The sequence below is a fragment of the Artemia franciscana genome, chromosome 14 (assembly GCF_032884065.1).
Source record: "Artemia franciscana chromosome 14, ASM3288406v1, whole genome shotgun sequence".
In the NCBI taxonomy this organism is placed as follows: domain Eukaryota; kingdom Metazoa; phylum Arthropoda; class Branchiopoda; order Anostraca; family Artemiidae; genus Artemia; species Artemia franciscana.
The window spans coordinates 31,722,402-31,841,689 of NC_088876.1; the positions used below are offsets into that span (position 1 = coordinate 31,722,402).

The window sequence follows — 119,288 nt, forward strand, 5'->3', positions numbered from 1 at the left end:
TATGATAAATTTGCCCTTTTACTTTGACAGTAGACATAAATTGATCTGGATTTTCGATTTGGGCTCCAAACGACGTCATTTGGAAATATGAGTTGTATTTTCTGATTTTTGACAAAAAACGCTTAGATTCTGACGTAGTTCCAGTAAGTCTGCTTTCGCGTTGCTCTGGTAGTTCCTCGGCACGCTTTCTTTTCTGACTTTCTCTATCAGCAGCAAGTTTTTTGGCATAGACTCTTTGAGCATCTTCATCGGCTTTCGCCATGGTAAGTTCATCAGTCATTGTAAACTTAAACATTAATAGATTTCTGCGTGAACATATGTCTTAAATATCTTGAATGACGTCACCGTCAAAGCAAAAATGACGACAACTAATTTCATGACGTCAGTCAACACAGAAACATGACGTCACCTGATCCACAGACAGACACACAGACAGACAACTTATTTATATATATATATATATATATATATATATATATATATATATATATATATATATATATATATATATATATATATATATATATATATATATATATATATATATATATATATATATATATAGAGAGAGAGAGAGAGAGAGAGAATTACCAACACTGGGATAATTGCATCAATGACGCGTGCGAAACGTCAACTCCAAGTCAAATTCGTGCATTGTTTGGTATCATCTTAACAACTTGCTCTCCATCAGCTCCTACAGATTTACGGGAAAAATATAAGTCAACAATGTCCGAAGACATACTCCATCGAAAACAGTTAGAGACGTCAGATATGACTTTTGATTTTACATCAGAAATTTATAACTACACTTTAGTTATTATAGAAGATTTGTGCGTACGTATGGCAAACAAACCTCTTCAGGATTTGGGAATGCCTTCACCTAACCGTATTGCTGCTGTTTCGACATGTGTAGAATTTGATCGTGAACAAAGTAACAGTACGAGTAATCTATTGTCGTATGTACTAAATAACACTTCCAAGTTAACGTCGGAACAAAAAGGCATTTATGATATGATAATGCATTGTGTCGATAACAACGTTGGAGAAATTTTCTTTTTGAATGCGCCAGGAGGTACTGGTAAAATGTTTGTGATAAAACTGGTTCTGGCATCAATTCGATCAAAAAATGATATAGCGTTGGCAATTGCGTCGTCCGGAATAGCCGCAACATTGCTGCCTGGTGGAAGACCTGCTCATTCCGCATTAAAATTGCCTCTGAATTTGCATTCTACAGAAACTCCCACGTGCAATATTTCCAAATCATCTGGGATGGGTAAAGTATTGCAGCAATGCAAACTTATTATTTGGGATGAGTGCACAATGGCACACAAAACATCGCTTGAGGCTCTGGATCAATGCTTGAAAGATTTGCGAGGGAAGTCGAAACCCTTTGGCTGCACATTAATATTGCTTGCGGGAGATTTCAGGCAAACATTACCTATAATACCTAGATCAACTCCTGCAGACGAAATGAATGCTTGCCTGAAAAATTCTAATTTATGGGCACACGTAAAAACATTAAAATTAACTACAAATATGCGTGTCCGATTGCAAAACGATGACTCTGGTCAAACATTTTCAGATAAATTGCTGGCAATTGGAAACGGAAAGCTCCTAGTAGACTCAATTTCAGGACGTATACAACTACCTGCTGATTTCTGTAATTTAGTGACGTCCAAAAATGAATTGATTGAAAAAGTATTTCCGAATATTCTAAAAAACTATAAAAATAATAATTGGCTAAGTGAAAGAGCGATTCTCGCACCCAAAAATGTAGACGTCCACGAAATCAAAAATATTGTTTTGACCAAGATTCGAGACCAGGCAGTCCTTTACAAGTCAGTCGTCACCGTTTTGGAACCAAATGAAGCGGTTAATTATCCATCTGAATTTATAAATTCCGTTGATCTTTCAGGGTTTCCACCACAGGTGCTACAACTAAAAATAGGCGTACCAACAATACTTTTAAGAAATATCAACCCACCAAAGCTTTGCAATGGCACGCGACTTGCCGTAAAAAAAAAACAATGGAAAACCTATTAGAGGCCACAATCTTGACAGGGCCTTGTGAGGGTGAGGCTGTTCTTATTCCTCGCATTCCCATGATTCCAACAGATCTGCCTTTTCAATTTAAAAGATTGCAATTCCCAATTCGATTAGCATTTGCAATCACCATTAACAAAGCTCAAAGTCAATCATTCGAAAAATGTGGTATAGATCTTAAAACTGATTGTTTTTCCCATGGACAATTGTACGTTGCATGTTCGAGGGTCGGTAAACCTGACAATCTATTTATATGCAGCGACAATTGGACAGCGATGAATGTTGTATATTCGCAAGTTTTACGCAGTTAATTTGTATTGTATCTATCTATCTATCTATCTATATAAAAACGAGTTGTGTGTATGCATGTTAGTTTGTTTGTAAAAAGAGCGTTTGCATATGACGTCATTATTAGTTTATACGGCTTTGTAAATGCACAAACAATGGGAAAGCCAAGAATGTTGTATATTCGCAATTTTTACGTAGTTTGAAACACATATTTAAATCTATCTATATTCACAGGTGGGACACAGGGACACAACTACAATGGCGCGTAACTAACATGGCGCGTAACGACTTACGCGCGCGGGGGGGCTTGGGGGGTGTAAAGCGCCCCACCAACTAGGTGTCGGGTTGGCGCGAAGCGCCACCCCAACAGCTACTATATATATATATATATATATATATATATATATATATATATATATATATATATATATATATACTAGCTGTTGGGGTGGCGCTTCGCGCCACCCCAACACCTAGTTGGTGGGGGCGCTTCGCGCCCCCCCCAAGCCCCCCCGCGCGCGTAAGTCGTTACGCGCCATAATAGTTACGCGCCATTGTAGTTGTGTCCCTATGTCCCACCTGTGAATATAGATAGATATATATATATATGGTTTTAACTACGTAAAACTTGCGAATATACAACATTATTTGCTGTCCCATTGTCTTTGCATATAAATAGATTGTCAGGTTTACCGACTCTTGAACATGCAACATATAATGGTCCCGTCATTTACATCCCCCTGTTTCCTCCGGTGTCCCCGTTGTAGTTGTGTCCCTGTGTCCCGGTCGTCATTTATATTCCCTGTGTCCCGGTCGTCATTTGTATCCCGGTGTCCCGGTCTGTATATACATTCGTTTTTTAGTTTTGTTTTTCTCCTTTTTTTTTTCCTTTTTTTTTCTTTTTTAGCTTATTTAGATTTTTAGATTTTTTAGTTTTTTTATTAGTTTTTAGTTTTTTTTTCTTTTTAGTTTTTTTTGTCCCGGTCGTCATTTATATCCCCCTGTTTCCCCCGGTGTCCCCGTTGTAGTTGTGTCCCTGTGTCCCGGTCGTCATTTATATTCCCTGTGTCCCGGTCGTCATTTGTATCCCGGTGTACCGGTCTGTATATACATTCGTTTTTTAGTTTTGTTTTTCTCCTTTATTTTTTTCCTTTTTTTTTCTTTTTTAGTTTATTTAGATTTTTAGATTTTTTAGTTTTTTTATTAGTTTTTAGTTTTTTTTTTCTTTTTAGTTTTTTTGTAGTTTTTACCTTCTTTTTAGTTTTGTTAATTTTTTTTTTACTTATGTCCTGGTCGTCATTTATACTCCCTATGTCCCGGTGCTTTGTTGATTGCTAATCGAACATTCCTTTTGTCCTGGTCGCTTTCTCTTTGAGTGTCGTCATTTATTTTTTTCTTTTTTAGTTCTTTTAGTTTTTACCTTTTTTAGTTTTTTTTAGTTTTTTAGATGAAAATTTTTTTTAGTTTTTTCCTTTTTTTCTTTTTAGTTTTTATTGGTTTTTACCTTTATGTTAGCTTATTTTTCAGTTTTTTCCTTTTTTTTAGTTTTTTTTTATTTTTTATTTTTTTTAGTTTTTTACCTTTTTTTAGTTTTTTTAGTTTTTTTAGTTTTTTTAGTTTTTTAGCTTTTTTACTTTTTTTATTAGTTTTTAGTTTTTTTGTAGTTTTTGCCTTTTTTTAGTTTTTTCAGTTTTTTTTTAGTTTTTTATTGGTTTTTACCTTTATTTTAGCTTATTTTTCAGTTTCTTCCTTTTTTTTAGTTTTTTTTAGTTTTTAGTTTTTTTAGTTTTTTACCTTTTTTTAGTTTTTTTAGTTTTTTTAGTTTTTTAGCTTTTTTATTTTTTTTATTAGTTTTTAGTTTTTTTTGTAGTTTTTGCCTTTTTTTTAGTTTTTTTTAGTTTTTTAGCTTTTTTATTAGTTTTTAGATTTTTTGTAGTTTTTGCCTTTTTTTAGTTTGACAACTTATTTTTATATATATAGATAGTTTTTTTTTTTTTACTTATGTCCTGGTCGTCATTTATACTCCCTGTGTCCCGGTGCTTTGTTGATTGCTAATCGAACATTCCTTTTGTCCTGGTCGCTTTCTCTTTGAGTGTCGTCATTTATTAGTTTTTTCCTTTTTTTCTTTTTAGTTTTTTATTGGTTTTTACCTTTATTTTAGCTTATTTTTCAGTTTTTTCCTTTTTTTTAGTTTTTTTTTATTTTTTATTTTTTTTAGTTTTTTACCTTTTTTTAGTTTTTTTAGTTTTTTTAGTTTTTTAGCTTTTTTACTTTTTTTATTAGTTTTTAGTTTTTTTTTGTAGTTTTTGCCTTTTTTTAGTTTTTTCAGTTTTTTTTTAATTTTTTATTGGTTTTTACCTTTATAGTTTTTTTAGTTTTTTAGCTTTTTTATTTTTTTTATTAGTTTTTAGTTTTTTTTTGTAGTTTTTGCCTTTTTTTAGTTTTTTCAGTTTTGACGTCACCTGATCCAGTTTTTTCAGGTGACGTCACCTGACACATCCATCCACACATCCATCCACACATCCACAGACAGACAACTTATTTTTATATATATAGAAGATATATATATATATAAAAATAAGTTGTCTGTGTGTGGATCTGTGGATCAGGTGACGTCATGTTTGTCCGCATATGACGTCTGAATTATTTCACACTAATACAAAAGAAGAAAAAAACTAAAAAAGGTAAAAACTACAAAAAAAACTAAAAAGAAAAAAAAAACTAAAAAAGCTAAAAGACTAAAAAAACTAAAAAAAGGTAAAAATCTAATAACTAAAAAAAACTGAAAAAAAATAAAAAAAGGCAAAAACTACAAAAAAAATAAAACTAATAAAAAAATTAAAAAAGCTAAAAAACTAAAAAAACTAAAAAAACTAAAAAAAGGTAAAAAACTAAAAAAATCTAAAAACTAAAAAAGAAAAAAACTAAAAAAAGGAAAAAACTGAAAAATAAAAGAGAAAAAGAAAACTAAAAAAATATGAATAAATATATATAAAAATAACTTGTTTGTGGGTTATGTCTGTCTGTCTGTCTGTCGAGTGACGTCGTGTTTGTCCGCATATGACGTCTGAATTATTTCACACTAATACAAAAGAAGAAAAAAAACTAAAAAAGGTAAAAACTACAAAAAAAACTAAAAAGAGACAAAACTAAAAAAGCTAAAAAACTAAAAAAAACTAAAAAAAGGTAAAAAACTAAAAACTAAAAAAAACTGAAAAAACTAAAAAAAGGCAAAAACTAAAAAAAAACTAAAAAAAGGTAAAAAACAAAAAAAAACTAAAAACTAAAAAAAAAACTAAAAAAAAGGAAAAAACTGAAAAATAAGAGAAAAAGAAAACTAAAAAAATATTAATAAATATAAAAAATATAAATATAAATATAATATAAATTAGCAATCAACAAAGCACCGAGACACAAATGACGACCGGGACACAGGGAGTATAAATGACGACCAGGACATAAGTAAAAAAAAAAACTAAAAAATCTAAAAAAATGGTAAAAACTACAAAAAAACTAAAAACTAATAAAAAAACTAAAAAATCTAAAAATCTAAATAAACTAAAAAAGAAAAAAAAGAAAAAAGGAAAAAAATAAAGGAGAAAAACAAAACTAAAAAACGAATGTATATACAGACCAGGACACCGGGATACAAATGACGACCGGGACACAGGGAATATAAATGACGACCGGGACACAGGGACACAACTACAATGGGGACGCCGGGGGGCACAGGGGGATATAAATGACGACCGGGACACCGGGACACAAGGAATATAAATGACGCCCGGGACACTCAAAGAGAAATCACAGACTGGAACACCGGGACACAAATGACGACCGGGACACAGGGAATATAAATGACGACCGGGACACAGGGACATAACTACAAAGGGGACGCCGGGGTGCACAGGGAGATATATAAATGACGATGGCGACTCAGGGAATGGTCGATAAGCAATCACCATCAACAAAGCTCAAGGGCAATCATTAGAATCATGAGGTATAGATCTGAATACGGATTGTTTTCCCATGGACCATTATATGTTGCATGTTCAAGAGTCGGTAAACCTGACAATCTATTTATATGCACAGACAATGGGACAGCAAAGAATGTTGTATATTCGCAAGTTTTACGTAGTTAAAAACATATATATATATATATATATATATATATATATATATATATATATATATATATATATATATATATATATTCACAGGTGGGACATAGGGACACAACTACAATGGCGCGTAACTAATATGGCGCGTAACGACTTACGCGCGCGGGGGGGGCCACCAGCTAGGTGTTGGGGTGGCGCGAAGCGCCACCCCAACAGCTAGTATATATATATATATATATATATATATATTTATATATGCATATATATATATATATATATATATATATATATATATATATATATATATATATTTATATATGAATATATATATATGTGTGTGTGTGTAAATGTTCTCCATTTACATTGATCTGTAGAAATCGTATTTTGAGAATCAAAGCAAATGTGAACATGAACAGAAACTCAAAATTAAGAAAAAATATTTGGTCAGGATTAACCTAAGATAGGCCTAAGTACAGTTCCACCATTAATACAATCTTTAAGCCCTGAAAATAAGAAAAGAGTATACATAGTAGCTTAGCCTGGGAATAAAATTAAATATTGCATTTTAGAAACTAAATTTGTTTCTGATAATTGTATTCAGCAATCTCAACTAGCTAAATTCCTAGGCACAAAGAAGTCCCTAAACTGAAATTTTTTCCCATGGCTCTTAAAGGAATAAAACAAACTCTAAAACAATGCCCAGGCAGAAAAAAAAGTGAAGTACCCAACTAAACTAACCTTTTCAGAGTTACTGAAGATTACAACTAACCTACCCAAAGGTGATTTAAAACTATTTCTTCTTAAAAAAGCGTATGCATTAGAAAAAATATTAAAGCTTTAGCTTATTACTTATAAGGATTTGCTCAGAGCTTGAAATAATTTCAAGCTAAAAATCCTTTCGCCCTTTAAGGAAACGGCTTAAGTATTTGGCCATTATGACCAAATCCTATAGCGAAATCCTTAAAGTTTCCAAAGAAAAGTGTTCACACGTAAAGAAGCGTCTATATGCATAGGGTAAGTACGTAATTAGTACCGAAAATAATTTTGAGGGTGAAATATTTGAAAAGTTCAAACACGGATTTGTATTCAAATCTGGAAGAATTGGTGATTGGTTAGCCTGATTCAATTTGTGTGGCCAGAAGTATAATTTCAAGATTCTATATGGTGGTTTCCATTTGTCTTTTTATGATCATTCCATTCAGGTTACCCTGGATGTTTTTCATTGTGACAGATTATTGTAATGCTCTGCTGAAAGAGGAAAAATATTTTAATTACATAGGATAGGAAAATTTCAGTAGGCTAATCAGTTAAAAGTCTTAAACTAGCCAGGGAAGGGTAAAATTCTAGTTAATTGACTTCTTGCTATCTCAGAAAGGATTTAGGTTAGGAAAATGAAACTTTCAGGGATAAATTTACAGACTAAAGTATGTCCCGGGAAGGTATTTTGAAGCAAATACCTCCGCTCCTTCTCCCTCTAGAGGGCCTTGACTTTTGATGATATATGATGACCTTGACCTTTAAAAATATGTGTGTTATAAAAGTGAAATGGTTGCTAAATAGATCTTCTGCTTAATTGAAGCACAACAAAATTGTTTTCAGCGTCATAACTTTGCTCAATTTTGTTTTATAAGGTTTTATAAATACATTTCCTGAATTTTGAAAAAAAAACATTGATATGGCTCAAAATTCTACTCAGATAACAGGAATTACATTTTCAGAACTAAAGGCAGAGAAAAAGCAACTGGTAACTGAAAAATTAAGGTAAAATGTTGTTTTGTCAAAATTTCCATAGGTATAGACCTGTCATTTAGGCGAATTTCAGGGTCCTCTAGAGGGAGAAGCAGTGGAGGTGGGTACTTTAAAATACCTTCCCAGGATATACTTTAGCCTGCAGATTTATCCCTGAAAGTTTCATTTTCCTAACCTAAACCCTTTCCAAGATAGCAAGAAGTCAATTGACTAGAATTTTACCCAGGGAAGTGTTTATTCCATTAAAAAATCACCATCTATCTTTTTTGTCTCCTTTAGCCTGTATCCAGTTCCTGATTGCCATTTAAATTTCATTTTGTCTGTTACTCATTTCTTATCCCTGTTACTGAGGGGTCATAGCTAAGCACTAGAGAAGTCATTGTTAAATATCTTGTGCTTGAGTATAAATAGCTTGTTGCAATTAACTAGAATTTTACCCTTATTTTTTTCTAACTATACAATGTTTGATGTGTTCTAAGCCAAAAGAAGGACATGTTGGCCTATTGAAGAAATTATTGTAAAAAAAGGATTCTTTATAATTTACATAATAATTATAGCTAATACATTCTACATGTAGCCCTACTTTACTTTACACTCAACCTTCCTAATATAGAAATATATTGCTGAAATTACATATTTTCCATTGATTCTTCCAATCAATCCCTTGACCCTAGTTCCTGTCAATTGAAGCAACTGTGAAAAAACAAGAACTAGAAAAAAAGTAACTGGTGGCACAGTACCCTGGAAATATGTAATTTGGGCGATATATTTGCACATTAGACAGGTTGGGGGTAATTTTTTGTTCTTTATATTTTTGACATACAATTAAAGTGAACATGCCACTGACACCTTTTTATGCTCTTTCCAAATATAATAATTGCTTCTATTGTAAATTCAAATTTAAATACTTTTTCACCTAACCTAAATAATTCTGGCACTGACAACACACAGTAAATTATTTTGTCAAAAACAACCAAATATGCATACTTTAGTTGAAAATTCAACACCAAGAAAGAAGAAAACAGTATAATATTGTAAAATTTATTTATCAACTTAATTGTGGATAATCAGTGCTTTTGGATTATATGACATTTAAAAAAATGGATTTATGATGAAACAGTAAGTTTGAGCCCAATGTTTTAAAGTTTGAGACCAATGTGTTAATTCTTTTTATGCCCAAAAACTAAAATATTTGGTCATTTTCAAAAGCTCAAAACTGTTTAAATTTGAATTTGCAATAGAAGCAATTATTATATTCATAAAGAACATAAAAAGCATCAGGTGAAATGTTCACTTTATATGTAAGTCAAAAATATGAACAACAAAAAACTTACCAATTTATAGTATAGAGCAGCATGATTTTCCCCCTGGGTACATAGACTAAGTGAAAGGTCACTTGTACCTGATGGTGTTTCTACTGTTATTAGTTGGATAGAAAAAAAAAACAAAGAAAGTTCCTATTGAAAAGAAAAGAGCCCAAAATTGAGATTGAATTGTCAAAGCTTGGAGGTTTGCCCCTTCAGTCTGTTTAAAGAAAACAAATTCATAATTGAAGCTTTGTTCATTTCAATCTTAAAGGTAACCTATGTTTGTGACACTTCATTAAATGTTTGTAGAGGGATACTTTTATTTATTCATTTGTCTTGTGTGTTTTCTACAAGATTGTTTTTTAATCTTTAAATTGATATGCATTTCTTACAAATTAATTAGTCATACCAGAGTTCTATATATGAGTTTTTGACCTACTTTGTAATCCCTGGTCTCAAAATTTCATATAAATTTGTTGAAGCTAGGACACATAGAAATACTGTCTGTTAAAAGAAAAAGGATAGACATAAGTAGGTTTTATTACACTAAAGCCCTAGGGTCATGGCAATTAAAACAAAACAATGAAGATTAACTTTAAAATACTTGACATCACATAATTATAACAGTCACAAAGAAAAACAAATCACAAAATTTTACTTCTCTGCTCAGTTGCCAACCTGAACAATTGCCTACATTTTTAAACCTTGCAAAATATTCACCCCCATTACATTCACCAGCCATCACTCATGACCCCCACTCTTATCTATACATCAACAATTCAGGGAAAAGGAAGTGCAATTGGAACCTAGGGCCCAGGCATCCTATGCTTTTGCATGTCCTTCCTGCTTACTGTCCCCAGATTGCTTTATGTACTCATTTAAATTTTGGCCAATTCTTGCTTAGCTTAGAGAGTCACATCACTGACCCCTTTCCTAAACCAAATAACTTGGCAATGCCAGTAATTAAACCTGTGCTCCTTAGACAAGAGATTCTCAACCCAAATTGCCAACCACTTAGCAATGAACACAAATATGACCAGAAAACAACAATTACTTGAAAAAAGAAAATATTTAAAAAAAATCAAGTCATAGCTGCCAGGATGCCTTGCTGCCGTTTTCTCTACTGTCCTATAGGGGAGAGGGGGGCGAAACCGTCCGTTGGACCTCTCGTCCAAAGTCTTTTAACTAATACATTCAGAAAATCGCTGCTAGATGCCATTCATGTAGCGCACATTAGGCGGAAGTTTTGAATATTTGATGCCAAAGACAACTGAGATAAGAGGTAAAGAAGTTTTTATATACTCTCTGGAAATTTTGACACCTAAAGTCCTCGTCAAACATTTTCCAAGCTATTTTAGCTACAGGTTTGTAAGTTAGAAGGATCATAAGAGGTATGTTTCCGGTATTTTCCTCGTAATTTTCATCAAGAAATGTCTGGCGGTTTCCAAAAAAAGGTAAATTTTCAAAATGGCGTCAATAAGGGGCGACTCCGGACAGTTTTTTGGGGGCGACTCCGGACACATTTCGAGGTGTCCGGTTTCACCCCTTGCTGATGGAAGTATCTCTGAGTCTGGAATTGGAAGTAGCTAGGGCTAGGAAATTACCAAATATTTCAATTTTATTATAGACTAGGAATAGGAACTTATTAAATTCAACTTTCAAAAAACAAAAACAATATTATGCCCCAATAGAGAGCAGAGCTCGTAAGGCTGGGACAGTATAAATGCATAGAAAAAACACAACATCTCATCATAAAAAAAACATACAACATACGAGTTAACAGAGGAGGTCACCCCAGCGCGAGAATCCCACAACAAACTATATATTAAAATCTATTATTCATCAATCCAGACACCCAGGCAAAGTACTATTTTTGAAGTATGTTTTCTCAACAAGTCTTAAATGAGAATTCATCTTTCCGATCAGCCGCGGAAGAATTTTCTTTGAAGAAGTCTACCCTTGTGGATGCCGTGAAACGCTAGAAGAGTAAAGTGCAAGATCTTGAGCAGGGTAGTCCAAGTGCAAACAATGATAATGATAGTGTTCGGGAGAGTTCCAAGTTCGTTTTTACTCCCAAACAAGAGAGAGATCTTGCTATATACCTCGAAAACTGCTCAATATTGAAACACGGACTAAATTAAAATGCAACGAGAAAGTTAGCCTAACAATGGGCAACAACTCTGAAGCTCAAATTCCCACCAAGTTGGGAGCTGAATGAAGGAGCAAGATTTGACTAGTTTAAAGTATTTATTAAGCGTAATACCACTTTGTCCATTAGAAAACCGTAAAATACAAGCCAGGCTTGTGCTGCCGGCTTCAATCCCACTGTAATTGGTGCCTTCTTTCGTAATCTTCAGGGACTGTATAGCAAGTTACAATATCGTCCTGGTAGGATTTGGAATTGCGACGAAACAGGTGTACCCACAGTTTTTCAGGCTCCGAAGGTGATTGCTAAAAAGGGGGCAAAACAGGTGACACAGACCGTGTCGGCAAAAAGACGGGAAAATACCACAATGCTGTGCTTTGTGTCTGCAACTGGTCAGACTATTCCATCAGTGTTTGTTTTTCCAAGAGTCAAGGCTCCTGAGAGAATGTATCAAGATGGACCACCAGGATGCATTGGCTTAGCCCATCGCAGTGGATGGATGACCTCGGAAAATGTTGTTTGTTCATTGTAGCACTTCCAGAATGAAGTTAAACCTAGCAAAGAGAATCCTGCTTTGCTCTTGTTCGACAATCATGAAAGACATATTTCAATTGAAGTAGTTTCCTTGTGCAAAGATAATGGAATTCATCTTCTGACCTTTCCTCTCCATTGCTCTCATCGCATTCAGCCCCTTGATGTAGGCCTTGTATTTGGGTGTGACTTGTCTCGCTATGCCATAAAATAATAATGTGAAATACCCTTAGAGCTCTTTTGATATTCCAGTTAATTCTGCTACTTTTATATTATCTGAATGCACTGTTTGAATCGTTAACTAATAGATGTCCGAAAATGCCCCTCATGTGTCCGAAGTCGCCCCACGGTAGGGGCGACTTCGGACACTTTAAGACGTCATATGTTTTTGGGTCTCACTGAGAAACGACTTGATGGAAGTCATTGAAAAAAAATCCTAAGAAAGATGAATATTTAAGCTTTCTGTTCATGTAAAAACAAAGTTTGTATCTTTAGAAGAACATCTTATAGGGGTCAAAAACTCACAAATGTACGGTTTCGCCCCCCTCTCCCCTAAACAATATATATTTTATTTAGACAAATTAATTTTAAGACAGGTATCAACAAAACTCCATCAGGGATTGTATTTATTCAAGATACAACCAGCAATATTAATGCTTAGCTTTGTGATATTCTAGTCTTGAAATAATAAAGAAGAATTATATGTTCTATGTTCTATTTCTTTTCTACCAGCTCATTTGAGCAAAATCATTTGTGACAGCAATATGCTTATGGTTGGCTTAAAATCTCTCTAAATGCTTTAAAATAGATGGAACTTTATAAACAAAATATACTGATGAGAAAAAAGAATGTTGCCATAACTCTCTAACTCTCTAAACTTGGTACTGTTTAAGACAATTTTTTAGTAAAGCAAATGCAAAGCTTTAATGCTGTCCTTTGTCATCTAAAAAAAAAAAAAAAAAAAAAGTTGAAATGTATATCAGATGTATTTTGATATAAGATACTTCAGAGAGTTTTAACCAAATCTATGAATTAAAGGGCAAGGCATTCCTTCCGAATTTTTACAAAAGAAGAAGCTTGATTAAAAAAATATATATATCTTTAACAGAAAGCAAGTGACATTAATGAAATTAATTAAAACAGAATTAACTGAGATTAAAGAATATCAGCTATATATTTACCCTATAGAAGGTGGCATAAAACATTGTTTCTCAAGTTAGAAAAACCCAGTGTTACAACTTAAAGTTCTAATCAATAACAGGAATTGTAATTTAAGAACTAAGGCCCGAGAAAAAAAAATGAAAATTATGGAAATATGTTGTTTTTTCAAAGTTTCAAAAGATATAGACATGTCATATAGGCAAATTTTAGGACCCTCTATAGGGAGATGGAGTGGAGATAGATACTTTGCAATACCTTTCTGGGACATACTTTAGCCTGGAGACACATCCCTGAAAGTTTCATTTTCCTAATCTAACCTCTTTCCAAGATAATCAAAAGCAGCTAAAGTAGGATTTAAGTCCTTCTATTTTCTCCAACTGAAAACATAGTGTGGTTTAGATGCAAAGCCTGTTTGATATGGTAATATAAATCTTGTTTGATGTTTTTCTTTTTTTAGTTTGATATAGGAATAATAAATCTCATTAATGCAACCTTCAAGCCCTGGGAATAAGAAAAGGATATAAACAGTAGCCTAGCCTGGGGGAAAATATTCAAGATTACATTTTAGAAACAGGATTTATTTCTGATAATTGGATTCACATAACTCAATTAGGCTATGTTCAAAGGTACAAAGAAGTTCCTAAACTTCTTGATTGGTCAAAATTAACCTAAGATGGACCTAAGTACAGTTCTATCATTAATTCAATCTTCAAGCCCTGAAAATAAGAAAAGGGTATACATAGTAGCCTAGTTTGGGAATAAAATTCAAGATTGCATTTTAGAAACTAAATTTGTTTCTGATAATTGGATTCAGCAAACTTAACTAGCTACTTTCCTAGGCACAAAGAAGTCCTTACACTGAAATTTTACCCCAGGGCTCGTAGGCTAAAGGAATATGTCCAAACTCTAAAACAATGCCCTAGCAGAAAAAAGTGAAGCACCCAACTAGACTAACCTTTTTAGAGTTACTGAGGATTACAACCAACCTATCCAAAGGTGATTTAAAACTATTTCTTCTTAAAAAAGCGTATGCATTAGAAAAAACTTTAAAGCTTTAGATTATTACTTGTAAGGATTTTGCTCAGAGCTTGAAATAATTTCAAGCTAAAAATCCTTTCGCCCTTTAAGGAAACGGCTTATGTATTTGGCCATTATGACCAAATCCTTAAAGGATTTTTTCAAAATCCTATGCGTGTAAACTTGGCATAAGCCAACATGCTAAATAACTTTATAAAAGCCTATTGATATTCAATTCTGTCCGGAAAATGGGAAAAATAGCGTATTCAAAGGGAGGATTTTTTCAAAGACTAATTTCTCTTACTGGCAGCAGTCCTTCTGATTTCTCGCACCCTAGTTTGATAATTTTGTTCGTAGTAACAAACAATTAATAAGGAGCGACTCGTCCCAATAGTTACCAAAACTCTAAAAGACAGAATTTTGTTGACAATATACACATCGAAAAAATTGACTTTTTATCACGGTTCCACAATATGTAGAATTTCTGTAAATTTTTAGAAATATCTTTTTGCATCTTCATAAAGAAATTCTTGCCCCTTCCCCTATAATTTTGTGAATTGGCAACGAAGAAAAAAACAAACTTACTTTATAAGAAATCTAGTCCTGATAAACAATATATTGAACTGTATACTATTTCCAAAGTCCCAGCCTCAACGGACCACTCTATTTTCGTTCAATTGACCTTTTTCAGAGTAAGGCGGCTAATGAATCATTAATTTGTGATGCTCTACGTGAGCTGGAACATTAAAGAATAGTAGTGTCGTTATTAGATATTAAATAAAGAGCCAATGACGTCAATGACATTCACTATTTTGAAATGATAAATCCTAGAAATCCCTAAAAAATCCAGAAAACTTGTAAAAATCCATGGAAAATTCCCACGTCTCGATCAATTTATACTTACAGTTCAGACACCAAAGAGGATCGATGAGAATATGTATTCTTTCTGACTGGCCACATCCTACATTCCAAGATGCATTGCTACTCCCTATTTATTAGATATGTCCTTAAAATCACATACTTATTTTGTATTCTGTAAAAGCAAAGGTAGTGTCTGATCGATTTTTGAGCGTTTCCTTATGCGTGTGTACTATTAACCTCAGGAAGACAAAAAAAAACCCTAGGAGACTAATAGCCTCCCTGAAAATGTCCTCGTCTACTCCCCCGCAGGGATTTCAACGGAAACCAATGCTTCTCATGTTTGGCTTCAATTTATGTTTGTGATTCACCGCTAAAAACTTTGCTTGGGTTTTAAAGAGTGGAGAAATGAAGAAATTATACCGAAATGAATGTTTGGAGACATAGTAGGATCTACAGAATTCAGTGTTTCTTACACAGTGAAGTTTTTCCTTAAGGACAAATGCATAGTATTTTATTTCCTCAGATCAATTTCGAAGTGATAAAAGACGCATTTGGTTGAGAAGTCTAGCAATTTCTAGTAGAAATTTTTTAAACATTATTTCAGGAATTTTTGGATAAGACGGCTTAGCGGAGTGATTATGTTTTCCGTTCAAAACTTTACAATTTGGATGCTGAAGTAAGGGTTGAGCCTTGACAGTTTTTACTAAAGAGTTACTGAAATAAATATGTAGTCTAAGATTCTTCTTTACAAAATTAGATTTATCCACGATTTTTGGTATTAAATGAGAAAAGGCAATTTTATCTAGACTAAGGCATTTCACATGCGGCCACAATCAACTACCCTTAAGATAGTAGCAGTACTACCAGCCTTGTCTGTTGTTTATACAACTAATTTGCTTAACAGTTCGACAACATGTACCTTAGCATCCAGAATGATTGACGTTTTTCATCTAAATCAGTCAATCATAGGAGGGGTTAATCCGCTTTTAAAATGTGTTTATAATCCACAATCTAAAAGTATAGCTGCTGGCAATGAATTCTGATGTTTATCAATAAAAAACAAGGCTATATTTTGTAAATCCTTACTTTCTTCCAATTATACCCATTATACCTACCATGGCCATTGCTTGTTCCGTTCAGATTGTCACTAACGTCATCTTTCAGGATTGAATTACATTTTACGTGGTTAACAAGCATTCCTAGCAAGCGCATCAAGATCTCGGAGGGCAGGGCTAAATACGGTGTAATAAATTCAATTTTTAGCCAAAATTGAATTTTTTTCCCCAATCATATTTAGAAAAATATTCTTGGTGCTTATGTATTATACCGAACACACTCAAGAAGTGAAGCAAGATTAATGATAATGAGCTATACCAAAATATGATGAAAATACAAGACTTCAGTAGCACACTTATGGAAACTACAACGGAGAATTATGGAAAGCAGGCTGCACAGAACGCATCCTCAGCACCTCCATGCGCTAAATATTTAATTAAAATATACCTGCATGATAGTTTTTCTCAATAAGACTAAGCTAATTATACCGATTCCAGAGAGAAAAATCGTGTTTTCTCAGATCAAACAGCATAATTCTTAAGCGTGTTCAGGATAATACACAAGTACCTACCATATTTTTTCACGTTTTAAACCCACGTCCCTAAAACAATACAAAAATAAATGATTTCAAAACAAAAAATACAAAATAACAATTCAAGTTTTACAAGAACAAACTATTAACAGAAAACTAAAGTTAGTTTGCCCTAAGCGTGACTATCGGTATTGTGACCTTACGGTTAAACAAATTACCATGTAAAATCTGAATTTACATTGCCAAGGAAATGGCAAAACCCCTGGTCCTGCTGCCAGTTTAAGTTTAAGTACAGGTCATTAGCATGCAACCAGGCAAAGGCTGTGGCTATCTTGACTAAAATCTTGCCCAAATTTAAGCACCGAGGCAAATATTTAAATGGCAAAGTCAAATATGGTTTCACCTATTATCGGTTTTCTCAGATCAAACTGAGCGAAATTTTCAAGTGTGTTCGGGATAATGCACAAGTACCATACTCTTTTTTCGTAGCTCAGTTCCAACTCGGGAATACTTGAACTGGATTATAAGTCAGATTGAAGTTATTTTTCTTTCTATATTCCTATAACCACTTGTGACTTGAGATCAAGAGGCAGGGTACGCTTTTCTTGTAACACAGCAAAATTCTCGTGAAATTCTCAAGTGTGTTCGGGATAATGCACAAGTACCATATTCTTTTTTCGTAGCTCAGTTCCAACTCGGGAATACTGGAACTGGATTATAAGTTAGATTGAAGTTATTTTTCTTTCTATATTCCTATAATCACTTTGTGACTTGAGATCAAGCAGCAGAATACGCTTTTCTTGTAACACTGCAAAATTCTCGCGAAATTCTCAAGTGTGTTCGGGATAATGCACAAGTACCATACTCTTTTTTCGTAGCTCAGTTCCAACTCGGGAATACGCATTTGAACTGGATTATAAGTCGGATTGAAGTTATTTTTCTTTCTATATTCCTATAACCACTTTGTGACTTGAGATCAAGCGGCAGGGTACGCTTTCTTGTAACAAAGCAAAACTGTACCGAAGAAAGATTATCTATAGAGCGCGTCCCTTTTATCAACAACATAACCAGAACATGCACATATTCTTACAAAACTTTTCACATTTTGCAAAGGATTTCAGCCCAGTATCCTATCAACCCTAAGAAGAGCGTCGTTAAATAAGTTCACAGAACTAAGATTTGGCTTAACATTGACTCTTACTTTGGTTCCTATGAAACACCATTTATTTCACCTCCCCAGTAAATCTATCCAATAAAATTTATATAATTCTTTTAATTTTAACCGGGTCCTCTTATCGCAAACTGGGGACAATTAGAAAAAAAAACCCGTCACCTACATCTACCATTGAACATGATTTTCCACACCTTTTTTTCAAGAGGATATCCTAAAAACAAAACAGTTCATTTGATCTCATTTTTATTTGCGAACTTTACAAAATATAAAATGAAAACAATGTACATTTTTCAACACAAGAGTCCATGTAAACGAATGAAAAGCAAGAAATCGTTGTATGGATACTTCGTAATTATTTTTTTTCTCTCGAATAAGGTAAACAGCAAACCTTTGAATCCATAGTACTGCTATATATATAGGAGATCTAGAAAAAAGTTACATAGAGGCACATACAAGGAAGCTATCGAGCTGCCACTGTACGTATTTTTTCTAAGAATATAAAACATCCGTTTAATTGGCCGAGAAAAAAGAAAGAAAGAAAAAAAAAAAACTGCCGATAGCTACCAAATCCTCGTAAATGTATTATAAACTGTTGATTCAAAACACAAAATCATAGGAAATCAAATAAGATAATGACCAAGTTTTGCAACTTCAAAGCTTTTTAGCGTAAGGACGGTGTGGGGTGCCATAGCCACCACGACCACGTGATTCTCCACCACGATTTCCGCCAAGACCACCTGAAAAAAAAATATTGCACCATGTTAGAAGATTTAAATCATTTGCGGCTATTTTGCTATTACCATAAAACGAATTGCCACAACTTGCAAATACAAAACGACGGGAGCTTATTTAAGATACACATGGTTTTACGGTAAATTTCTAACTTACTCATTGACACTAGAACATACGAATTTTTAGTGGAGAGGCGTGTAAAAAACAGGAACAAGAGATATAGTGACAGCTATAATATTTTCGGTACTTGCGTATTATCCAGAACACATTCAACAGGTGAAGTTAAGTTAATTATAATAAAATATGCAGAAATGTGACGAACAAATAATATTTTAGCAACAAAATTATAGAAACTATGACAGATAATTATGGAAAGCAAGCTGTCCAGGACCAATTATATTAAATAACTAACATAACCATCTCTACATATTTAGTTAAAATATACCTGCATTGTAGTTTGTTTCACGAAAGAATAAACTGCTTATAACCGAATGCGAGAGAAAAGCCGGTTTATTTGAATCAAACATAGTAAACTTCTCAATTGTGTTCTGTATAATACGTAAGTGCCATATTTTCATGGGGGGGGGGGGTCAAAGGTGCTTATAGTCAGAAGTAAATTTTGTACCATGAGAAGTCCAATTTTGATTTTAACACGCTTCCCTTTGAAGTGAAATTTTTTTTTAACAAAATAAAACTCTTTCAGTACTGTGGTGACTCAAAAAGACCTTTTCTATAGATGAAATATTCGTTTCCCAATCCCAGGAAGAAACACTGAACTGCCACAGAAAACTTCCCCAAACTAAGTGACTGATAATACCAAATATAGTACTGGACACAAATACAATTATAAGCAACTTTCTCCGTTGTCAAGACGTTGACAGTATTAAAGTTTAAAATCGAAAATCGGTAAATAAAAGGGTTATATTTAAGATGTTTTAAGTTCTGATACTAAGCAATTATATATTCACTTTCGGCCTTAATGCATTTTTTTATTTACTTACATAATACTTAACTGATAACTTTCGATTAACGCAGCTAGCATTCATAGATTTTGAATTAAAAATTAAGTAGTTTTGGGCATCAAGTCATAACTAATTCTAGAAAAAGCCAAGACAGATAGTTCAATTGAGTGAGAGGCAAATCTGGGATAAGCCCTTATTAGTATTGTGAAAAAAAAAAAATCAGTTCATTTTTATATTTAAGTCTTTATCTATCATTCGTCCATATGTCATTCCTAGGGCAAAACTAAGGTAAATAGTCATAGAACTAAGATAGTCATAGAACCCTATAATAATTCCAGGTGGTGGGTTAAATGGTACGGGTAAACGGCGGGAGTGAGAATGACTCACATATTGGACCAGTATTTGCCTGTTAGATTTAGCAAGCAGAGAACACCGAACACTATGACTTTAGTTGAATTTCTACACATTTGTTGTTAAAAACTGAAATACTTTCCGGCAAAGAACATGAGATACAGTCAAACCACACTTAGCCATGGGCACCAAATAAGGGGGAGAGGGGGATTTTCCCCATATCTCATTGCGGACCACCTCATAGAGTTTAATTAATAAATTTTATTTGTATTTCTCATTGAAAAAAATTACCTGCATTTTGAAAAATAGCTGTTTCAAAGCTATAGAACAAGGAAAGTGTTATTTTAGCACCTATACAGGATAAACATCTAAGAGGAAATAAATTCAGGTCAGAATTTTTAATCCACCAGAAATCGCTGACACGTCATTTCAGAAGGTGTAGGCATTGAACATTCCTGGTTGCTACTGGATTATACAACAACGCAATTAAGGCAAAATTAAAGCGACTGGGGGAAAGCTAGGAAAGAAATTTCTTTTTTTTATCTAAGATCTTGGTTGCCGGGGTAACTGCAAACCAGTATAAGACGAACGCCCATAGTAAATAAAGCCCACTAAAAATTGTGTCGTGTCAAATCACAAAGCACACTATTGGAACTGCCTTGGTCGAAAACCTAATCGGGAAACTTACAAGCCCCTCACTTGAATAACAAGAAAAAAACCAGCGGCTGCAATCACATAATTCTGTATCGGAAGCATCTTTTTCCCCTGCTCATCTTAGTTAGCGAAGCACTGGAAAACCATAGAGGGCTGTTTTAGGGCTCCTTTTAAAGGAAATTGTTGCTTCTACGTACTTTTGTAATTAGAAAAAACAATAGTTAAAATAAATATTTTCTAAAAACAAGAGCTAAGACCTCATATGGCACTTGTGACAAGGCAAGAAGAGCTAAGAGCCAAGAGCTCATAAGGTATGAGCTCTAACAAAATTCTAAAGTCAATATATTGATTTAAAAGAAAAATCAGAGGCTTAATGCCGTTCAGGATTTAAAATAAGAGCTCAGAGTCACGATGTCCTTCTAAATATCAAAATTCATTAGGATCAGATTACTAACTCGCAAGTTATAAATAACTCATTTTTTCTAATTTTTCCTCCCCCTGTAGCCATCCCCCAAGATGGTCAAATCTGGGAAAAAGACTTTATCAAGTTAATTTGTGCAGGTCCCTGACACGCCTACCAATTTTCATCGTCCTAACACGTCCAGAAGCACCAAACTCGCCAAATCACTGAACCCCACCCCCAAAGAGAGCGAATCCAGTACGGTTACGTCAATCAAGTATCAAGGACATTTGCTTATTCTATCCACCAAGCTTCATCCCGATTCCTCCACTCCAAGCGTTTTTTAAGATTTCCTCCTACAACTCCCCCCCAATGTCAAAAGATCTGGTATGGATTTGAAATAAGAGCTCTGAGACATGGATTCCTTCTGAATATCAAATTTCATTAAGATCCGATCACCTATTCGGATGATAAAAAACCCCAATTTTCACGTTTTCCAAGAATTCCGATTTCCCCCTCCAACTCCCCCCAATGTCACAGGGTCTGGTCGGAATTTAAAATTAGAGCTTTAAAGCACAAGATCATTTTAAATATCAAATTTCATTAACATCTGATCACCCTTTCGTAAGTTACAAATACCTCACTTTTCCAAATTACCCCCCCCCCCCCCTCAACTCCACCAAATAGAGCAAATCTGGTCCAGTTATGTCAGTCACATATTTTAGACAGGTTTTTATTCTTCCAGTCCAGTTTCATCCTGATCCCTCCGCTTTAAGCATTTTCTAAAATCCCCCCCCCCGAATGACGCTGGATCCAGTTGAGATTTGAAATAAGAGATTCGAGTTACGAGGTCCTTCTAAATATGAAGTTTCATGAAGATCCGATCACTCCTTTTAAGTTAAAAACATGTCATCCCTCCCCCAGTAGAGCGGATTCGTTCCAATTATGTTAATCACGTATCTAAGACTTCTTATTTTTACCACTAAGTTTCATCCCGATCCCTCCAATCCATGATTTTAGGCCCACCCACCCCAAACTTCCCCAGTGTCACCAGATCCAGTCGGGATTTAAGATAAAAGCTTTGAGACACGATATTCTTCTAAATATCAAATTTCGTTAAGATCCGATCACCTATTCGTAAGATAAAAATATCCCAATTTTTACGTTTTTGAAGAATTCTGGTTTCCCCCTCCAACTCCCCCCAATGTCAAAGGGTCTGGTCGGAATTTGAAATTGGAGCTTTAAAGCACAAGATCCTTCTAAATATCAAATTTCATTAAAATCTGATCACCCTTTCGTAAGTTAAAAATACCTCATTTTTCCAAACTACCCCCTCCCCCTAAACTCCACCAAAAAAAGCAGATCTGGTCCGATAATGTCAGTCACGTATCTTAGACAGGTTTTTATTCTTCCCATCTAGTTTCATCCTGATCTCTTCGCTTTAAGTATTTTCTAAGATTTCCACCCCCCCCCCCAACGACGCTGGATCCGGTTGAGATTTAAAAATCAGAGATCTGAGTTACGAGGTCCTTCTAAATACGAAGTTTCATGAAGATCCGATCACTCCTTCGTAAGTTAAAAATACGTCATTTTTTTTTAATTTTTCAGAATTACCCCCCCCCCCCCCCCAATAGAGCGGATCCGTTTCAACTATGTAAGTCACGTATCTGAGACTTCTGCTTATTTTTCCCACCAAGTTTCATCCCGATCCCTCCAATATAATCGTTTTCCATGATTTTAGGCCTCCTCCCAAACTCCCCCCAAGGTCACCAGATCCGGTCGGGATTTAAAATAAGAGCTTTGAGACCCGATATCCTTCTAAATATCAAATATCATTGAGATCTGATCACCCTTTCGTAAGTTAAAAATACTTAATTTTTCTTTTTTTTTCAGAATTAACCCCCCCCCCAACTACCCCAAAGAGAGCAGATCCTTTCCAGTTATCTCAATCATGAATCTAGGACTTGTGCTTATTTTTCCCACCAAGTTTCATCCCGATCCCTCCACTCTAAGTGTTTTCCAAGATTTTAGGTTCCCCCCCCCCCAATGCCACAAGATCTGGTCGGGATTTGAAATAACAGCTCTGAGATATGATATCCTTCCAAACATCAAATTTCATTAAGATCTGATCAACTGTTCGTAAGTTAAAAATGCTTCATTTTTTTCTGAATTAACGGGCCCCCACTCCCCCCCTCCAGATGGTCAACTCGGGAAAACGACTATTTATAATTTAATCTAGTTCGGTCTCTGATACGCCTGCCAAATTTCATCGTCCTAGCTTACCTGGAAGTGCCTAAAGTAGCAAAACCGGGACCGACAGACCGACAGAATTTGCGATTGCTATATGTCACTTTATTGATACCAAGTGCCATAAAAACTGCATTCTCATATGCGAAATGATGAATAACATCCCAATCACTTCGCTGTATGATTCCCAGTGGATCGTTTTTTACTATCCCAATTTAGAAAAAAGCCGTAATTTTTTTTTTATATAAGCATATACCGTAGCATTTCAATTACCGTGTCGTAACATGGTGGCTAACCGACTCTCTTTCAGATATGAGAGTCTGATCTTTCAAGCCACTTTACAGTAGCGTTAAAAGCAAATCTTACACTGCACATGGGCAACGTTAAAATATTGCGAGTCCTTTATGAGATATTTTACTAACGTCAGATCACAGTTATCTCAATTCTAAACATAATCCCATTGCAGCTACAAGGAACTTGAGTTTTTGCAAAATTCGTGCTTAAAAAAATGTACAAATTTTTTTTACTGAGGTTTAAGTGCACTTTCGAGTTTATGGTTTGTGAATATACATCACTAATATGGGAATTTAATGACATTTCCACAAGAATAAAGTCTAAACGCCATTGAAGTAACGTCGTACGAGGGTCGAATGTCTTATTATCACCTGAACAAAGCTAACTACCACCCAGTTGTAAAAAACCATGTCATATCAGCCAATCCCAAATAGTCTAGTCATAATTATCAGCCAGTCCCAAATAATCTAGTCCTATATATCAGTCAAGATACAAGCTCTCAACTGTGGGAAGCATTGGAAGGAACAAGCCCACCTTCAGGCACACTTTCTGCTGAAAATGAAAGTGAAAAAGCAATAAAACTAAAATAAGAAAATATTATCATATTTATGAGTGACTACCTCCTTCTTACACAGAATTTTCGCGCTAAACTCTGATTTTTACCACCCTTAGTGTTTCAAGCATAAACACTCTTTAACAAAAAGGTAGGGCGATCTAAATGATTTTTTTTTTCCACATAATTGTAGACTGAGATTATTTGAGGCTTATTTATGTGGATTTATGCTCAACAAAATACTTTCAGTTCAGATATTGCGGAAGGTAATCGGCGAATAAAACATTTACAACTACAACTAGTTTTATTTGTTGCATTCTATAACGCTCTCAGTAAAGCAATGATTACATTTAAAAGTAAAAGTGGATGTTTAGGAGAATTTCAGCCCCCTCGTGTGAAGACCTGTATCTCATCTTTTAAGGAGTAGTGATGTTGCTCCTAACTTCCAATTGCAATAAGTTTTTTTTTAACGGAAAAGAATCAACTGGTGAGATGTGTAGAGTAAAACATAGACTTTCAAAAGGAAATGCAAAATTCGAACAATCGAACAAGTTTCACAGGTATTGCGTAGGATAAAATCGACATCACACACGACTTCGTAACACAACACTGCCGGGTTAATAAACAAGGTACGGCATTCAAGGGTGTGGGTCTAAATTAACTCCGTTGAACTCAACGTTCGTGCAGCTCAACCCCCTTTCACTTCGAAAGACTCTTTCAATTTATATGCAACTTAACTCAATTCACTCCCATTCAGGCCGCTATTCAACTCAACTTCATGCCAGTACAACCTAACTTAACTTATGTTCATGAAAATGAACACAATTCAATTAAATACATTTTTACAGAAATCCAAGACGAGCCTTACTTCTTGCTTTGTTCACGCTTTCCGTCTTATATTGCAATGTCTTAAAATTAATTTCAGATCTGACATTTCAGTAGTTTGGTAAAATTCTTGTTTAGGAGCCCTTTGCTATCTAAGAAAGCGGTTCAGTTAGGTGAATGAATCTGTCAGAGATGCATCAAGGCCTTATATACATAATAATTGTACCCTCATATACGTTATAATTTTTGTTCGTTTTAAGTTTTAATGTTGCTCCTTATTTCAGTTGAAAAAACTTGCTTTTTTATTTAATTTTTCATCATTTTTTGAATAATGCGAGGCCCTCTTTATGAAAAATTCTTCTATGGCAAGATCCCCCACATAAGGGGTATTCTCAAGGAATCTCAGGGGAAGATATTTTGAAGCACCTAGATCCGTTGGTTCTCCCTCCCAAGGGGAGAGACCTTTGATGGCCTATACAATGTGCAAATAGAACCCTGCAAACAGATTTTCTGCTCAAACGTGGCAAAAGAGATATTCTGCTCAAGCGTTTTGACCTTCCTATCTTTGCTCAATCCCGACTTATAAGGTTTTAGATATTTATATATAAATTTTTTAATTGAGGAAAAAACAAATCCTTCCTTAAAATTCCACTGAAATAGCTGGAATTGCATTTTCAAAAACCAAAGCCAATGAAAAAGAGATTGAAAACTAAAGACAAGGGTAGACATAAAAAATTGGCAATAATTACTCACAATATGCTTATGACCCAGGATTCATTTCTGACATTTTCATCCACTCAACTCAACTAGTTTCCAAGATAGCAAGAAGCCCAAAAACTATAATCTTACACAGTTTAAGCTTTACGTCAAATCAATCTTTTGAAGATTTTGTGAGAAAATATTTGGTCTAAGGACTTAAATAAGGAAAAGTAAATGAAACTTACAATTAAACAGTGCCAAGCTGACAATTAAAATTACTAAAATGCAATGGACTTAAAGAACACATTTAGTGTTAAATAAGTCCTAAAAAAGGGACATATTACATGAGGAAATTGAAAACATTTTACGTACTCACAATATACTTTTTTACATACTCAAATTATAATTTATGTTTCTTTAGCTGATATTTTTTTTTTTGTCAACATATTTCATTACACAATTTTATTATATAAGGGCTCCAACAGGGATCAGACAGAATATTTACTCTTACACCAGAGTGCCGAAAAGCGATACATTTTTAAAAGTCATTTTTGGTTGTGGCACATTTGGCTGTACACTTGTCAAATTTTTATTAAATTCGCTAACTGAAATACAAACATACCATTCGATTTACCATTCAACGCTCTTCCCAAACATTATAGCTGGTAATTGCGTCTCAACTCCCCTAGTGAGATTCATGCCTTCAGTCGAAATTTGTTTAACAAGAAAAGTCAACAAAGCTACTTTTTTACTTCAACAGTTACTTTTGATTTTTTTTTTTATTATAAACTGAAAATGTACAAGCCACTCTTGAGTAATGTTAAACATTAGCTCCTAAAGGGGGGGGGGGGAAGATGAACAATATGAGTACAAAAAAAGAAGAATTTAATGTCAACTGGGGGAGGGGAGCAGCTGCCCAGGCCTAGAACCGCCACTATTCTTAAAACCACTCAGACTAGCTGAAGCCATCCCGAGTAGACCACAAAATAAACTAAATAATCAAATTTTTATCAACATTCGAAGGAGATTATCAAATAGATTATGAAGTACAGTAAACTGCCTACTCTGTAATTTGAAACGACACTGTAATGACTGGAACCAGGAATTGGATAGAATAATTTATAGGGTAAGATGCCCATTAGTTACACAGCTGATCTCCACTTCAACAATTAAGTCATTGTACAATCTGCGTCGAAGACCAATAAAGTGGGCTGACTTCACATTAGATTTGTCAAAATATTTGTTAACTTTATACTATGTGATTAGCTTGAACACTCACGAATATTCTGAGAGAAAACAATGCAGCCTATTCTTGGACACATATTTAAAGCTTGATCCTATCTCGGAAAACATCTTAGAATAACGTATCAAAATAACAGAAAGAGTCAATCTACAATGAAATGTTGGAAAAGCAGAAAATTTCCGATTTGCAGTCAGCAAATCCCAAATAGTCGAAACAAAAATTCAGGGATTCCAGTCTGAGATGTTTTCATGCTAGCCATGTACAGATACCAGTTTTCCATCGGTATTGAATCCCATGCAGCCATAGCTGAAATTATAGACTGAAACAAAAGAATAACTCGAAGGGAGAACTGACAGTCAGTTTTCGCTTGTTGGAATCTGAGGAGGGGGAGATGGGGAACGATGCCCACTTACTAAAGTAGCAGGCATTCCATAAGATACGACCGGGACGCCAGCAAGACTAACATAGGGAGCAATAGGATAGGACTGAGGGGCAACCATCATGACGGCAGGGTCTACATTTACTGGGTGTGACAGTGGCGATTCGAGTTCAGACTCTTATGTGAAATTAAAAGCCCCACCTTTCTGAACATCAGATATGACGTCACTCGGAGCTCGAATAGCACGAACATTTGGAATGACCACTGGAGCTGAATCCGACATTCTAAAAAAAAAAATTAAAGGTTATTAATTGGATACAGGCTTTCTGTTACAATAATCTTAGCTCATTTCCACATTACAGACAAAAAGAATATTCAATAACAAAAAAGGATGAGATCTACCACTTTAATTCAATTCTTAAGACTCGATTCTTTTAAGGATGAGAAGCATTCCCAGTTCTTCTCTCCTATTAGTGGTTATACTTAATAGAAGCATTACCATATAGTTATTTTGAGCGTACTTTATACCGTATTATACAGCTATTCCAATATTAGACTATTTATTAGGGTGAACTTGCCGCATCTCTAAATAATTTATAACAGGATCAAACCTGAATTCTGATATATTTTTTTCCCATTTATGCATGAGAGCTAATATTTTATACCAAAAACTACAATATTATATTTTATCAGGGAGGTAAGGCTTCACTAGATAATGGTTAGATATAGGGTTCTTTTTTCTTTGCTATTTCTTTAAATATTTAAGATAGAATTACTGAAAGCAATCCGATTTTTGAATGATCTATCTATATATCTTATATCTATATACTAGCTGTTGGGGGTGGCGCTTCGCGCCACCCCCACACCTAGTTGGTGGGGGCGCTTCGCGCCCCCCCCAAGCCCCCCCACGCGCGTAAGTCGTTACGCGCCATTGTAGTTGTGTCCCTGTGTCCCACCTGTGAATATAGATAGATTTATATATGTGTTTTAAACTATGTAAAAATTGCGAATATACAACATTCTTGGCTTTCCCATTGTCTGTCCATATACAAAGCCGTATGTACTAATAATGACGTCATATGCAAAAGCTCTTTTTACAAACAAACAAACATGCATACACACAACTCGTTTTTATATAGATAGATAGATAGATAGATACAATACAAATTAACTACGTAAAACTTGTGAATATACAACAGTCTTCGCTGTCCCATTGTCTGTGCGTATAAATAGATTGTCAGGTTTACCGACCCTCAAAGATGCAACATACAATTGTACATTGGTAAAGCAATCTGTATTAAGATCTATACCGAATTTTTCTAGTGATTGCCCTTGAGCTTTGTTGATGGTGGTTGCAAATGCTAATCGAATTGGGAATTGCAATCTTTTAAATTGAAAAAGCAGATCCGTTGGAATCATGGGAATGCGAGGAATAAGAACAGCCTCACCCTCATAAGGCCCAGTCAAGATTGCGGCATCTATTAGGTTTTCCATTGTTTTTTTTTTTTTACGGCAAGTCGCGTGCCATTGCAAAGCTTTGGTGGGTTGATATTTCTTAAAAGTATTATTGGTACGCCTATTTTTAGTTGTAGCAGGTGTGGTGGACACCCTGAAGGATCTATGGAATTTAAAAATTCAGATGGATAATTAACCGCTTCATTTGGTTCCGAAATACAAATTAACTGCGTAAAACTTGCGAATATACAACATTCTTCGCTGTCCAATTCCCGCTGCATATAAATAGATTGTCAGGTTTACCGACCCTCGAACATGCAACGTACAATTGTCCATGGGAAAAACAATCAGTATTAAGATCAATACCACATTTTTCTAATGATTGACCTTGAGCTTTGTTAATGGTGATTGCAAATGCTAATCGAATTGGGAATTGCAATCTTTTAAATTGAAAAGGCAGATCTGTTGGAATCATGGGAATGCGAGGAATAAGAACAGCCTCACCCTCAAAAGGCCCTGTCAGGATTGTGGCCTCTATTAGGTTTTCCATGGTTTTTTTTTACGGCAAGTCGAGTGCCATTGCAAAGCTTTGGTGGGTTTATATTACGTAACAATATTATTGGTACGCCTATTTTTAGTTGTAGCACGTGTGGTGGTAACCCTGAAAGATCTATGGAATTTAAAAATTCAGATGGATAATTAACCGCTTCATTTGGTTCCAAAACTGTGTCGACTGACTTGTAAAGGACTGCCTGGTCTTGAATCTTGGTCAAAACAATATTGTTGATTTCGTGGACGTCTATATTTTTGGGTGCGAGAATCGCTCTTTCACTTAGCCATTTATTATTTTTATAATGTTTTAGAATATTCGGAAATACTTTTTCAATCAATTCATTTTTGGACGTCACTAAATTACAGAAATCAGCAGGTAGTTGTATACGTCCTGAAATTGAGTCTACTGGGAGCTTTCCGTTTCCCATTGCCAGCAATTGATCTGAAAATGTTTGACCAGAGTCATCGTTTTGCAATCGGACACGCATATTTGTAGTTAATTTTAATGTTTTTATGTGTGCCCATAAATTAGAATTTTTCAGGCAAGCATTCATTTCGTCTGCAGGAGTTGATCTAGGTATTATAGGTAATGTTTGCCTGAAATCTCCCGCAAGCAATATTAAGGTGCTGCCAAAGGGTTTCGACTTCCCTCGCAAATCTTTCGAGCATTGATCCAGAGCCTCGAGCGATTTTTTGTGTGCCATTGTGCACTCATCCCAAATAATAAGTTTGCATTTCTGCAATACTTTACCCATCCCAGATGATCTGGAAATATTGCACGTGGGAGTTTCTGTAGAATGCAAGTTCAGAGGCAATTTCAAAGCGGAATGAGCAGTTCTTCCACCAGGCAGCAATGTTGCGGCTATTCCGGACGACGCAATTGCCAACGCTATATCATTTTTAGACCGAATTGATGCCAGAATCAGTTTTATCACAAACGTTTTACCAGTACCTCCTGGCGCATCCAAAAAGAAAATTTCTCCAACGTTGTTATCGACACAATGCATTATCGTATCATAAATGTCTTTTTGTTCCGACGTTAACTTGGAAATATTATTTTGTACATACGACAATAGATCACTCGTACTATAACTTTGTTCACGATCCAATTCTACACATGTCGAAACAGCAGCGATACGGTTAGGTGAAGGCATTCCCAAACCCTGAAGAGGTTTGTTTGCCATACTTATACAAAAATCTTCTATAACAACTAAAGTGTAGTTATAAATTTCTGGTGTAAAATTAAAAGTCATGTCTGACGTCTCTAACTGTTTTCGATGAAGTATATCTTCGGACATTTTTGACTTATATTTTTCCCATAAATCTGTAGGAGCTGATGGAGAGCAAGTTGTTAAAATGATGCCAAACAATGCACGAATTTGACTTGGGGTTGACGTTTCGCACGCGTCATTGATGCAGTTATCCCAGCGTTGGTCATTCTCCAATAAATTCAGAGCTTGGCATGCACTACGGTAAGTGTCATGTATAGTACCATTTACAGTCCTCAAATACTCAAAGGATGTCGGACCGGGTACATTCACCAAAAGCAGGCGTAGAAAGAAGCATTCATGTTGATTGGGGTGAACGGTGTAGAGTCTTCCTATCGTGGTATCTTTGAAGATGGTAGGTTGGCCGTCGACTGACTTACCCTGTTTTCGACGTTCAAATACTTTATTTTTAGTATTCCACGTGTAATACGAAGGCACTTCAGTATACAGCAGTTTTTTCGCAAAAGAATCATTTTTGCAAAGCGAAAAAAAAGCTGTTAATGTTGTATCCGGTGGATTCAGGACTCTTTGTTGCACGTTGGTTTCCGTGAAATAAACACGTTGACCATTCTGTAAATGTACCGCTAAGTGAACAACAGCTGGACTACGTTCATGTATCGGAAATGAAAGAATTCGCCAAACAGCTTCATTACTGCTTATGTATCTTCCAGCCTGATATTCTACGATTTCATCGAAATCTTTGATTTCGGACTGCAAGCCAAAAACTGCCATGTCACTGCCTTTGTTGACGTATTTACATATGTATTTGATTGCCTTTACGGAGTTACAGTATTCAACGTTTATGTGTGCATTAAATGTTTTGGATAATAAAGGGGAATATGGAACAACCCACTGGTTATCTACTTCGATGGTGGTACCGTTACGCTTCTTTATTATTGCTGTTTTACCGCCATCTTCAGTAGATCTTCTTCTATATTGTGGGTAACCATCATTGCCAGTAATTGTTTTGGGTACTAAAAGTCGAGGATATTGCTTTGTGCACCTTCCTTTGGCCATGCATGGTGAATTTTCGTTCAGTGCACCGCAAATTCCCATTGTTTCACCATTGAATTTCAAGGCCTTGCAATAGGGACAAATTTTAGACATTGTCCCGATTTGAACACATCTACTCAAGCTATAATCATCGACTGGGTTGTACCTGAATGCCAGGCGATAACTTTCAGATTGCTCTGATTCCTCGGCACGCTTTCTTTTCTTACTTTCTCTATCAGCAGCAAGCCTGTTTCCCTGCTGGTCTTTTGATTCCTCGGCACGCCTTCTTTTTTCACTTTCTCTTTTAGCAGGAAGTCTGCTTCTGCGTTGCTCTAGTAGTTCCTCGGCATGCCTTCTTTATTCACTTTCTCTTTTAGCAGCAAGTCTGCTTCTGCGTTGCTCTGGTAGTTCCTCGGCATGCTTTCTGTTCTTTCTTTCTCTATCAGCCTCAAGCCTGTTTCCCTGCTGGTCTTTTGATTCCTCGGCACGCCTTCTTTTTTCACTTTCTCTTTTAGCAGCAAGTCTGCTTCTGCGTTGCTCTAGTAGTTCCTCGGCACGCCTTCTTTTTTCACTTTCTCTTTTAGCAGCAAGTCTGCTTTCGCGTTGCTCTGGTAGTTCCTCGGCACGCTTTCTTTTCTGACTTTCTCTATCAGCAGCAAGTTTTTTGGCATAGACTCTTTGAGCATCTTCATCAGTCATTATAAACTTAAGCATTAATAGAATTCTACGCGAACATACGTCTTATATAACTTGAATGACGTCACGCCTTCAAAGCAAAAATGATGGCAACTAATTTCATGACGAAGAATGTTGTATATTCGCAAGTTTTACGCAGTTAATTTGTATTTTATCTATCTATCTATCTATCTATCTATATAAAAACGAGTTGTATGTATGCAGGTTTGTTTGTTTGTAAAAAGAGCGTTTGCATATGATGTCATTATTAGTACATACGGCTTTGTATATGCAGAGACAATGGGAAAGCCAAGAATGTTGTATATTCGCAATTTTTACGTAGTTTAACTCCTGCAGACGAAATGAATGCTTGCCTAAAAAATTCCAATTTATAGGCACACGTAAAAATATTAAAATTAACTACAAATATGCGTGTCCGATTGCAAAACGATGACTCTGGTCAAACAGTAGACTCAATTTCAGGACGTATACAACTACCTGCTGATTTCTGTAATTTAGTGACGTCCAAAAATGAATTGATTGAAAAAGTATTTCCGAATATTCTAAAAAGTTATAAAAATAATAAATGGCTAAGTGAAAGAGCGATTCTCGCACCCAAAAATATAGACGTCCACAAAATCAACAATATTGCTTTGAACAAGATTCGAGACCAGGCAGTCCTTTACAAGTCAGTCGACACAGTTTTGGAACCAAATGAAGCAGTTAATTATCCATCTGAATTTTTAAATTCCATAGATCCTTCAGGGTTTCCACCACACGTGCTACAACTAAAAATAGGCGTACAAATAATACTTTTAAGAAATATCAACCCACCAAAGCTTTGCAATGGCACGCGACTTGCCGAAAAAAAAACAATGGAAAACCTAATAGAGGCCACAATCTTGACAGGGCCTTATGAGGGTGAGGCTGTTCTTATTCCTCGCATTCCCATGATTCCAACGGATCTGCTTTTTCAATTTAAAAGATTGCAATTCCCAATTCGATTAGTATTTGCAATCACCATTAACAAAGCTCAAGGTCAATCATTAGAAAAATGTGGTATAGATCTTAATCCTGATTGTTTTTCCCATGGACAATTGTACGTTGCATGTTCGAGGGTCGGTAAACCTGACAATGTATTTATATGCAGCGACAATTGGACAGCGAAGAATGTTGTTTATTCGCAAGTTTTACGCAGTTAATTTGTATTGTATCTATCTATCTATCTATCTATCTATATAAAAACGAGTTATGTGGATGCATGTTTGTTTGTTTGTAAAAAGAGCGTTTGTATATGACGTCATTATTAGTACATACGGCTTTGCATATGCACAGACAATGGGAAAGCCAAGAATGTTGTTTATTCGCAATTTTTGCGTAGTTTGAAACACATATATAAATCTATCTATATTCACAGGTGGGACACAGGGACACAACTACAATGGCACATAACTAATATGGCGCGTAACGACTTACGCGCGCGGGGGGGCTTGGGCGGGCGCGAAGCGCCCCACCAACTAGGTGTTGGGGTGGCGCGAAGCGCCTTCCAACAGCTAGTATATATATATAAATAAGTTGTTTGTCTGTGTCTGTCGAGTGACGTCATGCCATCATGTCATGTCGTCATGAAGTTAGTTGTCGTCATGTTTGTTATGACAATGACGTCATTAAAGGTAATTAAGACATTCGTTCACGGAAAAATGTTTAATTGTAAAATGACTGAAGAACCTACAATGGCAACATCCGAGGAAGCAGCTCAAAGAGTCTATGCCAAAAACCTTGCTGCTGAAAGAGAAAGTAAGAAAAGAAAGCGTGCCGAGGAATCACAAGAACAGCAAGAAAACAGGCTTGCGGCTGATAGAGAAAGTCAGAACATGAAGCATGCCGAGGAACTACCAGAGCAACGCGAAACCAGACTTGCTGCTAAAAGAAAAAGTGAAAAAAGATGGCTTGCCGAGGAATCACAAGAACAGCAAGAAAACAGGCTTGCGGCTGATAGAGAAAGTAAGAAAAGAAAGCGTGCCGAGGAATCATAAGAACAGCGTGAAATTAGGTTTGCGTCTCAAAGAGAAATCAACAAAAGAAAGCGTGCCGAGGAATCACTAGAGCAACCTGAAAATTTTCGCCTAGCATTCAGGTACAGCCCAGTCGATGATTATAGCTTGAGTGGATCTGTTCAAATCGGGACTATGTCTAAAATTTGTCCCTATTGCAAGGCCTTGAAATTTAATGGTGAAACAATGGGAATGTGTTCCGCCTCAGGAAAAGTTAAACTTCCTCTAGTGGCTGCCCCACAAGAGCCATTGAAGACTTTGCTTACTAGAACTACGTCAGAATCTAAGCGTTTTTTTTTATCACAGATCAGAAAATATAACTCATGTTTCCAAATGACGTCGTTTGGTGCCCAAATCGAAAATCCAGATCAATTTATGCCTACTTTCAAAGTATAAGGGCAAATTTATCATAGAGCAGGGTCTCTACTACCATTCTCAGGCGAGAATCATAGATTTTTACAATTGTACTTCATCAGTGATAGAAATTCTGAATTGAATGCACGTTGCGAAATTTCTCCCGACGTTGAAAGGACAATCGTTTCCCATTTGCAATATCTTTTCCACGAAATTAATAGTTTAGTGCGTCTGTTCAAAACAGCCATCAATTTGATGCCTACTGATACGCATAAAATTGTTATTTCCGGTGACAAAAGGCCTCCTGGCAAACATGTGCGTAGATACAATGCGCCAACTATCGACGAAGTGGCAATCGTTATGGTCGGTGATCAGTTTTTACCTCGAGATATTATTCTTCATAAGCGAAAAACTCAGTTGGTAAGAATTGCTGAAACTCATCGATGCTACGATGCCCTACAATATCCTATCATTTTCGGGATGGAGCCGACAGCTGTCACTTTAATATTAAATTAATAAATCCAGCCACTAACGAAGAAATGAATAAGAAATGCAGTGCAATGCATTATTATTCCTACAGACTAATGATTCGGCAGTGTGAAGACAATTATATTTTAAAATGCCGTCAATTGTTTCACCAATACGTCGTTGATATGTATGGAAAAATTGAATCAGAACGTTTGCTATTTATCCGTCTGAATCAGACCAAGCTCTGCTCTGAACAATAAATTCATTTGCGAGATGTAGTTGTAAATGACGGTAATACCACAAACGTTGGAAGATTAACGATTTTACCTTCGTCATATGCTGGCAGTCCCCGTCATATGCATGAATATGCTCAAGATGCTATTGCGTATGTTCGTCTCTATGGTCGTCCAGATTTATTTATTACATTTACATGTAATCAATCTTAGGACGAGATACAGCAGCTTTTACTTCAAGGACAATCGGCGGTTCATAGACATGACATTACGGTCCGTGTCTTCCGGCTAAAGTTAAAATCACTGATTAACTACATAGTAAAACATGAAGTGTTTGCGCGATGCTGGATGTACTCAGTGGAATGGCAAAAACGAGGATTGCCACACGCACATATACTAATCTGGCTACATTATAAAATTACTTCTAACGAAATTGATGATGCGATTTCCGCTGAAATACCTGATAAAAATGTCGACAAGGGGTTATATGATATTGTTGTAAAAAATATGATACATGGACCTTGCGGTGCACTGAACAAAAATTCACCATGCATGGCCAAAGGAAGGTGCACAAAGCAATATCCTCGACTTTTTTAGTACCCACCACAATTACTGGCAATGATGGTTACCCACAATATAGAAGAAAATCTACTGAAGATGGCGGTAAAACAGCAATAATAAAGAAGCGTAACAGTACCACCATCGAAGTAGATAACCAGTGGATTGTTCCATATTCCCCATTATTATCAAAAATATTTAATGCACACATAAACGTTGAATACTGTAACTCCGTAAAGTCAATTAAATACATACGTCAACAAAGGCAGTGACATGGCAGCTGTTGGGGTGGCGCTTCGCGCCACCCCAACAGCTAGTTACCTATAATACCTAGATCAACCCCTGCAGACGAAATGAATGCTTGCCTGAAAAATTCAAATTTATGGGCACACGTAAAAACATTAAAATTAACTACAAATATGCGTTTCCGAGTGCAAAACAATGACTCTGGTCAAACATTTTCAGATCAATTGCTGGCAATTGGAAACGGAAAGCTCCCAGTAGACTCAATTTCAGGACGTACACAACTACCTGCTGAATTCTATAATTTAGTGACGTCCAAAAATGAATTGATTGAAAAAGCATTTCCGAATAGTCTAAACATTATAAAAATAATAAATGGCTAAGTGAAAGAGCGATTATTGCACCCAAAAATATGGACGTCCACGAAATCAACAATATTGTTTTAACCAAGATTCGAGACCAGGCAGTCCTTTACAAGTCAGTCGACACAGTCTTGGAACCAAATGAGGCGGTTAATTATCCATCTGAATTTTTAAATTGCGTGGATCTTTCAGGGTTTCCACCACACGTGCTACAACTAAAAATAGGCGTACCAATAATACTTTTAAGAAATATCAAACCACCAAAGCTTTGCAATGGCACGCGACTCGTAAAAAAAAACAATGGAAAACGTAATAGAGGCCACTATCTTGACAGGGCCTTATGAGGGTGAGGCTGTTCTTATTCCTTGCATTCCCATGATTCCAACGGATCTGCCTTTTCAATTTAAAAGATTGCAATTCCCAATTCGATTAGCATTTGCAATCACCATCAACAAAGCTCAAGGTCAATCATTAGAAAAATGTGGTATAGATCTTAATACTGATTGTTTTTCCCATGGACAATTGTACGTTGCATGTTCGAGGGTCGGTAAACCATACAATCTATTTATATGCAGCGACAATTGGACAGCGAAGAATGTTGCATATTTGCAAGTTTTACGCAGTTAATTTGTATTGTATCTATCAATCTATTTATATAAAAACGAGTTGTGTGTATGCATGTTCGTTTGTTTTTAAAAAGAGCGTTTGCAAGTCAATATAAGTACATAAGGCTTTGTATATGCACAGACAATGGGAAAGCCAAGAATATTGCATATTCGCAAGTTTTACGTAGTTCAAAACACATATATAAATCTATCTATATTCATAGGTGGTACACAGGGACACAACTACAATGGCGCGTAACTAATATAGCGCGTAACGACTTACGCGGGCAGGGGGGCGCGAAGCACCCCCACCCACTACGTGTTGGGGTGGCTTGAAGCGCCACCCCAACAGCTAGTTATTTATAAAGAAGCAAGCACATTTTACCACATTAAAAAAAAACATGCTACTAAGGCAATTTTGTTGTCATATGTTGTTATGTCAGACACTTATTATTGTCATATTGTTATTAAAACATTGTCATTGTTATTGAAACATGTTATGGCATCTTGTTGTGACAAAATAACATCAGTCTGTGGACTTTTGGCATTTTTAATTAATTTTGAAACTGATCTCCATTTTTATATAAACTTTACACACTTTAACTTAACTCTCTTGCTCAGCAGGGCCGCCAGCACAGAGGGAACTGGTTGAAACCACCGTCAGTCTTCTCCAAGTAGCCCTGTCCAGGGCTAAGGATGGGGCCTCATTTGGGTTGATGTTGCGGCTGAGCAGGCGTTGGTTTATTACATCAGTCCATCTAGTGCGTGGCCTTCCTCGAGGGCGTTTCCAGCCATTTTCTGAGGGATTGAAGTCCAAGATGATCCTAGCAGGGGTACTTAGCGCGAGACGGAGTAGGTGGCCGCACGACCTTAGAGAGCGGGCGTCTACTTAGGTAGAGGTTCGCCAGTTTGAAGGTCTTCAGGATCTCAGTATTGCAGATCTTGTCATACCAAATGAGGCATTCGACTCGACACAGGTGTCTAGCTTGAACGGCATCGACCTTTCTTAGCTGTGACTGGGTTATCAGCCATGTCTCAGATGAGTACAGCATGATGCTTGAGACTGTGGCGTTGTAAATTCGGGCCTTGGTATGGCGGCTAATTTGCGGTTTGTGGAAGACTGCTCTCAGGAGTCGTCCAAACACAGAGCTTGCCTTGGCTGATGTGGCTGAGATTTCTACGTCAAGTGTGCCACTCGAGGATATAGTTGATAAGACATAGGTGAACTGCCTTACCAAATCGACAGCTTGGCCGTTAATCTCAATAGTTGAGAGTACTGCAGATGCGGTCTTTTTTATGGGCATGATTTCTACGTTTTCTTCCAGTTGATTTGCAGCCCAACTCTAGAGGCTGTAGAGGAGAGCGTCTCGAGTGCAGACTTAAGTAGGTTGAGATTGTCACTAAGGACAGCTACATCGTCGATATCGGACAGAGTCCTCCAGGCATAACTGATGCCGAAAGAGAGGGCATGGCGCGTTTCGTTCAGGATGTGGTCGATGACGCAGTTAAACAGCTCAGGTGCGGCAGCGCATCCTTGACGTACTCCATTTTGAATGGGGAAGGAAGAAAAAAGCTTCCCGTTAACCAGGTCGGCGCTTTCTGTGTTGTTGTAAAGTTCATTGAAGAGGCTGATTATCTTTGTGGGTAGGCCTGCGGCTTTCAGGATTAGCCAAAGGGACGGTCTGTCATCAGTGTCAAAGGCTGAACAAAAGTCAATGAAAGCTAAAAATACTTCTGAAGAGCCCTCAAAAAGGGAATTAAAGCAAATTTTTATATAAAAGTCTCCCACTAAATTTTTTTTTAATGAAGCGCAAAATTACCCATACACTCATGAACTGAAGTCTATCTCATGCCTTAGCTGAAATATCACAACCGTTACTGAACTAGTTCGAAACTGATATGACGCAAGACCGATAAGACATCATGGTTGCTCCGGTAGCTGTAACATAGTAAATAACAAACCATAGCCCATAACAGGAAATGAAAAAACCACATACAAAAAACTGGCAATAGAAAAATTGCTATTTGTAGCTGATTCAGGAATGATATATAATCTCATTAGTTTTAATAGTGAAATGTTATTTTGAAAACCAATTAAAAGGAATTTCGAAAAATAGCCTGAAAACCTCCAAAAATGGCGTCTGATCGTGGATATCAAGCAAAATGATCATGAGGAATGATTAAATGATCGTTTAAGGGTTCAATTGAAAGGCACTATACGTCGCGCCTTTAGTAATCAAACAGTTTGTGGTAACGAACTGTAGTAAGGAGCGACCCGGCTTAATAGTAACCAAAACTCTAAAAAAGGAATTTTGATAACAGTAGTTATATAAAAAGAATTGTATTTTAATTCTGATTTTAAATATATATAAGTTTCATTAAGTTTAGACATACCCATCAAAAGTTACGAGCCTGAGAAAATTTACCTTTTTTTTAGAAAATAGGAGGAAACATCCCTGAAAAGCTCCTATCTACAAAAATGTGGAATTTTGCATTTTTTGCCACAAGACAGATCACAGATGCATGTTTATTTGTGTTTTTTTTCCCAGGGGTGATCGTATCAACCCAGTGGTCCTAGAATGTCGTGAAAGGGCCCATTCTAACGGAATTGATTGGCTGGGGGAGGGGGTTATGCGGGAAGAACTTACGTGGAGGCATTTGTCATGGGGAAAGAAAATTTTCATGAAGGGGGAGTAGGATTTTTTAGCATTTTTTAAAAAGCAATGAAAAATAAATGTGAAAGTTCTTTCGACTGAAAATAAGGAACAGCATTAAACTTAAAACGAACAGAAATTATTACGCACGAGGGGTTCACCTCCTCCTAATACCTCGCTCTTTACGCTGAAGTGATTTTATTAAGTTCAGCTATTTATTCTACGGCCTTTGTGATTCAGGGGTCATTCATAAGGAATTGGGACAACATTTTAGCTTTAGTGTAAAGAGCAAGGTATTGACGAGGGAGTGGATCCCCCCCCCCATATACGTAATAAGAATATAGGAATTTAGAAGTCTGTTACGTGAGTTAATTCGTAAGTTACGCATATTTTTACTAATAAAAACGTTCGTAAAAAGTTAAAAGTTTGAGTTGCCTTTTAAATAACCAAAAAATTGGAGGGTAACTTGGCCTACTCCCTCGCTCCTTTTTTCTCAAAATCGTCCGATCAAAACTATGAGAAAGTCGTTTAGCCATAAAAATAAATTAATATACAAATTTCGTTTTAATTATCCATCTACCAAAGCCAAAATAAAAACATGCATTAATTCAAATACATTAAAAAAAACAAACATTTTTTTAACGGAAAGTAAGGAGGAATATTAAAACTTAAAACGAACAGAAATTACTCCGTATATGAAAGGGCTGTTCCCTCCTCCACGTCCCGCTCTTCACGCTAAAGTTTTTTACTGTTTTAAAAAGTAGAGTTGAGAGAAATGGTCAAACTTTATCGTAAAGAGAGAGGCGTTGAGGAGGGAACAGCCCCTTTCATATACGGAGTAATTTCTATTCGTTAAAGTTTTAATATCGCTCCTTACTTTCAGTTAAACAAGAGCTAAGAGCTCATATGGCGCTTGTGACGAGGCGAGAAGAGCTAAGAGCCAAGAGATCATATGGTATGAGCTCTAACAAAATTCTATGAATCAATAGATTGATTTAAAAAGGAAAATAAGAGGCTTAATACCGGTCAAGATTTAAAATAAGAGCACTGAGTCACAAAGTCCTTCTAAATATCAAAATTCATTAAGATCCTATCACCCACTCGTAAGTTATAAATACCTAATTTTTTCTAATTTTTCCTCTCCCTTTTGCCCCCCAGATAGTCGAATCTTAGAAAACGACTTTATCAAGTCAAATTGTGCAGCTCCCTGACACGCCTACCAATTTTCATCGCCCTAGCACGTCCAGAAGCACCGAACTCGCCAAATCACTGAACCCCTCCCCCAACTCCCCCAAAGAGAGCGAATCCAGTACGATTCTGTCAATCACGTATCAAGGACACATGTTTATTCTATCCACCAAGCTTCATCGCGATTCCTACACTCCAAGTGTTTTTCCAAGATTTCCCCCTCCAAATCCCCACAATGTCAAAAGATCTGGTCGGGATTTGAAATAAGAGCTCTGAGACATGAATTCCTTCTAAAAATCAAATTTCATTACGATCCGATCATCTATTCGTAAGATACAAATACTCCAATTTTCATGTTTTCCAAGAATTCCGGTTCCCCCCTCCAACTCCCCCGAATGTCAAATGATCTGGTCGGAATTTGAAATTAGAACTTTAAAGCACAAGATCCTTCTAAATATCAAATTTCATTAACATCTGGTCACCCTTTCGTAAGTTAAAAATACCTCAACTTTCAAAATTACCCCCCCCCCCCAATTCCACCAAAGAGAGCAGATCCGGTCCAGTTATGTCAGTCACGTATCTTAGACAGGTTTCTATTCTTCCCATCCAGTTTCATCCTGATCTCACCGCTTTAAGTATTTTCTAAGATTTCCGGTCCCCCCAACTGCCCCCCCCCCCAATTACGCTTGATCCGGTTGAGATTTAAAATAAGATATCGGAGTTACGATGTCCTTCTAAATATGAAGTTTCATGAAGATCAGATCACTCCTTCGTAAGTTAAAAATACGTCATTTTTCTTATTTTTCAGAATTACCCCCCCCCCCCCCCGCAATTGAGCGGATCCGTTCTAATTATGTAAATCACGTATGCAAGACTTCTGCTTATTTTTCCAACCAAGTTTCATCCCAATCCCTCCAATCTAAGCGTTTCCCATTATTTTAGGTCTCCCCACCCCAAACTTCCCCAATGTCACCAGATCCGGTCAGGATTTAAAATAAGAGCTTTGAGACACGATATCCTTCTAAAAATCAAATTTCATGGAGATCCAATCACCCGTTCGTAAGTTAAAAATACCTCATTTTTTCTATTTTTTCAGAATTACCCCCCCCCCCCCCCAACTACCCCAAAGAGAGCGGATCCGTTGTGGTTATGTCAATCATGTATCTAGGACTCGTGTTTTTTTCCACCAAGTTTCATCCTGGTCCCTCCACTCTAAGTGTTTTCCAATTTTTAGGTTTCTCCCTCCCAACTCCCCCCCCCCAATGTCGCCAGATCCGGTCGGGTTTAAAATAAGAGCTCTGAGCTACGATATCCTTCTAAATATCAAATTTCATTGAGATCCGATCACCCGTTCGTAAGTTAAAAATACCTCATTTTTTTTTCAGAAATACCCCCCCCCCCCCACTCCCAACTACCCAAAAGAGAGCGGATCCGTGCCGTTTATGTCAATCATCTATCTAGGACTTGTGTTTATTTTTTCCACCATGTTTCATCCCGATCCCTCCACTCTAAGTGTTTTCCAAGTTTTAGGTTTCCCCCTCCTTTTAAGAATCACTCCCCCCCCCCCCAACTACCCCAAAGAGAGCAAATCAGTTCCAATTATGTCAATCATGTATCTGGGACTTGCACTTATTTTTCCCATCAAGTTTCATCCCGATCCCTCTACTCTAAGTGTTTTCCAAGATTTTAGGTTTCCCCCCTCCAACTCCCCCCAATGTCATCAGACCCAGTCGGGATTTAAAATAAGAGCTCTGAGACACAATATCATTCCAAACATCGAATTTCAGTAAGATCCAATCGCCCGCTCATAAGTTAAAAATACTTCATTTTTTCTATTTTTTCCGAATTAACCGGCCCCTACTCCCCCCAGATGGTCAAATCGGGAAAACGACTATTTCTAATTTAATCTGGTCCAGTCCCTGATACGCTTGCCAAATTTCATCGTCCTAGCTTACCTGGAAGTACCTAAAGTAGCAAAACCGGGACTTCAGGTTTTCCCCCTCCAACTCCCCCCAATTTCATCAGATCCGGTCGGGATTTAAAATAATAGATCCGAGACACAATATCATTCTAATCATCAAATTTCATTAAGATCCAATCACCCGCTGATAAGTTAAAAATACTTCATTTTTTCTATTTTTCGCGAATTAACCGGGCCCCCACTCCCCCCCAGATGGTCAAATCGGAAAAACGACTATTTCTAGTTTAATCTGGTCCGGTCCCTGATACGCTTGCCAAATTTCATCGTCCTAGCTTACCTGGAAGTGCCTAAAGTAGCAAAACCGGGACCGACAGACCGACAGAATTGGCGACTGCTATATGTCACTTGGTTAATACAAAGTGCCATAAAAAATCTTGTTTTTTATTTAATTAGCTAGACACAATATTTGAAATTAAATAGTCACCCGCCCCCTGAAATTTCTGCTTGACTAGTAAAAACGTAACAAAAATGAATATTGACAAATTTTCTATGCGTTTTCAAAATTGTTTTGTACCACCCTTGTTACGGTTCTGCCTTCTAAACGTAGTGAAATCAGAAACACTTACGGAGGGACAGCATCAGGAACAGCACTACCAGTGTCTCTTCTATTAAAACTATAATGGAGCATATTGTATCCGCTAGGTAGAAGCTTCATTACTTTCTTCTTCGGATGTCCATTGCCCATCCCTGGGGTAACTTCCAATTCAGGTTCAAAAGGGACCTTAAGCATTAAAAAGACTAATGATGGTTTCAAATAGCATTACAAAGCACAGAATTATAGCGAATAATTTCAAAGACTGCAGAGATTGGTGCATTGGAAATAGGGCTGAAAAATGTTGTAACCAATGAAAAGTGGGTTGACTGTGAATGAATATAAATACCCTGAGTGAATACTCTTTGAATGACTTGAAATAAGAAGTTGCAGTTGTTGAGACATTCAAGAGACACCAGGAAAGTGGAATTAGAAGCTAGGAGTGCAATAGGGGAGCATGGGAATTAGCGACAAATACAGGAATAGGAGGCGCGGAGTGTTAACTATAATATTTTGTTTTCACTTATAGCCAAGGCTGTATCCACGGGAGGGAGGGGGATAAAAAGTCTCGCCTAAAGGCGCTAAGGGGTGAGCGGTTAAAGTCTTAGTCAAATAAAAAAAAATGCTAAGGAGAATTTTTCAGGCTGAAATTCATTCTATGTATTGATAAAGCAACAATAATATTATAATAGATAATAATATAAGTATTATTAGAATATAAATATAGACAAAGTATTAATAAATTAACTTGGAAATAAATGATTAATAGCAATAAATGATTTTAATGTACACCCATGGTGTTTCTCTAAGCATCCAACCTAGCCGAGTCTAGAGAAGAAATCATTGTTCAAATTTCTTAACGAATTCTATGAATAAAAAACAGAAAGTGCAGAGAAATACTTGTATATATGATACAATAAACACATTAAAATAGACACATATGGCAACTGGAGCTCATTGAATTTGAATCCTTCCGTTATTTTCCCACGAAAAATTAAGCAGAGAGAAAGCGGGTTTTAATTTCGATAAACCAGCGAACAAAAATCAAATACAAAAACAAAACTACACTTTAATTAAAAAAAATAATATTCCGATTATTTCGGTTCCACGTTCGGGAGCCTTCCCCCCCCCAAAAAAATACAAACGACAATTTTTTATGAACATAAAGAAAACAACGACAACTAAACACAAACACAAAAAAAACTCACATTATAAAAAAAAAACTCCCAACACTGATGGTAATAACTTAAGATATATGCTGGAAGTTTTGCTTATAATGTCAGTTGCTTCTTATTTTTTTTTTTTCGTGTTTAGTTGTCATTTTTTTTACACATTTTTTTCAGCTTTTTTCGTTGTCGTTTGTATTTTTTTTTCGTTGAGAAAGCCTTCCGGTTGAGGGGCCGAAATATTCGGAATATTTTTATTTTTTAGTTAAAGTGTTTCTTTTGATATTAAAACCCGTTTTCTCTTTGTTTAAGTTTTCGTAAATGGAAAATCAGTGTGGTCTAAAAAATTATTATTATCTTGCACCTGATTATCTTTTCTGTGTCTTAATTAAGAGCAAATCTCCAATCCGGTTGTCCTCTCAGTCAAAGGAATCGGACTTAAACCTGTAGTACTGATAATCAAGAGTATCAGGGTGGGCAAAGCATACGTCTATAATTGTATATATATATATATATATATATATATATATATATATATATATATATATATATATATATATATATATATATATATCACCGAAATTATTAACCTCAGGGAAGCAATTGTCTCGGATACCAGTACAAGACGGGGACCAGCACACCTTCCCTAGCCCACACGGAGGCACTCAAGCTAGCTTAGAACCGGACAGCAAGAAGTCCCAGGAACATCCAGTATGAATGGAGGCTTTCCGCAATCCCAGGCCCTTCTTGATCACAACACGATTTTCAGCACTTGACAATGCTCTTCTATCAAAATCCTGCAAAGAGAGTATCAAGTCTATTACCTCCGACTCATTATGTATTCACACCAGTGCTGCAACAAGTACACCAAATTTTTACCTAAGTATCAAGTATTAAGTACTCATTGTTTTTTTACTTAAATATCAAGTAAAAAGTACTTTCTAAATTCTTACTAAAGTATCAAATATCAAGTACTTGCCAAAATTGTACTTAAGTATTACATCAAGTATTTATTCTATATATATATATATACATATATATATATATACTAGCTGTTGGGGTGGCGCTTCGCGCCACCCCAACACCTAGTTGGTGGGGGCGATTCACGCCCCCCCCCCCAAGCCCCCCCGCGCGCGTAAGTCGTTACGCGCCATTGTAGTTGTGTCCCTATGTCCCACCTGTGAATATAGATAGATATATATATATATATATATATATATATAAATATATATATATATATATATATATATATATATATATATATATATGGTTTTAACTACGTAAAACTTGCGAATATACAACATTCTTTGCTGTCCCATTGTCTTTGCATATAAATAGATTGTCAGGTTTACCGACTCTTGAACATGCAACATATAATGGTCCATGGGAAAACAATCTGTATTCAGCTCTATACCTCATGATTCTAATGATTGCCCTTGAGCTTTGTTGATGGTGATTGCTAATCGACCATTCCCTGTCCCGGTCGTCATTTATATCCCCCTGTTTCCCCCGGTGTCCCCGTTGTAGTTGTGTCCCTGTGTCCTGGTCGTCATTTATATTCCCTGTGTCCCGGTCGTCATTTGTATCCCGGTGTCCCGGCCTGTATATACATTCGTTTTTTAGTTTTGTTTTTCTCCTTTATTTTTTTCTTTTTTAGTTTATTTAGATTTTTAGATTTTTTAGTTTTTTTATTAGTTTTTAGTTTTTTTTTCTTTTTTTTTGTAGTTTTTACCTTCTTTTTAGTTTTGTTAGTTTTTTTTTACTTATGTCCTGGTCGTCATTTATACTCCCTGTGTCCCGGTGCTTTGTTGATAGCTAATCGAACATTCCTTTTGTCCTGGTCGCTTTCTCTTTGAGTGTCGTCATTTATTTTTTTCTTTTTTAGTTCTTTTAGTTTTTACCTTTTTTAGTTTTTTTAGTTTTTTAGATGAAAATTTTTTTTAGTTTTTTCCTTTTTTTCTTTTTAGTTTTTTATTGGTTTTTACCTTTATTTTAGCTTATTTTTCAGTTTTTTCCTTTTTTTTAGTTTTTCTTTATCTTTTATTTTTTTTAGTTTTTTACCTTTTTTTAGTTTTTTTAGTTTTTTACTTTTTTTTATTAGTTTTTAGTTTTTTTTTGTAGTTTTTGCCTTTTTTTAGTTTTTTCATTTTTTTTTAGTTTTTTATTGGTTTTTACCTTTATTTTAGCTTATTTTTCAGTTTTTTCCTTTTTTTTAGTTTTTAGTTTTTTTAAGTTTTTTACCTTTTTTAGTTTTTTTAGTTTTTTAGCTTTTTATTTTTTTTATTAGTTTTTAGTTTTTTTTTGTAGTTTTTAATAGATTGTCAGGTTTACCGACTCTTGAAGATGCAACGCTTAATGGTCCATGGGAAAACAATCCGTATTCAGATCTATACCTCATGATTCTATTGATTGCCCTTGAGCTTTGTTGATGGTGATTGCTAATCGACCATTTCCTTTGTTGCCGTCGTCATTTATATATCTCCCTGTGCCCCCGGCGTCCCCGTTGTAGTTGTGTCCCTGTGTCCGGGTCGTCATTTATATTCCCTGTGTCCCCGTCGTCATTTGTATCCCGGTGTCCCAGTCTGTGATTTCTATTTGAGTGTCCCGGGCGTCATTTATATTCGTCAGGATATTGTAGGGCATCGTAGCATCGATGAGTTTAAGCAATTCTTGTCAACTGATTGTTTCGCCTATAAAGAATATTATCTCGAGGTAAGAACTGATCACCGACCACAACGATTGCCACTTTGTTGATAGTTGCGTATCAGGAGGCATCAATTCGATTGCTGTTTTTAAGCAGAAGCACTAAATTATTATTTTTGTGGAAAAGATATAAATATATATATATATATATATTTTTTCTTTTTAGTTTTTTTGTAGTGTTTACCTTTTTAGTTTTTTTCTTCTTTTGTATTAATGCTAAAGCCAAGGTTCAAACCTGGAGCCTCTCGGACATAGAACCTGAAACATAATGCTTTACCAACTCAGCTACTTCGGCGTGAATACATTCGTTTTGAGCAGCTTCCTCGGGTGTTGTCATTGTTGTCCTGGTCGTCATTTATATTGCCTGTGTCCCGGTCGTCATTTGTGTCCCGGTATCCCAGTCTGTAAATTCTCCTTGAGTGTCCCGGTCGTTATTTATATTCCCTCTGTCCCGGTCGTCATTTGTGTCCCGGTCTGTAGTTTCTCTTTGATTGTTTTTTCTTTTTAGTATTTTTTAGTTTTTACATTTTTTCTTTTTTCAGTTTTCTTTTTCTTCTTTATTTTTCAGCTTCGCTATGAAATACATATCGCCGAACCTTTGTTTTTTTAACTAAAATCTGGTAGGCATTGATGACCTTATCCAAGTCAAGATCCCAAACCCAATCATCATCGCTATCACTTTCAGTTTTGATATGTTTTGACTCTCGCTGTCCAGGTGGATCTTCATCTAACTGCGCGGTTTTGCGTTCTTTAGCCTCAAGCCTGTTTCCTTGCTGTTCTTTTGATTCCTCGGCACGCTTTCTTTTCTGACTTTCTCTATCAGCAGCAAGTTTTTTGGCATAGACTCTTTGAGCATCTTCATCGGCTTTTGCCATTGTAAGTTCATCAGTCATTTTAAACTTAAACATTAATAGATTTCTACGTGTCATTCTAACATTGATGTTAGAAAAAAATTTTACGTACCAAGCATGCAAACACTCGACAATTTATAATAAAACTCAAAATTATAAATATCTGTTATAAGGTTTTCGAATTACTTTAATCTATTGTCAAAATATATAGAAATATTTATGCAATTACCAGTTCCTACATTTTTAGTTTCAGTTTGCTTTTCAGTTTAGTTTCATTTTTATATATATTTAAGATATAATCTGGCGTAACGGACAGACAACTTATTTTTATATATATAGAAGATAGATTTTTATATATATAGATACAGTTTCTTCTTTAGTTTTTTTTCTTTTTTAGTTTTTTCTTTTTTTAGTTTCTTCTTTTTATTGATTTGTTTTCTTCAATTTCTCAATGTTCATTCTAACATTGACACTTGGAAAAATCTTTACGTGCCAAGCATGCTAAAGCTCCAACAATTTAAATTAAACCTCAAATTTGGGGTATCTGTTTTAAGGTTTTCGAATTACTTTAATCTATTGTCAAAATATATTGAAATATTTGTGCAATTCCCAGTTTTTTTTTAGTTTTTTCTTTTTTTAGTTTTTAGCTTTTTTAGTTTTTTTTTTAGTTTTTTATCTTTTTTATTTTTTTACGTTCTTTCTTTTTAGGTTTTTTCTTTTTTTAATTTTTTTAATTTTTAATTTTTTTTTTAGTTTTTTCTCCTAGTTTTTTTTTAGTTTTTTACCATTTTTCTTTTTCGAATTACTTTTATCTATTGTCAAAATATTTCGAAATATTTATGCAATTTCCAGTTTTTACATTCTAGTTTGTTTTCTTTTATATATATAGAAGATATAATCTAGCGTAACGGACAGACAACTTATTTTTATATATATAGAAGATATATATATATATATATATATATATATATATATATATATATATATATATATATATATATATATCACCGAAATTATTAACCTCAGGGAAGCAATTGTCTCGGATACCAGTACAAGACGGGGACCAGCACACCTTCCCTAGCCCACACGGAGGCACTCAAGCTAGCTTAGAACCGGACAGCAAGAAGTCCCAGGAACATCCAGTATGAATGGAGGCTTTCCGCAATCCCAGGCCCTTCTTGATCACAACACGATTTTCAGCACTTGACATTGCTCTTCTATCAAAATCCTGCAAAGAGAGTATCAAGTCTATTACCTCCGACTCATTATGTATCATTGTTTTTTTTACTTAAATATCAAGTAATAAGTACTTTCTAAATTCTTACTAAAGTATCAAATATCAAGTACTTGCCAAAATTGTACTTAAGTATTACACCCCAACACCTAGTTGGTGAGGGCGCTTCGCCCTCACCTTTTTTTTTCGTTTTTTCTTTTTACTTTTTTTTTTAGTTTTTATCTTTTTTATTTTTATTCCTAATTTTATTAGTTTTCTTTTTCTCTTCTATTTTTCAGTTTTTTCCTTTTTTTTTTGTTTTTAGTTTGTTTAGTTTTTTACCTTTTTTTTTAGTTTTTTAGCCTTTTTATTTTTTTTTATTAGTTTTTAGTTCTTTTTGTAGTTTTTGCCTTTTTTTAGTTTTTTCAGTTTTTTTAGTTTTTAGTTTTTTACCTTTTTTAGCCTAACCAGGATTTGAACCTGGGACCTTCATTCTCCGTTCTGACACCCTCTCTCACCGAGTGACTACTCCAACATGTTCATTTTGGTGTTTTAAATGGTATATTATTAGCCATGTGTTTTACAATATACTAAGCATCGTCATAACAAAAATGACGACAACTAATTTCATGACGTCAGCCGACACAGAAACATGACGTCACCTGATCCACAGATCCACAGACAGACAACTTATTTTTATATATATAGATATATATATATATATATATATATATATATATATATATATATATATATATATATATATATATATATATATATATATATATTGGACGATATTTTTTCGTAAGCGACGCGTACGTTTTTCACGGCTTGATTCACTAGGGTAGTGACTCTTTTTCTCAATTCTTCTTTTAAAACAGTAAAAAACTTTAGCGTAAAGAGCGGGGCGTTGATGAGGAAGCAGCCTCTTTCACATACGAAGTAAATTCTGTTCGTTTTAAGTTTTAGTGTAGCTCCTTACTTTCAGTTAAAAAATCTAGATTTTTTAAATTCAATTTCTGAATCATTTTTGAATCAATACATGTTTTGATTTTGGCTCTCCGCAGAGGAATCGTTAAAACGAAATTTGCATATTATTTTTTTTTTGGCTAAATGGCTTTCTCATAATTTTGAGAAAAAAGAGCGGGGGAGGAAGCCTAGTTGCCCTCCGATTTTTTGGTTAATTAAAAAGACAACTAGAACATTTAATTTTTACGAATCTTTTTATTAGTAAAAGATTTACGTAACTTATAAATTAGCTTACGCAAAGAACTTTTGTATTCTCATGTTTTTATTACATATATGAGGGGATTCGCCCCCTCGTCAGTACCTCGATCTTTACATCAAAGCTTTAATTTTGTCCCAATTCATTAAGAATGATCCATGAATCACAAAAGCCGTAGAGTAAATAGTTGAAATTACTAAAAATACTTTAGCGTAAAGGGCGAGGTATTAGGAGGAGGTGAGCACCTCATATGGGTAATAATTTCTGTTTGTTTTAAGTTTTAATGGTGTTCCTTACTTCCAGCTGAAAAAACTTTTTCATAGTTATTTTTTTTTAAATAATGCTAGTAAATCCTGCGCTCCCTTTATAGAAATTTTCTTCCCCCATGACAAATTCTCGATGGAAAGTTCTCCCAGCATATCCCCCTCTTCTCAACCCCTCCCCCCAACCCAAAAATCCTCCTGAGAACGCATGTACACTTCCCAATAACCATTACTATATATAAGCACTGGTCAAAGTTTGTAACTTGTTGCCCCTCCCACGGGGACTGTGGGGGAGTAAGTCATCCCCAAAAACAGTTATTGGCTGTAGCGTGGGAGGGGGCCAAGGTGCCCTCCAATTTTTTTGGTCACTTAAAAAGGACACTAGAACTTTTCATTTCCGTTAGAATGAGCCTTCTTGCAACATTCAATATTCTAGGACAACTGGGTCGATACGATCACCCCTGGGAAAAAAAAAACAACAAATAAACACGCATCCGTGATCTGCCTTCTGGCAAAAAATACAAAATTCCGCATTTTTGTAGATAGGAGCTTGAAACTTCTACAGTAAGATTCTACGAATTTTATGGGATGTTTCCCCCTATTTTCTAAAATAACACAAATTTTCTCAGGCTCGTAACTTTTGATGGGTAAAACTAAACTTGGTGAATCTTATATATTTAAAATCAGCATTAAAATGCGATTCTTTTGATGTAGCTATTGGTATCAGAATTTCATTTTATTAGAATTTTGGTTACTATTGAGCCGGGTCGCTCCTTACTACAGTTCGTTACTACGAACTGTTTGATATAGTAAAATTGTAAAGCAATCCACGGCAAGTCAAGCAACAAGAAGAACGTCGTCTGCATATGCAACAGAAGACAAACCAATATTACCGTAAGAAACAGAAAAATTTGTTCTGTGTGTTCACATGCAGATCACATAATTTTGATTGCTCAAATCTATTTTGGTCTTATACTTTGAATATTGTGTGTCTTACCATTGATATTTATTTGTATTTGTTTGTGTTCCTATCACCTTCATGTATGCTATTTTCTATCACACTTTTGTCATGTCAGCACACTTACAGCTCACATAAATTTTACTGATCCCATATTGTAAATTTAGCCTATTCTTCAAATATTATGAGCCATCCTACTAATGTCTCTTTATATTTGTTTGAGATCCTATTGCCTTTATGTAGCCTGATTTCTGTCATTGTTTGTCATGCCTTAACACTCGCAGCTCATCTTTTCCTGATTGGTGCCACATTATTTGACCCCTTTCTTTGGTTAATATTTGCCATCCCACTGATATTTCTTTTTCTTTGTTTATGATTCCATTACCTTCAAGTGTACTATGGATAGTGTGTCATTTGTGAAGGTTTTATATGTCTGAGATAAATATGGGTGATTTCTCTTTCCTTATGAATTCTTCTATTCTTAATTCAGTTACATTTGATCAACCAAGTAGTGCTGGTAAACAAGAGGCACACACTTCTGACCCTCTCCTTGAATCTATGGTTAGTTCTAGCTGTAACTATCACACCACCATTGATTATTGTGATAATATTATGCCCTCACTCTCTTCAAACAGTTGCTTTAATGTTTTTTGTTTGAATGTGCGTGGGATAAGAGATAAGTGGGACACTCTTAAATCGTATCTGTGGTCTGATAATTCTTGCCCTTTTGATGTCATAGGCTTGACGGAAACATGGTTATCTGACAGTGATAATTTTACAGCTTATGACATGCATGGTTATATTGCTATTCATGTCCCTAGAATGGTAACAAAGTGTTCTGGGGGTATTTCTTTGTTCATAAAATCTAGTATTGAATTTTGTAGAAGATCTGATCTTGAATCCTTGTTTACATCGGTGGTGTCTAATAGTAGGACAGTTTAATCTCTTGTTATTTATCTGAAAAGCCAGGTTGCATGTGATACTGTTTGTTTGTTTTATAAGCCCCCTCCTTTTCCAACACATCTGTTCTGTAATTTGCTTGATCAGCTTTCTGGTGTGGGGACTTTCTCTAAAAAACGGATTTGTGTTTTGGGAGACTTTAATTGTAATATGTTAAATGTTGGATCAAATGATGAATGTGACCATCTTTTTGATGTATTTTCTTCTTCTGGGCTACTTCCTTCAATTTTCTTTCCTTCACGCGTTGACCCTTCAAGAAATTCTGCCACTTTAATAGATAATATTTTCACTTCTCTTTCTCCCAATTTGAAGTTCTCGTCTGGTCTTGTTTTCACTGATCTTTCTGATCACTTCCCTATTTATCTATCACTATCTGTGCCTAAAACAGAGATTACTGTGGATGAGAAAGGCAAGTCTTCTTTTAGAACTTTTACAGATAGAGAAATTTCTAATTTAATACATAGCCTTCAGAGTAATGATTGGTCTAGTGTTCTTGAAGCTAATGATGCTGATTGTGCAACTAGATTATTTTTGTGTCGTATGGGCACTCTGTTGGATAAGCATTTTCCTCTTAGAAAGAGGCCAAGGAATTTTACACCTAAATGCCCATGGATGTCTAGAGGTCTGATCAATGCAACCCATATGAAGGCGTCTTTGTTCAAGGCTGCATGTAAAAGTAAGACACAGGAAGATCTTCTGAAGTATAAACATTACAAAAATATGCTCACTTCTTCAGTTCGCTTAGCAAAAAAGCTGTATTTTTCGCGTCGAATTAATGAGTGTAAAGGGAATTTGCGCAAGGTTTGGACTGTAATTAATGAAGCTATCTCCCGTAAGAAACTCAAACAATCTTCCCCATCTCTTTATAGAAAAGCTGATGGATCTGTTGTGGATAAAAAATCCTTAGCAAGTGCCTTCAATTCGTATTTCACCACACTTCCCTCAGTTCTCATTTCACCCCTGAGTAGAGTAAGTTGTTTTCCTATGACAGAGAAGTCTTTTTTCTTTTCCCCATGTAGTACTACTGAGATTTCTAGTATTATTTCTCAACTTCCAAGTAGTTGTTCAGTTGATAGTTTTGGTTTGAGTAATAATGTCCTTAAAAAAATCAGTCAGTTTGTTTCTCATCCCATCTCACACATAACTAACCTCTATCTTTCTTCTGGTTTTTTTCCTCATTTATTTAAATTGCTACCGTTGTACCCTTGCATAAAAAAGGTGATTCTTCTTTAATTTCAAATTACAGACCTATTTCTCTTCTTCCCGTCATCTCAAAGGTTGTTGAAAAAGTAGTGTATCGTCGACTCTCTTCATTTGTATTTAGTACTAATTCGACTGCTGGAAATCCTCTCATCACTAACCATCAGTATGGTTTTCGTCCCTCATTCTCTACCTTGCACGCACTTTCTGATGCAACTGAGTTTGTGCGTGTTAATCTGGACAAGGGCTTGTGTGTTTTGGGTCTATTTCTCGACTTTTCTAAGGCCTTTGATATGGTTGACCACAATGTTCTTCTGTCTAAACTATCTTTATTTGGAGTGCATGGAGTCCCACTAGAATGGTTTAGGTCCTACCTCTCAGAGAGATCTCAGTATGTTTTGGTTAACTGTACTTCTTCCTCTACTTTGCCTGTATTGAAAGGTGTCCCACAAGGCTCTGTGCTTGGTCCACTTTTATTTCTAATTTACATCAATGATCTTGTTGATGGTCTTCATCCCCATGTTCACCCTGTTCTTTTTGCTGATGACAGTAACTTTTTCATTGCTGCGGTGGACCTGCCTTCTGCCACTTCTATGGCTCAAGGTCTTCTTGATAAAGTAAAGGATTGGTGCTGGTCAAATGGTATGGCTCTTAACAGCCGAAAGAGTGCCATTGTCAACTTCAGGACCCCTTACCGTATGCGAGACGTACAGGAGCCAATCACCCTGACTTTTGGGACTGATATTATACCACAAGCTACTGTGGTGAAATTTCTTGGTGTGTATCTTGACTGTTTTCTTTCTTTCAAACCGCATATAACTCACACCCGTTCCTTAATCCTCCGCCAGTCTTCAATGTTGCACCGGATTAACTCATTTCTTCCTCCTGATATTATGGTTTCTCTTTATTATGCTTTTATTTATCCTTACCTTTCTTATTGCTGCTCTGTCTGGGGTAATACAAATAAATCTCTTCTCTGCTCACTTCAAAGAGCCCAAAATAGGGCAGTGAAGGCTACTTTTCTTCTCCCTCGGCTTTACCCTTCATCTGATCTTTATAATGATACTGGAATAGCTCCGCTGGATCATATTATAGGTAAAAGTACCCTTTATTTTGCGCATTCTGCTTTTCTAGGTACTCTCCCACCGCCCCTACAGCAGTTTTTCTCACGGACAGGCTCAGGTAGGTACTTTTCTTCTTTACGTAATTCTTCTCGACGATTTATTTTACCAAAACGATCTTCTACAGCAAGCCAGAGGTCTCCAGTATATCAATCAATTCTATTATGGAACTCCATCCCTTCGGATGTCCCTCTTTTTCTTTCTGCAAAGGCATTATTTCGTCGGGTATTTCCAATTCAATAATTTTTCTCTCTTTATTAATCCTTTCCTAATTTGTATGTCTCTTCTCTTCTTTTAAAATCATTTTCAGCTATATGTTAATCTCCTTCTAAATCTTCTGTCTGTTAAATATCCTATCTATTCAATGTCCTTATCTTGTTCCAGTGTTTTTTTTTTTTTTTTTTTTTTTTTTGTATATATTTTATAATAGTGTTTTATTCTTGTTCTCTGTGGTCCATTACAAGCAAAGCTTCTTGGGCCTAGTAACCACTTTACTTTTGTATTAGTTTTTTCTTTTAGTATCAATAAATTGATTGATTGATTGATTGACGCAGGAACGATGCAAGCACACATTTAAATATACTAGAAGACAATACGGCATAAGTTACAACCTATCTATTTCTAGCAGCAGTTTTCACAGCATCAAGTGGCAAACACAATAAGACCAAGTCGAAAATCTTCTGAGAAAAAATGAATAAAATAAGAGCTAAGAGCTCATATGGCACTTGTGACGAGGTCAGAAGAGCCAAGAGCTCAAATGGCATGAGCTCTAGCAAAATTATAAGAATCAACAGATTAATTTAAAAGAAAAATCAGAGGCTTAATGCTGGTCGGCATTTAAAATAAGAGCTCTAAGACACGAGGTCCTTTTAAATATCAAAATTCATTAATATCCAATCACCCACTCGCAAGTTAAAAATATCTCATTTTTCTAATTTTTCCTCTCCCTTCAGCCCCCCCCCCAGATGGTAGAATCGGGGAAATCAACTTTATCAAGTCATTTTGTGCAGGTCCCTCACACGCCTATCAATTTTTTTGTCCTAGCACGTCCAGAAGTACTGAACTCGCCAATGCACTGGACCCCCTAACTAGCCCAAAAAAGAGTGGATCCAGTCCGGTTTCGTCAATCACGTATCTACGACATTTGCTTATTCTACCCACCAAGTTTCATCCCGATCTCTCCACTCTAAGCGTTTTCCAAGATTTCCGGCTTCCCCCATCAACTCTCCCTCAATGTGACCAGAACTGGTCAGCTTTAAAATAAGAGATCTGAGACATGAGTTCCTTCTTAATATCAAATTCAAAAATACCTCAAAAACGGTCACCCGCTCTGAAGTTAAAAATACCTCAGCTTTTTTAATGTTTCCGAATTAACACCTCCTCCAACTCCCCCAAAGAGAGTGAATCCATTTCGGTTATATCAATCACGTATCTAGGACTTGTGCTTATTCTTCCTACCAAGTTTCATCCTGATCACTCGACTCTCAGCGTTTTCCAAGATTTCCGCCCCCCAAATCTTGCTAATGACACTGGATCCGGTCGGTATTTAAAACATGAGATCTGAGTTACGAGTTCTTTCTAATATGAAATTTCATCCGATGAAATTCAAGATCTGATGACTCCTTCGTAAGTTAAAAATACCTCATTTTTTCTAATTTTTCAGAATTAACCCTCCCCCAACTCCCCAAAAGAGAGTGAATTCATTCTGTTTATGTCAATCACGTATCTAGGACTTGTGCTTATTTTTCCCACTAATTTTCATCCCGATCCCTCCATCCTAAGCTTTTTCCAAGATTTTAGGTTTCCCCCTCCAATGTCACTTGAGCCGGTCGGAATTTAAAGTAAGAGCTCTGAGACATGATATCCATCTAAATATCAAATTTGATTAAGATCCGATCTAATTTTTCAAATTAACCGTCCTCTCACTCCCCCCCCCCAGATGGTCGAAACTATTTCAAATTTAATCTGTTCTGGTCCCTGATACGCCTGCCAAATTTCTTCGTCCTAGCTTATCTGGAAGTGCCTAAACTAGCAAGACCGGAACTGACAGACCGACAGACCTACAGAATTTGCGATCACTGTATGTCACTTGGTAAATACCAAGTGCCATACAAAGTAATTTTTCTCTGGGGATGGAATATTTGGTTGAAGGTTGGCTTCAGTATGACTTATTTTGGAAAAGGGTTATTTCCAGGCTTTGGGCAAGCCATGGGTGGAAGTAGTTATAGGCCCTACTAAACTGAAGGAATTCCGACTTTCTTAAAACTTGAAACCCCCTCCCCCTCACCCTATTTTAGATACGGCTTGTGATATCAGAGCTCGATATGATCCCTGATCCTACTCATCTTTGGTCTACCTTTCATTTGGATCCGTTGCTCCATTCGCAAGTTATACTAAATTAAACCAAAAGCTTGACTTTTTTCAGCACTTAATCCCTCTCTCCCTTGTATATTTGAGCTAGGGTTTTCATCTCAAAAATTGATGCCTGTCACGGTCTTGGACACCTTTGGTTCAATATTCACTGAGATCCATCAATCTCTCGCAAGCTACACTGAATTAAGTGAAAAACTCAACTTTTAATTAATTTTTGGTCTCACATCCCATAGCTCAATGCATATCATACTCTTAGGCATCTTTATTTAATTTTCATCAAAATTCGATCTCCATATCCAAGTTACAGTGAATTTTTTCACTCGATTTTTTTTTTTACACTTAGAGACCCATCGCCCTAATTAAACTCAATTTTAATCCATATAGTTTGATTTCAATACATATCCGCTATACTCAATTGCACAGACGGACGGACAGACAGACAGATCTCAAAAACCATTCTTGATGGATATTTTCCACTGTCCAAATAGGTGATGATACCTGCATGATGATATGCCATTGTTTTCTTTGTTTTGGATCCAATTAGCCAACATGGCTACCTAAGACGTTGTAAAATCCGTCCGTCCGTCTGTCTGTCTATCCGTCTGAGTAATCACGTATAGGGGGAGAAACGTTGGTTGGATTTGGATGAAAATTTTGATGGCCAGATTTGGTGCCAAGGATCATGAGACAAATCAAGTTGAAAGATGAAGACCCTAGCTCAAATAAAATAGGGGGGGAGGGCTTTACCTGCTAAAAACAGTTTTTCGTTTAATTCAGAGGAACTTGTGAATCGAGTGATGGATCTGAATGAAAATTCAACCAAACACACACATATCAAGACACATATCAAGTTTTGAGATAAAGACCGTAACTTAAATATAACAAGGGGGAATGGGTTTTAATTCCTGAAACATTTTTAGTTTTCTGTTTAATTTAGTATAACTTGCAAATGGAGTAACGGATCCGAATCTAAACTAGACCAAAGATGCCTAAGATCAGGGCTCACATCAAGTTCCGGTATCACAAACCCTATCTCAAATAGGGCGAGAGGGAGAGAGTTTCAAGTCTTAAGAAAGTTGAGTTTTCCTTTAATTTAGTAGGGCCTATAACTTATGAATGGAGTGATAAATCTGAAGTCAGATTCTTCTGGATACCTGAATTTGCTGAAACGAATTTGACAAAATACCGCTGCATCGGATCCTGCAAGAATTGTTTATTGCAGACAACATTTAGATGGGCAAAGATTCATAGCTTCAGTAGTTTTACCAATAATATGGTCCTGAAGATGATGAAATGTTAGAAATCTGGTTCAGTTGACGAGATGACAAAACTTAAACACTAATGTTAGAAATATAAAGCCCAAAAGGATTATATGCAATATTTAGCACAAAGCAAGGGATTTTAGCTCACTGCCGACCAGCGAACTGCGAAATAATTTCAATTTTCTTTGTTATATAACTTTTAAACAAAATACTGTAATTCTTTTTGTCAAAAACAAATGCCTTATTTCATATCCAAAAATAGGGCATGGAGGTATATCTGAGTTTACTCTAAATCTAAAGAGTGACGTTTTCTTGTACATTGCCAAAGCACAGACAAACAAAAGCTATATCTGAGTTTACTCTAAATCTAAAGAGTGATGTTTTTTGTACATTGCCGAAGCACACACACACACAAAATTTTCGTGTCAAAGGTAAAGTATTTGCAAAATCAAGTACATTAAAAGTATCTTAAGTAATAAGTATTTCGTAATCTTACTTAAGTATCGAGTAGTAAGTAATAACACCCTCGAGTTTTTACTTAAGTACAAGTACAAGTAATGGAAAATTTTACTCAAGTAGTACTTCAAGTAAAAGTACTTCAAGTAAGTGATTCATACCTACAAATGTTATGCTAGCTACAGGGAGGCAACCCATAGTGGATAAATTATGCTGCCGTTTATTTCAAAACAGTGACCTTTTTATGAAATTAAATAGAAAAAACAGTTTTTTTTAACTAAAACTAAGGACCTATATTAAAACTTTAAAATAAAAACATTTTTTTCTATATATATGGGGACTTCTCCTTCTAAAGCATCTCTCTCTTAACGTAAAAGTTCGGCTTTTTTCCCAGTTATTTAAGAAAGACTTCATACACATTATGGCGGCTTAATTAGAATAACAAGAGCTAAGAGCTCATATGTCACTTGTGACGAGGCGAGAAGAGCTAAGAGCCAAGAGATCATATGGTATGAGCTCTAACAAAATTCTATGAATCAATAGATTGATTTAAAAATGAAAATAAGAGGCTTAATGCCGGTCAGGATTTAAAATAAGAGCTCTGAGTCACGATGTCCTTCTAAATATCAATATTCATTAAGATCCGATCACCCACTCGTAAGTTATAAATACCTAATTTATTCTAATTTTTCCTCTCCCTTTAGCCCCCCAGATGGTCGAATCTGGGAAAACGACTTTACCGAGTCAAATTGTGCAGCTCCCTGACACGCCTATCAATTTTCATCGTCCTAGCACGTCCTGAAGCACCAAACTCGCCAAATCACTGAACCCCTCCCCCAACTCCCCCAAAGAGAGCGAATCCAGTACGATTATGTCAATCACGTATCAAGGACATTTGTTTATTCTATCCACCAAGCTTCATCCCGATTCCTACACTCCAAGTGTTTTTCCATGACTTCCCCCTCCAACTCCCCCCAATGTCAAACGATCTGGTCGGGATTTGAAATAAGAGCTCAGAGACATGAATTCTTTCTAAAAATCAAATTTCATTAAGATCAGATCATCTATTCGTAAGATAAAAATACCCAAATTTTCACGTTTTCCAAGAATTCCGGTTTCCCCCTCCAACTCCCCCCAACGTCACAGAATCTGGTCGGAATTTAAAATATGAACTTTAAAGCACAAGATCCTTCTAAATATCAAATTTCATTAAGATCTGGCCACCCTTTCGTAAGTGACAAATACCTCAATTTTCAAAATTACCCCCCCCCCCCCCCCCTCCAATTCAAAAGAGAGCAGATCCGGTCCGGTTATGTCAAGTCACCTATCTTAGACAGGGTTTATTCTTCCCATCCAGTTTCATCCTAATCTCACCGCTTTAAGTATTTTCTAAGATTTCCGATCACCCCCAACTACCCCCCCCCCCCAATTACGCTTGATCCAGTTGAGATTTAGAATAAGAGATCTGAGTTACGAGGTCCTTCTAAATATGAAGTTTCATGAAGATCCGATCAGTCCTTCGTTAGTTAAAAATACGTCATTTTTTCTTATTTTTCAGAATTAACCCCCCCACCAATAGATCGGATCCATTCCAATTATGTAAATCACGTATGTAAGACTTCTGCTTATTTTTCCCACCAAGTCTCATCCCGATCCCTCCAATCTAAGCGTTTTCCATGATTTTAGGTTCCCCCACCCCAAACTTCCCCCAACGTTACCAGATCCAGTCAGAATTTAAAATAAGAGCTTTGAGAAACGATATCCTTCTAAATATCCAATTTCATTGATATCCGATAACCCGTTTTTAACTTAAAAATACCTCATTTTTTCTAATTTTTCAGAATTAACCCCTCCAACAACTACCCCAAAGAGAGCGGATCCGTTCCGGTTATGTCAATCATGTATCTAGGACTCATGATTATTTTTTCCACCAAGTTTCATCCCAATCCCTCCACTGTGTTTTTCAAGTTTTAGGTTTCCCCCTCCCAACTCCCCCCCCCCCCCAATGTCACCACAGATCTGGTCGGGTTTAAAATAAGAGCTCTGAGCCACGATATCCTTCTAAATATCAAATTCCATTGAGATCCGATCACCTGTTCGTAAGTTAAAAATACCTCATCTTTTCTAATTTTTTAGAAATACCCCCCCCCCTTAACTATCCCAAAGAGTGCGAATCCGTTCCGTTTATGTAAATTATGTATCTATCACTTGTGTTTATTTTTCCCACCAAGTTTCATCCAGATCCCTCCACTTTAAGTATTTTCCAAGTTTTAGGTTTCCCCCTCCCAACCCCAGCCCCCAATGTCACCAGATCCGGTCGGGATTTAAAACAAGAGCTCTAAGACACAATGTCCTTCTAAACATCAAATTTCATTGAAATCCGATCACCCATTCGTAAGTTAAAAATACCTCATTTTTTCTAATTTTTCAGAATTACCCCCCCCCCCCCACTACCCCAAAGAGAGCGGATCCGTTCCAATTATGTCAATCATGCATCTGGGACTTGTACTTATTTTTCCCATCAAGTTTCATCCTGATCCCGCCACACTAAGTGTTTTCCAAGATTTTAGGTTTCCCCCTCCAACTCCCCCCAATGTCATCAGATCCGGTCGGGATTTAAAACAAGAGCTCTGAGACACAATATGATTCCTAACATCATATTTCATTAAGATCCCATCACCCATTCATAAGTTAAAAATACTTCATTTTTTCCGAATTAACCGGTCCCCCAAACCCCACCCCCATATGGTCAAATTGAGAAAATGACTATTTCTAATTTAAGCTGGTCCCGTCCCTGATACGCTTGCCAAATTTCATCGTCCTTGCTTACCTAGAAGTGCCTAAAGTAGCAAAACCGGGACCGACAGACAGACAGACCGACAGAATTGGCGATTGCTATATGTCACTTGGTTAATACCAAGTGCCATAAAAATGGAATCATTTCTAAAAATTTTAACTGGCATAAAAAAGCTGATCTTTTTATTATTGTTTGAATAAATTGGGATTTGTTTTATATATGTTGTTCTATATTTATTTAAAAAACCTAGTCTGAAGTTTTTTTAACGCTTTTTTGAAAAAATATAGAATATAAACCTCACCCCACTGCCAGCGGGGCTCATGGAGCTTCGCTCTATAGATAACGTTACCTGTAAGCAAGCCCACTTTACGCATTTTTAGTTTCATTGAAGGGGGATTTCAGAAAGGTAAAAAATAAATGCGCTTCTCTAATAATAACAGAGAAACAATATGCGATCATCAGAATCTTGCTATATGCAGTAATGCACATTTTAGAAAACTTGTGACGAAACTTAACATTTACCCTAAGCTGAAATAAACTAACGAAAGAGGTGGGGCAGGGTAGTGTCAGATAAACCACCCTGATGTTTGGAAAGACCATAAAATAATTTGTTACTTAGGCCATGTAACATACCAAACAGTCGAGCTGTTAGCTGAATGTACGATCTGACCAAACCGGTTTCATAGCCACAAGGAACCTCACCCCGTTGACTTTTTTGCCGTAGGCCAAGTTTCTAACGTCATCACTTAGACAGGAGCAAAGGATAAACTGCAATTTCATTAGCGATGAGAGAACTTTTAAAGTTTATACCGTTTCTGTATCAGCCTATTTTTAGTTTCAGTGTGTACCTTACTATTGAAGTTGTAAACCACTTCAAACTTTTAAACCGGTATATCTCATGAAGGAATTTTTCTACCAAACAAGAGCTAAGAGCTCATATGGCACTTGTGACGAGGCCGGAAGAGCCAAGAGCCAAAAGCTCATATGGTATGAGCTCTAACAAAATTCTAAGAATCAATAGATTGATTTAAAAGGAAAATCAGAGGCTTAATGCCGGTCAGGATTTAAAATAAGAGCTATGAGTCACGATGTCCTTCTAAATAACAAAATTCATTAAGATCCGATCACCCACTCGTAAGTTATAAATACCTCATTTTTTCTAATTGTTCCTCTCCCTTTAGCCCCCCCCCTAGATGGTCGAATCTTGGAAAACGACTTTATGACGTCAATTTGCGCCGCTCCCTGCCACACCTACCAATTTTCATCGTCCTAGCACGTCCAGAAGCACCAAACTCGCCAAAGCACTGAACTCCTCCCCCAACTCCCCCAAAGAGAGCAAATCCAGTATGGTTACGTCAGTCACGTATCTACGACATTTGCTTATTCTATCCACCAAGCTTCATCCCGATTCCTCTACTCTTAAGTTCACCCGTTCTTAAGTTAAAAATATCTCAATTTTTATAGTTTTTTTTTCCAAATTAACACCCCCCCCCCATTTCCTCCAAAGGGAACTCCAAAGATCCGTTTCAATTATGTCATTACTTTTTCTTAAGTTACCCGGTCACCCAATCTCAAGTTAAAAATACTTCAACTTTTCTGATTTTTCCAAATTAACAACCCACAGCTCCCTCAAAGAGAACAGATCCGTACCAATTACGTCACTGTCGTATCTATAACTTGTGCTTATTCTTCCCATCAAGTTTCATCCCGATCTCTCCACTCTAAGGGTTTTCCAGGATTTCCAGTTTCAAAGATTTCGGTTTTGCCCCTCAGACCCTTTATGTCCCCGGATCCGATTCGAATTGAAAATGGAGCATCTGAGACGTAAGATTCTTCTATATATCAAATTTCATTAAGATCCGATCACCTATTCGTAAGATGACTCGATTTTCACGTTTTCAAAGAATTTCGGTTTCCCCCTCCAACTCCCTTCAATGTCACCGGATCTGGTCGAGATTTTTAATGAGAGTTCTAAAGCACAAGACCCTTCTAGTTATCGAATTTCATTAAGATCTTATCACCTGTTACAAATACCTTACGTAAGTAACAAATACCTCATTTTTCTAATTTTTTCCGAATTATTCCCCCCCCCCCCAATCCACTAAAGAGAGCGGATTCGGTCCGGTTAAGTCAGTCACCTATCTTGGACTTGTGCTTATTCTTTCCACCAAGCTTCATCCTGATCTCTCCGCTTTAAGCGTTTTCCCAGATTTCCACCTCCCCCCCCCCCCAAATGACACTGGAACCGGTCGGGATTTAAAATAAGAGATCTGAGTTTTGAGGTCAATCTAAATATGAAATTCCATTAAGATACGATCACTCTTTCGTAAGTCAAAAATACCTCATTTTTTCTAATTTTTTAGAATCAAACCTCTCCCCCAACTCTCCCATAGAGAGCAGATCCGTTCCGGTTATGTCAATCCCGTATCTAGGACTTGTGCTAATTTTTCCCACCGAGTTTCATCCCGATCCCTCCACTCTAAGCGTTTTCCCAAATTTTAGGTCCCCCCACAACTCCCCCCAATGTCACCGGATCCAGGCGGGATTTGAAAGAAGAGCTTTGAGACATGATATCCTGCCAAAAATCAAGTTTCATTAAGATCCGATCACTCCTTCGTAAGTTAAAAATACCTCATTTTTTCGAATTTTTCAGAATTAGCCCCCATGCCGCTCCTTCAAAGAGAGCAGATCCACTCCGGTTATTTCAATCGCGTTTTTGTGCTTATCTTTTCAACCAAGTCTCATCCCGATCCCTCAACTCTAAGCGTTTTCCGAGATTTTAGGCTTACCCCCCAATATCACCGGATCCAGTAAGGATTTAAAAAAAGAGCTCAGAGATACGATATTCTTCCAAACTTCAAATTTCATTAAGATCTGATCACTCCTTCGTAAGTTAAAAATACCTCGTTTTTTCTAATTTTCAAAATTAACCCCCCCCCCAACTCACCCGAACAGAACAGATCCGTCCCGGTTATGTAAATCCCGTATCTAGAACTCCTGCTTATTTTTTCCACCGAGTTTCATCCCGATCCCTCAACTCTAATAAATTTCCATGATTTTAGGTCCCCCCTCAATTCCCCCAATGTAACCAGATCCAGTCAGGATTTAAAATAAGAGCTCTGAGATACGATATTCTCTCAAACTTCAAATTTCAGTAAGATCCAATCACTCCTTCGTAAGTTAAAAATACCTCATTTTTTCTAATTTTCAGAATTACCCCCCCCCCCCCAACACCCCCGAACAGAACAGATCCGTTCCGGTTATGTCAATCACGTATTTAGGACTTCTGCTTATTTTTCCAACCAAGTTTCACCCCGATTCCTCCATTCTAAGCGTTTTCCAAGATTTTAGGTCCCCCCATTTCAGCGGATCTGGTCGGAATTTAAAACGAGAGCTCTGAGACACGATATCCTTCCAAACATTAAATTTCCTTAAGATCCCACCACCTGTTCGTGAGTTAAATTTACTTCACTTTTTCTATTTTTTCCAAATTACCCGACCCCCTCCCCTAGATGGTCAAATTGCGAAATCGACTATTTCTAATTTATTCTGGTCTGGTCCCTTATACGCCTACCAAATTTCATCGTCCTAGCTTACATGGAAGTGCCTAAAGTAGCAAAACCGGGACAGACAGACCGACACAATTTGCAGTTGCTATATGTCACTTTGTTAATACCAAGTGCCATAAAAATGGATGAAATATACTTTGATCAGCTCATCAAGAGCTATGAACTGCCGTCGAAAAAAAAATATATCTGTCTTAGTTTAAAAGTTGACTTTTTTGCCCTAGGCGAAGTTTCTAACATCACCACTTAGAAAGGAGCAACGGACAAACTCTAATTTCTTTAGCATTGAGAGAAATTTTGAATTTTAAGAGGTACATCTGATACCATTTCTCTACCACAATCACAAGTGCGAAAAACCGAATGATAAACTCAGCTGAAATGACGAACAGAAGTGGGTAGAAACAATAGTTGGCAGGACTTTCGATCCCCACTTTTTTATTTCTGTAATCTTTCTATTCACTCAAAGAAGATATATTGGCTGTGGGGTCGGGTAACTACCACATATATCTAAAACTTATATTGTATTTTATCAGATTAACGACGCTTCTTGACTACTAAGGTCCCTGCGTCGGCCCTGCAGTGCATTGCTGCAGCATGATTTGATCTCTGTATCCCGTATTACCAAGCTAAGGTCAAACCCACTGCGCCACCACAGGACTTTAAAACTTTAGTCCATCTTCAATTTGAAATTGGCGCCTTCCTGCTTGCCTGCAGCAATTTTCAATTATTATAAAAATAGGAGGTGATATTAACCATCCAACGGAACTATATAAAGTAAATATAAGAAAAATCACACACCCTCTAGAGATTAAACACGAAAAAACGCTCACAAAAACTTGTTTCACTTCTATCTCTTCTTACAAATCTATCTCTTCTTGCCTTAGAGACACCTTGTCTTTCTCTCCTCTTTTCTTGTCTATTTACAGGCATTGGACACGCTTTTTTAAATTTAAAAGAATATTACTTTTTTTCTTTACCCATTGACCGAAATTCATAGCAATGCTATGTCAATAACTAGACTCAAATTTTCTTCCTAATCAAACCCATAGCAAAATAACCCTTATATCGGCATTAAAGGAGAAAGTCACGCATTTACCTCAACAGCTTGAACTTCTTCAACAAGGGCTTCATGCTCAACAGTCTCTGGCTCCGGTTTGGGTTGTGCTTTGACTTTTTTTGGCTCAAGATACTTCGACTCAGCAATTTTAAAAATCACTTCATTCAGCTCTTTGTATGTCACTCCAACTACGTCCTTTGGCTTAGATTCCAGCATATTTGATAGGTGTTCAGCTGAAGAGGTAAGACACGCCTGTAAAGACCAAAATACAAATCACTATACAAGCTTTTAAAAAACCACCCAGACGACAGCTCACATTTTGCTTGTTTCAATACTTACTGTCATAGCATTAGATTGGATCTTATCTGTATATAGTCACCAAGATAATGATTAGCGTAAAAAAATTTAATTTTAGTTTTTAGCCCATAATCATACTTGACTTTTAACAATCCATTTTAAACTGCATCAAGATAAGACTTAACAGAATGGAAAATTCAAGCATAAACGCAAACAAACAATCGTAAATTTGTTCACTAGAAGACTGATCGCAAGAAATTAATTTACTATTTAATTTTCTCCCATTAAATAGCAGAACTATCATAAATAAAACCAACACATCCCAAACGAGTATATGAAATACCAAAAAAGATCACATGACACAGAAACAACGAATATATCGATCGTTAATCAGGAGGATAATTTTCTATGGAGCAGGGGGGCAACTACCCCCTCCAGACTCCACATTGTCCTCCTAACTGAAGTTTAGTTTCTTCAAAAATCTTGTTAAACTAAGAAAAGCCTGTATAATTGAAAAATTCAGGGAATCGAATCACTTTTCTTTAGTATATCTTTGCTTTTATGTTACTACATTGCTCAATTTTCACTTAATTTAGGAAAATTGGCTCCAACTCCCCCCCCCCCCCCATTTTGACAAAATTTTGCCACTCTTTTAATCTGTTATGATGGCGAAATTCTGCATGAACAACGCTGTAATAATCTATGTCAATAAACCAAAATCAGCCAATAAGCTACAAATAAATACTCAGGTCTGAATTGAATTATTTTATCGTTGCCAAACACTTATAACAAATATGTCGGACTCGGAACTGGTGTTTTTGCTTGAAAACTGCTACCTTCATCCTTCAGATGACCCTTAAGGTAAACCTTGTCTATTCCTTAAATTCAATTATTATTGAATTAAATTCAGTTATATATTATTGAGTCATGTCAGAAAGGTAGATGCCAGAATGTCAGAAAGGTAGATGTCAGAAAGGTCAGAAAAGTAGAATATCCTAGCTTTCATTATATACTTCCGTTTCTGAAACTTCTGTTGTCCAGGTCAATCTAAAGCATTTAACTACGTTGGTACGTTTCTCTACTTATGATGATGACTGTCATGTCATTGAAATATATATCGATATATAATATACGAATAAATAGTTTTTCGTATATACGATATATAATATTTCTACATAAAAATATATAACATATAATTAAATATATAAATGGATATCGAAATACCTGGAGCTTTTGTATGTATCTGTTTCACTGTCAAATACAATTGTTCCTAGCCAGTTTTGTGCCATGCCCCAACTAGGCATTTTTAAAATCCTGATGTCCCCATCCATAAAATCTCAATTTTGTTATTCAAAATTGAAGAAGCTTAAAAAGACATTAGGTCAGTGTTTTTGTTGTTTTTTAGGGGGGGGGGTCATCCTCTAGGCATATTTCATACTAATGAAAAATACAGTCTGAATACAACGACTTTTATACAATATTTAACACACTTGCAATAATATCATGGATCTTTTTTGCTCTTCAAATGCATTTAACCCTTTCATGCCTGTGGTCACCATAGGGATACCGCTCGCCTGCTATTTTTTCCCTCGACTCGACAAAGTCACAACCGTGATTTCTTTTCCACTAGATAGCGCTTGCTTGAATCTGTCGCGTTTGAATTTATTGTCCCTCAAGGCTTTACCCGAGCGGTCGAGCGAGCGTCTAAGTTTAGACAAAACATAAAATGTCGAAAAAGAGGAAAGGTGCAGATTTCGACCTCGATGACCTGGACGTTTCTGGTAAGTTCAGAGCCTGATTATGATCTTATTTTGTAGCTAAGAATGCGTTCTTTCGAATGAGATATCACTAGTCTAATTCTGAGCTGTAGTTTAGCCGCAAACAAGGTTGCTAACGATCGGTTACCAAATGGTCACGTCAGGCAATCAGTGCCAAACCATACCTAGGCAGATTTGTAGAGCAAACGAGGCAGCAAGTCCTTCTTATGATCGGGAATAGGCACATTTTCTTTCTGTTCCTCCTTTTTACTGAAACAAGGGTAAAAAAGCTATTTTGTGGGATGCCTCAGGCAAGTGTTGAGGCCAATGGCCTATTTTATTGCAATATACTATTATTATTATTATTATTATTATTAAGTGATGCACTTACCTTGAATTTCTTTTCAGCTGATCCAAGCACGAGCTCTGACTCCATGAGAGGTCATCGTCCCAAGCCCTTGGAAGAGAGACTGATCAAGGAAAGAAGTAGAAGAGTTACCAAGAAAATGACTGCAGAAGAAGCAGCAAGGCTTTTATTCATACCTGATTGTGATTCAGATCTCGATATCTCTTCCGACGACGACGACCCAAACTGGGCACCAGACAATCCAGATCAAGAATTTCAGCCTTTACGTTCTCTCAACTGTTATGGCAATGAAGACGGAAGAGATGAAGAGGATATCGACCACACAGACGACATCCCTTTAGCAATGCTTGGCAGGTTCGAGTTAGACAATGGCGATGACATGGATCAATTCGATTTGCCTCTCCCGGGCTTGAATGATACAACAGCGTCAAATAGTTCTTCAAGCACATCATCAGCACCAGTGTCAGCTTCTTCTGCAATACAGTCAGCAACAGTTACTGCACCTGCTGAACCCTTTGTCCTTATAAGAGCTAAAAAAAAATGCTCCTTCCCAAGCAGTGGCCGGTCTAGTAACTCCAACTGATGCTCCTCAGGTCAGAGCAAATCCAGTAGCAAAAAAGAAGGTAGCGAAGGAGGCGAAGCAATACAAGTGGATAAAAACGGAGCCCGAACCTCGAAATATTACATGGAAGGGTTCTATGCCACACTATGACGAGGTACAAACGCCCCTTGATCTCTTTCGAATGTTTATCACAGAAGACATTCTTTCAAACATTGTGGACCAAACGAATCTGAATGCCATGAGAAAGAAAAATCTTGCTCTGAAACTTTCCCTTGAAGAGCTGCGCAGATTTCTTGGAGTTCAAATGCTTATGAGCATTCTCAAACTTCCGGCTATTAGAATGTACTGGGAGAACGGAATACGATATTCCCCGGTGGCTGATACCATGAGCAGAGATAGGTTCATCAGCTTGAGGTCTTTTTTCCACATTTGCGATGACACCTTAATGATACCGAAAGGGGAGGTTGGTCATGATAAACTGTTCAAGATCAGAAGACTATACGACGCATTCAGGGAGAATCTGAAAAAAATAGACCCTGAAGAGATCCAAAGTATTGACGAACAGATGATCCCATTCAAAGGAAGAATTGGATTTCGACAGTACTTGAAGGACAAGCCCCACTCGTGGGGTGTAAAGGTTTTCACGAGAGCCGGCATCAGCGGAATAGTGTATGACATAGAGATATATACAGGAAAAGGAGCTGTTGAAATTTCTGAACTTGGCCAAGGTACTGACGTTGTCCTTCGGCTTGTAGAAAATCTGCCAAGGTTCATGAACTTCAAGTTGTTCTTTGATAACTTCTATACTGGCATCGATCTAATTCACAAGCTCCGGGTTGAATATGGCATCGAGTCATGTGGTACGATACGCAGCAACAGAATGAGAGGCGCTGTTCTAGATACCGACGCCAACATGAAGAAGAAAGGACGAGGGTCAGTGGACTTCCGTTTTGAAAAACATTCAGAAGCATCAGTAGTAAAATGGTATGACAACAAACCAGTCCATTTGGCTTCTTCATACTGTACAGTCACCCCAATTGATAAGTGTCAGAGATGGGATGGCACAACACGGAATACGTCGAAGTTGATCGCCCCCGAATCGTCCGTGACTATCACAAATCAATGGGGGGCGTAGATCTTGCTGACATGTTCCTGAAGCTTTACAGGACTGACATTCGCTCTAAGAAATGGTATATGAGGATTGTGTACTACTTCTTTGACATGACTGTGAACCACGCCTGGCTGATTCACCGCCGACAGTGTAAGCAGATCAATGTTCAGCACATGTCTCTGCTGTACTTCAAAATGGACATTGCTCGTGGGTTGGTTCTTACTGGCGTATCTCAAAGTCCTCGAGTTGGAAGACCATTCTTATCAGTGCCCAAGCGCAATACGACTACCTCGCGAGACGGGATGCCTTCGGAATCAGTGAGGTTTGACCAGACCTCGCATTTTCCGGATACGACTGAAAAGGGAAGGTGTCGCTATGAGAAGTGCGTTAGGGGTGGAACCAGTCGAATCATGTGTTCGAAGTGCAAAGTTCGACTGTGTTTGAACTCAGATCGCAACTGTTTCACAAATTTTCACCTAAAATAGCATCTGTATATACCTGACGTGGCCATATGGTAACCATTCACATTTTGGATATGGAATGAAATAAAAATTAAAAAAAATAAACCTGTTCTAGTTGAACCTCCAGGATCACTCTCTGCTATTTTCAGAATTTTTACGCAACTCCTTCTTGGTTCAAGTCTGAAAGAGTTAAATGTGACGTCATTCACTTTTTTTTTCAAAATTAGGCTTCAAAGTAGTCACCCGAAGGGTGCATGTCCTGCCCTTGACCCACCAAAATATTGCTATGCCCCACCAGTGGATCCTGCGCCCCACGTTGAGAATCACAGGTCTAACAAAAGGACTTATCCCTATTTGTTACTCTTATTTTTGGCATTCAAATGATTCTGAAGTTTGACTTTTCAAACAGTTCGTAGTAACGAACCTGTAGTAAGGAGCGACCCGGCTCAATAGTAAACGAAACTCTAAAAAACGGAATTTTGATGCTAAAAGATACATCAAAAGAATCGAGTTTTCATGCTGATTTTAAATATATAACTTTCATTAAATTTAGTCTTTGTCATCAAAAGTTACGAGCCTGAAAAAATTTGCCTTGTTTTGGAAAATAGTGGGTAACACCCCCTAAAAGTCATAGAATCTTAACGAAAATCACACCATCGAATTCAGCGTATCAGAGAACCCTATAGCAATAATTTCAAGCTCCTATCAGCAAAAATGTGGAATTTCGTATTTTTGCCAGAAGACAGATCATGGGTGCGTGTTTATTTGTTGCTTTTTTTTTCCCAGGGGTCATCGTATCGACCAAGTGGACTTATAATGTCGCAAGAGGGCTCATTCTAACGGAAATGAAAAGTTCTAGTGCCCTTTTTGTCATTCTTAAAGATATAGGACAAAACTTAAGATTTAGTGTAAAGAGCGAGGTATTAACGAGGGGACAAACACAATCATATACAAAATAAAAATATAAGAATATAAAAGTTTGTAACGTAAGTTAATTCTTAAGTAACGTATATTTTTTACTAATAAAAATATTCGTTAAAAATTAAAAGCTCTAGTTGCTTTTTGAGTAACAAAAAAATTGGAGGGCAACTAGGCCTCCTTCCCCACCCCTTATTTCTCAAGATCGTCTGATCAAAACTAAGAGAAAGCCATTTAGCCAAAAAAAAGAATTAATATGCAAATTTTATTTTAATCATTTATGTGTGGAGAGCCAAAATCAAACATGTATTAATTCAAAAACGTTCAGAAATTAAATAAAAAAAACTAGTTTTTTCAACTGAAAGTAAGGAGCGACATTAAAACTTAAAACGAACAGAAATTACTCCGTATATGAAATGGGTTGTCCCCTACGCAATCCTTCGCTCTTTACACTAAAGTTTCACTGTTTGCCACAATTCTACTTTTTAAAGCAATTAAAAACTTTAGCGTAAAGAGCGAGAGATTGCAGAGGGGACAACCCATTTCATATACGGAGTAATTTCTGTTCGTTTTGTTTTAATGGCGCTCCTTACATTCAGTTGAAAAAACTAGTGTAAAAAAATTTTATTATAAAATGAAGCTTGTACTAACACAACAGAACTTCAGAATTTTATTAGAAACATACTAAATTGTCAGAGTGAAAGTTTAAAAACAGACAATATGTCAGTAAAAATAAGTTGAACTTGAGAAAACACCGAGTGCGCTCCGATTTTGCATGAATCCGATTTTTGCATCCGATTTTGAAATTTGCTGATTTTGCAGCAAATTTCAATATATGATGGGTTAGAATTATGGAGATAATCAGCAGAATCTTCAGCATACCCTTGCTGATGAGGACAATCAGGTCTTTGCTTTGAGATACCCAGCTCCAGGCACTCAGATATGCCTTAAATGTCAGCTTAACCTTTTCAAACCTTTCTCACATGCAGACGCATGGTCAGAGTAGCACAAGCAAGGCCGTATACAGGGAGAGATTACGAGGTTTAACCTCCCTCCCCCTAAAAAAATGGCTCGGGTCGCAAAAACGCAACGTGTTGACCCAGTAACAAATTAACCCCCTCCCCCAAACAAAAGTCCTCATGATTCTCCACCTTCAGTTGCAAATTCTCTGGACAATCCCAAACCAAATAATTAGCAACACCAGAACTAAAACCCATGTTTTCAAGGAAGCTTTGACCCATGCAAGACTTCCAAGATTCCGACTTCAAGTAAAATTCTAAATCCAATTTTAACGAGCAAAAAAATTATTCTTATTTTGCAACAAAGAAATTTCCACTTCATTAAAATACGGTGTTAAATCATATGCCAAATCCTGAGAGTCAATATAAAAAATTTGAACCTATCTTGCTTCGTTGTTCTTATTTAAGTCTTGAGTCTTTTAACATGAGACTCAAGACTCTCTTAACATGATACTGGTTCGTGCCTGAGAGCAATGGCTTTATTATTAGATAGAAGTTTACACTGCTCATACCTCTTTACTTCCACCAAAGGATCTGCTGTCTGTAACTGTCTATTTTTAAGGACTCTAATTTAAGGCCCTCTTTTCGAAACGCAAGCCCTTTTATAGAAATAATTCAAGCGACATAGAATTGAAAAAAAAAACGAAAAAACACAGTGAGAATACATCTAATATGGCAGGCGGCTGAGAGATACTTCAAATGGTTATTATCTAGTCTTTTTTTTTTTTATTTAATTTCTGATTGTTTTCCAAATCATACCCAGGCCTAACAAAGATATCATTTAAAATACTGGTCCCTTAAGTCCATGGCAAATTGCTTTTAAAATCTGTAAAACAATAATTGTACTTATTGTTATTGTTATAGTAGTACTATCCAACGTTTAAATTTGCAATTTCAATTTTGGGTAAAATTTAAATATGCTTATAAAATTGGCGATGAGTAGTAATTTTGGCGAAAAGTCCTTGTTAATATTACAACTGAATAATTTCGTTTGGATGAAAAGTAGTCTTATTATTTGTATGTAGGGAAATTCTGTGAGACTTTTGAATTAAAAAAAAAAAAAAAAAAAAAAAAAAAAAAAAAAAAACATAGTGAGAATACATCCAATAAGGCAGGCGGCTGAGAGATACTACAAATGGTTATTATCTGGTAATGCATAAATTGTATCTTCGATTTAATAATAAATTCATGTTAAAGTTAGACCAACTTGGGCTTTCGGCAGGCAATGTTCAAGAAATAGCAACAAATGACTAAATGCAAAAGTATATTATATTTTCGTGTAACCCAATTAGGACAAAAATTCCTTAAGAAGAGAATACCACTTAATCTAAATCAGCCTTCAGTCAAAGAAAAATGTAATTCTAAATTTAAAACACACATACTATTTTTATTTTTACCAATAAATCATAATTGTTGGAGCAATGGAATTAACAACAACTGTAAATACCCAACTGAAAATCCTTTTCGCTCACTTCTTCTCTAGGATTGATTATTATGGTTACCAATTTTTATGGTTTTTAATTTTAATTTTATTTCAATTTTATGGTTACTAATAAATCATAATTGTTGGAGCAATGGCATTAACAACAAATTTAAATATTTACCTGAAAATCCTTTTCGCCCACTTCTTCTCTAGGATTGATCATTATGATTACCAATTTTTATGGTTTTTAATTTTATAAATCATAGTTGTTGGAGCAGTGGAACTAACAACAACTGCAAATACCCACCTGAAAATCCTTTTCGCCCACTTCTTCTCTAGGACTGATCAAATGAAAGAAGTCATCAAGGTGTTTCAGTTGCTCTTCTGTTAATTTACAAGCGCCATTTTTCCCTTCCAAAAAATCCTGACGAACTCCTAAGCTCATATTGATAAGAACATCCTATAAAGAAGCGAAAAACAAAAAATAATCAAAATTAGAAAATCATTTTCTTAAGATAACATATCAAAAAAGCTGCAGGATGACCCTCTTGTTAAAAAGATTGAACCTATCCAACTTTAAGATTCTATATCTGAACATGGAAACCACAGCAAGTGTAACAGAGCTCAGGGCAATGAATGGTAAACAGGTAAACCCCTACCAGGTGACCGGCGTTTACCTGGTCGACAAATACCACCCCCACACGGCAGGTTGGTCTCTAGTCACTTTGGACTTAAAATTGGACTAGAAATCTCAATTTCTGACCTAGTGAGCACACTCCAAAGTTTTTTGCGACCATTAGGTTGCGGTTCGGATGAGGAAGCAGCAGTCCCTCTCATTAACGGAATGAACCCTGCTCATTTTGGGGTTTTCATAACCCAAAAACTTTCATAATCATAGCGTAGACCAGAAATATTCCCAGAAATCAAAAGGAAGTAGATATCAATTTCACATTTTCGATGTTTTTTTTTAAGTTTATTTTGTACCCCCCCCCCCCCCCCCCACCACAAAGAAACGCTCCAGGTTATGGCTCTAGAGATAACCATCAATTCCCCCCCCCTATCCTTGTCTCTCCCTTAGAACTAGTTCTTTGTTTATCTGATGGATATTCAATGAAAGCAGGGATGTTCTAGCATTAAAATGTACCCTTTGAGGTATCTCCCTCCCTCCTGAACTACAAAGCAACCAGAGAACTGAATTGCAGAAGTTTAAGTTTTATAATTTGTCCATTACTTACAGATAGTATTTGTTATTGAGAAACATAAGGACAATTTTTGCGGATGAGTTACCTGGAGGAATTGTCAGCGGGAAAAAAGTTTTTTGAAAATAATTTCCTTTCCTGTGGACCAAATTATCTGGCAAGGATTTTCCGTGGAAAAATATGATAAATGTCCCCAATGGTGTACTGGAAGGTGACACTTCCCTTATTATTGCACAAAACTGTTTCTAGTGTTTACTTTAATAATTTATTTGACTAAAGTGATTTGTTTCGTAATGCAGCGATTTTTTATTCGGGAGAGGTGGAATATCTTTGTATAGGGAGGGGGGTAATATACCCATAGGAGTATATTTCAATCACCTAAATTTCTAAGCCTCTCTAAGCTTTCAGGTCAAAACTAAATGATTGTTTGGAATTTGTTGTCAAAACTTTTATTGTTTACGCTGCAAATTTTAAAAGAAAAGTAGAGCTCTATTAAACCAAAAATGAGTAAAACGTCATTTTATCAAACACAACAGCAACATCTTAGAAATAAAAAGAAAGAATGATTTGAGTATATTTATCTCGAGCTATCAGAAAGAATCCCAGCCAATTGTGCACCAAACCCTTCTTTGGATCACGCTGTGATGTGTTTTTTTTTTTTTTTTTTTTTTTTTATGGATGATGAAGGCCTCCCTTTACAAGAGTGCAGAACTAGTTAATTTCCTTTTGCTTGCACTAAAGATTGTTAAAATAGGCAATACATAGAACACCCACAAAAAAAGTCACCCCTAGACTTCAATACTTCAATAAAGAAAGTCCAATACTCCAAATAAAGTCCAGAATTACCCCATCTTGGCTGGTTAAGTCTCTCTCAAAGCTCACATGATGAGTAAATTTCAATGGTTGAGACAACAATGGAGGTGGGTCGCATTTCATTATCCATGATGAAAAGGCAATGACTTTCAAGAGGTCCTTATAAGGAGCTCCATAAAAAAATCTCAATCAAAAACAACCCCCTCCCCTTGTACCAACCCCACCCTCCCGAAACCTTGGAGCATACATAAAAATATCACCTGAAATCCCCTTTGAGATACATAAGATAATTTTAATAGTGGTTGCAATTTTTAATTGTTAAAATCAATGTTTTCCTCTAACATCAAGCGCGATGGATCTTTGTTAAAAGTCTGCTCTCTGGACCCCATAGCCCTACCCAAGTAAAATAGTTGTGTATAATATTCCTCCAGGAATACCGAATCCAAGGAATACCAAGTAAAATAGTTGTGTATAATATTCCTCCGGGAATACCAAATCAGGAGCTAAAGGGCTCTCTAACAGAATTCGCACCCCAATCCCAGTTGCAGATGTCATCCAACTGGACAAACCAGATACTAATGGCCTAAAGTCAAGCAAGTCTGTTTTATTCACACTTAGAGAAAAAAGCAATGTCACAGGCCAGATATTCCTCTTTGGACAAATGAAACCACAAAAGCCTTACAAGCCAAAACCAATACAATGCCAAAAATTTCAAAAACCAGGACACTCAACAAACAAATGCAGTAAAAAATCTTACAAACCTGCAGTAAATGTAAGAGTTCCCATCCCAAAGGAATACTAAATTGCAAAAAATGATCAAGCAATAAACATAAACTGCAAAAGCCCTAATGATTCTTCAAATAAAACACTATGCCCTGCATATAAAAACGAGCACTAACATTCCAAATAGCAACTGAGAAAGCTATACCTTATGCATTTGCAGCCCCGGAAGCAAATTCAGCCTAATCAACCCTAACTAAACCCTTTACCAACCCACCCAATACAAACACTCACAGAACACCCAACCCCATTCAACCCAAAGCAACTAGCACAGCCACGCGACTCTTTCCTCAAAACACCGCAGCTCACAATCCTACCGGAAAGAATCACCAATGCTAAGCCAACTAGCTTCCTCACCAAATGAGAAGAAATCTAACTAGCCACACCTCAGTACTGAATTACATGCAGTACCAGGAATTAATCCCCAAATTAATTTCAACTCTGATGAACAACGAAACAAGCTAACACCTAATATATGCCTTTTCATATTAGACTCTAACGCAGTTCTGTCTTGAAACATACTACAGCCACAGAAAGTAACAATCATAATTGAATTGGCAAACAAGTGCCAATCCAATCACATTCTTATTCAAGCAAAGAGAACCTTGCTTTACTCCTAACAAAGCTAGATACTGACATACAGTCAAATGAAAACTAAAGCAACATAGCAGCCCGTCTCAATACTTCAGTGGAATGTAAGATCCCTTTCAGAAAATGAGTTAAATGAACTATTATATTTTATGAATAAAAATTCAATTGATATTGCTTGCCTTCAGGAAACCCATTTGACTAATAACCAACAAACAAAATCTCCAGGATACAATATCCAGAGAAAGGATAGGTCTTCAGAGAGAAAAGGAGGTGATGTAGCTATAATATTATATATTATAGACTTATAGACCTCTATAGACTTATATATTATAGACCCTCCATAAGATTCCTTCGTCAAAACACCCCAGCTCACATTCCTATCAGAGAGAATCCCCAATGACAAACCATCTATCCTCTGCAACTAATAATAGAAGATCAGACAGGCCACCCCTCCCAAGTAGTAACGAATCAGAAGCATTATCAGGAATTAATCAAATTATCAACAAGAAACCAGATGAAAATCCAAATAAATTAACACCTAAGATGTACCTCTTTATACTAAACTCTCATGCAGTCTAGTGAATGAACCTACAACAGCCACAAAAAGCAAAAATCATAAACTAATCGGCAAAACTGTACCTACCTAATCATATTCATATCCAAGCAAAAGAAGATCTTGCTCTACTCCTAACAAAGCTAAACATTGATACACAGCAAAATGAAAATCAAAACAACAAAGCAGCCTATTTCAATACTTTAGTGGAATGTAAGATATCTTTCAAAAAATAAGTTAAATTAACTAGTATCTTTTATGAATAATATCCATTGATATTGCCTGCCTTCAGGAAACCCATTTGACTAATAGCCAACAAACAAAATCTCCAGGATACACTATAATGAGAAAGAATAGGTCTTCAGAGAGAAAAGGATGTGGTGTATCTATAATATTAAATAATATCAAATTTTGTGGTATTAATTTCCCAGATTTTTCAAATGATGTTGATGTAATTGGTATTAATGTTTGGCTAAATATTACCAAAACATACATATTAAGTCTTTATAACCTTAAGGGCCAGACTACAGATACCGCGGATTTATTCACTTATATAACTAATTGTAATATGTTAAAAAACATGACTATTTGCGGGGATTCCACATGCCCACCTTAAGTGAGGAGATAAGCCATCAAATAAAGCTGGTAGGCTTATTGAAAGCTTGATTTAAAAATAACACTGAATTAGCAGTTACTACCCTCCAAATCTAAATACATATTTTAACCCCAAAAGTGGCAAATTTTCGACTATTGACCTACAAATTGTGTCTAATAAAATATTAAATAAAATTCATATAAAGAAAATTGATAATCTTTGCTCTAACCATTTCGCAACAGTTTCCTCTTTAAATGAACCAGCTAAAATTCTGCGACATATCCCTAAATATATCAACACTAAAGCAAATTTGTTTACGTTTAGAAATAAGCTTAATGATGAAATTCTAAGCTTCACCCAGAATTCACATACCACAGTCGCAACAGCTGACACACGTGCGGAAGTTATGAGATCTATACTAACAAATACAGCTAATTATACTATCCCCAAAACAACATCTAAGAAAACAATCCCTAAACACACTCCTAAGACATGATGGACAATAGAATGCCAAATTATTTGGAGAATAAAAAATGCAGCTAGGAGAACATACCTAAAAAAACCATCCCCTGCTACATATTTAAGTAAATCACAAACAGAGGCTAAACTCAAGGGAATAATAATTAATGCTAGATACAATTACTGGAATAATTTTGCCAAGTCTTTCCAGAGAAACATGTGGGTCAATTACACATAAACTTATAAGCAAAAGATGTGGGAAAAAAACATCCCCCAACCCAGTTCAGTATGAACTAATATATGATAATACCCACTATGACAATGACATTGAAAAGACAAAATTATTTGCAACCCTTTTCTCGAAAAAGCGAACATCCAAAAATAAAAATATTACCACTCAAATCTTGACTAATCCAATTTACCAGCCCCGACCATGATCAAAGTATATAAATTGTCCCTTCTCCATACATGAATTGAATAATCCAATACAACATATCAAGGCCAATCCTACAAGTAGCTATGATAAGATACACCCTACATAGATAAAGAATCTCACCCCTTTGTACAAACAGGAGCTCCTAAATTGCTATAACCATGCATGGGCCACATCCACATTCCCTAATATCTGGATATGTTCATCTCCCATACCAATCTTAAAAAAAAACCTAAACATGACCCCGAGTCATATAGACCTATAATGATTACTCCTGTGCTGGGAAAAGTAATGGAGAAAAATGATTTACCATTAGCTGCTATGGTTTGTTGAGAAGAATAATATGAAACCTCATACTCAAACTGGCTTCAGAAAACACAATTCCTCAACAGATGGTTTCATATTGTTACCAAATGCAATAAATGAATCCCTATCAAAAAACAATGTCCTAATTGCTGCATTCCTAGACTTTGAAGGGGCATATGACAATGTTAACCACCAGATTCTTTTAGTTAAACTTGCAAATCTTGGATTATCCCCCCTAACTTGTATCCTTCATAGAAAACCGAAGTTTCATTCTTTGTGTAGGTTCAGCCTCTTCACCCAAGACTTCAATAACCAAAGGTCTTCCACAGGGTGCAGTCCTGATTTGCCTCCTCTTTTCCCTATTTCTGTGGGACACGAACCTCCCACACACAAATTTACAGTATGCTGATGATTCGTATTATGGGCAACTGGCAGCACCTTTGAAATTGCACATTTGAAGTTGCAAAGAGAACTTTTCCAATTTGGAAAGTTTTATCAAAATTCTGATTTACCTATAACACCCACCAAGTCCAAAATCATCCGATTCCACCACAAGCAAAATAATCTTAATTCAAGGCTGACTCTCAATGGAATAATAATTCCAGAGGACAATCAAATCAATTATCTAGGCCTCATACTTGACCAAAAACTTAAGTTCCACCTTTACATCACAAACACAATAAAAAAAGGCTATAAAAAAATAAGAATAATAAAAAGACTACTAGCCACACCTTGTGGCTGTAATAAGAAAAAATTATGATTTATTAGAATTTGTTTTATATAATACTTATATAAGATTCAATGGTAGTTTGTACAAGCAAATCGTGGGAATTCCCATGGGGGGGGGGGGGAATGCCAGCCCATTTATAGCTGACTTGTTTTTAAGTCAACTAGAATATAATTATATGATGGATAAGAATAATCCCAATAATTTTAAACATGTTTTGTCAAATAATAAAAGATATGTAGATGATATTTTGGTCTTAAATAGTAAGGATTTCATTGATATTTCTAAAAGTAATATGTCAGATAAATCTAATGAGCCGGAACCAAAAAGGTCAAAGAGATTTTCTTCCGCTGTTGCATTGAAAAAAATAAGAGCAATAAACTATATATGATTAGTTTATTAGGTATAAATTGTGTTTGTTTTTGTTCATGTCTTTTAGTTTTACTGCTGATGATGAACACTGTATACGTGTTCAAAATATCCAGTTAAAAATGTTTATATCTGTTCACTGTCAATTAAAAAGGTTTCATCCCTATTTTAGAACTGTTATACTTTCAGCATAATAAAGAAAAACAAACCGTAGTGAACTCTTTGTGAGGATTGGTTTGGTATCTGAAATATTAGATGAATATTCAGAAGAAACCTGCTAGAGGCCAAGAATTCTGTTGTGGATTCCAGGTGCTGTTTTTCAGTAAAAGAAGAGGACTATCATAAAACAAGAAGTAAAATTCACAGTCCCTTGAAGAACATAAACAAGAAACTTGGTGCTAACCTGAGCAATAAGAACTTCTCTGATCTTCCCTGCAGCTTGTTGGGACCTCTCAATGGCCTCCCGCTTTTCTTGTTTTTCAATGTCAACTAACATGGTGGAAAATTTGACTGAAAATTCATGGGCCAAATTCAGAGAGGTAGTTACATGATCGTACTCGGCAACTGATTTGTTCTGATCATCATTTAATGATTTACCAGATTTGAGCAGCTCCTTGTACTCATCAAGTTTTTTCTATAACATAAAACAAGTTTTTGAATCAAAAGACCACAAAACATAATTTTTTTTTAACATTTTGCCTTTCCTAGCCCTGAAACAGTTTCCTACAGCACGCACAAAACATAAATTTTTTGCATTTAGCCTTTTCAAGCCCTGAAACAGTTTCCTACAGCAAGGACAAACAGATTTTTTTTTTTTTTTCCATTTAGCCTTTTTTAGCCCTGAAAGATTTTCTTACAGCACCCCAAACAGAAATTTTTTATATTTAACCTTGTTCTAGCCCTGAAATAGTTTCTTACAGCAAGCACAAAACAGAAGTTTTTACATTTAACCTTTTCTAGCACTGAAAGAGTTTCCTTAAGCAAGCACAAAGCAGAATTTTTTTTTTACATTTAACCTTTTCTAGCCTTGAAACAGTTTCTTTCAGCAAGTACAAAAAGATTTAACCAAAATCAATTTATCAGTTTCTCATTTTAGTATGTAATTACCGGCTCACAAGAAAGGTGGGAATGAAGGAGATGGAACTCCTTCACCTTAAGATTACCCCAAAAGATATCCCTCTACTGGACAAAAAATGACATAAATGAGTACTTTTTCATGTTTAATATCCCCTTATATGAGACGTCATTAATCAGCTATAATGTACCTTTCTCATTCTTCTGATTTCTATAGATTAAAAGTTACTTTAAAAAGGAGTAAAATTCACCAGTCCCTTAAGCACAAATCATATTTGACAGAAAGAAAAACTGTACCTTGACCTCACCAGTCAAGAAAATCTATCTTTTTGACAGTTTCAGTATATCTGCCTCCAATTGGTATTAAAAGGCTTAAAATTGCTATTATATACTGCTAAGCATGTAGGATTTAAAACTTAAAACTATGATAAATATGAAAATAAAATGCAAATTTGGATAGGCCTAAGAATATTTTCTCATATATCTTTTTTATAAAAAAAAGAAACATCAAGATAGCATTAAGACATGAAAACATTGAAAATATCAAGATAAAACTACTTAAATTTATTAGATTACATATATTATATTATTTTCTTAGTTAAACAAAATGCAAATTTGGGTAAGCCTAAGTATATTTTCTCATAAATCTTTTCTTATGCAGAAAAAAGAAATATCAAGATAACATTAAGATATCAAGACATTTAAAAATATCAAGATAAAAATATTCAGATAATATATTTTATCTAAAATCTTTTCCTAAGTAGAAAAAAAATTTATCAAAATAACATTATGATGTAAAACATTGAAAAACATCAAGATAAAAATATTTAGATTTAAAGAAATATCATAGATTATTATAAATTTATTCATACATAAATAAAATGAAAATTTGCGTAGGCCTAAGCATATTTTCTCTTAAACTTTTCTTATGTAGATAAAAAGAGCAGATTCAGTCTGGTTATGTCAATCATGTATCTAGGACTTGTGCATATTCTTCCAAACAAGTTTCATCCTAATCACTCCACTCAAAGCGTTTTCAAAAATTTCCTCTTCCACTCCCCAACTCCCTCTCAATAAAACTGGATCCAGTCGGGATTTAAAGTAAGAGATCTGAGTTACAAGGTCCTTCTAAATATGAATTTTAATTAAGATCCAATCAATCCATTGTAAGTTAAAAACAACTCATTTTTTCAAATTTTTCAGAATTAACTCTCCCTCCAATTCCCCCAAAGAGAGCAAATGCATTCCAGTTATGTCAATCACGTATCTAGGACTTGTGCTTATTTTTCCCATCAAGTTTCATCCTGATCCCTCTGCTCTAAGCATTATCCAAGATTTCCTGTTTCTTCTTCCAACTCTCCCCACTGTCACCAAATCCAGTTGGGATTTAAAATAAGAGCTCTGACACACAATATCCTTCTAAATATCAAATTTCATTAAGATTCAATCACCCATTTGTAAGTTAAAAATACCTCATTTTTTCTAATTTTTCAAATTGACTGTCAAAGATGGTCAAATTGGGAAGTGACTATTTTTAATTTAATATGGTCTGGTCCCTGACCATATGGTCTACGACTGCCAAATTTCATTGTCGTAGCTTATCTAGAGATACCTAAACTAGCAAAACCAGGACAGACAGACCAACAGAATTTGCAATTGTTAAATGTCAGTTGGTAAATAGGCTACGAAGTGCAGTAAAAAGACACCAGAAGGTTCAACTTTAATTTTGCTCCAAAATACAAATTCAGGTAGCCTAGTTACTAATTACTCATGTTATTACTAGTTAATTCAAAATATATGGCAAATGTATCATCTTTCATAGTCTATGAAGGGCTTAAGATTAAATTTATGGAGTTATGCAATTACTATGTTCAGAAAAACCATAAAAAAGGCACACAAAGATTTGTTTCTAATTTGTAGTTTACTAGTGGAAAAAATAGCTAAGAGCTCACATGGCACTAGTGACAAGGCCAGAAGAGCCAATAGCTCTAGCAAAATTTTATGAATCAATGGATTGATTTAAAAAGAAAATCAGAGGCTTAATGCCAGTCAAGATTTAAAATAAGAGCTCTGAGACACAAGGTCCTTCTAAATATCAAAATTCATTAAAATCCTATCACCCACTCATAAGTTAAAAATGCCTCATTTTTTTCCAATTTTACCTCTCCCTGCAGCCCCCAGATGGTAGTATTGGGGAAAACGACATTATAAAGTCAATTTGCACAGGTCCATGACTTACCAATCAATTTTCACTGTCCTAGCACATCCAAAAGCACCAGACTTGCCAAAGCACTAGACCCCCCCCAACTCCCCCAAAGAGAGTGGATCCAGTCCAGTTATGTCGATCACATATCTACAACATTTGCTTATTGTACCTACCAAGTTTCACCCTGATCTCTCCCCTCTAAGCGTTTTCCAAGATGTCCTGTTTCCCCCTCCAACTCCCCCCAATGTCACCAGATCTGGTCGGGGGTTTAAAATAAGAGCTCAGAGACATAAGTTCCTTCTAAATATGAAATTTCATTAAGACCTTGTCACCTCTTCTTAAGTTAAAAATACCTCAATTTTTTCTGATTTTTCTGAATTAGCCCCCCCCCCAACTCCCCCAAGGAGAGAAGATCTGTTCAAATTATGTCAATCACGTATCTAGAACTTGTAATTATTCTTCCCATCAAGTTCCATCCTGATCTCTCCATTCTAAGCATTTTCCAAGATTTCCAGTTTCAAAGATTTTTGTTTCCTCCCTCCAGCCTTCCGTCTCCCCAGATCACATTCAAATTGAAAATGGAGAATCGGTAACAATATACCACTAGAGAGAAGCCACAGAGTTGCCTACCTATGGAAGCAGTTTCAATAAGACACAGTAACAGTTGAATGAAACTAGTAAATATTTATAATAACAGATAAGGTCATATCCAGGGTGAGGGGGGTTTTAACCCCTCCCCCCAAAAAAATAAAAATATTTGCCTGACTTTTGTTTCCAGTACAAATTTAAGTTAGAACTGGTTTACCCGTTAATTAAATTTATGGTGACAAAATTGAAAATAAATCCAAAGGAAATATATAATATGGGTAAGCTTAAAAAGGATAACCTAAGTTAAATTTTATTTTCAATGTAAACAAATGTCATATTTGGATTCAGGATGAAATTTGGTTCCAGGAATAAGTTTGTTACTTAGCTAATCTGAATATTTTGTTACAATAAATTGTTACTTCTATCCCTAAGCACTAAATTGACACAAAGTGGCTACATCAATAGTTCTTGTTAAACTGGGAGGTAAACCTAACTACATCCTCACTTAGGAAGTTTCCTAATAGGAAGCCAGACAACAAAAGAAGTCTTACAGAATCCCTCACAGAGCATTACAAGCATGATAATTCTTTACTTACTCCAAGCTGCTGGGGTTCAAATACCCCTTTCAGCAATTGGCATTCCAGAAAAATAGCTATGGGTTTTTGAACCACCACTATCCTGCTACAGGCATAAAAAACAATAAAAAAGATTTTACCAACTTCTTTTTTTTACTGAGTGACAAAAAACAATGGAGAGGGGCTTCCCCCTTCCCTCATACATAACAGCCTGGTCTTTGTAAAAAAAAAAAAATAAGGAGACACATCAGGGCTACCCATGCAAGAAAATAACAACTACAACAAACACTGACAAATAATACTATAAATTATTTAAAAATGATTTACTTTGAAATTTTGTTTCTGCTAGTCTTATTTTGAATCTGTTTATGTCATCTGTTAGAAATGTTTTAGGTGGAAGGTCATTCCATGACTTCTACACCCTGCTGTAAAATGAATGTTGTCCTATTTTCCTTTTTGAGAGTGAGGGGTACAATTTATGTGGGTGATAACAGGTCCTGTTAGTGTCATTAAATGTGAAGAACTGTGATGGACTTATATTATCAATGCCTTTGATTATACAGAATGTGTTAATAATGTCTGCCCTATCCCTTTGGAATTGAAGACTTGACAATCCTAGCCTGTGCAGTCTATTTTCATATGGCAAATGTTTCAAATAAGGTACAAGCTTAGTTGTTCTTTGCTGTATTTTTTTAACCCTTGCTCTGTCATTTTTATTCAATGGATACCATACTGACGAATTGTATTAAGTATTGGTTGAACTGTTGATTTATAAATAGCAATGAATGAATGGAGATTAAACTTATGGAAATTCTATCTAAGACATAATAGCTGATAGTTTGCCTTATGAGTTTTTGTAATACATGTTTACTTTTGAGATTAACTGAAACAATGCCTGATTCATTGTCAGATGGCAATTTTTCTCACAAGTTATTTTTGCAATCTGATGACAGTAAAAAGAGCCCTGTCTCCCTGGTTAAATTTTCACCAATAATTTGTCAACATATATAAAGGTAAAGTTCCAGTTTAGTGACTTTTTCCTATCTCAGAAAGGGGCTAGGTTAGGAAAATAAAGCTTTCAGGGATGTGTCTATAGACTAAAGTATATCCTGGGAAGGTATTCTGAAGTACCCACCTCTAATCCTTCTCCCTCTAGAGGGTCATGAAATTTACCTACATGACAGGTCTACCTATTAAAATTTTCACAAAACAAGATTTTACCTTAATTTTTAATTACCAGTTACTTTTCATCTGCCTTTAGTTCTGAAAATGCAATTCATATTATTTGAGTAGAATTCTGAGCCATATCAATGTTTTTTTTCTTCAAAATTTAGGAAATGTATTTGAATATCTTTAAAACCATATAAATTGGGATTCAGCAAAGTTATGGAGCTGAAAACAATTTTGTTGTAGGCTACTTTATTCAAACAGAAGATCTATTTTGCAAGGTTTCACTTTTACACCACATATTTTTAAAGGTCATCAAAGATCAGGACCCTAAAGAGGGAGATGGAGTGGAGGTAGGTCCTTCAAAATACCTTCCTGGGATATATTTCAGCCTGTAGACCCATCCCTGAAAGCTTCAATTTATTAAACCAACCCCTTTCTAAGATAGCAAGAAGTCACTAAACTAGATTTTTTCCTAAATTAAAAATATGGTCTGTTTTGAAAAGCAACTGAAAAGAAAAATTATATTTAATAGTTATGATTCATAAAATTCAATCAAGCAATAAACATTGAGTAAATTTTCTGAATCAGAAGAGGATTGACTTTCTGTAAATATTTGAATCAAACTGAAACAATAAAAGGATATAGACATCAAAATAAGATAATTGGCATTTCCATAAAGAGGTCCTTGTAGGTAAATCAATAAAATAGTAATTTAAAATGTTAGATCTTGCATAATTTTAATACTAGCCATATTAATCAGTAGCATAGATTTTTAGCTTTTCTGATACATAAAATTCTTCCCTATTCCTCTTTCGTAGCAAGATGTGAGAGTTCTACATGATTTTGCTCAATTGGATACTAGTTTTTACCCTATTTAAAATAGGCTGAGGCCTAGCTGCCTCTGTTCAAACATACCTTTCTTTTCTCCAAGTTTCTGATTTTATTTTGTATAACAGTAAGAAACATTCTGCAGTGTTTTGAAATATCCTGAACAACCGATGTTTCGGGTTTCGAGACAACAGTTTGGGCAGACGTCATTTTTTTGACCAGACGAAATACACGTGCGTATGCCTATCTGCCTTTCTTCGTTGATAAGAGCCTATAAAGTTAAATAGATGGTGATAGTAATAACCTGTATGAAACTAATGTTCCAAAGTGGCTAAATTTTTGGAACCATAAAAAATATTTGGCAAAAAAGACCAAGACATATATGTCTGTTGAAAAAATTCTATCGTCTCTCTAGGAGTTGAAGGTGAATAAAAATTTTACGGGGGGGTTTGGTTATATATAATTTTGGTGTCAGGTGTGGGGTGTTTGCTTAAGGGAGGATTGTTGATATAAGTTAATCGGGACTTTTCTAGGTCTTGGTTGCTCAATATCGGTATGAGATATGGGATACTCAAATCTACATATGGCAGCTAAACAATTAACACTATAAGAAGACTCTGTGAATGAGCACCAGAAATCTGGGAGACAAAATCATCTCTCTGATGTTCAGGTCTCCTAAACAGTATAAATTCCTTTAGGACCGTACCTAAAGACTAGGGGAACCGTACCTGATGCCCTAGTACATAGACAAAACAATTAAAGACAATAATTTCTATTTCATACTTACACACAATTTTGGATAAGACAACTTCAATAATCTATACCATGAAAGGGTGCACATGAACGTTAAAACTCAACTGCTTAACTGATTGTCATAGCTGCCTGCATCGCGCTAAAATAAGACTAAAACTGGATTTTTAAAACAAGAACTCGGCAGTTGACATGGGCAGGCATCCTCTACTGAAAATGTTACAATACTACTGGTAATTTTCAATCATGATACGTTGTCTTGTTTCCACTCCCAAGCGTTAATTTGCAACAAAGATTTCCTTTCTGGTTTTTTGAGTTAAAAAAAACAAGGTTTATATAAACCAGTAATAGAGATTTGATTTTGATTGGTTAATTTAAAAAGAAGCTTTTCAGCTTTATCTGATTTTTGCTTGCCACAACAACAAGTAATTCGACTTAAGCTAAAAGCACGTATCGTATAGAGTTTTGAATTTAACTCTAAAACTTATAGATGCTTTGATAAGTTTTAATTTGAAATTTACTAAAGGGGGGATGAATGAGAAATTTGGTCCTAAATTTAAGAGTCTTTAAGGGGGTATGAATGAAAGATTTGGTCCTGAATTTTATAGAGGGGGGGTGCTGGCCTATATGTTACATATCCCCTTTCTCGTTGTAGATTGATGTACTCGTCATTCAGACTAATCCCTTTCTTTAAACATTGTATTATTCAATTCTTATTGTCTATTAAAATCTTTATTATAATTCTTTAACCTTATAATGATTATTAAAAATTTTATAGATATATGTTCCTACACCTTATATGGATCCTATCCCTAACACTTGTTAAAATTATATAATGAAAGCGCTTGACATCAAATGTGTTTACACATGTATACATGGTTCCAAATGTTTGTTTTTATTTGAATTATAAGCAATTTTACCTATTATATTTGATTCTCAACTGAACCCAGGTATTTTAACAATAAAGTGCAAAAATATACAAAATCTTTTAAAAAAATTACCACTGGTACTTTTATTTAATTTAAACTTCTAATTCACTATTTGGCACTTTAATTGTTCATCAATTATTACTTTGGGATATTATTTTCACACCGTTCACAATTTTCATGTCCTTGCCCTATTTACTGTTTGGACTAATATAGTTTCATTTTTGAGTTCATCACCTCCAAGTGTTTCATTGCTTATTTTAAAAGTTTAGCAATTATAAGGTTCGTATTGTTTTTCACGCTACTAACAGAATGGGAAGTGCAGAACTCGGGACACCTATCCCCAGTAGTTTAAGTATAAAAGTGCGGCCGGTACTACGGCTCTTCCGTCCCGTTCCCGCTCTCTTCTGCATTTGTATTGTTTTAAGCGTTATTTATATTGTCTTGTGAGTCAATCAACTGAGGTAGTATTTAAGACCTTACTTGGCATGTCGATGCATAAGCTATAAAATTAAAATTCAGGATGTCCTGTTCTAAATCTTCATCTAAGTCTGTGACGTTGCTGATGTTGGGTTTTCATATTGATACAGGTTATCAGCTATGGTGTGTTCGTTAGTATGTGGTGGTGGTACCAGCTCGGCTGGATATTACGTCTTCTCCAGTCTACGGTGTTCAGTTGGAAAGATGAAAATGATTGTAGTACAGTAGATGGCGTTATTTGAGGTGTCACTTGGGTGACAGCTGTCTGGTTAAATAATGTTTGAGATTTGGGCTTTTTTCGGCGGTTCATAAATAATGATAGGTGTTTTTCAATTTTTGACCATGACGTATCGTCGGCCAATGTTAGAGTATGCAAAATTCTGTAATAAAAATTTCCAAGCAGTATCATAGTGTCAAACAGTTCGTGGTAACGAACTGTAGTAAGGAGCGACCCGGCTCAATAGTAACCAAAACTCTAAAAAATGGAATTTTGATACCAATACCTACATCAAAAGAATCGCATTTTAATGCTGATTTTAAATATATAAGTTTCATCAAGTTAAGTCTTATCCATCAAAAGTTACGAGCCTGAGAAAATTTGCGTTATTTTAGAAAATAGGGGGAAACACCCCCTAGAAGTCATAGAATCTTAACGAGAATCACACCATCAGATTCAGCGTATCAGAGAACCCTACTGTAGAAGTTTCAAGCTCCTATCTACAAAAATGTGGAATTTTGTATTTTTTGCCAGAAGGCAGATCACGGATGCGTGTTTATTTGTTTTTTGTTTTTTTTCCCAGGGGTGATCGTATCGACCCAGGTGTCCTAGAATGTTGCAAGAGGGCTCATTCTAACGGAAAGGAAAAGTTCTAATGCCCTTTTTAAGTGACCAAAGAAATTGGAGGGCACCTAGGTCCCCTCCCACGCTAATTATTTTACCAAAGTCAACGGATCAAAATTCTGAGATAGCCATTTTATTCAACGTAGTCGCAAAACCTTATAACTATGGCTTTGGGGACGACTTACTCCCCCACAGTCCCCATAAGGGGGCAAAAAGTTACAAACTTTGGCCAATGTTATATATAGTAATGGTTATTGGGAAGTGTACAGGCGTTTTCAGGATGAATTTTTTGTTCGGGGGAGGGGTTGAGAAGAGGGGGATATGCTGGGGGAACTTTCCATCGATAATTTGTCATGGGGGAAGAAAATCTCCATGAAAGGAGCGCAGGATTTACAAGAATTTTTTAAAAACACAATGAAAAAATAAATATAAAAAAGTTCTTTCAGCTGGAAGTAAGGAACAGCATTAAAACTTAAAACAAACAGAAATTATTACCCATTTGAGGGGCTCACCTCCTCCTAATACCTCGCTCTTTACGTTAAAGTATTTTTAGTAATTCAACTATTTATTCTACGGCTTTTGTGATTCTGGGGTCATTCTTAATGAATTGGGACAAAATTTAAGCTTTAATGTAAAGAGCGAGGATCTGACAAGGGGGCAAACCCCCTCATATGTGTAATAAAAATATGAGAATACAAAAGTTCTTTACGTAAGCTAATTTATAAGTTACGTAAATCTTTTACAAATAAAAATATTCGTAAAAAATTAAAAGTTCTAGTTGCCTTTTTAATTGACCCAAAAATCGGAGGGCAACTAGGCTTCCTCCCCCGATCTTTTTTTCTCAAAATCATTCGATCAAAATTATGAGAAAGCCATTTAGCCAAAAAAAAAATGCAAAATTTTGTTTTAATTATTCCTCTGCGGAGAGCCAAAATCAAAACATGCATTGATTCAAAAACGTTCGGAAATTAAATAAAAAAACAAGTTTTTTTAACTGAAAGTAAGGAGCGACATTAAAACTTAAAACGAACAGAAATTACTTCGTATATGAAAGAGGCTGCTTCCTCATCAACGCCCCGCTCTTTACACTAAATTTTGACTCTGTCTCTTAATTCTTCTTTTTAAAACAGTAAAAAACTTTAGCGTAAAGAGCGGGGCGTTGATGAGGAAGCAGCCTCTTTCATATACGAAGTAATTTCTGTTCGTTTTAAGTTTTAATGTCGTTCCTTACTTTCAGTTAAAAAACTTGTTTTTTTTTTATTTAATTACTACATAAAATAATACTAACGATACGTAACTAAGAAGCTTTATTATAACATAAAATTGCATAGTATTATTTTATTGAAAAATTTAACGGGAAATCGACTGTATGATAATTCTTGAGGTATATTCGAAGTAACTTCAGGTATATAAGGTTATGTAGAAAATAAGATTATTCTTATGTGTACTACTCTAACACATTAATCATTGTGGTTACATGTAAATATAAAAGCACTGTTCAAAAGGGGGCTGGTCAAATATAAGATTACATAGAGGTCTTAATTTACTCTGGATCATAATTTTTTCCACTTTTCTGAACTTCCGATGCTTGATTTATCGAAAAGTAACACAAATTTGTATCATCGCCTTCCAACCACCACGCCTTAGAATATTTTATTTTGGAAATAGAGTATTATAATTACAAGAGACGACCTCTTAATTCTCTTGCACATCTATAAAAACGAACGAATTTTCCGTACTTGTTGGAGGTCGAAATTTACATATGATTTTCTGCCAAAAGTTTGATATTTTTGATGTATACGCCAAAAAGAAATACAGTATATTGTATCAGAGCCTTTTAGCTGTTATACATCAAAATATTTCTTACAGTAGGTAAGGTTATGTGAACGTAAGAGAAAAGACCTCTCAATTTTCTTGTATTCTTACATCCTCCCTGTTACAATGACTTAAAAATCATCAGTGGCAGTAAGGTTTAATTAATGCATCTCTTGTGCCTCAATTATATCATTATTTGTCCTTATTCGCTTCAAGAGTTTTCCATAGTTTACTGTTAATAGCGCTGTTATTGTTAGTGAAATAAGTAATACCTTAAATAAAGTGATTATAATAGTGTACCATGAATTTGGTGAGAACAATCCGTATTGACTCTCCACGTAATTTAACCTCTGGTCTTCGTCAGTGAATAAAGGTATTTGCAAATATATTGCTGCTTTTATTTTCGTTAACTGCATTGTACCTTTAATTTTTTTTATTTTTGGCCATATGGATGTTTTAGATTCCTCGTTGTTTATATTCGAGATTGTGAAAGACAAGTTTATTCCTTTAAAGTTTATTATTTTCGGGCTCATGACGTTAGTGCTGGTTGTGATTAGAGGTGTTTGCACGGTTGTTTCTTTAGTTAAAAGTCCTCAACCTTGTTTGATTGTAATAGTTCTAACGTTTTGTAGCAATATTTTGGTTCGATAACTGGGGTCAATTTTTTCTGTATTGTTGTAGCAGGATAGAGTTCCTATCGTCTTTCTAGGTACTGTAAATAACCCTAAATCGTTCTGTAAATTAATGAAGGTTTCTCTTTTGGTGCTTCCTATTAGGGCTTCACATGAGTCAGGAATATTTTGTTGGTGTGATTCCTTTAGGAACAGATTTAGCATGCATGATCCTGGGAAGATGCTCATGAAGGAGTTTGTTTCTTTTATGTTAATAAGGAAGGTAGATATTTTGTATAGGTCAAATATGGATTGTTGATGTGACTACTGCAAAAAGCTGTTCATTAATTTTGGTGATATGCACCTTTAGTTTGGTATAATATAAGAACAAGTTAGCCACTTCCGGTTCAACTGGTAAATGGAGAACAAATGTTAAGTGGGTTTTTATTTCATTTAGAATGCTCTTTAGGTCTGAGGGATCTACTAAGTCGGAGGAAAGGGATCCTCCTGCTAATCCAAATAATGTGAATTCAAATTTACTGACATCGGTGGCTAAGTTCAATAATGACATAATAACAATGTCAAGTGACCCAATAGTTAGACTAGAATCGGATATTATTTCATCGACTTCATTTTTTAAATAATTCATTGTGTTGACCGTTCTTGAGATGTTTTTTTGGATACGGCCTCAATTTTATCTTTTTGATAGTTGGCTATACTTGCTTGTATTTTTTTGTACATGTAATGTCGTATTCATGGTTGTGTTTAGCCTTTTAACACTATCTCCTAATATATTCAAATCTTCTTCGGTGGACAAACCGAACAGGCGAGAAGCAAGTTCCCCAACTATTGGGATTAAACTTGCTGCTCTTTTATATTTACTCTTGCGGAAAAATACTTCAAATATACGTATTGTGCTTTGTTTAAGCTTTTGTATTTCTACATTGAATAGTTCAAATAGCGCTTCAAGCCTTTGTCTGTACAAAATAAGGAATGCCTGATGGGTTGATATTTTATGAGCGTTTTCTATGGTTAATTCCGGGAGCAGTTCTAACTCATTCTTTGCTGGCTCGTCAGTCCTGGCCAGTCGTGCGCAAGTTTTGTTTTACCGTTTATAGTCCAACATTCTCTACTGTGATACTCATCTTGTCATTTTTTGTCTCCATCTATACATTGAGTTCTACCATAGTCGGCTTCAACAAAAGGGATTTGCCATCTAACTTGTACTCTTCCTCTTCTCGTAGAATTCCATATCTAACTAGTGGATCTGAATAGTTGTCTTACTGTTATGAAGATTTCATCATTGCTATTTGGTATTAATACGCTAGGGATAGTTTCCGTAGTAATTTCTGATATTGAGGTGTTTAATGCTATTGGTTGTGGGTCAGTAGTCGTGGTGGTTGATGTGGGGAATGTTTCTTCCACTTCGGTTGTTGGGAGATATTCGGTTTTGACCGTTGTTTCCTCATTTTGGGTGTTGGATTCCCAGAAGGTGGTCGTTTCATATTTCCTTGATGTACATTTTGAGGTTTCCAATACTTTGTTAGTGGTAATCTCGGTGTCATTATTAGTACTAAGATGTGGAATACGAGAGGTTGTGTTGGTTTTTGTCGTATTTGAATTTATATTTCAGTTTGGAAGTACCATTGGTAGAATTTGATGTTACTTCTATGTTTTCTATACCCTTTATTGGTTTTGGTATCTTATTTGTTCGTGTTACAGGGTCAGATTTAATTTTAGTTGTTTGGGTTTCATTTGGAGCGGTTTCTTGTGTGTTTGGAGGAATATATGTTGCGTTTTTGTTTGAACTTCTGTTGGTTTTATTTCAGAGAAATTTATCTCTTCTTTTAATGGGTTTTTTCTCAGCCGTGTTAACTGATTTTGGTCTATTCCATAGTTCTTTGAAGAAATTCCATACTGTCGGCAATTCGTTTAATAATGCATATTGACCATCATAAAATTTTCTTTGTCTAAGTTGGGTCTTAATTGGTTTAATTATATTCTGGATCTCTTTTGGTATCTAGACTTTGGTTTTCATTGATTGATTTTTTTTCTCTTATTTATGGATTTTCCGAGTCCTATACCTTTATCAATTTCGGCCATTTTTGCATCAAAATCGTCAACTATTTTCTTCGTTTTGAGTTTGGGGTAAGTAGGGGATCTTTTTTTCCTTGTTGGGTGCTTTTGCTTGCTTGCAGCCCCTTGTCCGATCTTAGGAATTGAAAAATTGATTCTTTCAGGTCATATGTATTTTTCTCCAGTCTTATTACTTGATGGAACAACGTTTCAAAAAGTTTAGGGTCTAGCTTTATAAATATTTTCAAGCGTTGTTACTAGTTAGAAGTGAATTTTCATGTTTGAATATTATTCCATGTTTTAGGACGTCTTGTGCATAGGTATGTACAAACATGGTCATCAAAAATGTTAATGTCATCATTTCTTATCTGTAATTAATGTTTACTAAATATATTTTTTTGAACAATTAATTATTTACATTTTTTTTCCTTTTGTAGTTTGAAATTTTTGTACCGTTCTTTGATTGTTGGTTTAATCTTTCACTAATTAATATATCGGATGTTTTGTACATATTAGGATGGTTAAAGTAAAAATTTTGGAGCATATCGAAAATATGATATATTCCAAAGTTAATTGAACGTTTTAGTAGATCAATATTAATTTTTTCTTTATAAAGAAAGAAACGGGAACAATTTTAAATATAAATTTTAGGTTTTATTAGTGTTTGTCCCAAAGAAATTGAAAAGAAAGCAGTTTCGCAAAAAAAATTGTCAAAACATAAAAGTTTTAGGTTCAAGCCAAATAGTTGATTACGTCCAGATAGCTAACCAACATTTTGAGTAAATTTTATTGATACTTAATGTGGTATTAATATTACATTAAATGTAAATTTTGATATCATACTATTAATCAACATTTTTTTTTTGATTAACCTGTCCTGACAGGCCAACATTCTTCTTGAAGAAAAAAGAAAAAAAATTTTTATTTAAATTTCCATTAATTTAAAACAAGTCGATTTATTTATATGAGAAAGTCAAAGGTATTTATACGAACATCAAATTACCCAATCTAAAAAAATGTGGGATCCAAATTCGGATGCGTAGTTGTTCTAGCAAGGTCGAGGTAAAGATAAGGGAAATTCGGGAATATTAAAAATTTTAGGAAAATCATCTAGTAATGACCAGGTCTTTCTAACTTGAAGGGTACAACTGCAAAACTTATTAAATACAACTTACAAACTTTGTATGATTCATTATGTCTTAGCTGCGAATCTAAAGAGTTCAGATTGCTGAATACAAGTACATATTCATGCAAGTAATATCTGAAGGGTATGCGCTGTATAACCCATCTTTATGATCAACATGAAACATGAGCCCTTTTAATAGGCCTGCCCTTCATAGGGTAACTCAAGAACTGGTAACCCTCTAATTTAAGTATTGACGGATATTAACTCTATAAATGCAAGTGATTTTTAAGGACATCGATTAAAGCTAAAAAGGGGGTGACCTTCTTTTTAGCAATTTCAAGTAAAAAAAAAATAGTCACGGGAAAGGGGCAATAGCAACTTTCACAGAAAATAATTTTATTGTTTAATAAAATAATAATTAAAAAATATGGGGTAGGGCAGTGGTAATTACCATTTGTGGCATACTACTTGAAAATTTTTATTTCGGTTGACCCAGAAACGTCATGTAACAACTTTAGAGGGTTTTGCGAAATCAAAATAGGACAACCTATTTGTTACACACAATAGAAAGCTATAAAATAAACTATTTTTAGTAAACACAACGATCGAGTTTTCTGAATTTGTGATTGTGATTGCTATGAGTGTTAATGACATTGTTGCTGAAAAGGAAATCAAAGAGGCCTTCGCCGAAGACGACAACGGGAATAATAATGTAGAAGAACTTCGTTATGTTTTCGCTAATATGGGTTGAATATTTTTTGATGAAGATATAGCGAAGATGCTTAAACAAGCTGATTTCGATGGTTATGGTGCTGTAAAATATAAAGGTATTTTATTTTCAATGCATGGATATTCCTCCAAAAGTTTTAGATGGATGCGAAAATTTAGCCTATATACTTTTATTTTAATGCATATAAATATCTTACTTAAATTTGAAGCTATAATTGTTCCTTAAGAGGCGATTTTATGCGTGCCTAGCTAGAATCCCATGTTTAGACATGTTTCTGACCAGAAATTAAAGTCTTGGTAGCTACCGTTCACAAGTAAAATTCAGTGTTTAGCTTAAACTACAACAACAACATTTCTTAGCAACAACAGGTTATTAATGATATTAAGGGACCTCAATACTGGGGCTAGTACAAAGAGAGAAATGTAGTATCCTACTTTATACTGATTTTGTGCTAAGACAGAAAATAGTAATGTCAATAGAGTAGTACAATTTGGCAGGTGGAATAATCTTGTCAGTTATAAACAACGTGATGTTTAGTTCTAATGCAGCCCTTCAGTTAAAATAATGCTCCCATTAAATGTCATTCTAACTCATTTCCTCACTTTCTTCAAGTTTTTTTTTTGTTATTTATCAACTTAATTAGACAGGGAAGGAACTATTCTCAAGTAAGAGAAGACAAATTTGTCTTTTTGTGATTTGTCTACTAAAGTTAACACCATTTTCTTGATAAAAAATAGAGAGTGAGGAGTTTACTGAAACGAGGTTTCGTAATAAAACACGCTATTAAGGAGGGTAACTGCCAACCAAGTAGTTTTGGTGTTGCTAGACTTCAGAAGGACAATTTGAAATGAATTTGTCTCTTAGGGAGAAAAACTGGAAAAATTTCTAGCGATATTAGCTTGTTAGAAGAGACAATGTTTTTTTTTTGCAAGAGTTCTCCGAGTGATAGATCCTAAAAGAATAAGAAGGGAAAAGAACGTAGGGAAGTCTTAAAGTGTGAACTTAGGTGACACTAAATATATGCCCTAAATTTAATTAATCAAGATCTGGAAAACAAAAACAGACAGCTTAATCAATTTCACACTTCTTGGAGAACAAAGGAAATATCTTGGAAGGCTAGATTCATGGATGCTCCTCACAGTTGCTCTATTGGGGAGAGAGGGATGATTCTTTGTGTTGTTGTGTTTCTTACTTACTTAGACTTAGAACTTTCCAAGCCGGTCAGCGCATAAGGTGATGACGATGCCTCTCCATAATTACCTCTCCAGCGTCTTAGGCCAAAGCTCATCATGGGATGTTCTTGAGACTGCTTTGTTTTTTTAGGCATCATTCAAGTGTAGTCTTCTGTCGTCCGTTCCATCAAACTCCTGGAGGAGTCCAACACCAAATATCATTAGGGAGACGATTGCTTCCCGTTCCAACCATGTGTCCCTAGTATTTTCACCGACTGCTTATGAGTTTATCAATAACGAGTGGCTGTTTAGTCTTCTCTCTAATGAATGAGTCAGTAATTTCGTCCCTCCAGTTGATTCCTGGAATCCATTGAAGACATATATTTTCAAAACTTTGGATCCTGTTCTCTAGCTGTTTTGTCAGCACCCAGCTTTCAGTAGCATACATTAGTACTGATAGAACATTATTATTGAAGATGCTCAATTTTAGCTTCAGAGAGAAAGTGGCACTTCTCCGAATATTTCTTAACTTATCAAAGGTGCTTCCTGCGCACGCAATAATTTGATATTCAGGACTACCATCACTGCTGACCGGCTTGGAAAGTTCTAAGTCTAAGTAAGTAAGAAACACAACAACACAAAGAATCATCCCTCTCTCCCCAATAGAGCAACTGTGAGGAGCATCCATGAATCTAGCCTTCCAAGATATTTCCTTTGTTCTCCAAGAAGTGTGAAATTGATTAAGCTGTCTGTTTTTGTTTTCCAGATCTTGATTAATTAAATTTAGGGCATATATTTAGTGTCACCTAAGTTCACACTTTAAGACTTCCCTACGTTCTTTTCCCTTCTTATTCTTTTAGGATCTATCACTCGGAGAACTCTTGCAAAAAAAAAACATTGTCTCTTCTAACAAGCTAATATCGCTAGAAATTTTTCCAGTTTTTCTCCCTAAGAGACAAATTCATTTCAAATTGTCCTTCTGAAGTCTAGCAACACCAAAACTACTTGGTTGGCAGTTACCCTCCTTAATAGCGTGTTTTATTACGAAACCTCGTTTCAGTAAACTCCTCACTCTCTATTTTTTATCAAGAAAATGGTGTTAACTTTAGTAGACAAATCACAAACAGACAAATTTGTCTTCTCTTACTTGAGAATAGTTCCTTCCCTGTCTAATTAAGTTGATAAATAACAAAAAAAAAAACTTGAAGAAAGTGAGGAAATGAGTTAGAATGACATTTAATGGGAGCATTATTTTAACTGAAGGGCTGCATTAAAACTAAACATCACGTTGTTTATAACTGACAAGATTATTCCACCTGCCAAATTGTACTACTCTATTGACATTACTATTTTCTGTCTTAGCTACATTTCTCTCTTTGTACTAGCCCCAGTATTGAGGTCCCTTAATATCATTAATAACCTGTTGTTGCTAAGAAATGTTGTTGTTGTAGTTTAAGCTAAACACTGAATTTTACTTGTGAACGGTAGCTACCAAGACTTTAATTTCTGGTCAGAAACATGTCTAAACATGGGATTCTAGCTAGGCACGCATAAAATCGCCTCTTAAGGAACAATTATAGCTTCAAATTTAAGTAACATATTTATATGCATTAAAATAAAAGTATATAGGCTAAATTTTCGCATCCATCTAAAACTTTTGGAGGAATATCCATGCATTGAAAATAAAATACCTTTATATTTTACAGCACCATAACCATCGAAATCAGCTTGTTTAAGCATCTTCGCTATATCTTCATCAAAAAATATTCAACCCATATTAGCGAAAACATAACGAAGTTCTTCTACATTATTATTCCCGTTGTCGTCTTCGGCGAAGGCCTCTTTGATTTCCTTTTCAGCAACAATGTCATTAACACTCATAGCAATCACAATCACAAATTCAGAAAACTCGATCGTTGTGTTTACTAAAAATAGTTTATTTTATAGCTTTCTATTGTGTGTAACAAATAGGTTGTCCTATTTTGATTTCGCAAAACCCTCTAAAGTTGTTACATGACGTTTCTGGGTCAACCGAAATAAAAATTTTCAAGTAGTATGCCACAAATGGTAATTACCACTGCCCTACCCCATATTTTTTAATTATTATTTTATTAAACAATAAAATAATTTTCTGTGAAAGTTGCTATTGCCCCTTTCCCGTGACTATTTTTTTTTACTTGAAATTGCTAAAAAGAAGGTCACCCCCTTTTTAGCTTTAATCGATGTCCTTAAAAATCACTTGCATTTATAGAGTTAATATCCGTCAATACTTAAATTAGAGGGTTACCAGTTCTTGAGTTACCCTATGAAGGGCAGGCCTATTACAAGGGCTCATGTTTCATGTTGATCATAAAGATGGGTTATACAACGTATACCCTTCAGATATTACTTGCATGAATATGTACTTGTATTCAGCAATTTGAACTCTTTATATTCGCAGTTAAGACATAATGGATCATACCAAGTTTGTGAGTGGTATTTAATCAGTTTTGCGGTTGTGCCCTTCAAGTTAGAAAGACCTTGTCATTGCTAGATGATTTTCCTACGTTTTTGATATTCCTGAATTTCCCTTATCTTTACTTCGACCTTGCTTGAACAACTACGCATCCGAATTTGGATCCCACATTTTTTTAGATTGGGTAATTTGATGTTCGTATAAATACCTTTGACTTTCTCATATAAATAAATCGACTTGTTTTAAATTAATGGAAATTTAAATAAAATTTTTTTTTCTTTTTTCTTCAAGAAGAATGTTGGCCTGTCAGGACAGGTTAATCAAAAAAAAAATGTTGATTAATAGTATGATATCAAAATTTACATTTAATGTAATATTAATACCACATTAAGTATCAATAAAATTTACTCAAAATGTTGGTTAGCTATCTGGACGTAATCAACTATTTGGCTTGAACCTAAAACTTTTATGTTTTGACAATTTTTTTTGCGAAACTGCTTTCTTTTCAATTTCTTTGGGACAAACACTAATAAAACATAAAATTTATATTTAAAATTGTTCCCGTTTCTTTCTTTATAAAGAAAAAATTAATATTGATCTACTAAAACGTTCAATTAACTTTGGAATATATCATATTTTCGATATGCTCCAAAATTTTTACTTTAACCATCCTAATATGTACAAAACATCCGATATATTAATTAGTGAAAGATTAAACCAACAATCAAAGAACGGTACAAAAATTTCAAACTACAAAAGGAAAAAAAATGTAAATAATTAATTGTTCAAAAAAATATATTTAGTAAACATTAATTACAGATAAGAAATGATGACATTAACATTTTTGATGACCATGTTTGTACATACCTATGCACAAGACGTCCTAAAACATGGAATAATATTCAAACATGAAAATTCACTTCTAACTAGTAACAACGCTTGAAAATATTTATAAAGCTAGACCCTAAACTTTTTGAAACGTTGTTCCATCAAGTAATAAGACTGGAGAAAAATACATATGACCTGAAAGAATCAATTTTTCAATTCCTAAGATCGGACAAGGGGCTGCAAGCAAGCAAAAGCACCCAACAAGGAAAAAAAGATCCCCTACTTACCCCAAACTCAAAACGAAGAAAATAGTTGACGATTTTGATGCAAAAATGGCCGAAATTGATAAAGGTATAGGACTCGGAAAATCCATAAATAAGAGAAAAAAAATCAATCAATGAAAACCAAAGTCTAGATACCAAAAGAGATCCAGAATATAATTAAACCAATTAAGACCCAACTTAGACAAAGAAAATTTTATGATGGTCAATATGCATTATTAAACGAATTGCCGACAGTATGGAATTTCTTCAAAGAACTATGGAATAGACCAAAATCAGTTAACACGGCTGAGAAAAAACCCATTAAAAGAAGAGATAAATTTCTCTGAAATAAAACCAACAGAAGTTCAAACAAAAACGCAACATATATTCCTCCAAACACACAAGAAACCGCTCCAAATGAAACCCAAACAACTAAAATTAAATCTGACCCTGTAACACGAACAAATAAGATACCAAAACCAATAAAGGGTATAGAAAACATAGAAGTAACATCAAATTCTACCAATGGTACTTCCAAACTGAAATATAAATTCAAATACGACAAAAACCAACACAACCTCTCGTATTCCACATCTTAGTACTAATACCGAATATTTCTTAACTTATCAAAGGTGCTTCCTGCGCACGCAATAATTTGATATTCAGGACTACCATCACTGCTCACTAGACTCCAAAGATATCTAAACATCTCTGTCTCTTCAATTTCCTTTGTTTTAAGTCTCAGTGGCTCAGCAGGTAGTTTATTCACATTATTGAGCATGATTTTTGTCTTTTGCGTGCATATTGTTAAACCTTTTCATTCACCTACTTTCAAGAGCTCAATTTTAATGTATTGAAGCTTCTCTCTTTAAGTGAGAAAGAAGAGTTATATTGTTTGCGAAATCTGCATCAAATAAAGTGTGAATTTTATTCAACTGGATACCACCTATGAAGTTACACGTCCACATTTATTTTATCATACAACACTTTTGTAATTACGACAATTTTATCAGGGATGCCATAGCAGTGCAGTACTTTCCACAATGAATTTTAATGGACTGAGTCGAAAGTCTTCTAGAATTCGATGAAAGCCATTGTGATTTCAGTCTGCCATTCGTTTGAATTTTCAATAAGTATTCTAAGACTAAAGATCAAGTCAGAACATGACCTACTTGGTAGGAAACCTCAGTGTCCCATATCTGTATTAACACCTTGTATAATGGCTAAGCTAGCACTCCAGCACCGTTTTTCAATAGTTCAGGATGCATACCATATATGCCAGAAGCATTTCCTTGCATTGGTTTACGTACTACTGTGTTTACTTTATGTAAAGTTATATATCTTTGTTTAAACTTTTACACCAAATGAAAAAAACAGAATTCAAACTTTCTAATGATATAGGCTTCATCATCTTTAGTACAAAGTTTTAATTTTTCCAGTACAAAGCGAGAGAACCAAAATAATTTTTCTGTGATTTTTGGGAAATTGGGCGTCGGCCCTCAGTATCAAATCCTGACACAGCCGTTCGTGGCATGCTACAAAACAGGTTTCTTGCAGCCATGTCAATTTTATTGAAAAAGATACAAATATCGAATATGGGCACATTTGAGACCTGACATCACAAAACTTGTCTTGCTTCATAAGCTAATAGGAAGGTGATGGGATAATCAGAAAATACATCACAAGACTTGTTTTGTTAATAAGAATAAAGTGGTAGCCTTGGATGTCTCTTCTTTTGGCTTTTGGCATGGATATAAAGGTGCATCTATCAAATATACGGGTAGTAGGTACTTCGAATAGAAGATGGCGTATGAGAGATGAATCTCTGATGTTTAAGTGGTATTTTTAAGTCTAATATTTTATGTGTCAAAACTTTAACTGGTCTAGATAAATTCTTGCAGGTACTGGAGATTACCCCACATACCAGGTTTTAATATATGTCCTTCGCAGTGGAAATCAATGGACGGTATCTAATATATGAAAATTTGGGTGAGGGATATTTTTCACTTACTGTCCTCTTTATCAATAAAATACCAAAACAGGTTATATCGCCATAAAATTACTTGCAAACGGTATTTGCTTAATCTTAAGGGTGGGTTAAACTATAGTTCTTATTTGGAAATTTGAATAAACTTGCACTGAAAATCAGGAATGTTTAGCATACTTTTACAGGTCACACACTATTAATTGGAGAATTTGCTTATAGCCTTGGGATATCGGAAGGAGTTTAGAAATGTATTTTCAAAAAGTTGTAAGTTATCAATCTTTATGATAATTAAATTTAAAAAGTTACAATTTTGTATATTAAAAGTAAGAAGTAATATTAAAACTTTAAGAGAACAGATATTATTCCGTATATATGCCGGCTCCTTTTCAATACATCTTTCTTCGCGCTCAAGTTTTAAACACTTCAAATAAAGTCTCTCTTTAAGAATTTTGAATGAAAGTCTGAATTTAGTGTAAAGAGTGGGGTATCGACGAGGAGGCAGCCCACATATAAACTTCTTAGGTTTTAGCGCTTTTCCTCACTTTCAGCTGAAAAAGTTTTTCTTAAAATTTAACTTCTGATTTTTTTCGAATAATATCCGGATAAATACCTTCTCATTCATGGTAATTACACTAAGGAAGCTCCCCCATGTAAAATTCTTCCTCCATGAATTTTGCACCCGTAAAAGTGTGTCATCGCTACAAATGCCCCCCCCCCCAATAAAAAACAACAACAACATATTGTTCACTATTCTGGAAGAAAAATTCTTACTAAAAAAAAGATACTAATTTGTACTTATTAAACATTCCGAAAATTACTTCTATGATGAAAACGTTTCCGAGATCCCTCCCCTCCATCGAGAAGTTTCTCGTAGATAATTGTAATAGATAGTTCTTCATATAGGATTATTTCTTCATAGATAGGATTATTTCTCATGAGGTGAATGAGCAAATTTGTATTTGAATTAAGTCAAATTTCCTCCGTGTAAAATTTCTGCTGAAAAGTCTAACCCTCCTCTCCCGAAAACTTTCCTCCCAATGGAAAATCATCCCTGTAGAAAATAGCTCTCTTCCTAAGAATATCCCACTTTTTCAAATAATCTGTCACAGTATTTCCTCTCCGACAAATACACCCCCCCCCCCAAAAAAACGTCCAAAATACCCCTTTTTGAAAATAATCACCGGTGAATCTCCACTTAGAAAATGCTCCCTCCCTTAGCAAGTTGGTCTCCAATCAATTTTAACTTGACCCTTAACCCACAGAGATTTCTCCCTTGCCCCATTTTCTCTGTTTGTTTCTTTTTTCACTCTTTTCCTTAATAAATTTGTCAATTTCGTCAATCATTGGCACTTTTGCGACATTCAGCTTTACCTAAGATTTTGCTCCTTGGCGCCCCTGTCACATTGACCCCGCGCCTCCCATGATCTTGCTCTATAACTAAAAGTCAAGTCTCTCAATTCACTTAGTTTAAATTCCATTACTTTACGTGCTCTACAATAGACAAGGCAATCAAATAGAAGATTATTACATGTTACCATTAGACTTGCAGAATCACAATGAAGAGTCAGCTTTCCCAATCCTATTTTAACAAGAGCTAAGAGCTCATATGGCACTTGTGACGAAGTTGGAAGAGACAAGAGCTCATATAGTATGAGCTCTAGCAATATTATAAGAATCAATAGATTGCTTTAAAAGGAAAATCAGAGGCTTAATATCAGTCGAGATTTAAAATAAGAGCTCAGAGACACGATGTCCTTCTAAATATAAAAATTCATTAAGATCCAATCACCCACTCGTAAGTTAAAAATATCTCATTTTTTCTAATTTCTCCCCTCTCTTCACGACCTTGTCAAGTCAATTTGTGCAGGTCTCTGACATACCAATTTTCATCGTCCTAGCACTTCCACAAGCACTGAACTCGCCAAAGCACTGGACCCCCCTAATTCCCCCAAAGAGAGCTGATCCATTCCGGTTACGTCAATCACGCATCTGAGACATTTACTTATTCTACTCACCAAGTTACATTCCACTCTAAGCGTTGCCCAAGATTTTTGGCTTTCCCTTCCAAGTCCCCCTAAAGTCACTGGATCCGGTCGGGATATAAAATAAGAGCTCTGAGACATAATATGTTCTAAAAATCAAATTTCATTAAGATCCGATCACTCATTATTAAGTTAAAACTACCTCATTTTTTCTGATTTGTCCAAATTAAAAATCCCAGCTCCCTCAAAGAGAACGAATCCGTTCTGATTATGTCAATCACTTGTATTTATAACTTGTGCTTATTCTTCCCATCAAGTTTTATCCCGATCTCTCCACTCTAAGTGTTTTTCAAGATTTCTGTTTTACAAGATTTCTGACCCTCTATGTTCCTGGATACAATTATAATTAAAAATGGAGCATATGAGACATAAGATTCTTCTATATATCAAGTTTCATTAAGATCCGATTACCCATTCGTAAGATATCTCGATTTTCACGTTTTCCAAGAATTCTGGTTTCTTCCTCCAACTCCCCCCCCCCCCCAATGTCACCGGATGTGATCGGGACTTAAAGAAGAGTTCTAAAGCACAAGACTATTCTAAATATCAGATTTTTATTAAGATCTGCTCATCCGTTACTAAGTTGCAAATACCTCATTTTTCTAGTTTTTTCGAAATACTCCCCCCCTCCAGTTCAACCAAAGAAAGCGGATCTGGTCCGGTTATGTCAGTATCGTATCTTGGACTTGTGCTTGTTCTCCCCACCAAGTTCCTTCCTGATCTCTCCGCTTTAAGTTTTATCCAAGATTTTCGCCCCCCCCCTAATGACACTGGAATCCGGTCGGGATAAAAAAATAATCTCCGTTACGAGGTTCCGCCAAATAGGAAATTTCATTAAGATCCGATTACTTCTTCGTAAGTTAGCGTGAGCTCTAGCAAAATTCTAAGAATCAATTGATTGATTTCAAAGGAAAATCAGAGACTTAATGCCGTTCAAGATTTAAAATAAGAGCTCTGAGACACAAGGTCCTTCTAAATTTCAAAATTCATTAAGATCATTAAGAAATGTCTTAGATACGTGATTGACGTAGCCGGACTGGATCCGATCCTTTTGGTGGAGTTAGGGGGGTCAAGTGCTTTATCGAGTTCGGTTTTTCTGGACGTGCTAGGACAATGAAAATTGGTAGGCGTGTCAGAGACCTGTACAAATTGACTTGATAAAGTCATTTTCCCCGATTCGACCATTTAGGGGCTGAAGGGGGAGGAAAACTGGAAAAATGCAGCATTTGTGACTTACGAGTGGGTGATCGGATCTTAATGGATTTTTATATTTAGAAGGACCTCTTGTCTCAGAGCTCTTATTTTAAATCCCAACCGGCATTAAGCCACTGATTTTTCTCTTTAATCAATCTTTTTATTCTTCGAATTTTGCTAGAGCTCGTGCCATATGAGCTCTTAGCACTTCGGTCTTTTGACCTCGTCGCGAGTGCCATATGAGCTCTTAGTTCTTGTTTCTATTAAACCAGGACTTCTCGAGCTTTCTGCGGGAACGAACGAACAATTAACTTTTCGGTGCCTCATATTTTATATATGTGTCTTGAAGTTCGTTAAGTTTCCCAAAAAAACAATTTCTTAAGTCTCATTTTCTATATAAGTTGGCACAGTCACTTCCACCTCATATTCTACCGGATTATCAATATTTCGAACTGGAATACATTTGATTTCCCTTTTAGATAGCACAGCTTTTACCCTATGGCTCATGGGTTTCTCCACCTCCCCTCCTAGTAAAAAAAGTCGTATGCCTTTGAATTTATTGTTTGATGTATCTTATTTCCTGTTATTCGATAATTAAAAAAACTATTCTGACGGTCCGATGGCCAAAACTTTGCTTGTGATAAAAAATTATTCTTCGTAATCTCTTTGCGCGCTTTCTCTTCATCTACCTCTCTTCGGGCTTCCTAAGCCCTTTCCTCCTCCTCTCTGCGTTCCCTAGCCTTTCTTTCTTTCTTCATGAAATTATGAGAAATTGTTTCGTCCCTGTTCTCAACCCCCTTGATCTCGCTTTTCATGTGCCTCTCTATGGGCCTCTTTTGCTGTGCTTGATCTGTGTGTGTCCACAAGTTGGACATTTTCTTGCTAAAATGGCATTTTGTCTCTTTAAAATATAATTTAGGTCTCAACTAAATACGAAAATTAGCACAAAATTTGTCAGTAATATCGCCTAATCAATTAATCAACCGTGGCGAATTCAGCTATTGCCATAAAGCAAAAGTGACGACACGCAACATACTATTTCAAATCTTAAGTGACACACAATAGAGTATTTGAACAATCTCTGAAATATCAAATTAAATTAGCGCTACAAATAATTCTTCGACGAGTTATATAAATCTTCGAAAGGCAAAATTACAAGGGTTATGGTGGGCGAGAATGACTGAAGAAACACGCAAATTTTCTACTGATAGATTAGCTGGACTTAAAAATCACAAGGGAAAACCACCCTGCGACACAAGCCACGCATCCAGCCAGTTACTGGTTACTCCAAATATAATAGGAACCTAAGCAGATCACGCCAACAAGGATAGTCGTATCTTACCTTTCAGCCAAAATTGCGCAAAAACTGAATTTTCGCTAATTTGCCCTATCAATAATCTCGTAACCTTCAACAATGAAAATTATCTCGAAGTCCACTAAATCCACTTAAACTACAATACAATTTAACTGTCTCTTTATTGTTTCTTACCCTGTAATATTTTTTCTAATACGGAGAGATTCAACAACCGTGTTAATTCATATCAAAACTCAACTTTTCAGTTAGTTCAAACTTGTTTCTCCGAACATGCAGTTTGTCGAGATTCCAATTAATCGCGTGCTTCGCAACCTCTGTAGTGTCGTGTAAATTTTTCTTTTATTTAAAAAGTTTATAAAACTAGGCGCAGGCCCAGTAAATTTCCCCAAGGTGTAAATATCTTTTGTGGCTTCAACAGACTAAAAACAAAAATTAATTTTTGATTCGCGGTTATCTTTGCAGGCTACATCTGTAGGCTATTATTTTATTGGCTAAAAACTTATATTATTGCTGATTTACAATTTGCATTTTATAGCGGAAATCTTAGGAAAACGCGAGTCATCTCACTACCAATGTTTAGATAGTGTCCTTCTTTTTGTTGTCACCAGTACAAGGTTTGGTGGTGCCAGTGTACGGGGCACAGTGCCACCAATACCAATAATGGCCTCCACTAGAGTATGGCATCATGGATCGAGTAGTCACGCGGGTTCTACGAATTCTTCCATCACTGGTATTTTAACCATTTTCAGCGCGGCACATTTACTACCTGTAAGGGGAGTGAGCGCCATACTATTTGGCCCAAGGTACCACTGCCAAGACCTGTGTCACCACTAATAAATATGTCCTTGGAGGTGAACGGGTCTTTCGGTGGCTACTGCAATGACGACAATTCTCAATACTTTCTTCCTAATCCCACCAGGATTCAGAAAAAATAAGCTAATGCAGTCATAGGAAATAACTCCCTTTTATGACCAATGTCAACTCCAAATGTGAACTCAGAATTCTACACACGAACTAACTTAAAAGTATACATACAGATAAAAGGTAAGGCCATCCTTTACCATCACGTGATGCGGTTGGCCAATAAAATATGTTGAGATTTCAAAATTGAACTTTCTTTATGCATAAATTATTTTTTAACAGCGAAACTTAGCTACATAAAAATAATACTTCAAAGCATTTTCTTCCCTGCTGTGAACTTTATACACTGAAACAGGGTATCCTCTCAGAGCTTCTAACTTGTAAAAATAAATTATCTTGTGGGCAGATCAAACAGTTCGTGGTAACGAACTGTAAAAAGGAGTGACCTGGCCCAATAGTAACCAAATTCTAAAAAAATGAATTTTGATATCAATAGCTACATTAAAAAAATTGCATTTTAATGCTGATTTTAAATATATAAGTTTCATCAAGTTTAGTCTTACCCATCAAAAGTTACGAGCCTGAGAAAATTTGCCTTATTTAAGAAAATAGGGGGAAACACCCCCTAAAAGTCGTAGAATCTTAACGAAAATGAAATCATCAGATTCAGCGTATTAGAGAACTCTACTGTAGAAGTTTCAAGCTCCTATCTACAAAAATGTGGAATTTCGTATTTTTTGCCAGAAGACAAATCACGGGTGCGTGTTTATTTGTTCGTTTGTTTGTTTTTTTGTTTTTTTTCTCAGGGGTCATCGTATCGACCAAGTAGTCCTAGAATGTCGCAAGACAGCTCATTTTAACGGAAATGAAAAGTTCTAGTGCCCTTTTTAAGTGATCAAAAAAATTGGAGGGCATCTAGGCCCCCTCCGACGCTCATTTTTTTCTCAATGTCAACAGATCAAAATTTTGAGACAGCCGTTTTGTTCAAAATAGTCGAAAACCATAATAACTATGTCTTTGGGGATGACTTACTCCCCCGCAATTTTTGGGGGAGGGACTGCAAGTTACAAACTTTGACCAGTGTTTACATATAGTAATGGTTATTAGGAAGTGTGCAGACGTTTTCAGGGGGATTTATTTTGTTTGGGGGTGGGGCTGAGGGGAGGGGGCTATGTTGGAGGATCTTTCTTTGGAGGAGTCTGTCATGGGGGAAGAAAAATTCAAGGAAAAGGGCGCATGATTTTCTAGCATTACTATAAAAAAACAATGAAAAATAAACATGAAAACGTTTTTTCAAATGAAAGAATGGAGTAGCATTGAAACTTAAAACGAACAGAGATTATTACGCATATGAGGGGTTCTAAAAATACTTTAGCATAAAGAGCGAGGTATTTAGGAGGAGATAAATATCTCGCTCTTTATGCTAAAGTATTTTTAGCAATTTCAAATAAATACAAATCCCCTCGTATACATAATAAAAATATAAGATTATGAAAGTTTGTTACGTAAGTTAATTCTTAAGTTACGAATATTTTTTACTAAAAAAAACGTTCTATTAAAAGTTCTAGTTGCCTTATATATATATATATATATATATATATATATATATATATATATATATATATATATATATATATATATATATATATATATATATCTATATTCACAGGTGGGACATAAGGACACAACTACAATGGCGCATAACTATTATGACGCGTAACGACTTACGCGCGCGGGGGGGCTTGGGGGGGGGCGCGAAGCGCCCCCACCAACTAGGTGTTAGGGTGGCGCGAAGCGCCATCCCAACAGCTAGTATATATATATATATATATATATATATATATATATATACGGTGTCCCGGTCGTCATTTACATACCCCTGTTTCCTCCGGTGTCCCCGTTGTAGTTGTGTCCCTGTGTCCCGGTCGTCATTTATATTCCCTGTGTTTTTTTTTATTTTTTATTTTTTTTAGTTTTTTACCTTTTTTTAGTTTTTTTAGTTTTTTTAGTTTTTTTTAGTTTTTAGTTTTTTAGCTTTTTTACTTTTTTTATTAGTTTTTAGTTTTTTTTTGTAGTTTTTGCCTTTTTTTAGTTTTTTCAGTTTTTTTTTAGTTTTTTATTGGATTTTACCTTTATAGTTTTTTTAGTTTTTTAGCTTTTTTATTTTTTTTATTAGTTTTTAGTTTTTTTTGTAGTTTTTGCCTTTTTTTAGTTTTTTCAGTTTTGACGTCACCAGATCCAGTTTTTCAGGTGACGTCACCTGACACATCCATCCATCCATCCACAGACAACTTATTTTTATATATATAGATATATATATATATATATATTATATATATTATATATTATATATATATATATATATATATATACTAGCTGTTGGGGTGGCGCTTCCCGCCACCCCAACACCTAGTTGGTGGGGCGCTTCGCGCCCCCCTAAGCCCCCCCGCGCGCGTAAGTCGTTACGCGCCATATTAGTTACGCGCCATTGTAGTTGTGTCCCTGTGTCCCACCTGTGAATAGAGATAGATATAAATATATGTTTTTAACTATGTAAAACATGCGAATATACAACATTCTTCGCTGTCCCATTGTCTGTGCATATAAATAGATTGTCAGGTTTACTGACTCTTGAACATGCAACATATAATTGTCCATGGGAAGAACAATCCGTATTCAGATCTATACCTCATTATTCTAATGATGTGTCCCTGTGTCCTGGTCTTCATTTATATTCCCTGTGTCCCGGTCGTCATTTGTGTCCCGGTGTCCCAGTTTGTAATTTCTCTTAGAGTGTCCCAGTCGTCATTTATATTCCCTGTGTCCCGGTGTCCCGGTCGTCATTTGTGTCCCGGTCTGTAATTTCTATTCGAACAATCCCTGTGTCCCGGTCGTCATTTATATATCCCGCCTGTGCCCCCGGCGTCCCCGTTGTAGTTGTGTCCCTGTGTCCCGGTCGTCATTTATATTCCCTGTGTCCCGGTCGTGATTTGTGTCCGGGTGTCCCAGTCTGTAATTTCTCTTTGAGGTTCCCGGTCGTCACTTATATTCCCTCTGTCTCGGTCGTCATTTGTGTCCCGGTCTGTAATTTCTCTTTGAGTGTTTTTTCTTTTTAGTTTTTTTTTTTTAGTTTAATTAAACATTTTTCCGTGAACAAATGTCTTAAATACCGTTAATGACGTCACCGTCAAAGCAAAAATGACGACAACTAATTTCATGACGTCAGTCAACACAGAAACATGACGTCACCTGATCCACAGACAGACAGACAGACAACTTATTTTTATATATATAGATAGATAGAAGATATATATATATATATATATATATACATATATATATATATATATATATATATATATATATATATATATATATATATATATATATATATATATATATATATATATATATATATATATATATATATATATATATATATATATATATATATATATATATATATATATATATATATATATATACTAGCTGTTGGGGTGGCGCTTCGCGCCACCCCAACACCTAGTTGGTGGGGGCGCTTCGCGCCCCCCCCCCCCCCAAGCCCCCCCGCGCGCGTAAGTCGTTACGCGCCATAATAGTTACGCGCCATTGTAGTTGTGTCCCTATGTCCCACCTGTGAATATAGATATATATATATATATATATATATATATATATATATATATATATATATATATATATATATATATATATATATATATATATATATATGGTTTTAACTACGTAAAACTTGCGAATATACAACATTCTTTGCTGTCCCATTGTCTTTGCATATAAATAGATTGTCAGGTTTACCGACTCTTGAACATGCAACATATAATGGTCCATGGGAAAACAATCTGTATTCAGATCTATACCTCATGATTCTAATGATTGCCCTTGAGCTTTGTTGATGGTGATTGCTAATCGACCATTCCCTGTCCCGGTGTCCCGGTCGTCATTTACATCCCCCTGTTTCCTCCGGTGTCCCCGTTGTAGTTGTGTCCCTGTGTCCCGGTCGTCATTTATATTCCCTGTGTCCCGGTCGTCATTTGTATCCCGGTGTCCCGGTCTGTATATACATTCGTTTTTTAGTTTTGTTTTTCTCCTTTATTTTTTTCCTTTTTTTTCTTTTTTAGCTTATTTAGATTTTTAGATTTTTTAGTTTTTTTATTAGTTTTTAGTTTTTTTTTCTTTTTAGTTTTTTTGTCCCGGTCGTCATTTATATCCCCCTGTTTCCCCCGGTGTCCCCGTTGTAGTTGTGTCCCTGTGTCCCGGTCGTCATTTATATTCCCTGTGTCCCGGTCGTCATTTGTATCCCGGTGTACCGGTCTGTATATACATTCGTTTTTTAGTTTTGTTTTTCTCCTTTATTTTTTTCCTTTTTTTTTTTCTTTTTTAGTTTATTTAGATTTTCAGATTTTTTAGTTTTTTTATTAGTTTTTAGTTTTTTTTTCTTTTTAGTTTTTTTTGTAGTTTTTACCTTCTTTTTAGTTTTGTTAATTTTTTTTTTACTTATGTCCTGGTCGTCATTTATACTCCCTATGTCCCGGTGCTTTGTTGATTGCTAATCGAACATTCCTTTTGTCCTGGTCGCTTTCTCTTTGAGTGTCGTCATTTATTTTTTTCTTTTTTAGTTCTTTTAGTTTTTACCTTTTTTAGTTTTTTTTTAGTTTTTTAGATGAAAATTTTTTTTAGTTTTTTCCTTTTTTTCTTTTTAGTTTTTATTGGTTTTTACCTTTATGTTAGCTTATTTTCAGTTTTTTCCTTTTTTTTTAGTTTTTTTTTATTTTTTATTTTTTTTAGTTTTTTACATTTTTTTAGTTTTTTTAGTTTTTTTAGTTTTTTTAGTTTTTTAGCTTTTTTACTTTTTTTATTAGTTTTTAGTTTTTTTGTAGTTTTTGCCTTTTTTTAGTTTTTTCAGTTTTTTTTTAGTTTTTTATTGGTTTTTACCTTTATTTTAGCTTATTTTTCAGTTTTTTCCTTTTTTTAGTTTTTTTTAGTTTTTAGTTTTTTTAGTTTTTTACCTTTTTTTAGTTTTTTTTAGTTTTTTTAGTTTTTTTAGTTTTTTAGCTTTTTTATTTTTCTTATTAGTTTTTAGTTTTTTTTTGTAGTTTTTGCCTTTTTTTTAGTTTTTTTAGTTTTTTAGCTTTTTTATTAGTTTTTAGTTTTTTTTGTAGTTTTTGCCTTTTTTTAGTTTGACAACTTATTTTTATATATATAGATAGTTTTTTTTTTTACTTATGTCCTGGTCGTCATTTATACCCCCTGTGTCCCGGTGCTTTGTTGATTGCTAATCGAACATTCCTTTTGTCCTGGTCGCTTTCTCTTTGAGTGTCGTCATTTATTAGTTTTTTCCTTTTTTTCTTTTTAGTTTTTTATTGGTTTTTACCTTTATTTTAGCTTATTTTTCAGTTTTTTCCCTTTTTTTAGTTTTTTTTTTATTTTTATTTTTTTTAGTTTTTTACCTTTTTTTAGTTTTTTTAGTTTTTTTAGTTTTTTAGCTTTTTTACTTTTTTTATTAGTTTTTAGTTTTTTTTTGTAGTTTTTGCCTTTTTTTAGTTTTTTCAGTTTTTTTTTTTAGTTTTTTATTGGTTTTTACCTTTATAGTTTTTTTAGTTTTTTAGCTTTTTTATTAGTTTTTAGTTTTTTTTGTAGTTTTTGCCTTTTTTTAGTTTTTTCAGTTTTGACGTCACCAGATCCAGTTTTTCAAGTGACGTCACCTGACACATCCATCCACACATCCACAGACAGACAGACAACTTATTTTTATATATATAGATATATATATATATATATATATATATATATATATATATATATATATATATATATATATGGTTTTAACTACGTAAAACTTGCGAATATACAACATTCGTTGCTGTCCCATTGTCTTTGCATATAAATAGATTGTCAGGTTTACCGACTCTTGAACATTCAACATATAATGGTCCATGGGAAAACAATCTGTATTCAGATCTATACCTCATGATTCTAATGATTGCCCTTGAGCTTTGTTGATGGTGATTGCTAATCGACCATTCCCTGTCCCGGTGTCCCGGTCGTCATTTACATCCCCCTGTTTCCCCCGGTGTCCCCGTTGTAGTTGTGTCCCTGTGTCCCGGTCGTCATTTATATTCCCTGTGTCCCGGTCGTCATTTGTATCCCGGTGTCCCGGTCTGTATATACATTCGTTTTTTAGTTTTGTTTTTCTCCTTTATTTTTTTCCTTTTTTTTCTTTTTTAGCTTATTTAGATTTTTAGATTTTTTAGTTTTTTTATTAGTTTTTCTTTTTTTTTCTTTTTAGTTTTTTTGTCCCGGTCGTCATTTATATCCCCCTGTTTCCCCCGGTGTCCCCGTTGTAGTTGTGTCCCTGTGTCTCGGTCGTCATTTATATTCCCTGTGTCCCGGTCGTCATTTGTATCCCGGTGTACCGGTCTTTATATACATTCGTTTTTTAGTTTTGTTTTTCTCCTTTATTTTTCTTTTTTTTTCTTTTTTAGTTTATTTAGATTTTTAGATTTTTTAGTTTTTTTATTAGTTTTTAGTTTTTTTTTCTTTTTAGTTTTTTTGTAGTTTTTACCTTCTTTTTAGTTTTGTTAATTTTTTTTTTACTTATGTCCTGGTCGTCATTTATACTCCCTGTGTCCCGGTGCTTTGTTGATTGCTAATCGAACATTCCTTTTGTCCTGGTCGCTTTCTCTTTGAGTGTCGTCATTTATTTTTTTCTTTTTTAGTTCTTTTAGTTTTACCTTTTTTAGTTTTTTTTAGTTTTTTAGATGAAAATTTTTTTAGTTTTTTCCTTTTTTTCTTTTAGTTTTTTATTGGTTTTTACCTTTATGTTAGCTTATTTTTCAGTTTTTTCCTTTTTTTTTAGTTTTTTTTAATTTTTTATTTTTTTTTAGTTTTTTACCTTTTTTTAGTTTTTTTAGTTTTTTTATTTTTTTTAGTTTTTTAGCTTTTTTACTTTTTTTTATTAGTTTTTAGTTTTTTTGTAGTTTTTGCCTTTTTTTAGTTTTTTCAGTTTTTTTTTAGTTTTTTATTGGTTTTTACCTTTATTTTAGCTTATTTTTCAGTTTTTTCCTTTTTTTTTAGTTTTTTTTATTTTTTTTTTAGTTTTTTACCTTTTTTTAGTTTTTTTAGATTTTTTAGTTTTTTAGCTTTTTTACTTTTTTTATTAGTTTTTAGTTTTTTTTGTAGTTTTTGCCTTTTGTTTAGTTTTTTTAGTTTTTTAGCTTTTTTATTAGTTTTTAGTTTTTTTTGTAGTTTTTGCCTTTTTTTAGTTTTTTTAGTTTTTTAGCTTTTTTATTTTTTTTTATTAGTTTTTAGTTTTTTTTGTAGTTTTTGCCTTTTTTTAATTTTTTCAGTTTTGACGTCACCTGATCCAGTTTTTTCAGGTGACGTCACCTGATCCACGACCCACAGATCCACAGACAACTTATTTTTATATATATAGATAGTTTTTTTTTTTTACTTATGTCCTGGTCGTCATTTATACTCCCTGTGTCCCGGTGCTTTGTTGATTGCTAATCGAACATTCCTTTTGTCCTGGTCGCTTTCTCTTTGAGTTTCGTCATTTATTTTTTTCTTTTTTAGTTCTTTTAGTTTTTACCTTTTTTAGTTTTTTTAGTTTTTTAGATGAAAATTTTTTTTAGTTTTTTCCTTTTTTTCTTTTTAGTTTTTTATTGGTTTTTACCTTTATTTTAGCTTATTTTTCAGTTTTTTCCTTTTTTTAGTTTTTTTTAGCTTTTTTATTTTTTTTATTAGTTTTTAGTTTTTTTTTGTAGTTTTTGCCTTTTTTTAGTTTTTTCAGTTTTGACGTCACCTGATCCAGTTTTTTCAGGTGACGTCACCTGATCCATCCACAGACTGACAGACAACTTATTTTTATATATATAGATAGATATATATATATACTAGCTGTTGGGGTGGCGCTTCGCACCACCCCAACACCTAGATGGTGGGGCGCTTTGCGCCCCCCCACGCACGTAAGTCGTTACGCGCCATATTAGTTACGCGCCATTGTAGTTGTGTCCCTGTGTCCCCACCTGTGAATATAGATAGATTTATATATGTGTTTCAAACTAAGTAAAAATTGTGAATATACAACATTCTTGGCTTACCCATTGTCTGTGCATATACAAAGCCGTATGTACTAATAATGACGTCATATACAAACGCTCTTTTTACAAACAAATAAACATGCATACACACAACTCGTTTTTAATAGATAGATAGATAGATCGATACAATACAAATTAACTGCGTAAAACTTGCGAATATACAACATTCTTCGCTGTCCAATTGTCGCTGCATATAAATAGATTGTCAGGTTTACCGACCCTCGAACATGCAACGTACAATTGTCCATGGGAAAAACGATCAGTATTAAGATGTATACCACATTTTTCTAATAATTGACCTTGAGCTTTGTTAATGGTGATTGCAAATGCTAATCGAATTGGGAATTGCAATCTTTTAAATTGAAAAGGCAGATCCGTTGGAATCATTGGAATGCGAGGAATAAGAACAGCCTCACCCTCAAAAGGCCCTGTCAAGATTGTGGCCTCTACTAGGTTTTCTATTGTTTTTTTTTTACGGCAAGTCGCGTGCCATTGCAAAGCTTTGGTGGGTTGATATTTCTTAAAAGTATTATTGGTACGCCTATTTTTAGTTGTAGCACGTGTGGTGGAAATCCTGAAAGATTCACGGAATTTAAAAATTCAGATGGATAATTAACCGCTTCATTTGGTTCCAAAACTGTGTCGACTGACTTGTAAAGGACTGCCTGGTCTCGAATCTCGGTCAAAACAATATTGTTGATTTCGTGGACGTCTATATTTTTGGGTGCGAGAATCGCTCTTTCACTTAGCCATTTATTATTTTTATAATTTTTTAGAATATTCGGAAATACTTTTTCAATCAATTCATTTTTGGACGTCACTCAATTACAGAAATCAGCAGGTAGTTGTATACGTCCTGAAATTGAGTCTACTGGGAGCTTTCCGTTTCCAATTGCCAGCAATTGATCTGAAAATGTTTGACCAGAGTCATCGTTTTGCAATCGGACACGCATATTTGTAGTTGATTTTAATGTTTTTACGTGTGCCCATAAATTAGAATTTTTCAGGCAAGCATTCATTTCGTCTGCAGGAGTTGATCTAGGTATTATAGGTAATGTTTGCCTGAAATCTCCCACAAGCAATGTTAATGTGCTGCCAAAGGGTTTCGACTTCCCTCGCAAATCTTTCAAGCATTGATCCAGAGCCTCGAGCGATTTTTTGTGTGCCATTGTGCACTCATCCCAAATAATAAGTTTGCATTGCTGCAATACTTTACCCATCCCAGATGATTTGGAAATATTGCACGTGGGAGTTTCTGTAGAATGCAAATTCAGAGGCAATTTCAAAGCGGAATAAGCAGTTCTTCCACCAGGCAGCAATATTGCAGCTATTCTAGACGATGCAATTGCCAACGCTATATCATTTTTTGATCGAATTGATGCCAGAATCAGTTTTATCACAAACGTTTTACCAGTACCTCCTGGCGCATCCAAAAAGAAAATTTCTCCAACGTTGTTATCGACACAATGCATTATCGTATTATTAATGTCTTTTTGTTCCGACGTTAACTTGGAAATGTTATTTTGTACATACGACAATAGATCACTCGTACTGTAATTTTGTTCACGATCCAATTCTACACATGTCGAAACAGCAGCGATACGGTTAGGTGAAGGCATTCCCAAATCCTGAAGAGGTTTGTTTGCCATACGTACGCACAAATCTTCTATAATAACTAAAGTGTAGTAATAAATTTGTAGTAATTAAAAGTCATATTCTGACGTATCTAACTGTTTTCAATGGAGTATATCATCGGACCTTTTTTTACTTATATTTTTCCCATAACTCTGTAGGAGCTGATGGAGAGCAAGTTGTTAAAATGATTCCAAACAATGCACGAA

At 35.4% G+C, this 119,288-nt stretch overlaps 1 protein-coding gene across 5 annotated transcripts; it reads right to left on the minus strand.

Annotated features, from left to right (window-relative positions):
* Positions 1–18,215: 18,215 nt before the first annotated feature.
* Positions 18,216–88,725, minus strand: LOC136035583 (caprin-1-like). Of its 5 annotated transcripts, none has more exons than XM_065717457.1 (8): positions 88,640–88,689; positions 87,940–88,123; positions 81,815–82,045; positions 74,894–75,046; positions 66,711–66,923; positions 43,535–43,689; positions 27,527–27,609; positions 18,216–18,723 (listed from the first exon to the last, which is right to left on the minus strand). In XM_065717457.1, exons 2-8 carry the CDS (start codon positions 88,060–88,062, stop codon positions 18,638–18,640), a joined length of 1,044 nt encoding a protein of 347 aa, XP_065573529.1. In that variant the 5' UTR covers positions 88,063–88,123; positions 88,640–88,689; the 3' UTR covers positions 18,216–18,637. The 5 variants fall into 5 exon arrangements, 3 of the variants coding, with proteins under 3 accessions (XP_065573529.1, XP_065573530.1, XP_065573531.1); XR_010619473.1 differs by lacking the exons at positions 18,216–18,723; positions 27,527–27,609 and adding exons at positions 45,257–45,463; positions 49,242–49,448 and having other exon boundaries at positions 88,640–88,685; XR_010619474.1 differs by lacking the exons at positions 18,216–18,723; positions 27,527–27,609 and adding exons at positions 45,244–45,463; positions 49,242–49,448 and having other exon boundaries at positions 43,568–43,689; positions 88,640–88,685.
* Positions 88,726–119,288: the final 30,563 nt, after the last annotated feature.

What these genes read in the sequence shown, in the direction of transcription:
- LOC136035583 (XM_065717457.1), bottom strand. Translation starts at nt 88,062, where the DNA reads ATGACGTCTGCCCAAACTGTTGTCTCGAAACCCGAAACATCGGTTGTT. An exon ending in GAAACTTGGAGAAAAGAAAG is followed by an intron (nt 82,046 to 87,939) that starts GTATGTTTGAAC and finishes TTTATGTTATAG; the next exon opens with AAAAAACTTGATGAGTACAA. An exon ending in AAGAAGTTCAAGCTGTTGAG is followed by an intron (nt 43,690 to 66,710) that starts GTAAATGCGTGA and finishes TTAATGCTTAAG; the next exon opens with GTCCCTTTTGAACCTGAATT.